This window comes from Harpia harpyja, chromosome 4, assembly GCF_026419915.1.
Source record: "Harpia harpyja isolate bHarHar1 chromosome 4, bHarHar1 primary haplotype, whole genome shotgun sequence".
Classification (NCBI taxonomy): Eukaryota; Metazoa; Chordata; class Aves; order Accipitriformes; family Accipitridae; genus Harpia; species Harpia harpyja.
In genome coordinates, this window is record NC_068943.1 from 43,445,495 (window position 1) to 43,589,673 (window position 144,179).

The following is a 144,179-nucleotide window of genomic DNA, read 5'->3' on the forward strand; positions in this document are numbered from 1 at the left end:
GAAATAATCTGTCACAGCTGCAACAAGGGAAATTCTAATTGGATATAAGGGGAGGGGGAAACCCAAACTTGGGAGAGTGGTGGAGCACTGGAGCAGGTGCCCAGCGAGGCTGTGGGATCTCTCTTCTTAGGGATTTTCAGAGCTCAAGTGGATGACACCAGATTCAGTTTTGAGGTTAGCCGTGTTTTCAGTAGAAGGATGGCTTAGGTGACTTTTAGCAGTCTTTCACAACCTCCATGCAAAATACTGTTTTTCTACAACTCTCATGAGTTTGTTCTGGATTAGCAGACAGATGAGGCGTAGCCTCTCCATCCTTGTCCTCACTTTCAGCAGCATCTGAAGTACTCTCAGTGCCATCTCCTGCCTTCATTTAGCTGTTTTATGTGCTGTCCCTTCCCTCTTTCTGTGCTTTTCTTTGCACCCATTTCCTGTTTGCTTGCTTGTTTATTCCTCCGATTGGATTTTTCTGGCCGTGTTTTCAGGAGAGCACGGTCTGTGGATATTACATATAATCAATTACATTTGAAAACTGCCGAAGATGCACTGAAAGTGGATACTTGCATGAAATAACAGGGGACTTTGGATGTACAAGTAGAACTCTAATAGCTGGCTTGAATTTGTTTTGGTAATCTGGCCCTTATCCTAGCCTTTTTGAAAGATAATCATCGTTCAAAGAGAGGTTTTCAGTCACTATAGCATACACTTTATATTTCACTATGTAATGTAACCTTCCATACACTCAAGGAAAACAATTTACAGAGCTCATTGCTGAACTCTGCAGATATAATACTTAAAATGGGTTATGTTAGATAAGAGTTTATGTTAAAAACCAAGAAATTTTCTAGAGGAAAATTATTGTTTAGGTAACATTGATTTGTATGAATTAATGTTTTCACTTCAGTTGATAGTTAAAAATGGATACTTAAGCTAAGCCACATTTTTAGTGTAATATAAATGCTTCGTTAGCTATGAACCTAGGGTGCGAGCTGAAGTCCATTGTTTGTTTGTTTGTTTTTTTAAGTCTCCAAATTTCAGTTGGCATTGGGTCATGCTGTCCCAAAGATTTTTTTTTTAATTGAAAAAAAAACCCCTACGTGGACTGAGAGGTGGGAGGATGCTTTGGAGTTCTCATTGTTACTTATTCACTTTAGACGATTGTCTCCACCCTTCTCTCAGCCTACTTATCAGTAAAATTAGGGGCAGTGTTAATGATCCTACCTGACACAGTTATTGTAGAAATTAACTGATGAATATTTGTACAATATAGTATTTGTACAGAGGTGGTGTATTACTTGTACTGCAGTAGCAGCCATCTGTCACACGCATCTTGCTGATTTAAAGACTACAATGAACATTTTGGGCTTGGGAAGTTAAGTAACTTCTGCAGAACTCAGATTGTTGTTGTTGTTGCTGTTTTTATTACTTGTTTCTTATATTTTAATTCAGAATAGCCCAGGTCTGTAACTGCTGTCAGTTGCCATGGCTTTATTGGCCTTATAGTTTGGGGTTATAGCACAAAGTGTCTATGTAAGAGGTTCAGCACTGTTTAGAAAGTGTTAATAGTGAACTAGACGTAACATTTGAGTTTAATTTAAATCCCGTGTAGCCGAGTGTTGGTGACAGATTGAGAGAGAAGGAGCAAACCACAGCATTGTGTTTTAAAGCAACCCAGTGGAACAAAGGGTATGTATATTTGTTTTCCATAGTTCTCTCTAATTATCTTGTAATTTCTGTGTCATGCTTACCTTGATTGGGTTTAAAAGAAGGTTGCAGATTTATATATATCTGAAGAAGAGACTAAGGATGATATTCACGTGGGTCTGCTCTTAGCCAATGAAAGCAGAAATGTGAATGTGGACCTGTCCTTAGTCAGTGGAGCATCGAGAAAGTGGATCAGGGCTCCAAAGGTAGGAGTCCAGCTCTTCTGATAGTCAGCAGAGCCTTGAGTTGAGGGCTCACAGTTTCTGTGTTAGGAAGCTCTGCTTCTCGACAGGTAAGGTATATGCCTAAAGGTCGACGAGTACCTTGAGCTACCTACCTTCGGCCGATATAAGTCTGCTGATTTCAGTAGACAAACACTGGAGAAGGCAGCGCAGCCCGCTCTGACCTCGGGCGTTGTTTCAGCGGGAGGCTCTGGCTCTTGATTAACTTGTACTGACAGGCATGTCCACTGTGGTCAGCAGGACTCTCATGCACTCACCAATGTACTGAAATACCTGAGTTCTCCAGGCCTACACTCACTCTCTTTTTAGGCATATATCAGACTTTCAGCAAGTGAACAGAGCTAGGCTCTCCAGCAGTCAATGACTCAGTAAAATGTAGAAATCACATTTAATTCCACTATTGAGTGTGAATTTTCTTCTCTTTCAGGATCTATGAATACTGGTGAAGTCCCTTCTGTGAACTACGCAACAGAAGCTGCTGTCCCAATCCACAGTTGCTCCTTCCCACTGGCAAACAGCCTTAGGAGGAGCTGTTCATAGGTGAGATGTTCAGTGGCCAGTCAACTGAAGTGATTAGCTTTTCGCTCCTTTCTATTAGAAGAGCTTTACCAATTGTGAATCGGAACTGCTAATTAAGAGTTCAGAAGCTTTATAACCCATTGCTATATTTGTACAATATTTGTACAAAGGTACTGTAAGGCTGCGGTGTATTACACAAGTCCATTGCTTCTGCATGGTTATCTTTTTTCTCTTTCTTCCTCTCTTTCTATTCTGTGAATTTTTATTCTTTGAATTACCTCCTGCTACATCCTGTGATTTGTTGCAGCTAAAATTGATCTCACCTGTGAATTTAACACATTACTTTGTCTCTAAGTGAGTATCTGTATGGTACTGGCACTTGTGTGGGTCATTGAAAACGAATGAAGAACAGCAGGGTGGACTCACTGTTGAACAATCACGTAATGTGGAGGTAATTCAAAGAACTAATCAGAGACAGGCATAAAAAGAAGTTATCTTCTGGAATGCAGAAAGTCAGGTACAATGAAAAGGAAACCTGAAAACAATGAATCTGTTTTACATCAGTGAAGGCAGAGGAGTCCTACCTGGGATTAGTTTGGCCATTGTCAGTGCTTGGTGCTGCAGATAACATGAGTTCCATAGCAAAGCATTTTTAACTTGAAATTCCTGGGTGCAAGGGTGCATATTAACTAGAAAATGGACTTGAGTTTCACTGAGATCATTAAAAACTAGCTTTATTTTATTTTCCACCCACTATCCTGCTCAGAAAATGGACTTATTTTTTAAGTCCTTAATTAAGGATGAAAATTTAGTGTTAGGCAGATGCTGTCATTTTCTTCCTACCCCTTCAGCAAAAACCCACGTGTAATGTGCTGCATTGGGCTCTGAGGCTGTAGGATGGGTTGTCAGTGATAAGCATCTGCAAAACCTGCAGCACACGCCCAGAGACTTGTAGTCAGATGACTCATATGTTGCATGGGCCAAGTTTAATCCCAGAGAGAATGTTACAACACAGGAAGAAACCCCTGAAAATAACAGGAATTGGTACAGTATTTGGGCCGTAAACACAGGTTAGAACAGTCTGGGTATTTGCTTTAATCCTCTCTGATTCTATTTTGAATTGCAATGTTCCTACTTGCTAAACCAATTTCAGTTTTTGCTCTGTTTTACCGTGCCATAAAGAGGAGGGATATTTTGGAAACTGGAAAACTGCCACTTGCACCAGAATGGCATGCCACTAATTTTTGCAGGTTTTTTGAACTGAGCGTTGCCACTCTGAAAGCTCTGTCAGCCTCTTCTAGGATTCCCCACAGAGATCCCCACCCTCCTACAAGGCAGGACGTGCCCCAGGTTACAGGACTTTTGTTCCTTTCTCTGCAGGCTGTGCTGCCTCACCTGCTTCACAGTCAGGTTCTTTGAAATGATGAACTGGATATTTGAGAGGATGAGGGAGTTTGGATTTATGGGCTCTTCCTCCCTTAGCCTCAGCAGCACAGATTCAGTGGGCCCAAACATTGCCAAAAGATCAGGAGTGCGAGCGCATCCTTAGTGTAGACAGGATGAAGAATTACTCTGCAATGTGTATTGATGTAGTTTAGCATCACTTCAAGCAAAGGTCAAGCAAAAAGGTCCAAATTGCCATGAGGCCAGTCTCCACGAAGGGTTTGGCTTTGTGGCAGCAAGGTGGCAAGGAACCATCTGTGTAGCATGTGGGCTGGGTTGGAAGAGAGGTGCTTGTGACAGTCCTAGCCAGGAAAATGCCAGATGATGGACATTTCAGTGGCTGATGTTGCACAGTAGCTCATAGTGAAGCAACCTGAATGATAGGTAAGACCTGGAGATGAGGCTCGATTTTTTTGCTTTTCCTCCCCCCCCCCCCAGTATAATGAAATATTACAAGGGTTTTGCTTTCCACCTTTGCTTACTTATGCTCTGCCATATGTTTGGGTGTAGTTTAGCAGGCATGACAGGTAGCCACGTTGAGGGAGAATCTCAAAATGTGTACAGTGACATAGTGAAGCCTCTTTTATAGCGGGGTAAACAAATTTCACTTCTACTTCTTTATTTTCTTCCTTTTCCCTTGAGCAGAAATTTGGGAAAGTCATTTAATGTCACCTACTGAGTTTTAATGGAGGCTTGGAAGAAGAAGAAAAAAACCTGTCCTGTGTGCGCTTGTTTCTTAGGTACACCACATTACCCACAGCTAGTCTCACCACTCCCAGAGAAAGTTTGTGTAAGTCCTAAAATAATTTCATTCCACTGGCCCACAAATATTCCCGTTTGGTCAGCCTTATATAGAGTAATTACTGTTTAACATGGCACCACAGCTGGGTCAGGGCATATTTTGGGTTATGAGTTATAAAAAGCTGTTTGTAAAAAAAAAAAAAAAAAAGAATTAAAAAATTACTAAGTTTGTCGATCTGTCATCCTAAACAAATGAGTCTAGAAACTTGTTGGTTTACTTACTCTTTTTTACTTGTTTTGCTTTAAGAGTCAGCATTCATGAGAGCACTGGCATTAGTACCAAAGGCATTCAGCCATCTCATCCTGGCTTATTTAGATACATCTGCACTTCAGTTACAGAAAACGTAATTGTTAGGTAGCCAGGTGTTGTGGTGATATTGAGCAAGTATTGTGGGGTGGCACATGCTCAGGAAAGCGGGTCAAGGTTTAATCAGTGGAGACGTGGGAAGTTAGTTTTCATGAACAGGTGATAGGTGTGATGGGTGAGAAGAAGCATCTTGAGGGAAACATCTTGGCTCTGTGCTCTCTTCCAAGTAGGTCTTTGCATTTTATGTGCCTGAAGTGCTGTGCACAGAGCAGGCAGTTCATTCCCACACCTGTGCTGTGGTGTAATTAGCATTTTTTCAGACCATGCCGAGTCCAACATCAAAGTTCCTTCTAATTTTAATAACTTTGATATATACGTATATATATGCATGTATTTTATGTTTGTACATATATGGATATGGATGTGTGTGTACAGCTAGAAAAAAAGAAAATATGGCTATGTATATACAAGTGTCATTTCTTATCTGCTGCTAAAATACAGGTGTCTCTGTGGGAAACAAGTTGTTAAGCTGTTTACTGTACAAGAGTTCAGGAAGTTGAGAGTATTATATTCACTTATACAATTTCCCATGCTGAGTTGGTCATTTCACCTCAAAAATTAGCATCCCAGTCTGTTTCACAGAAGACCCCAATATTTTTAGTAATCATAGGAAAGAATGTTGTCCACTGGGACAGAGCAAGAGGCTGTGGATCAGGACTCAGGGTTTGGTTGTCTTTTTCTACTTATTTTATGGCCTGGGACAATTCTTAGCACTCTTCTGTGCCTCTGTTTAATAGCAAAATGGGACTAGTAACATTGAGTTACCTTGCATAGAACTATTTAAAGACGAAATTGAAGTTTGGAGACCTTTTACTAGCCTTTGGCATCAGAGAAATAGAGCAGTTATGAGAAGTATTCCTGTGGTTTGGCTTCATTTATAATATGAACTTCTTGAGAAAATGTATTAATGAAATGAAGCTGGGAAACAAACCAGAAGCAGATAGACAGAACTCAAATCCCTTCATGGACAGTTATACAATGTGCTAAGTAAGGATGGCTGTATCCTTGGATTTTTTCTTGTGAAAAATTCTGTAATGCATATGGAAAATAGTTTCCTCTCTATAACAAAACCAACAGGACAACTGACATTTCCGTAATTTTTAAGGCAATACAAATCTGAGAAGAAATACATTGGGAATTATGAAAATCTTTCAAACTGGAAATCTGTAAACAAAATTGAATCTGGGAACACAGGCTGTTGGCTCAGAAATGGCTCTCAGGTTTCTTGGCTCCTTATTCTCCATCAGCTATGCCAGACAGGTGGTGAATGGCAGCCTGGAAGCCCTGAGGTCCAAGCCTTGGACCAGAAGCAGATACATCATGATAAGCAGAATTGGGGCGGGTGAATAGAGCTATGGACACAATTTTTCCTCTGCTTGGGCTTGCAGTTTCCTGTCAGGTCATCCATCATGTTATTCCTTATATTCATATATTTCTTATTCCTGTTAACCCAGGTTGTGCCTGCTAAGTGTTGGAGGTGAAGAAGTGCATGCCCATGCTCTTTGCCTTTCTTGCTGAGGACAGGTACAACGTGGGCATTGAGGACTGAACATATTTCCAGGTAAGGGAGCACACCTTCCTCCCTACGGGGTGGAGTGAGCAGTCAAAAGTGAACTGACCGCTGTGATATTCATAGCAGCGCAGGTTATAACATACCAGCTCTGCCTTTCTGTTGGATATTTCCTACATGTTCATGGTAAGAATCTAATTCTTTTTCCACCTACAGCAAATGTAATAGGTCCAGATAAATGTTGTTGTGTAGGCACTAACAGTAAAGAGAAAACAAGTTTGATCCCAGGCTGTCAGGGACTGAATCTTTTCCATTGTAGGTTGCTTCTTGAATTAGTCTGAAAGAGCTTTCATTTTATTTAAAAGGCTTTTATTGATCGAAAAGGCTTCGTTCATAGGCTCTATCTTCTTGAGTGGCTGAAGCAGGCTTGACTCATGATAGGAGTTCTTATTTGAGTTCATTTTTATCGTCTTTGTTGTTGCTAAATTTCATGCTTTTCGTCTTTGCAAAGGTAACCAGAAAAGAGGCACATGGTTTAGAGATATAAAAAAAAGTGTAGGTTTCCTTCCAGTCCATTAATCTTCTTTCGTGGAGCTCTGTACCAGTTTGAGTGAACAATTGGGAGGAATCAAATCTAGACTATTACATAAGATCAAAAAGAGAACAGATTTGTTTTGAAGCTGGGTATAATGTATTTGTCCGAAGTCATGAACATTGTTGAGAGCTCGGAACATTCTTCCTGTTCTGCCTGAGGATGAAACTTAGATCATACGAACTGGAGAGAGATCCCAAAATATTTGAAGCCATTTAAGTAACTGTAGACCTAATTCAGAGTCCTTACTGAGTGAGGCCAAGCAGGGATTTGAACCTGATTTTTATGTGCCCTCTTTTCTTCTCTTTTGTCATTTTAACTTGGAAGTTCCATCTTATATTGAAGAAAGTATCCCCGTGGATTTCATAAAAATTGATTTATTCAGGTCAGACACTTAGGATTTTTTTTAACTGACCCAGTGTTTTGTGTCCAACCACCCCCACCCCTGAAATAAACAAATGGATTGCCTGTGGAAATTTCCATAGAAAATATTCCTCTGTCTTGGGTCATAATTGTATTATTTTACAACTGTTTAAGTTACAACTCTTCCTAACCGAATCTCTGTATCACGTAAAGGACAGAGAGCAAGTGGACTGTCCAGGCCAGGAAGATCTAGTATTTAGGGGACAGTGTACATCCTATGTATGTGCATCCAGCTGCAGGGGATGGCTTTGCTGGGTTCATTGACCTCTTGTAGTCTGTATACATGTCGATTAGAAACAGGCTAGAAACTGGACTGAGCTCCTTCTGCTGCCAGTCACTTGCAGTCCCGAACAGAAAAGGAAACACCAGTTTTTCTTCCGTAGTCCGGATGCTGACTCACCTGTGTGGTGAAAGAAAATAGCCAAAGGGTTGCTACTTCACCAGTGTCCCAATGTGCCTGGGAATATTTCATCAGCTGCTTTACTTAGGCAAGTTAAACTGCAAAGCTCTAAGGCCTGAGGCCAGTTCAGTAGTTACTCACACGTAACTTGGTCGTGCGCTTGATGCCCTGTGTCCGATGTCCCCATCACCGATAAGTAAGTTTTATTTTGCAGTTGGTTTTAAAGCCATTGGCAACGTCTAGTTGTTTTGCATTGGTGTTTCATTGATGCATGGTGTCACTTCAAGCCCATTTTGCTTGTAGTTGGAAACCTGTTCCAACTCATCTGCCTCTTCTCTGCATCTGGTTCCAGGCCTTGACCTTGACCTTGGTCTGTGGTAGGACTGGGGAGCTGACCCACTGCTGCTGTGTTTCGCTGCCCAATAACGGGGTTTTGGTGGGGTGGGGAGAGCCAAGCTGACAGGGATGCTGCAAGACGAAGGAACCGCTGTTCCCGAATTTCTGAAGGCTGGCAGTGACGAGGCAGCACTGTTGTGGTAGCTGACTGTCATCAGTCATCCTGGTTCAAGCCAGGGAAACTTTCTCTGGCCTCGCGGAGCGTTTCCATGTTCTCTGCCTGCCCTGGAAGGCCTCCAGATGCCTTCAGACAAAGCAACTTTCTAAAAGCTTGCTGGGGAGGGCATCACTTATGGGACTGCAAGAAAGAAGATTTCTCCCCTGCTATACGCATTTTCCTTATTTTCAGAGCTGGCCACCCTCGTGAGTACACAAGCTGGGGACACTAGTTCAGTCAGGCTACGAGAAAGGAAGTTTGCTCTGTGCCTCTAGATCAGTGCTCAGGCAGGATGCTGATGGTCCTTGAACGGTGCTGGTTTGCCTGCAAGGTCAGGATCTGAGCTTCTTGTCAGGTAGAGCCCGGCCTGAAATTCCGGACTAGAGCGTGCAGCCGCTGCCTTTCCCTGACAGCTCGCTGCAGCACTGCTTTGCTATCAGTCTGCCATCTACGCTCACCTCTGCGAGCATGGCCAATACGGCTAATCCGTGCTTATCTGAATGCAGAGACATAGGCGGCAAGAGATTTAATGCAAATGTAGCATCGCGCAGCCCTGTTCCTTCTCGCAAACTATTGATTATGTGTCTGATTTGCTCTCCCCTGATAATAGGCCATAGGCAGAAGCCAATAGGGCGAGGAGGAGGAAAACCTGTCATGATCATTCGATGCAGCTGGTGAGCCAATGAGAGGAGAAAGCCCGTGGATTGGGCTGGGAGAGAGCAAGGGTGTGGGAACTGTCTTAGCAACAGCAGAAAGCAACTCTTTCCCCCTCCCACCGTGCAACCATGCTGGAAAGTTCCCGATGGTGTTCCTTAATGTATTTGTCTCGCATATGCCAAGTTCGTACGTGATTTGCGTGACTTTGCCGCGTGTGCCGGTTTACCCCTTTTCTCCGTGATCCTTTGGAAAGGGTAGAAGGGAATCACTTCTTTTTCTGTCCTACTAAAACCATCTAGCGAGCTTAAGGTAAAGGGATCTGCTGCTGGATTCATTTCTGCGCAAACCCTGAGAACAAAAGTGAATTTTGTATTGTCTTTTTGTGGTTGGTATCTTCCTCATGACATCTTTCCAAGACAGGCTGTTGTTGAAACAGTCAGTTTCTTGCCAGCCTGTTGTGACAGTGAAAGCTGGACACCTTGACTGTATTCTCATCTCTGCTAAAGAGTCCTTAGATGAAACCAGGTGAATCACTGTCCTTCAAACTCCAGATCACTTTGTCAGGTTGCTGGGCTCTTAGGTCTGGGAATTAGAAGAAAAGCCTTCTCAGTTGAGCCCTCCCTGTGATCTGTGGGCTGAGAAAAGCCAGTCCAAGGCACCATACTGCTTTGCCTCTATCTTTTATCTGCCTTACAGCAGAAAATGTTCTTTCTGTCTCTCTGCCTCTCTCATGGTCAATCTATCATTGGTTTAACCAACCGAAAATGAAAATGGCAGTTAAATTTGTCCAAACCTTTTGAACATTTATTGGAACCAAACATTGGCACTTTCAGCACTCCCTTGAAAATGACCTTCGTTGTCCTCCTCTCACCTGCCGCCTCCTCCTGCTCATAAGCATTCACAGGTTTATCTCACTATTTGCATGCTGATAATAGACATAGATTTTGTTAGTCCTGCATCTGTCGAGACGGTGGGGACAATAATAGAAGCACCGTCGGGACCAATATATATTGGTCTTAGGAGTGTGTCCAATAATGTCTGGGTCAGGGAGCCTTTAACTGCAGTGTCAGGGAATTTAGTCAGCTGTCATCGCTTCTTAATTAAAAATAGCTGAGACTCACTTACATTCCATTGTGGTGTATTAGCTCATTTGTCATCTTGTCCCCTGCTCTCCAGCAAACCCCCTAAACACCTTCAAAACCAGACAATAGATAGAAATGCTTGCAGCAGGTAAGAAGACAAGGGAGCAGAGAGTGGATAACCCGTGCCATAAGCTGCTCTTTGGGTCAAGAGATTGCAAGAGTTTAGCAGGATTCAAAGGGGATGGGGATGCATAACACTGCAGTATGAAATGTACTGTATGTATTTTACATGTATAAAACTAGCCTCTGCACAGGCATGTGTCAGGGAATAAATCAAACAGTAACTGTCCTGGGGTTACGTGAAACTTTCCTTGTGGACAAATCAACTTATGTTTTTCCATCTTGAGTTTCCAGCATCTTCCTCTGGTCCAGTACTCTCAAAGACAGAATGTTTTTTCAGTATGATCCAGTCAGACCTTTCCTATGTACAAACGTGATTGGATTACTAATTCCTCGCTAAATGGAATTTAGTGGTATCTCTGATTGCTATCACCTTCCAGTAGGTTTCACCAATTTATTTGTGATATTCCTAAGGGGACAGGGAGATGGGAGGTTACACAGAGCTTTGGGAGCTGCAGAGGGAAATGAAGAGCATGCTGTAATATCATTACTGAATGAAAAAGTATCCCCCTCCACCTGCCAAAAAAAAAAAAAGAATTTATTGTGATTCTAGCTAATGCTTGGAGCCAAGGGACATTTTTGGCATAGGGAGAACTTTTCTGGCTTCCTTTTTACAAGTAAATCAGAGGTGGAAGGGCATTAGACTGACTAACTTCCTGAACTGGAAGTTGCATCCGGATTACCATATTTAATTGTCTGTGATTGACCTATCTTCCATGAATTTTGCTAATCCATTTTTTAACCTGGTTGTATATTTGGCCTCCACAGCATTGGGTGGTGATGAGTCCCACCATTAAATCACATATTGTTTGAAAAAGTTAATCCAGGATGTCCTGTACAATGCTATCAATCTGTCCCATGAGTAAATGGATGGCTGTTGCCAGGGCTTCAGATTCCCTCAGCCCAAATCGGTGGTAGTTCCCCTTGAGACCACATCCATCCCACTCGAGAAGGGAAGCAGCATCAAACCTCCCGTGCTTCACCACCCAGCTTGGGCTGCAAGGGACCAGTGTTAGCTCCCACACAGGGCATCTTCTGCAGTCCCACTACTAAATAGTGGTTTTTCTGGCCATACATAGTTATTTCCCTCAGGACTGTGTTCCTGCTGACTTGACTGAAGATCCAGTGATACTTGTTGATGTTCTAAGAATGTTGTATTTCCCGTAGAGGGGAAATTCACATGCAGCTTGTGGGATATACCTGGATTAATTTAAGATATTCTCTTCAATCTTTTCAGGTTTTTTTCTGAGTCCAGTTCAAGAAAGCTGTGTAATAGTTTATAGGGATAAACAAGGAAGTCCACTGGTTTGACTCGATATTGTTTGGAGATTTTGAGTTATTCCGAGGTGTGCTGGTACAGGAAATTAGAAGCAACAAGTAAAAGCTCATCTGAACCCCAAAGCATCAAGCTAAGGACAGACCTTCATGTTAGTAGAGACATTTTCAGACTGCAGAATTTTTTTTTAAAACTAATTAAGCTCTGATGACTTCAGCTATATTTTCAGCCTCTGATTAAGGCCATGATACTAATTAAACTCTTGAATTATTAAAAATGCAAATAGTCAGACCTGTGTGCAACAGCAGACTTGCGTTTCCATGCTCGAGGACAGCAGTGGGGATATCTGGCAGAGTCTCTTGTGGTCACAAGTTTTTCTCTTCCTTTTTTGTTTAAAATGGCTGCACTCCACTCGATGCAGAACTAAAAACGTCAGCTGCTGGGGTAAATGTCTCAGCTGCCTTGCAGCTAGACAAGTAAGTTTGATTAAAACACAGCAAAGTTTTGGAAGGAACTCTGGGTCTCTTGACATCCTGACTGTGGCATTTTCACTGAATGGGCTGTTGGGATTGAAATACCATCTAGTCCTTAGGGAGCGAGTCTGCTTTCAGTAGCAAAACTCTTGGAGCTGCATTTAAGCTACCTACTTTGTTGTCATAGTTCAAGAGCATGATAAATTATTTAGACCTCTAGCTGTCCTCCCAGATCCTCTCTCTCTGGCATACCCTATGACATACATCTACCTCCAGTGAGATGTCTACACCAGGAGGTCTGATTGTGGCCTTTCCTTCAGTGCAGGTATGTTTTGGTTGTGGCCCTACTAAACAGTAGGGGATCTGAGGGAAGTTTTGATCTCTTTAGTGTCAACATCTTAGCAGGCACCGAGCACCTCTTCTGAGTAATAGCCATCCTTGTGTACAAATACATCTTTTGAAATAGGATTTTGTAATCATAAGTAGAACTCGTGTCCAGATGGATAGTCTTGCAGAAGTACAATTACCTGGTCTTTGAGGTAAGATGGAGTTCTGTAGGCTGGGAGTTGGGCAAGCAGATATTGCCTCTTGCTGTCTCACCAGTCTCTCCGTGTACCTAGATCATGGAAATTTCTGTGTTTATTATAAAAGGTTTTTGCACAGCTCCAGAGCCAAGAGCTGCAGTGGTACCCCAAGTACCACTTCTGCATCACTGCCTATACCCTCGCCAGTCTTCTGGATGTGCAGCCCTTCTTCTGGTGGAGGCAGTGGCCCGTGGGACTCGGAAGTGTCTGTCCCATCCTGTAGCCCTTTTGCCTTGCCATTATGGAGGCTCTGCTGGATCTGGCAGCGTTTGCAGCCAGTACCAGCTGGGATATTAGAGGGATATGCCAGTAGGCAGTCTAGTTATAACCTGCCCAGAGGGAAGTTTCTTCCTAGTGCCTATTTAGTTCGTAATAGAGACATAAATTAAAAAAAGGTGCACAAGACACTATTCAAATGCAGCAAGTGCATGTCATATTTAATAAACTGGAACTCTTGCTGGTGTGAAGTGACAACAATTTATTGGAGTCACTTATCAGATAAAAATATGACCCAGTGTCTACAGCTGAGTCCAGTTAATGGCAGGTGTGATGGTAAAGCTATGTCATTTTTTGCTTCCTCTCTCAACTGTCCTTTTAGTATGTTAAAACAAAGAAATAAGTGGTCATTACTTTACCTACGACAACTGATTTTTTTCATTCTCCTGCTATAATGGGCTGCAGGTGTTTCACAGCCAGCCCAGGCTAATAAGGACAGACATTCTGGCCGCACGCCAAAATTATAAAACTGTCCAGGGAGAGAAGAAAAGAAAAGACAGGGGAAGGGGTGGGGAGTGGGAAGGAAAGAAAAAGAAAGCACGGGAGTCACTCCATGCTGAGATTTTGTACTTTTGTGTCTCCTGAAGTGAATACATCAGTCAGGAATCAAAGGTTTGAAAAGTCATTCAGCCCCTCCAAATTAGAAGGCGAACCATCTGCATGACAGGATGGAGCTCTCCTCAGAGGCTGCAGGCCAGGGCTGATCTCAGTGACACCAGGGTAAGCCTGGAGTATCTCCACCAGAGTTACAACCAGCTCACCCGGGATCTCGGATTCTGGCCTGGTGCACACATCTCCCTGCCAGAATAACATTTTGGACCCAGCCCTTTAATGTTGTATCACCATAGTGACGGGCTCCTCTGTTCCAGAGCTGATGAGGAATCACTGTGGAGTTGTCCAGTGTTAATTAATCCCTTTTAGGCAAAATTTGAACTCGGTGGAAACTGCAAAGACAAGGCAGCCCATTCAGAGCTCTGCAGCCTTTCACCCTCTCCGATTTTAGCGATATGTCTTGCCCTCAAGTCCCAGTGCCACAGCCAAATCCCTTGTGTTTCCTGGAAGTTAGAGCAGTGATGGAAAGTCAATGGGAAGGAAAGATGTGCGGTATGAAAATGGAAGGTATACATGCCTCCTTACAGCTTTGCAGATAATGGTGTTTGGAAAGACTGGGTTGTGATGCAGGCTTCCCAAGGTGCTGCATTTTTGGGTGTGAGCCAAACAGTAGCCAGGATAACCGAGCACAAAGGAAGAGCTGGATCTGAGGCACTGGCTGGCTTAGACCATTTGGCTTGAATTGCCCTAAGGCATTGTAGCTAATGGTGAGAGACCAAAGTCTCCAAAGGTACCTCTCTCACTGTTGATTGCACGAGTGCCTTGGGGATGTCAGGCAGGTTCCTAAAGGTAAGTGAGATATGTCCAGGCCTAAGGGCATGTCCACGGGGAGAAAGAGATCCCAAAACTAGTCCTGACTTCAGGTAGCCATGGCACAAGGTCACGGAGATGCTCTGATCCCGATAGCTAGACTGCTCATGTAAAACCAACCTGAGTGCATCTTCCTCTGCACTGCTCGGTGTTTCTGGGTCTGGATTAGCTCTCAGACACAACTGGAGTCTCCCTGACCCCAGAGTGCAGCCATACCCCTGGGCCACATCCTGAAATATGCCAAAAGATGTTACCCAACCCACCAAATGGTTTGGGGTCCAGGTATTGTAGTAATGGATGCATCTGAGGTAAATTTGCTTCACTGGATTTAATATGACAGCTCCCAACCACAAATTTCTTATCGATTTGTTTGGAGCCAGGATTTGGTTCAGGCCAAGTGTTTTGTTTTGTTTGTTTATCTAAGATATGTTTTTGGATGCTTAGCAGGAAAAAAAATCATAACTGGTGGATGTTAATTATGTTCGTTTCAGATCTCCTTTTGGCAGCTGGATGAGAAGGGAATACCACTGCAAAGGAAGGATTACTGAGGCGAGGTTCAAGTTGTACTCAAAGGGAACACAAATGCTGTGCATTACACGTATCACCATCACAACAGGTCAGTACCTTTTCCCTGGAGTCACTGTCAGAGTTCTGTGGGTAGCATCTGTGATAACTCAGTCAGACCCTGCATATGGATTTAAAGGTGATAAAAATGCCACAGTTGAGATTCTCTTATATCAGAAAGGAATTGCACAGTTGTAAGGCTTACGTGATTTTAAAAATGGTATTAGATAAAATGTTTTATAGTAAGCAAATGGTTGATGACAAGAAGTTTCAGAAAGTGCTTTGTAATGAGGCAGACTGAGTCAGCTTTGAATTTTCTGCTTTTTTGGATGGCCTTTGGGTTTTTGCATTAACCTGACTAGGTAATTTGCTTGGAAAAATCTGTGAATTCTGGCTTGTTGTTTGCAAAGTGCTGAGAACACTATGACATCTCTGAAAATACAAATACTAATAGTGGTAATGAACAGCAGCTTATCAAAATCTTTTGTGATGGCTTGGAAATCCATGAATTCTTTTACTCTCTGATTCACCCCTTGAAGTATCCTGTGCTTTGATTTCTGTCTTTGGATGCCAGTAATGTGCAGCTAAGATCTGGGGCAGTTCCTAAGAAATTGAATGCAATTTGCTTTCTTTGAAAGAGTTTCAGGAAGGGCCAGATCTGCAACTGGTGCAAACCTGTGTCTTCAGTGGCTTCAAGCGAAGTTACTCCCTGATCTGGTAGTCAGGATTTGATTCTTCTGGTTAGAAGTTTAAGTTCCTTACAGTTCCCATAACCAGAACTCAGTTTTGTGATGGCTTCCTGGTGCTTTGATCATTCCTTTAGTTAACTTCAACATGGTTTATGCATATTCAGCTGCTGAGAGGACCAGGCGCCAGTGTAAACCATTCACATTTCATATTTGTGGCTTGCTTTGAGACTGAAAACTTTTTAGGTGCATAGCGTTTTATAGTGCAAGTGCACTAGAGCAGTTCTCATTCTCTCGTACTGTATGTGCAAACTCCTTAGTCGAGGTCTGGTTCTGTCTAACATTAAGCATGTGGCTGGGCGGCCTGGGTCACAGTCCTATGCTTCCCAGCATACCTTTGGGTGAGTGGAGAGAAATAAATGGGTGCAGAAGGCGACTCAGACTTCAGGCAGATTGAGTATTGCTCTGAAAGGGACCATCTCTCCTGCTGATCATGGCAAGAGCCAAGGGCATAGCAGAAAGGGGACGGATTCAGGGCACTGCTGGGCAGGCTTTTAAACATGCTGCAGAGAAAGATGCTGGATCTCTGTATGGGGTGTCCTGGTTTGGGAGCCGTTGTGGAGGTGGGATACAGAACCACATGTATATTGGGTGGCAGGGACATTACTTCATTTTCTTTTCTTCTTAAGCTTATCTGAGGGGAGGAAACTGTAGACGTTATCTTTTTCTGAGTGGAAAAACTGATCTCAAGTATGTATGTTTGAAGCTAGCAACAGTGTGAGCCAGGTTAATTTGACTAAATAGGCATATGAGGCCACAAAATCTGACTGAGCCTAATTAGAAACCAAGATGCCTCCCAGCACTTAAAGGTTTCTTTTAAGATTATGATGAGCTGACAAAACATATTAGTGAGAGGTGGAATTGGTGTGAGCCATGTTTGGCATTTTATTACTTAGTGGCAGCAACAAGAGGCCCTATGTAGAGATCAGAGCCACACGTGCACAAGCCTGGATTATTTCACCACACCTACTTTGTGGTGTTTAACATCAGCACCTATGCAGAAAGCTCTTGGAGTCGATGGAGTGGACTGAATCACCTTTGGAGATGCTGCTGATCTGCTGTGGAGCCCAAGAAGACTACGCTCTTAACAAGGCATCTCAACTAATCGCCTGCACCTTGTTGGGATGAATGCAAGCCAAGATGTGGTGTCTACTCATCACAGTGAGACAACACATGGCCCAAATAAATTGAAAAGGAGAATCCCAGGTTCTCAGAAATAATTTGTAGAGAAGAGGCATTGCAGTCTGCCAGCTGTTGAATGCTGCTGGGTAGTTTGCAAGCGTGGGTGAGGATTAAAAGTGTTGAAGGAGGGCACGGTAGTAGTTTTATACGATTCTTTCCAAGGATTTATTTTGCTTTGAGGCAGTGCTCTCACTACCACTAGCCTGGATTCCTCTGCTATCCATCCTGCACATTGCATTAATACAGGCAGTGCACTGCCTCTGTTTGTGGGATCAAGCCATCAGCGCTGGAGCGGGGCCGTAAAACCGTTGTGCCTGAGCACAGCCAGGCTGCCAGCGAGAAGCAGGGCTGATTTATGCTGGCTGGCGGTGGGACCTATTGTCTACTAAATGCAGTCCTCTCCGTTCGATGCCAGCAGGTGCTTTGCCGGTCTGGGCACTGCCAAGCTTCCTCCCGCTGTTCTCCTGAGTTCCAGTATTTCATCTTTGCTCGTGCTACTGTTTTTAATCCCTCTGCCTCGTTCACAGCCCTTGGTGTCTGTTCAGAGACTCGGTCTCATTTGCTGTTGTCCTGGTGCCAGAATTTTTAAGTCCGAGGCGATGGAGCTGCCTCTGCATGGGGAGGACTCATGCTCGCTGGCTCCACCGTCTGGACCTGGCCCCGAGCACAGGGCTCAGCAACCCCTAACCGGTCCCCTTGCTTTCTCTCCAAGAATATGATTAGAGGTTTGAAACTGAGCAGACAGCTGGTATACTCTCCCTGGCCAGCCTCAGTGTCTGGGCCTCCATTGTTTTTGTCCAAATCATATCTGATTCCTTTCCAAAAGTGTTTCAGTCCGTAAAACCAGACCAGGTGCCTTTGGTTGTGCTCATTCCTGAAATACCAGCTATGAACGAAAGCATTTTGGATTGGTCTTAAAATGGGTACAAAATTCATTTCAAACTGGGATGTGGGTTTTTTTCCCAATTAAAGCATTTGAATCTTCCCTTATGCTTTCTAGATAGAAAACTGACCTTGTTCAAATCAGTCCTTGGTCTTATACCCAATCTACTGCATCCTCTTTTACTAGATCTTCAAAATTGCTTCATGCCACGCTGCAGTCTCTGAAACCTGACCTCTATATACATTCTTTGCACCTTGACCTCTCGGGTTTTTTACATAGAGTAAAACTACCAGCAAGTCAGATGATAGGTTTTGCTGCAATGTGCTTTCCCATTCTGCTCAGTAATTTGCCAGAACAGCGGAAAAAGCAGAAGAAACCTTGCCAGCCAAAATTGGTGGAAGTGTTTAAAAGCTCGGGTGGCCTCTGAGCTTTGGTTTAGTTCTGCAACCCTGTTAACTGCCAAGCTAAGTGCTTTGTCCTCCACACTGCCCTTCGTCTAAACAGCATGAGCAGTACCACTGGCACCAGGGCTACGGAAGGGCTCCTGATGCTGCCAAGAAGATGGGCCCTAGTTATGGAGTGGAGATCTGCCAACCTTCTGTGCCGGGGAGTTTGCAAACTTCCACAACGCATCTGTTTTATTTCAGATCATGGATTGCACTGAATAGTCCTTTTGTGCGCTCTGTCTCCAACTACTAAAACTGGCTCTGAAGAAGCCAGAGATAAATATGACAGCTACTGTTACAGAGTATCCCCTGGATACTATGGCCTGACCTGTACCCACTGTCTATCTTAACATTGTCAGTAATAATGTTTATATTGCTGTGTCAACTTCATTTCTTATCGTGTAACCAGAGATGGGCCATATGAACATGGAAAGCTTTTCTGTACCTCTGCATTCAGGGTCGTTTGGAGGTCCATGGAAGGGACAGGCACTTTGCCACTGAACTGTTTGCCCCGACAAATGCCACGATGTTCTATGTATCATTTGAGGGGAAAACAATACTGTTTGAAATGACAGGAGAGCGTTACAAGGGTAGACTGAATGGCACGACTGCGGATTGGCAAGTCTGCCTACCCACAGTATGTGTTGTTACAGCAGGTTTTGCAGAGGTAGGCTCTGTCCGCATTTCCCGTGGGATGTTACGTTCCAATCTTGCACAGATTTCTCTGCGGGAGTTCAGATAGCTACAGTAACACTAACCACTGTTTTGTGTACTGTTCATCTGCATTTGTTAAATGGGCTCCATTTTGCATTGTAGAGATTCTTATACTTCCATGGCAGGGGAAATGGTTTTGTGTATCTATCACTGGATAAAGGTGTGATTGCATATGACTATATCAATAGCAAGGGAATATGAGTGTTCCTGTACCTGGCGTAGTATTTGTCATGATCTGCCTGGGAGTGCCAGGTCCCAGTAAAGTGGTGTAAGGAGGAGGGCCGTTTCACTGCACCTCTGAGCAGCAGTCTTTGATGCTTGAATAAGGGTTTCCATCGGTCAATCTTATCTCCAGTGGGTGGGTGTTTTGGAAAATTTGACCCATTTCATTTGTATTTAAGCATAGGCACCAGAAAGAAGGGCTTATGCCTCTAGTACTTGCAGTTCAGTTGCTGGAGTGTCACCAGTTCAAGACATCACCCAGTCAGAGCCACTGGGAGCCCAGCTCTCCCTGTGCTGTCTCTGGACAGTGTTTGACTAGACTGCTTTTATCTCTCTAGCATGTCTGTGGGAGTTGAATCTTTGTACAGAGACTGCATTGCTTGGCATCTAATCTGCACTAGTTGACTCAGTCAGCCTCAGAAGGCAAGGGGGGAGGGAGATAAGTAGGAGGAAGAAAGGTGGGAGTGGAAAATAACATATTTGAGGGGACAGCAGGAAGCCTAGGCTCATTCGCATCTTGGGAATTGCTCAGGACATGACCAAGTGAGTGTTTCCTGATCCCCTCTTTTTTTTTTTTTGCTTTTTCCCCTGTGGGCCAGAAAGAAAGGATGCCTAGTAGGGTACAACTGGGGGAATCCCAACATGGGTGATGCCCTTAGCAAACGTCACTAGAATGCCAAGTGTCCCAGGTGGGTTGTAACCTTTACTCACCAAGATCGCTCAGTCACAAAGACTTTCTTTATATTCTTTTCTGTGGTACCTGGATTTCCGTTGAAGATCACCCATTCAGTCCAGACCTTGCTTATACCTTGAGAGGAGTTCTCTGCATGGAGGATAGTTTAATATATGTTTGCTTGTTATTGTTTGCTTTTTCTGTGGGGAGATGAATCAAAATGGAGACTAAGTGAGGTTCCTTGGTGAGGGAAGGAAAGAAAGATTTCTAAAAGACAAAAAAATACTACTGTTTTTGGATGAAAAGGATGGGGGCTGTTTCAACCTGCAGGTTAATTGAGAAGAGAGGCCATTGTGGAGGTGGAGCTCTAAAGCAGGACAGGAAGGAGAGGTGTATAGCTGTGTGTCTTTTCAAGTGCTTCAGGATGCTCCAACATAAAAGTTGCCATGTGAATGTCAGATACTGTTATCTATTATTATGAAAGTTGAGGATCTGCTCACACTTTTAAAGATCAGTAAACCCACATTCTCTGTACAGGCAGAGCTGGGATCACAGGATGCTCATTGCATGTTCCATGTACTTCAGGTATTGATTATGTCTTTTCTTTGTCTGTCCTAATTAAATCAATAAATGGCCTTTGTAGTCACCGGTGTAGCAGGTAACAAGTTGAGCTGCTTGAGGTCACTGAAGAGGGCATCCCGGCAGCCTTTGAAAAAGAAAAGGATTTTGATCCAGAATAGTCGTGGTGTCCTAGTTTCCTAGTCCCTTGGGCCAGCTTGTTCCTAGAACAGGGCTCTGAAAGCAAATAGAAAAGAACAGAAGAGAATCGTGTTCTCTCAGGGATGATCTAAGAAATCTGGTATTTCTGTTGTCTCAAATCTTTCACTGTTTACTCCAACTGTCACCTGTTTTGTTTCTTCTATGCTTCTCTTATTAACATATTAGTAATGCTGTGATGATTAGGTGAGCAGATTATGTGTCAATGTTGCATTATGATTTAGTTTCTGGTTGTACTGTAGCAACTCCTGGGTGTACAGGCATTGATGAGAGCTGTATTGTGTAGGTTGCTGTATAAACCCAGTGCTTATTTATCAAGGTGAGATCATTTTCAGTGGAACTGGGTAGAAAGAAATTTTGATTCAGATTCCTCTGGGTCCTGTGGTTGGTTGAAATCCAGATCAACTCCAAATGTATCCAAATTTTACGTGCAATACATGTTTCACATCAATTCAGCCGGGGTCCAAGACTGACAAAGCCTCATTCTCAGAGGTGAAAACAAATGCAAATCCATATGCTGTGGTTTGTTCTGCTGGATTAGCCCATTTTTTCCCAGATTGATGCAAGGGCATTTGCAGGTGTTTTCTCTGTAGTAGTTGTGGTTTGACACTGGGTCCTGGCATGCAGATGTTTGGAAGCGTGGCCACTGTGACTAGCAGAGCTGGGCTCTGGTAAGGCCACTGCCGTTAGCAATTTTTTGCCAGCCTCCTCGGATAAGGGTGTGTGTGCAGAAACCTGACCCTTGTCATGTCCTTCCTTCCCTGGGGCTTTCTGAGGTGGTTCATCGTTCCTAGAACCTCACGCCTTGTTCTAGCACTTGAGGATTATCAATATAAAGTAAAGCAGCACTAGTCAGATGGGATTTTTTTTTTTTTTTTTTGGCTCAGGGGTATAAAAATGGTATCTTTTAACCTGTCAGTATGCATTTACAACACATCTGAGGTTTGAAAGAGGCTGTGCAAAAAGAAACCCAAGAGTAATAAGAGTGCGTTAGTAGAGCCAGTAGGCATTGAATAGTCTCTGTGGTGGTAGAAAAGCCTTAGGCTTCGACTGATTGCTAATTATGTGGCTCTATTCCTTTTTAAGAAAATACCATGCAAGGTTTGTGAAGGAGGTAAAGTGTGTTAATCTGTGGAGAGTTACCAGTTTTTGGGTTGGTGGTTTTTTCCTTTTTTTTTTTTTCTTTTTTCCCATGCCTCAATTTGGTATTATAGACTGGGCTCTGGTTTTAGAATGAAGCCGCATTCCCAAGTTCTGCCATCTATCTCTTAGAGCCACTGTGTAAAGGGCACAAGTTATTCCACCTTAAAAAGAAAAGAAAAAAAAGAAAAGGGAAAAAAAGCAAAACCCACGCTGTGCAGAGGGAGAGAGTTACAGAAAGTGGGCCCCCTGCTTTTTTCAGAGGGGGAATGTAAGCAGATCCTTGCTGAAACTGCTTCACTCAGCAGTTTTCAGCTTGTTTTAATTGGACTGGCCTGAAAGAATTCTGAATGCTGTACCTGTGCCAATGAAAATGCAAATGTTTCCCCGAGACGAGGCACTCGGAGTGCCTGTGCCCCAGCTCTGATAGCAGCAGCAGGGGCATGGAGACACGTATGTGATGGGAAATGGGGAGGCCTTGATCTAACTCAGCTTAGAAAACAAAGGCCTTTGGAAAATGAAGCATGAATAAGGCAGAGCAGGGCAAAATGTAGGGTACCTACTGGAACTCCTGCAAACCCAGGAGCTTTTCTGTAGTGAAGTCCATTACCCTCTCACCTGGCACTAGACTATTGGATCCTTTACTAATTTACAGGGGAACTTGATATCTCTTTCTTTCTGTTTTTGTTTATTTGTTTAATTGTTATTTACTGTGGAAGGTTTGCTGTCAGAGAGAAGGCTATTCTTTCAAGTGCAGAGATGCTGTCATCGAGCGCATCCTTATAGCCAGCGGGTACGGTGGTGTTAGGTACCACAGTGTGTCATTGGAGGCTGTCTCACTGCGGGAGAACTGAGGTTACAAACTGATGCTGGACTCTGGCTACCTGCAGGAATGAACAGGGTGGGCTGGGAGATAACCAGTGATGTTTCTGCATGTGGAGCCTGGTGGCAGGGCTGTTGTTGAAGCAGTAGTTGATGGATGCTGCTTGATGGTTTGAGCTCTTCCTTGTCTGTGCTGCTCTACCTGGGGACCCCTGATCTCGAGGGCTGTTCCACCTCACACTGGAGCCAGATTTTATGGGTGGCTTTACGGGTGGCTTGAAGGGATGGCATCAGAGCCAGTGGACCAGACACTGACTGTGTCTACTAAGGTGCTGGAGTTTGTCTTGAAGAATTTTGATGACGGTATCAAGTTGTTTCTCTGAACCAGTAAGATCTTTTCCTTGTCTATCTGGTGTAGCCTAATGCTCCTTAGTACTGAAAATTCAGCATTGCCCCCATTTAATAATGACTATTCTTTCCTAAGTCCATAGAAACTATTCTTTGTGTTGCTAGCTTAGCTGGTTACAGCATTTCCGAATTAGTTCAGTTTCATGGTCCTGCATCCAGACCTGATGCCGTGTAAACTGTATTCTCTCCCAAAGCATCAGCTCAGTGCTGGAGTCAGAATCACTAGCATTACTGTCTTTACGCCCTAAGCTTGCCATTATCTTAAAACATGAAAAGATGATTGCTTAATTCTTTATGTTTGTTTTCTGAGGCTTTTTGACAACAGACCGTCCTTCCAACATGTTAAAAAAAACCCAAATGGTTTCCATGTCACTTAAATTTGATAGTTACTCATACTGGGTGCATCATCACTAAATTATCGTGTGTTTGTACAAGCATGGGTCTGGATCCTCCCCATGTAGTCCCATATCCCATATCCCATTTTTATGCTATTCATTCCCTTGAGATGCTGGCCCTACACAGAGTTGTCCTTCATCCCCAAACCTGTTTTTTTTGCATGCATGTGCATCTGCCTGAAGTAGCTACATGAGCGCAAACAAAAACCCCAAACCAAACTAGAACAACAACAACAAATCCTTTGAAACTGTTAAGTCTCATGTATTTCCTGTGTCTTGATATTCCCCACATAGGTGTGGGTACCAACATTCGCCATGTACTGAAATTCTCCATGTGCTGGGCATCCCTCTGTGTGACCATTCTAAATGCAGATAACTCCACAACATATGTATTACAAATTATAGCCACAAAAAAGTATGTTCTTACACATCCATAAAACATACTTCCTCATAAAGGACACGTAATAAAGTCCTGGAATGAATGAAAAAGAAAAATTACCTGGCTCAGCTTATTTTTCTGCCTCATGTCAAATTACAGCCCAGTTGTGAATTGGGAAAAGAAATAATTTTCAATAAATGGTTGATCAATTCTTTTCTGTCTTTGTAACTCCCTATACAGTAATGAATATGCATTCTTTGCATTTTCCAGATAAATATCCAGCATCTTAGGGTATTTAAAATTAGATCTGTATACATTTACAGAGTAATGATTATTCTGAATTTCATCTGAGGCAATTAAAAAGCATCATGATGACATTTAAGGTGATATTTTTCTCCCCTATGTTAAATAATTATAAATAATAATAATGATTAAACAAATTATTCTGTTCCTCCCAGTCTGGATCAACCTTTAGGTTAATAATCTAAATCATTAAAATTCATCTGTCTCTCAAAGGATTGAGTAGTTAAAAAAATTGGAGGAACCTTTCTGCATAAGGGTGATTGATAATTACCAAAGCAAAGATGTTTTGTAGGTAAAAATTGTGAAGGCTCAGCAGATTGATTGGGTTATATATTGGTCAGGTTGAGGTGATATTTTCAACGCTTAAACATGGCACAGTTTTATCAACTGACATCCTCTTCATAGGACGATGCAGAGGTCAAGTCCAAGCCTGCTTCTTAGTAGACCGGCTCTCAGGAATTTGTGGTTCACAGCTGTAAACTCATTGTGTGACCTTAGGTCACTGATGGCCATTTTTTGAGATTATTATTTAATTACAGTGGGAGTTAGGCCCTTATATATATATATATATATATTTTATTTTTCCTTAAACTGCCTCTGTGAGTGATATTTCTCTGATTAAGTTCAGTCATCTAAAATCCAGCTGTCTAGACCAAGCTGCTACTCAGGGGAATAACTGGTAATGTCTATCATTTCCCTCTGCTTTAGGGTTGATTGATTTACCCCCACAGGTAATCTCTTTATTTGAGATATAAAGCACCTAAAAAACTAGATGAGAATCGAAACCCAACTTTTAGATGGTCACAGCTAAAAGATGAATATGTCTCAAGCTGCGTCTCAGCCTCTGTGACCATGAGCACTCTTTTCCTGTAGACATTGCAAAGATAATGTGGTAAAAACTCTGAAATACTGTTTAGCTTCTCTATTGACAAGAGCAATGTAAGATGACTACCTGAAAGGTATATGGACTCTTTCGGACTTCACACTTCTCTGGATAATTAGAGACTTGCCTGGCCACAAAGAGCCAAGGAAGAATGGATTTCCAATGCGGGAAGGAAAGATAAGGCTTTCCCTGTGGGGTTTATTGGATTGTGAATTGCTCCACCTATTTGCAGAGTTTCTCAGAAGTAGTCTGTGTTCATCCATCTTTCCCCCTTCCCTCCGGGCTATTAAATCTCTTCCCACTCTGCTAAAACCAAGCCTTCATGTTGTCTTAATAAATTGCTTTTCTTGTTGAACGTGACCATGCTTTGCAGGAAAATACCCCCTTCAAAGTAATCGGGACCAAATAGATACCCCATAGACAGAACACAGACTAAGGAGACTCTCCTTTAAAATGTGGGGGGCTACAGAGTTGCATCTGATTTCACTGAACACAGACTGGCTGTTGATAAAGCTCTCCGCTGTCTTGCTCTTTCTTTTTCTTTTCTTTCTTTTTTTTTTTTTCCTTAAACACATTTTTAAATTCCCATCTCGTTTTGCTGCTTACGTCTCCTCTTCCCTCTCCACTCTCCCTCCCTCCCCTGCCGCCTTACGCCTTATCTTCCTAGGCGTCCCTTGCTAAGTAGGAAGGCTACAGTACTGGTATTCCAGCTCAGATTCAAAATCCACTGAGATGCCCTACTCCAGCCCTAGCATCCCATGGTTGCTCGCTGCAGACGGGCCGACGTTCCCTGGAGAACAGCCTTGCTCAGGAAATGTAGCTATTTCCGGTCTCGGCTGCAGCCAGGAAATGAGGAGGCAGCAGTGAAGATATTTTTTGAATTTGACGGGACTTTTTTTCTTACTTTGCAGCAAGGAGTGCTCAGGCCAGCGGGTCCTGGAGCGAGGCGTTTATTGAAACCCTTGGCCCGGGGAGGCGGTGTCTGAATTTGGGTTTGTGTTAGACCCAGGTTCAGATTAAGGTTTGGGATTTGAAAGCAGCAAAATGTCAGCGAATGATCCAAAGATTTGAAGCCAAAATAGTAAACGTGACCTCATAAAGTGTTTCTGCTTTCTGTCGCTGATGTTCTCATTTGCTTGTTTGTTTGATTTTAGTTTGCTTGGGGTCTTTTCTTTTTTCTTTTTTTTTTTTTTCTTTTTCTTTGACACAGAATTAAATAATTTAAAGTCTCTTCAGAATCCAGAGCAGTGCCTTTTGGGTGCTGCACATGTAGAAATTCCCATCTGCTTCCACCACAGTGAAAAGGGTTTCAGATCCCACACTCTAATATTGGCCCACTTCTACGTTAATTTTAAATAGACTTTCTTAAAACAAATCTCATGAGAATGTAAAGCAGTCAAGGGTACTTTAGTTTTAATGGAAGATGTGTGGCTAATCCCCTAGATTGTTTTAAAAAGCTCATTCTTATTAGTGTGAATATCCTGTAAACTTCTACTGCAAGTAGTGGTTAAAACACTGAAAGTAAGCATTTCCAATGAAAATGAAAAAATAATAATGGTAATAATTTAGTGAATTTGGGTGGCATTTTAGAAAAACATTATTTTTGGAGCTAAACGGAAGATAATTCTTGGAAAGGATTTCAAATTTAGCTGTTTTCAGAAACAGGCCCGTACTTTGAAATTCTCTGGAGGAAGCTTTTCCTCTACCTGTCCCTTTCCTCCTTCAGAAGAAAATACATTTGAACAGAATTTACCATTTCATCAAAATATTTACTATTTAAAAAATATCACATGTATTCACTATAGATGGATTAAAAAGATGCTATGTTGATACTGAATTTTTCTTTAATATATGAAAATGTAATAGTAAAGCTAGTAAATGTCAAAGCAAAAAGTTATTTCTAATGAGAAATAAAACATTTGTTCTGAATTTTTTGAATGGATAGTTTTACAGGATTTAAAGGTTTTTCCTAGTTTTATTCCACGCAGAAAGGTTGTTGCGCCATGAGCCTGATTTTTCCCAGGGTGTTTCAACCACGGTTCCCTTGAAGCTTCTGTGATTACGGGTAAAACATGAGCTATGTTTGTTAGTGCGTTGTGTTTCGTTAGTGCTTTGGAACCGGAGTCACAAACCACGGGCCAAAATCCTGCCATCATCTTACAAAGACAAACACGAGCTGGCCTCTGCCGTAAGTGTGCGTATGACAAGAGTGCCTACAACAAACATTTCCCAACGGAGGAATGCATGACAGCAGCCATGTACGCACCCCAAAGGGGCCGAGTATGTTATCTGTGTAGCCCCTGGTGCCACAGCCACAGGCAGCTGCAGTGTTTAGGGCATAGCGATGTACGTTTGCAACTCCCAACACAGGGGATCCAAGCTGGATTGGTGCCTTTTTGTGCTACGGGTGGCACAGATACTTGGTATTTTTACTGCATCCCGGGGAGTTTGCTCTAAGTCTGTGACTTGCTGTGATGCTCTGGCATTGCCTGCCGTGTTGTGTTTTGCTTTCCACAGGTAGGTCTGTGTTAAGGTTGGCGAAGCGAGTTGGGTGTCCTCTTGGTGCAGCTCTGTCGCTCAAAGAGCAGTGAAGCCTGCAGACTGTAGGTCTGAAGAGACAAAAGGGAGGGAGAAAAGGGGGAAGTGACTTGCTTGTAGTCATCCAGAAGGAAAACATAAATCTTCTGACCTGCAATACAATGCTTGTTCCCTCAGCACCCACTGCCTCACAAGCGATGTCCCAGATCTTTATATATGTGATAGTCCCACTGAGTTCAATTGTGGCTAAGGAAACACAAATATTGTTACTCACATGTGGAGAGTTGCTCATATACTAATCAGATGAAGAACAGAGATATCCATCTCAGCCCTATTAACTTCATCGCACAATTCATCATTGAAGTGGGTAACTGAAGGCTCAATTAGGCACTTGTGATTTTGGCTAGTGCCTGCAGAATAGTGTCGTGTTGTATAATTTTGTTTGGTTTTGGTTTTATATAGTAAAGCACAAATAACATTTGCTCATGAGACAGACTAGGGACACACTGCCAGAAATAGAGGCTCCCGACAATTATACAGGATGTTGCTGTGGTGTTATCATATGATTCATCCACTATGAGTATGAACAATTGTTAACCTCAAGACACTCTCACTTTCACGCCCTGTGACACACATACCACTGAGGACAAATATCCTCAAGATGAGTAAAACATTAGGGCTGGGATCTTAACTCATAAAGGCCAGTTCATTTCAGGTTCATATGTTAAGCCTCAACTTTGCTCTCCAGTCCTTGAGCATGGGGATTATAAGGAGGATTTTCTGTAAGCAATGTGACGTGCTTGCTTAGTAAATCCTTTTTGGATGCTGATTGACCATAGTAATGGCTGTGGACAGAGACTATCAAAATGGTCCATGGTGGAAACCGCTGAAATCAATTACAAAGAGAATAAATTTGGCCCAGATGGTCTGATACAACTGAGCTGAATGCCGGAGGGAGTTATACCGAGGAATGTATCCAGTAAAGCTGGAAGAAACATGGCCAAAGGCATTCCAGCGCTTGCAAGAGCGTCGTTCTTGTGAAAAACTTCTGTGCAGGCTTTGCTTGAACGTAAGCTTGGCAGTTATAAATTGGTAGAGCAATAGCAGCTTGTATCAGCGGAGCAGCTGGACTTGCAGACTTGTAGTTGCAAACTTGCATGTCCTGAATGTTCCCTGCCGTGGATAATGGCTGGATAATGGATGAGCTTCTATGCAACCCCATCTATTGTAAGCGTTTTGTTATCTTATGTACCATAATGCTTATCTTTCCCGTAAGTGGTCGAGGGCCACCACTGGGTGTGCCTTTTGCAATTTTTTCTGTTTAATTTAATTTAATTCTGGACCCTCCTTTCAGAACTTGACTCGGGCACTTGCTGTTGGTCAGCCATCTTTTGCCAGCTATTTTGCCTTGCAAACTCGCATCACTAGATGGCAGTGTAATGGCAAAAACCTGCCCTGCCTGTACTGCCAGGCAGGAAAGTCAAATTTCACCTAAAAAAGTGGATGAAATTTAAAATTTGAATGCAAAACAACCGGACCTTAAAATGCCTCTTCAACCTGCTTAAATTCCCGTAACACTCTCTGTAAAAACCTAGGAAAAGGTCTTCACTTACGACCCAATGGCATAGGAGCTACACCAATTTATGCCACCCACACATTTGGCCCACAGAGCTCACATGAACATCACAGCCATACTTGTGATTTGTATATATATGATATTAGGTCAGGAAATTTGGGTACGGTTTAAAATGCAGAAACAGTGAAGCAAACAAACATGATATTTTTCTTCAAAATTAAGCTTTCCTCACTCTTCAGCTTTTGCTCACGCTTCCCCACAGGATGATGTTTTGAGTTGCTTTGCAGTCCCAGACTTTGTGGTGCAATAAATTAAGCTACAGGTCATCTCCTTTCGGTTCTCTTGAAATAAAAAAGGCTCTGCAGCATTCAGTCGCGTTTTGTGGCCCAAAGGGGGAATTTAAGTGGTGCACAGGTATTGGTTTGGGTTTCTGTAGGGAGAATTGCGTCCTGTGAGCCCATGTAATTGAAGTGTATGGAGTACGTGCATTCATGTATGTTTTCTTAGGTCTGGATTAGCGCCCTCACTTGTGACCAAGATTTTGACAAGGAGGAAAATGTCACAGTATAGAAAAATAAACAGGGTAAAAATGAATGGCAGAAAGACAATCTTCACCACACTAAACATCGTCCTTTTTGGACGTCATGAAGACAGCTGTTGGTCAGGAGTGAGATCTGAAGGTCTTTGTTAGGAAACGTTATTGCTGAGATTTTCACTGTTTGGATTTCCTGTTTTCCTCACTTCTGAACCCTTTAGCTTTTGTAATCTAAGCAGGGTCAGGTCTGGTCATCCGTGGGGAAACAGACTGACTGTGAACAACAAGGCTATGTACTGCAAGAACAGTGCTGGGGAGTCAGTAGGCGAACGGCTGGGTAGGTTATGGAGGCAGCCAGGATCCTCATCAGAGTCTGCTCTGACCTTCTCTGTAATGCTGGCCATAAGACTTCCCCGTCTGAACTGCATCTGTCTAGATAAAAAATATCTATCCTTGATTTTCAAATGTTGAGTGATGGAAAACCACCCACTGTCCTTTAGAAGCGCTTCCAGGGGTTAATTGCCTTTGGCTGTTAAAAATGAGTGTCTTATTTTTGGTCGAAATCTACTTAGCTTTAATTTCCTTGTCATTGCATTTGGTTATACCTCTCTCTGTAGACAGAATAGCTCTCATGAAAATTTTTTGTAGAAGTCTTTGATGCCCAGATATGATGTGCTCCAAAAGATGCTCCACGAGCCGTCATCTTCCAGATAAGATGTAAAAGTCAGATTGGAACCATTTGATCTCTCTGAAAAACCATACTTTTCAAAGAATGTGCCAATATCCATTCAGGTTTGACTATCCACAAACTCCCCCTCCAGTATCAGTGTCATAAAATGCTTTTAACAGTCCTGGTCTGAAGTGGTGATCTCCCTGCATGCATGTACCTTTGTGTCTCCATTGGTTGAACACTGTGATATTTTTCCCTGCAATAGCTAAAGCAAAGTTAGCCCTAGAAGGGTTGAAATTAAACCGGTGTAAAGGTGCGTGATCGAAAATATATAGATGGAGGTTGAAAAGTCCCACCTGCTGTGTCCGCACTTGGTGGCAAGTCATATAACTATACCAGCATAGTTGAAGGGATATAATCCTGTTGTGGTAGGTTTTATTGATGTTATTGTGTAGTATTATTTGTCACTGTGTGGTACTTAACAGTTACTCTAAGTGAAGTGATTAAGCACTGTACAACATGGCTGTGTATCAGGAGAGCCCGTGGAGTAAATCAGTGCTGTCTGTCAGTCCAGTTCTTTGTGTAGAGTCTGAAGGAACAACTCCCATGGCATACTGAGCTCATTTTTCCTCCTGCACGTGTATTTGGTGTAAGCTAAACTTGGTCATATCTCACCATCCCTGGAGTATGACCAGGAATTCTGCTTAGTACCATCTCTGCCAGTATCCCTCTTTTCCTTTTCACAATTCAGTTTCTTACTCCAAACACTGATTTTCACCAGCGAATAGGTTAGATCTGCTCCGGAAGGCGGTCTTCACAAGGCCAATATGTTTCCTTCCCTTCCTAATTATGCATGGCCCATTTTCTCACAGTTACACGTTGGCTTTTCTCAGGGTTATCGTGGCACAGCTCATCCATGTTTTTGAGTTCTTTTGTGATAGTGAAATTCTTCCAGCTGCAACTGTAATTAAGTTCAACTTTTTTGAAGGACAGCTGGGAAGACTTTCACAGCGTGGTGTTTAATGGTTGGCTTTGTCCCAGAACCTCCACCAAATGTCTTAGCTTTCACCTTCAAATTCATAGGTATAGGGGCTGCCATGCAGACATTTAGGGCTTGATTCTCTTCTCACTTATGGTGCTGTCTTGAAGAAAGGCAGAAGAATTACCGGGGTTATGTCTGTGTAATTCATGTGTTTGTAAGGGGACAATTGGGTTCCTGGGTTGCTGGATGGATAGTATGCAGTTTCAGTCAAGTTTTAGGTATCTGAAGGTGTCAGGGCTATTCTGCAGATTGAACTAGGCTGTGGAGCAAGGGGACCCAGGGTCCTGCTGCGATATCTGTCTGCCGTCTTCCCAGTGTACATGCCTAAGTGAGGCAGTGTGCCCCATCTCTCCTTCTCCAGAGCAGGTGAACTGGGCAGCGGCTCCAGTTCTCCCACTCGCTGACCCTCCCAGCAGCATTACTGCAACAGGACGTTGTGATTTACAAGGACGGGCCAGCAGGAAATTCCTACCTCCGCCCCCCCGGAGAAAGAAGGAAGCAGGAGAAGCGCCGTGACTCAGAGTCATCATGCCTGAGTCAGTGCGTACGCGATTCCTGGGGTGGTGCTCAGCTCGCACCAGCCGTTATCCTGACCCTGCGCACAGTGCTGGTCACCATCCCCTAAAGCACAGCTGGAATTAACTTGCACTCCTGCACTGATGCCTGGCGTCGTTTGAAGGGGGAGACTGAGAAGCTGCATGCAGAAAAAGACCCGATTCAATTAATGCTATTCTTTAATACATGAATAAACAACTTATGGCAGGTGCCTGGCAGCTTATGATAATCAAGGGGGTATTTATGGGAGATCAGAAAATATACTTAGTTGAACAAGTCTTTCTTCTGTCTTTGGCTTACCACAGACTCGCTGAAATTGGATGGGGTCATTTGCTGTCTAGTCGCAGATAATAAATCAAAGGGCTGAAGAAACTGCAGGAGAAAGGGCATGAACTGACCAAACATTTAGCTTATTGTAGTAAGCATCAGCCTAGCCAAAGTGAAACTTTCCCAGCAAATTTTCACTCAAATCCAGTTATTCCCTGTAGGCAGCTGAGTTGTCTGAGTAAATAGAGTCACTTTACCTTGACTAAACAATGACTTTGCTATAGTCGGTGCCAGCTATGTAGCAGTTACAAAATGTACTTTAAAAGCTTGTTGGTAGCAGGCTGCCAGGGTGAATGAACCAGTCAGTCTGGTCTACTTTGGGCAGGATTTAGGATGCTTAGTTAGATGAAGCTGCGGTCGGATCAGCTGATCCCGTTCTTTGAGTGGGGATATAGTACGCAAACGAACAGACGTGTATAAGGAGGAAGCGGACAGGAGCTGGGGGAGTGGAGAAAGGATGACTTTCCTCTGATGTCAAAAATCCCATCATTCAGTGCTCGCAGTGAAAAAGACAAGAGGAGAAGAATGTGGAGAGGGAGAGAAGAAATGAAGGGAAAGGACACATTCATTTTTCTCCCTAATTCTGTAGGCTAACAGTGTCCACCCTAATAGGATGGAGAAATGAGCCTGATCCCGAGTGCCAAGTTCTGAACAGCCTTCCAAGCCCCAGGGATTGTTCACAACCCCATCCCGATCTGGACTTGGTTAGTACTGTCTTGATATGAATAATCAGGTAGATAAAAATTGTCATGAAACTTACTGCAGTTTCCTTAGGGCTGTCTCTGTGTTATCATTTATTTCTGGCAATTTTAATTTTCTGATCATTGTCTGTGTTTGTCAGAGGTGTTAGATATCCAGCTCTCTGAGGATTTCTGCAGTGTTGTGAGAAAGGAGCAGAGCTGGCTGTAAGTGAATTAGATAGAGCACCAGACGCAGGAGAGCTGGAGTTGCCTGGAGCTCTGTCCAGGTTGCTAATTCTTCCTTCCGAGGGGCTGATTTCAAAAGGTGCCAGAATTGTCCTTCGTGCATTTCGCTGTGTGCCGTTGCCTGTAATTAGTTTCTCAACTGAAAAAGCTTTCTCAACTGGGGAAAAAAAAAAAAAAAAGCAAAGGAAAAAAAAGCCAAAAAACAACCCCACACATTTTTGGCAGTGGGTTGTTTTTCTAAGCAATTAATTAAGCGCTGATTTTAAAAGAATTTGAATGAATCCTCCTTCCACTCTGTGTCAAGCATGGATTTTGTATTAATCACTTCACTACTCGCTGACTGAATAAGGACTGAAAAAGATGCATAGAGTAAAAATTTCCTCAGGAAATGAATCAGACAAGGAACCTATGCCTCATCTCGCCTCCTACAAATGAAGAAAGAGAGGATTTTGTCAATGGTGGGTCAGTTTACAAATGTGTCCTTTGCAGTGTGAGTCATAAGTAGTGATACATTTCACAGCAATGCAACCACAGATGCAGTTTAAATCCAGGACTGAATGCCAGCTAAAGATAAATAGAAATGAATCCTCATGCCCATAATAGTAATGAGAATGAAAATGCAACCTGTCAGACCTGCTTGTATGTCAGCCAGCTCTTGCTGCTTTTAAAACCAGTGCCAAAATTCTCGCTCACTTTAATGGGAGCAGAATAATCGCTTGGGACATGGTCTTGTGATTTCCATTTGCTGATAAGCAAGGAAGAGATGTGGATTTTTACAAAATGGAGCTGGTAGAGTACCTGCCATGCTGTGGGCACCCTTTAGCTCACTGCGCTGGAATCTTAAGGAGAGGGGACAGCATTTCAGTAGAGTACAGTCTCCAGGCAAATGTGAATGCTCCCAGGTGGGTATCACCTCATTGTGGGGAGGTGATAAAGGAATCAGGAGCAGGTGGGAAGCAGTGCTGTCTCTGGAGCTGTCTGCAATGTGTTACTGGTTTTGAGATTTCCAAAATGCTGGACAAATACCTTTTTTTTTTTTTTTTCCCTGAAGCGCCAGCCTATGTTAGTGTTATAGCTGTTAAGAGATGTGTAAAAACTGTTGTCATGAAACTCCCATCAAGATTTGTTGTTGTTTTGATCGTGGGTGAGATAATGAAATTTAGCAGAAAATCTGAGCTGAAATACAAAAATCATAATAGTTTTCACTGGTGCCACTTTCCCAGGGTTTCCTGAGACTAGCCCTTGTAAGTGTGTTAGTATTCATGTTTTGGGGTTTTTTTTTTCTTTATTGAGTTTCCTGTAGTCATCTCTGGCTTGCCAGGCTTTAAAAGTGTTAGGCAAGAGATCTGATGTGGATCAGATATTTAGTGGGTCCGCCAAAGTCAATGGCACTATGACAATTTATTACTGGCCAAGATCCATCCATTGGTGTCCTAAAGTGTGATAAGATGAATAGCTGAGATGCTGCCGGTCTTTTTGTTAAAGGTAATGGCCATCCTTGGAAAGATCTTTATATTAAACAAGTTCATAGACACAGATTGTAGTATGTTTATTTATTAGTGTATGTGCAATCTTTCAGTCTCTAGGCTCAAAGACCATCACAGTTTGCAAATATCAGCATGTTCCTTTGTAAAAGCGGTAGCACTGGGGCAGCACCAAAAGGTTTGAAACGGGATGGAGAATGGCAGAGCTGGAGTCAAATTTAAATTTTCTGAGTCACTGGCCAGCACTTTAACTATAAGATCAGTCCTCTTCTCTTTAGGGTTAAATGTTTCCTCTTACAAAAAAAGAGCCAGAGGCTCTTGATTATCCATGCAAAACAGGCCAGGGCTTTGATTTGTAAGGTTTTGTCTGACACACTTTTAAATGGATGAAGCTCAATTTAGATTCCAAAATAAAATCTGAATTTGATGGTTGAGACATATACCCACTCTTCTCTTATCCTCAGGCACCATTCTCCACCCTTCCCCTTTCCTCCTCAAAAAATGATACCACCTAATGCTTTGAACCAAGAAAGCATATTTCAAGATCAGTGTGGAACAATTAAACCAATGATCTGTACGCTTCAAGGAGAAAACTGAGCTGCAGTAGCTCTGCTTTGACAGGTCTTTGGAGGATTTCAAGGAAGTTACACCCACTTCATTCATGATAATCGGCTGTTTAACGCAGAGCAGCTCAGTGTTATGAATGAAAGGGAGCATGTTTTGGCTTGCAGAACAACTCACAAATCTAATGCTTCATTCGTCGAATAACCAGCCACATTAAAAAAAAAAAAATCTGACTTCATTCTTGAAATGAAATTAATGAATGTAAGACTCAGTGAAAAAAAAACCCAACACCTAAAACTGCATCCTCTCTTTAGAGATCCAGAAACATTGTACCTCTCCTTACTGTGGATTTGTGAGTCACTGTGGCTGGACAAGTTGGGGGAAAAAACACAGCCTCTGAATGGACTTTGATGCAGCTAAGACCAGGTCTTGGCAGGTTTTGTGCATTCGATCAGAATGTGCTGAATTGCTGGATTTCATATCATTTTGGTGGCAAAAGCGAAACAGAAGGAAAGAGAATATTGGAGATAGTATATGGATCTACGGAAGTAATAAGTTTTCATTTGGATGGGGTTGTAGGGGCTCTCTGAGAAGCTGTGGCCTCTATGCTGTGCCTAAGTAGCCCTGCTGATTGGAAATACATTGATTTTTGCTTATTGAACCTGGCTTTGTGGAATACCATGACTTCCCCAGGTGTCATGTGGCTGCTGGAACTGCACTGTATTAGGTGCCTGCATGCCTTCTGGCAGCACTGGGTTTATAAACTCCAGAGAGTCTTGGATGATAGTAGGACTCCTGGGAGGTTATTGTAGGCAAATGTAGTTTAGGATATCTTGAATTAAAGGCAGAAGCAAAGATAGTTTAAGGCTGTCTTTCTACCTTTCCTTATTCACAGTTCATTTGGTAATAAAATGGCTTTCTGGAGGAGCTAAGTACACATCCATCTTTACTGTCTACCAGGCAGTGATTTGCCTGTGCCTGTGCAGGAAGGAGCACAGTTACTTTGATTAAATAAACACCCACCGGTGGTTGGAAAACGTTTGACACAGAACTGAACTGAATGTTTATTAATTGTAGTTTTGGAAGAAATGTGTATAATCATTTCCCTTGCTGGTCCTCGTCTGGATTTGGGGTAAAAATGCCAGATGTAATATTTTTCTTTTTAACAGTATTTTACAAAGTGTTAATTGTTTTCACCATTTTTCTTCTGAGGGGAATACATTATCAGGTTTATCTGAGAAATACATGGTGATATAGGTTGATTAAGTGATTTTAATGAGAATGGGTCAATGGTGAAGACTAGGATTAACTACCTAATCCAAAAACCATTACAGCAGATCTGTCTTTTGAGCCCAGGAGCATCAAAGCATATCTCTCCATCTTAGTACCTAGATAACTTCCAGGTCCATAATATTCAAGCACCCCGCAGCACTGCATCGCCATAAGCTAGAGCAGTGCTTTCTGTCTTACCTCAATAGGTGGGGAACTGGTGCACCAGAAGAGTACATGGCTTGCCCAAGATCTCGGAGAAAGTCTGTAGCACAGGTAGTTTGGTTTGGATGGGCTTTGGATCCGTTTGACTTGAGGCTGCCAGTTTACGGTCCGGTGTAGTAGTAATAATATAAAAAATCAACAGCAATAGAAAATAATCGGAAAGCCTTGGAGCAGCTTAAAAATTAAGGCCTAGGTTTCCCACACTTTAATGTTAATTAGGAGGATAAATGATTTTCCAAGAAGTTTAGGAGAGTGTAATGTCCCTTTCAGCATCTTCTGTGCTGTCGTTGCTGTATCATATAGACAGAGATGTTGAGAGGCCTGTTTTGCTTCTGCAGAAGTCACAGAAAATCATAACAGAACAGAGAAGAACCTAACTGACTTTTCATTATGCATACTGAGGAAGAGGCAGAGAAGGGGCAGTTCAGCTGTAGGTAGAGGAATCATGGCAGAACTGTGCATGCCTTAATACTCAGATTGATGCATACATTGAACATTATGCAAGTGTTTCTGGAACTGACCTCTCTCGGAAAGAGCTGAGTTTTACTCAAAAGGAAGCTAAACAAAATCAATTGGAGAAAAGTCAATTCCATGTGAGGATCTTTCATCTTTGTTCAGCAGCAGAGAGCCTCTGATGGAAGGTGGGAAAACAATCTTTCTCATCCTTTTTACACCAGAATAATTCCCAGAACACTATTCAGCTAAAGCCAGGATCTTACTAGATCCCTTTCCACTTAGCAGTATAAAAAAAGGGCAGGGTGGCTATAATCCCTTGCCCTGTGCCCTGCAGGGCAAACCGGCCGAAGGCAGAGCAAGGCAAAGGTAGGTTGGATGGTGCCTCGGAAGGGAAGGAGTGTGGGAGATCACTTCGTCATCTGCTGTGTACAATAAACTAATGTCCTTCTTTTTTCTTCTACTCTATAGAACTGTGTTTGGGGAAATCAAGAACTGAACAGATCCTTTTTTATTTCCACTCATTTTCAGGGTGAGTGAATTCTCTTGTCTTCACTACTGCTGTCATGTCCTGTGCAGCTAAGAAGTGTGACTTAAGGTTCAGAGGAAAATCTCTCTTTTTTTAATCTTTGCACTGATAACACTGTGCTTAATTTAGCAGCAGTGAGGCAGAACATTTGGATTTTGTCATCCATTTCCAAAACCATTGTTGGCTTCTTATTTCTTTGTTCCCCCCCTACTGCTCATTTTAGGTTTACATTTTATTGTAGGTGCCAAAAGATAAGTTAATGCCAACTTGATGATTAATTAACTAATACTTTCCTCTGCCCTAAGATGGAAAGCCTTTATCTCAGTAACCTATTAATTATTATTTTATTTATTACTGCATGGGTACATCTAAATGGATTTGAGTTCTGCCCTCCTGAGAAATTTGGGCAAGAATTTGTAGTAATAGGATGAAAGAAAGCCAAAGGAACATTAAACTTGTTATCAGAAAGTATGTCTTAATGTCGGGATAATGTTTGTCTGTATTTTGCAAGCCCCAAGCAGTATCACAGTCTCATTGTCAAAAGTGACTGGTAATACGCAGTTCTGAGGCTTTCCGGCATGCTCGGAAATGCAAAAATCAATAAAAAGCTTGATTTTCAAGAGGCTGTGAGAATTGCTCAGGCATTCTTAAGGTATCACAGCCTAGTTGCCCAAGCTTAGAAAGAAGTTGTGGAAAAAGCACACCTGGGACATTTCCAGGCTACCTGACCTATGCCATGAAGGTGCCTCATGTAGCTCTGCAGAAGTTAGCAGGAGCCTCTGCACTGCTGATGGTGGTACATGTCCCCTCTTTTGTGAGCTTGTAACTGGCTGTGGGCATCTCATCTCAAGTTAGTGTCTTTCCAGCAGGAGATTTGGAATTCAAGACGGAGTTCAGAGATGCCTCTCACTGTGGGAGTCGTTCTTCAAAGTGCCATAAATGCATAGCATTAATACAAGACCATAGATGTGAATAGTTTCAACTGAATAAGTGAAAAGAAAGGAGGAAAATTGGGTTGAACAATGATAATAAATTTATTGGTGGTGAGATTGGTTACCTCATTCTCTTGAAATTATAATTAGACAGGAGGAATGAGGTAACTGCATACTTATGGCACTTCTGAGAATCTTGCCTATGGGCAAAAATTAATGCTGTGAAAGTGAGGGGTATTAGACATACCAAGTAAAATTCCCACCATGAAGAAATGGTAGGACACCACATAATAGCCAGTGCCTAAGACTTAGAAGAGCACTGTACATAAAGGTGAGTTGACCCAGTCAGTCCATTTGTAAAGGGCCTCACCTTTGGAGATTCGAAATACCTTTCTTTGCACTGAGATTCATCTCTTTCTACTTCTCTACTTATGTATGTTCTAAAAGATATAACACATGTCTAATTGATGTCCCCAAGTGCTATTGCAGATTAAATATTGAATGCACATATGCCTACTGTGTAACATAGTGAATAACACATATGGGTGTAGATAGCATGATAATATGGCTTGCGAACTGGTGAGTAATGTGTGTGCATGCTTATATGATAAGCATACCAGCTTTGTTCTGCTACTTTTGAATTCTGGGTCCAAATGCTTTTTGTTTTTATTAAGCCCTGTGCATGAATATGTTGACACCTGTTAATCTGCTGAATTCATTGGCGCCTAAATTAGAAGTGTACCAAGTTTTCAGAAGTCTTACAACTACCCTTGACTTCAGTGGGATTAATCTGTTCCTGGATTGTGTGAATAATGGGCTATTTTTAGGGGGGAGGGAGTAAGGGAGATCAGTGGCAGAATCAGGAAGTTAAGGGAGAAAACTCTGCATTTTTCCTCCCCCAAAAGGGAATATTTTACCCCCACACCCTTTTTTCCTCATGCTTAACATAATACGTTTGCCTTGAGCTTTCACAAAGCAAAATGCAGAGCTTTAAAGGCTGGATTTGACAAGATGAAGGAAAAGTGGTAGGCAGCAGCAGCAGTCATGGTAGCATCTTCTTTTCATCAAGTTTCTCAGGAGTTAGTGCGGTCACCTCAGATGTGGGACATCCCGGTTCGATTACCTCCCCTACCTTTAGGAAATTTGAGCCACATCCAAGTTGCAGGAATGTGTGCTAAACTCCAGCCTACGTTAACACTGTTCTACTTTGCATGAATAACTAAATATTGACAGAGGCAAGGTCTTAAGGCGGGTATTCACCTTCCTACCTCCTCCAGTGATTGTACTAACAATTTGACTAGTGAATTGTTTTATTTCAGGAACTATTTATATTGAGATTACAGCTTTGAGGACTGTTTGTGCATTTTAATTGCTGACTATTTAATGCAGAACGTATACGTAGTCCTTGAAGCAGGGATTGGAGCCCAGGTTTCCCCTTTACCAGGTGAGTGCTGGAGGCAGCACATCAGGGAGCTGTGCTCCATCTTTCAGTGCACTGAATCTTTCCATCTTTTTTCCACAACTTTAGCAGGAAGTACAGCGAGTCCTGACACTAGACAGCAGCTGACAGCCAGCTGGTTAAGGCACTGACCTCTGAAGTTTGGAGAACCTAGACGGGCGACACGGTCTTCTCCTCTATTTCCTTGGTGTTTTCACCATTGGTCTTCTGCAGAAGTGGAGGACGGTGTGATCTTCTTTCAGGGCTTTGCATGTAATTGGCCATGGCCGTTGCATTTTATGCAGAGGCCTGAGTGGGACATGCATGGCAGCAAACTGGGTACCTAAGACATAAGTCTGATATTTTGAGAATCACTCTCTTGGGCGCCTCAGGTCGCCAGATTTCTGCGTAAGGAATCAGAGTCATTTTGTGGAATGAGCCTGAGACCATTGGGGCAGATTTCTCGCCGTGTGAATTTTACCTGCAAGAGTTGTAGCTCCTGTGAAGTTTTCATGGGCCTCTTTGTCAGCTGCGGAAATGGTGAGGGCAGTATACTGGTAGCAACTATTCCCTCTCTTACAAATCTAAAGGGAGTTCCCAGTAGATGCAAAACAGCTCTAGGAGCTTTTGTGGAGCAGTTTCCTGATTTAGACCAGTTGCTGAATGTTTAAAAGTTATGCCAGTGGACCAATGTCCAGCTCTAGATTTGGAGGGGTATTAAGCTATGCCCCTGGGCTGTGTGTCCTGATGGCTTAGCATAGGGGTCCTTCTCTTGGATTATTGAGCAGCTGGGAAAAACAGGGAGATTAGAGCTAGTGGAGGTAACAAAAAGCAAATGTCATCTGAGGCTGAAGCTGAGGGGAAGTCACACTGATGTTTTGGATGAGCCTGTTTCTTGCACAATGCTCTCTGCTTATGCATGTTCAGATAACTGCGGAAAGAAGTAAAAACAAAGTTAGGTCTCCACTATACAACAGAGAGGAAATAGGAACAAGGTGTCCAAAAACGTTAGAAGCATCTGGTTTAGGAAGATGAATTGCATTATCTTGCGTTAATATAGCTGCTTTGTATTAAGTCCTTTCACCCATAAAATAATGTGACTGTGCTTTCTCTGTTTAAAGTTGAATGTTCTTAATACTATGTATGAAAATATTGTGGAACTTGCTGAAACTTTTGAGCCCTTTCCTACACCAGTAGATGGTGAGTGGAGCAGGAGTGCTTGGGAAAAGTTTTCCACTACGATTGCCCAAGAAAATTACCGTGCTGCCTTGTAGGAAGAAACATCTCTGCTAGCGTGCATTAGTCCTGTTGCATGAATACCAGTGCCTCTGTGCTGACATTATATGGATGTTTCTAATTCACAGCGGTATGAAGCATGCTTTTGGGGGGAAGGGGGAAGTTAATTGGGGAAGGAAAGGCCTGAGGGAGAACTGCTAAGGGGTTTGGTCAAAGTATCATCGGGATCCCGTGAGCCTCACTGAAAGGGTGAGTGTTAAGGCAGCCTGTCCATCCCGCTCCTAATGGAGACACCTGGGAGAGAGAAGGGGCTTAGTCAATGTATTCCTCCCCAGAGAGGCTTTCCTTTTTCAGAAGGGTCTTTGAACAAGGGGAAGTGGTGGAGATAGTAGCTTTGGGTCCTGCTGAGGTCTGTCCTAGGTCTACATGCTTTCCTAGGGACTTAACTCTCTTGTAGGGACCTGTTCTCTTTCTCTAGGTCTATGCTCTTTCCTAGGCACCCATCCTTTTTCCCTATGTCTGTGCTCTTTCATAGAGATCTATGCTCTTTTCTCTATTGTTCTTTTGCTGAGGATCAGCTGAGCAGGCTACGGTAGTATTGAGCGTCATTATTATTAGTGTATTTACAACATCAGAGAGAGCAGAGTTCTGTGCTGCAGTAGCTGTTGAGACACACAATTATTAGCATGTTTGCAGTATCTGAGAGAGGAGACCTGTGGCTGCAATAGCTGGACAAGACTTACAATTATTAGCATCTTAATAGTATCAGAGAGGAAGTTTCGAGACTGCAATAGCTATGGAAACTCACGATTACTAGGACATTTGCAATATGAGGGAGGCAAGGCTCATGATGTTACATTGTCCATCAGTCTGTGTCCTGATACTGCTCAGTCATGCATGCTAGGAACAGCTTATCCATAGTGCTCAGAGAACGGTACGCCAAAATCCTCTTGTGGTCCATCAACAAGGCTGTCAGAGGACCTCACAAGGCTATAAAAGGAATGAAACTATATTAGTATCTGTCTCTCCTTCTTCTTTCCAACAAGCAGGGATATTCACTGTGATTTAATTGTTGGGGCTTTGTAGGAGGTTAAGAACTTAACAAATGGACTTTGTTACACAAGATGGGCTGTCAGGAGAGATTCCGCAGAGAAGTTCTTCCTCTGAGATGTTCACATACCTGTATTCTGGGTGTCACAAGCCAAACACAGTACAGTACTATCCAAGAGACCAAGGAACAGCGCTTCAATGTTTTCAGCAAGTAGTATGTGGTTTGGGTTTTTTTTATCTCATTCCTTGCCTGTGCTTGTGGTGGAGGAAATAGGATGGAGTGCCACACATGTGTTTTACGGTCCAGATTTCTAGCGAAATAGTCTCTCCTGGCCGTGGTTATGAACTGTCCGCATGCAGTGGGTGATGCATTAAACTTTGTGCCTTCTTTGTTTGTCAGCAATTTTTCCAGTATCCTTAAACCAAGATAGGTATTGAGAGGATAAGTGCATTTAATACAGAAGGAGTCAGGTATGGGTTTGGGACAACAGATACTTTCACTGATAAAGGTTCTCCTATTCAGCTGTCTTTTAAATGAAACACAGATGTCCTGAGTTCCAGCCTATGCCTGAACCACAAGACTAAAGGGAGGAGAGAGTATATGTTTATTTGAGCCCCTTGTTATATTGCTGGCAATGTATCATTAGTTTCCATTCCTATTTTTTGTTCTCTTAGCAATCCATTTGCTATTGCCCTTTTCTTCCTCACTCAGCCAGTAATCAACACACTCCAAAACACAATGGATTCCTTTTTGCGGTGAATCCCCTACTTGATGCAAACATTTGCTGGCCTCATTTCTTTGGGATACGTTTCAATGGGAAGAAGAGGGGAAAGTATTCCTTGTTCCTAGTGAAAAATTGCACTGGCAGCCTGGGTTATTTTGTCGGACGTGTGGCTTTAAGTGACGCCTTTGCCATCTGTTCTGTCTGCTAATTATGAATGCAAAACAAACGTAGCCCACAATTGCTTCATTTAGAATAAGGGAGATGGCAGTGACCAAAATAGTTTTATTTTGGTGTCAGATGCTCTTTTTATTTCTCCTGTCTCTTTCTAATCTAAAGCAGGTCTGAAGCACTTCTCCCTCTTCCAGTTTGCAGCAATAGACATTGCTATGACAAATGAGACCATCTTCTACACGTTCATCCTTTAGGCCTTTTTAAGGGACAATCCCACACAAGCAAAGAAAGGGAAAAGTCTACATTTCTTGAACTGCGAGGGCTGGTTTCAGATTTCATTTTTTTTTTACTTCAATTATGCTGGTCTTAGATCTGCAAGTACCTCAAAGAGAGATGTCAGGATATCTCCAGAAAGTTTGACAGCAGAGTGTGAACCCCTTTCTCAGTCTGTTCCATCCCTGTTTCCTCTTACCAGAGGCAAGTTTTGTAGCCATACTGGAATAGCATGGTGGTAATGAATGATGCATTCTCCTGTTGCTGTGTCCAGCAGCTGAAGAGGTGAATTTTCTTGGCTTTTGATTGTGGGCCCAAAGGCTTTTGTCCTTAAGTGAGCCATCAGCAAAGGTAGGTGATCCGTCTCCTTCAGTGACTGTGCAGAGACTGGGTTATAAGAAGCCCTCTCCATTTGCCAGTTAGATACTGCCAGCCATTTAGGATTTTCCTAAGTTGCTGCTGACTTACTTCAAGCCAGGGCTGTGGCAATTCATAGAGGTATCACTAGCAGCGCAGCCACAGATTGAGGTGACCTAGATTTAGAAAATGGAGATGAGATAAAATGCTCACTGCGCTCTGTTCTAAGGGGACATGCAGCCAAACAAGCTGAAGTGGTGGAACAATTGCTCTTTGAGTCGTTTGAAACTGAGAGGCAGGTTTTTTCCCCTTTAGGTGGCTCTGTGATATGTGCTAAGCTGTGACCCCATTTGTTTCACTTGTCCTTTCTCTAGTCTCAGGCCAAAGAGGAGACGGACAAGTGGCCACAAGGGTGTCATTGTTTTTCCTCCCCTCCGCCCCCATAAGACTGGCTGCTTTCAGATATACATCTGCTTTGCTTCAACCCTCCTTGCTTTGGTATTGAGCATGTAGACACATGTCTCTTACCCCTCCTTCCTTCCCTCCCTCCCTAGCCATCACTCTTGCTGTGATAATCAACATGTTTCACTTTATTTTCTGGCTGGTTCTGTGTTGAAGGGAAATGGGATTACAGTATTTTTATACCTACTGGAACGCAATGTTTTGGATGGTAGAAGAGCTCCCTTCTTCCTCCCCACAAATCTCCAAGAACAGTTGTTGGTTTGTGCTTAAATGTTCTCTTGCCAAGTTATTTTGAAATTCTACTCACTACTTTACAGTTTTCCTAAAGTTCTGATTATTTGATTTTTTTTCCCGTTTGAGGTTGTACAGGGAAGGAGTGGCAAGGGACACTCTCTCAGTAAGATATTGTATCTGGAAAAATCTCTTTCACCATTTTCAAATCCCAGCAAACTGTCATAGCACAGCTGAGGCAAAAGTATGTGGAGTGCTACGTCACGTCTGGGGTGTGAAATGCCCAAATCAGGTATAAAAAACAGTGTGGGCTGAGAGACAGGTCCAAAACTCTGTGTCTTTGAGCATTAGGCAGTCAGATCAGGATCCTGTCCTAGGCTGGAAGCCATCTCTGCTACAAAACAATTATTGAAAATGCTTCAGGATCCTACAAGAGTTAAAGATTTTGTTGGTGTCCTAGGCCTGAAGGATGATCTTGTGATTTAAGCATTTGGACTGGAACCAAGAGATATGAGATAAATTCCAGGCTCCGTTGTGCACTTCCTCTGTCAGCTTCTGAAAATCGCTCCTTCTCTCCGTGCATCCATTCTCTGCCTGTAAAACATCACGCTTTCCTCTCACAATTTCAGTAGTGAACTTGCAATACTGAAAGCTCCTGATTGATGATGCAGGTAATTTTCTGAAAGTCTTAACTTTAGGGTTAAAATAGTGCTCTAGCCCCATTCACCTACAAGGGGGAAACAATTTAAAATTTGAAAGTAAGGGCACAAATGCTCAGACAAGTTTGAAGGACACAATGATTAATGCTATTTACTCAGCCTGATGACAGTGAGAAACAGCCTGGTTCAGAGTGGTAGCAAGGGGTAGCAAAGCTACCCTTGAGGGGTAGCAAGGCTGGGAAATGAAGGTAGGGTACATTTTTCTCTGAGTTCAGTTAGATGCCCAAGGAATGAATGTCCATGAGCAATGTGAAAAGGCTGGCGAAGAAGAATCAATTTTGTATGCCTACATAGCTGTATTTTAAGAAGTTTTAAATGCAGCAGTTCTGATGATTGGAAGCCACTTATTTGGAGAAGTGCTTCACAAACGACAGTCAAATCTGATGAAGAAGATTGGGATGAAGGTTTGTCTCCTTGGTACCTGATATGGACACTTGCCAGCTTCATGTTAGGAGGGAAGGGAAGAGGTAAAGACAGTTACTGGAGACTTCCATTAGGTTTGTCAACATCTATTCCATACTAAATTCATTTGTATCTACTTGGAGGTTTGTGTGTCTAGAATAATATACAGAATCAATTCTCCTGTTTTGTGTTGTAGTGTTCTTGTTTGAAGGTTTGGAGTCATATAAACACGACAGCAGCATTTAATGAAACATCTTTCTCGCATGGTTTATAACTGACTTTCAAATCTGATGAGATGTCAGTCAAGCTTTTTGTCTTTGCGCTGACTCTTGGAGGGCTGCTCTGCTTGGAGCTCAGTGAATTGGTGGCCAAAGGAGTGAACCTTCTATGGAATAATGCAGAAGGAATGTGTAGGTGTGTGCACAGTTCTCCCCGGGGGGCAGATGGCAGGCAGTGGCAGCTCCACGTAGGGCTGGGCAGCCTGGGTGAGCTGCGTGCGTACCCGCCATGGTCTCATCACCCTGCACGCCTCCCGATGTTAGCCAGGCTGTGCTGAGTCCTAATGAAGATGGTTGTCCAAAGGGTTGCCCGTGGGTTGACACACCTCCCCACCCTCCCCACACTTCTTGAAAAAGTGTTCCCTTGGCACCATGTGGCACTTTGGTAATGAAAACAAAATTGCAAATCCTTGGGTGCGTTATTCAGCCTAGGACACCGGAGTTGGTTCTCCCTTATTGAACTTTCACTTGGCAGCTGCTTTTTGAATAAGCAGCTGTGAACTGGGTTTGGGTAGTAGAAGCTGAAGAAAAGACCCCCTACTGTCCCCGCCGTGTTTTGCTCACTTACAAACTGTGTAAGGTTGTTCCCACTCCCAGTGAAACGTTGCTGTTCTATTATTTGCCTTTGCTTATCTTGGTCTCTTCATTACAGCTTTGACTTCTGTGTGGAAGAAGGTAGATTTTTTTTCTCTTTAGGATTTCTAGGGTAGGGTATATAGAGGACAAAATTTCTTGCTAGAAGGCCTCGACAGGTGTGAAGAATGTAACCCAAACCATTCATAACATGTGTGACTGTTCACCACTTCGTGCACTTGACCCACTCTTGGACAGTGTAGCAGCTTTTACTCCGAGTACAATATCAAGTCCAACACAGTCTTAGGTCAAATTGGGGCCGTTGCTTGTCAGGAACTGAAATTCTACATGTCTTGTTGCTGGTTGCATGACACATCTGATTGTTCCCTTTGAAATGCAGTTTTAGACATCACTCCTGCATGCGTCTGTCTCTCAGATTAGACCCAGAGGTTGAGACTTTTGATCTCTTGCTGCTTTGCCCATGTTGTGGTAGTGTCCCACTGCTGGTCCCTTACAGTCTTCTGGAACCTGATGATGTACCTAGCCTGTCAAGTAACAAGAGGGTGAGTTTTGCCTGCTATACGGAGAGATTGGAGTAGATCTCATTTACTTGCCTGTCACTTGGGGACAGTGGTGATGAGGCAATAAAAAATCCCCATAGCCATTAGTAGCAGCAAGGTAGATCAGTTACAGAAACAGCAAAACAAAAGCGGCCTCCTAAATTAAATGACCTGAGTTGCATTTACATCACATTATACAAACCCTTAAGTGGTCCAAAACTACTACTCTGTAAGGTCTGTTGTAATTGTGACTCCATGTAGCTCATTAAATAAGACATACTGTCTTCTGTCTTACAGTCCAACCATGAAACAGTTGATATATCCCCATCTTTTACTCCTTGGGAAAAACAGAACTCGCTGTCAATACAGTGTTTCCAGTGAAAGCAAACGATATTTGTACAGATTTTTCTAGATGGCTGTGCCTTGACTACAAGCTAGGAACAAGTCGGGTATTCTCATTCTTTGCTGGGGATTTAGCCTACTCTTTGGATGCTTCCAGACAGTTTCTTTCTCTAGGTGACTTTAAGGCATGACCTGTAGAAGGATTGCTTTTCCTTTCATTGGGGATGCACTAGCTTGTACCAAATGGTAGGTATTATCCCAACATATTTGCTCAAGGGAAAGTAACTCTCAGACCCCCTGCAAGGATTTTATCTCCTCATCTTCAAATTACACAGTTCAAATACACAGATAATGACACATGTAATGATGATAAAATGTAAGTGTGACTGGAAAGAGTAACATTTAAAAATAATGATATACCTCTAACTAGGTCTTATAAAAGGAAGTCTTAAATAGCTAGAGAGAAACAGATGCTTTGGGGGACCTGTGGATAAAAATAGTGGCTTCCAATTCGCAACCAAAACAAAAATGTAGCCCCACTTAGTCAACCGCAAGACTAGAAATTCCTCTGAAAACCTTAGGGCCCAGAACTGGGAAAGCACATAAAGCACCTGGTACTGCATCTGCAGTGGTTTTAGCATATTTTTGCCTCTTCTACCTTACCTTACTACTTCTCAGTTTTCTATCCATTTTGGTGCCTTGCAAATACCCTGTCTTACTGGGCCTGATGGTTTATTTAATAGCTGTCTAGTGGTCTGAGACCTATGGATTCTGTTTTCCTTGGAAAAATGCTCAAGTTGTGTCCAGGCTATGCACGCATGATTGTCTGCTCTGTGGTCAGTATGGATTTTGACAGAAGCGATGCAGGTGCACTCAGTGTACTCGGATCTTTGCCCAGTATCGAGCGTATTCCTTTAGGCAGGGCTGCTTGAGGCTTGGTTATCTATCTCAGTGATGAAAGACTAAATTGGCCTCAGCAGAGCTGGGTATGTCTGCTTTGCAGTATGAGATTTTCAAAGGCGAACTACAGATGGCTCGCTGGAGGCAAAGGCAAATATCCTCTTCCCAGCGCAACTGGACTGGTTGAAGGTCTGAATGTCTGCAGGCAGCTCTCCTCCCTGCAGCTCACCCAGGGGAGAGAAGTGTGTGAGCAGTCCCTAATCCAGTGCAGTGTCTGATTAGGTCTACGCCATCTCCTATGCTGGTTTTAAGTTAAAATGACTGATTTTTCATTGACACTTGCAAGGAGCTGCGCCATGATCTTCTCCTGGCTCTGCTGTAGAAGCGATAACTTCCTTCAGAAGCAGTTAAGGTACAACAACATCTTAAATCTCATTTCAGCCATTTTTAAGTGTGTGGACCTGAACATTTGGTGTCCTGCAGGCAGGTGCTTTGGCTCCGCATTGTTGGGCTTGGAGCATCTATCTGTAGGAAGGAGCCGAGCAGGCTAGGGAAAGGGAAGTGCTTATTTTGTGTGCTTTTGTTTAACTTGGAAAAACACCTAGTATGTGAGAAATAATATTTTTTATGACGATTCCTACTTTTTCCTTACCTGCTAGGGCAAAAGCCAAACCTTTCTCTTAAATGAATAGTTTTAACTTGTTCGTTTGGTATTTTTGTTTCAGGTGGTTCTCCCCAGACAAAGATAAAGCAGTCAGGTGAGTCAAATGTTCCACTTTATGGTAGATCTGTGGAAGAGGAATGAGAAATGACGAGTGGAGGCAATGCTAGACACCTCTGAATTTCAGGGAGTGAGGTTCAGGATGGCTCTATAGCCACCTGAGCACTAACCCACTGAGAGGCATTTTAAAAATACATATTTCGTTCTCTAACTTCTGTGCGGTGCCACAGATTCACTTGCTTTGGAGCCCAAATTTAGCGATTAGAACTTTATAATTTTCTCCTCTGTTAGTAATTCCCTCATGCTGTCATTTGGAGCTGAAAGGAAAGCACGCTGCCAGAACTGGCCCCACTGGGTGCCGTGACAATAGTCTTATGAGTGAGACTGTCATTAGATTAAGTGGAAGATACCAGTAGAGTTGTTCTTGATGGCCAGCCTCTCCTTTCTCCACATCATGCTCTGAGTCCAACTATACTTTTTCTTTCAGATTTCCATATTGTTCCTCCTTTATGCCTTGTCAAGAGCATTAGTCACAGTTACCCATTTGCATCTTACGTTGCAGCTGAGACAAAGCCCATGGGACGTGTGGCTGTTCAGCACCCACACCCCTGCCGTAGCGTAGCATTTGAGACCCTCACGTGAATAGCAAGTTCTGGGGCAGGGAGTGAGCGTTTGACCCTATATGTCCAATGCATGACGATGCTTCTCCTGGATGGGGTGGCACTGAGGTGTGACTTTGACTGTGCTGAAATGAAGGCAGGATCGCTCTCAGCCCTGGCATGGAAACCCTCTGTGGCTGAGCAAATGGACTCACTTCTCCTGTGCTTTTGCTGGCCTGGCTGTAAAGTGAAGATGATGCTCATTAGGGCAGTTTGGGTTCCCCTTCTGGAATATGCTGCCTTCAGTAAAAGCCCTCCGTTGGACCTGAAAGCGGGGTAATGCTCTAGGACTAGCTCCAAGGCACAGCCCATGAAATTGGCTTTTCCTGTATGCGCTGCTGTTGAATTTGTAGATTACTGGATTCCTCATGTGAGGATTGAAATCCTCATCTTGTGAAATGCAGTGTACAAAACAAGCAAGAGGCAGGTGTTGAGTGATTGTACCGAGCTGTCCGTCAGTGGGAGAGGATTTGAGATTGTGAGAGACAGAAGGAGGGCTTAAAGAAGGAGATGTATTTCCTGCACCCAAGTTTAATTTTGTCCCAGCCAAGGGCTGGTGCACTGTCAGTTATTGAGGAAGGGATTGTGCTGTGCGGCGACAGTCACCTTCCACGAATGGTTCAGGCTTTGATTTAATCTGCCCCTTCCTAAAAGTAGAAGGCGAAAATATTATCTCTAAATGTATGGTTTAGGAACACGCACATCAGGGACTGGGAAAAAAAAAAAAAAAAAGGTTGTTTAATATGTATATATGACCCTACTGTGCTGAGAGAATGAGCTAGTCTGCGGCCCCGAATGTCTGGTGGCAGAGAGTGGGTCCGACATTGTTAGATCTGGCAGGGTTTCAGACATCTGCCAGGGGACGGGGGATTTTGTGCGGAGAAGTGGGAGAGAGAGAGCAGTGAGAGAGACACAGCGAGAGAGACGCAAGAAAGCTCGGGGAGGCTTGCAGCTTTATATATAAGCCTGGATAACACTTCCTCTTTAAAATTCCCTTACTAAGCTCGGCTCCTGTATTTTATATTCAGCACGAAGGTTCCCGCCCCCCCCCAGCCCTCCCCACCCACCACCACCCTCTCTCCCTTTAACTTGTTAAGTTTGAAAGATGATATATACACACAGTTTGCTTTGCCAGTCAGCCCGTTTAAGGCCAAGATTAATGCAGTGCATTGGTGCAATCGTGCCGCAGTGGTGCGTGATCGGAATACGAGATGGAATATAGGGGGAAAGGCCAGAAATGTGCCTGTATTCTGAGTTTACACAAGTCTCCTTAGCAACTTGTCTGATTTTTTTTTTCATGTGGGGTGTGTGTGTGCGTGCGCGCGCGTGGGAGCGTTGTCCCAAATCACCAGTGAATAAAACATTCCCTGAGTTTTTAAATAGCTTCAGTTGATGGTCTTGTTGTTGTTTTTCCTCCTCCTTTTCCTTTTGTTAAATTAGTGGCTTAATTTTTTTTTTTTTTTTTCCCCTGGAGGGAGGAGGGTACAGGGGGAGACTCTGAAAAGGATGGCAGTGGGGCTGGGGGTGGGGGCACCGTAATAGTTTTCATTGTGACTTCTAGAGAGTTGGTTTCTTTCCAGTTGTTCACATCTCAGCATGTGGAATTATTGTGCTTTCTCCCGATTTGCCACAGAATTGGCAGTAGACTGACATTGTTAGTCATTTGAATTGTATTTGGATCTGGGCTGATTTTTTTTCCCACATATTTATTTATTTCAAAACAATTTCTTTTATTTTCAAAATATGCACAATATATTTTATAGTCTGTAAAATGGAGGAAAGAAAAAAAAAAAAAGAGGGTGAGAGGATTGTGGCAAGACTGTCCCCCGAACCGTCCCATTATTCCCCTCCCCGTACAATTTTTTTTTAGTTGCCTACTGAAGAAACCCCCTCCCTTCCCATAGGAGGGAGTGGCCTTTTAGTGATCAAGGTACGTTGGATTTTTTTTTTTTTTCCCCCCAGTTTCTGTGATACTTTATTAATAGCATGGGGCAAGAGAGAGGATGTAGGGTGGGGAGAGCAGGGGAGGAGGTGACGGCGGGTGGAGAGAGAGGAAAGAGTTATCCTCGAAGTACTGTACCTTGAAATAACTCAAGGGAAAATAGTTGCTGCCTCACTTGAGTTGCTTTCAAAATCTTGCTGTGTGCTTTTACTTTTTCTTTTACTTCTATTTTTTTAAAGCTTTCTGGGGGGAGGGTGTAGGGGGGGTGGGGGGAAGAAAAAAAAAACTGAGCCAAAAAAATTTTGAAGGCTTGATCTTGGCTTCTATACAAACAGATGTTGCCTGTCATTCCGTTGTTAAGCAGGCAGCAGATTGGAGCAAGCAGCAGCAGTTTAGGGGGAACTGCAGCAGCACTGGAGAGTGGGAGATATATAGATATATATATATTTTTTTTTTTTTTTTGTTCTACACACAAATATTTTTTCCCCTGGAATTATCTCTAATTATAACATGTCTATTTTCAATTTTTTTAATTCTTTTTTTTTTTTTCAGGGGGCAAAACAAATCCAAAACAAAATGGAAAAGCACTAGGAACTTTCACCCAAATTTTACCAAAGCAGCTATCTTTTCAGTTGTTTTTGAGAGCTTTTCAGTTTGCTTTTTTGTTCTTTTTCACATAGGTGAACATGTGTAGGAAAGGGGGTTCTATTGGAAATGCTTAAGGCATTCTCGGTAAGTGAATGTTTGCAATGAATTAGGTCAGGGATTCTGTTGTTCTTCTTGCTGCTAGCCCTGTTTCTGTTGGGTTTGCCCCGGACTTCTTGCTGTACGTGGAATTGCGAAGGTTGAAGGCCTTTCTGTCTCCTTCCCAAGTTTTAGCAACATTGTAAGAACAAAAATCACGTTGTTTATACAGTAGAAGTTCTAACGAAGCACCGATACGCTCCATATCATGGCTCTTTTGTGTTCTGCATGTGCTGTGGGTTTAATTCCCCCTTCTTTTTATGCTCTTGTTTTTTATTTCCCATTTCGTTTTTAATTTCTGCTTTCTGATTTAATCGTAGTATGCTTGGGAGGAGAGAGAAAATAGCAAAACATGGGGAGTTTTGAGCTGAAAGAGTTAAAAGTTTCTTGGCACAAGAGCAGCAGTTTAGCAACAGATCAACTCATTTAAATGAAAGAAATCACAGACCAAGCCATCTGATTTTGAAATTTCACATCTTATGCTTCCACTTTAGAACAAAGCTTCTGTTTTTCTTTCCCCCTTATTAATTCACGCTGCTTTTGTTTAAGACTGTTGGTTTTCATAGAAACTTTAAGTTGTCTGTAGTCTGTCTCTTTTCCTCTTAAAATATTAAATACAGGGGTGTATTCGTCTTCTGCTAGTTGCAGTTAGTTCTGCTGTAAAGTCAGCTGTAAACCTCTGCACATATAATAGCTGGTTTCAGAGCTGTTTTCACCCTTGGTTATTGTATGTTTGAAACAGCTTCTATTTTCTGGCTTGCAGGCTGTATAAACAGTCACCTATGTACTGTGAAAAATAGTCGTCTCCAGCCATTCTGACTATCCTGCATGTATTTCGTATGCGCGTCGGTCTGTCTGCACGGGTAACTCAAGGAACCATGTCTGAGTGGGAATTTTCTTTACACAGATATGAAGTATATGTCCCTCCAACATCTGTATCAAGAAGTGGTTGTTCAGACTGACTCTGTGTTTGTCTCATGCAAGAGTTGTATCATTCTATACTTTATAATGTATATGGAGTATAAGCCACTGTAATGCTTTTAATAGCTAGTTAAAGTCTGAGAAGGACCACACACAACTTTTTGTTGCTGTTTGTTTGTTTAAATGCATTTGAGCCTTGGTACCAGTCCCAATAGTTTTGTTGCTACATCAGGTAAAATAAAATAAATCAACTCATATACAGAGAAGTTGGGGATTTTTAGAAATCTATTCCCACCTTCCTTATACACAATCTCTTTAAAAAAAAAAAAAAAAAGATCAGTTGCTTACGATAAATGAATGTGTTTGATGAAAGAATTCACAGCCCCGTACTGCATTTTGATGGAAGCTTTTGCGCCGTGATGCTGAGTCTCTTCACGGTGGCATTGCGTCAAAAGAAAGGCCGTGATGTTTGGGCATGGGTGAACTCCTATCAGAGGGAAGCAGCGAAAGGGTGGGGTAGGAGTCCGTGTGCGGGGGGAATCCTTTTGTTAGGCTGCTCCCCAACCTCTGCTTCCCTGCACCCCCTGGAAGAAATCCTCCAAGAGGAAGAATAGTCTTAAGCCGCAGAAAGTGGATTTAAAAAAATAGGTGGTGGGGGGGAGAAGTATCAACCTCCACTTCTAATGTGACTACGGTTGATCGTAGGTCTGGATGTTTTTATTATTTCCTTCTCTGACACTAGATCCCAACTGTGTTGTAGGAAAACGCGAGGATTCTGAGCGTGAGTCCATCCCCCCCAATATTGGAAATATTTCTGTGGGTGTCGTTGTGGTTACATCACAGCGCGCTCCTTCCTCATCTCCATTCTTGTGCAAAATTCAAATAATTCCCCCCCCTCCCCGATAGCAGCTGTGCATGGTTTTTTAAGTCGGTCTTTAACGTTGCGAAAGGAACAATAAAATGAAAGGCAAAACCGGCATCTTAAAACTTGGCAAGTGAAAGCAGCTTGGACTGGCAGCCAAGAATCCTGCTGTGGTGCAAAAAGAATAGCATCCACGAAGCCACCACAATCCGGGGTTTCTCTTCTTTTAACAATCGCATCGGCAGAGAGAAATAATTATTCCTTGTATCAGTGTTAAAAGAGTCAAAAAGCTTAAAATGCTTGCTTGGTGAACCTTCTCAAAAGCAGGTAACGATCCTCCTATTTGATTCTGTTTTATCAAACTTTAATTGGATAAGGATCTATATATGATAACTAATCAGTTAAGAAGTTGATGCGTGTTACTAACTAGCAGGGAATGCATTTGCTGTTGCAACCTCCACATTGCTTTATTTTTCTTAATCGCTTTGGTGGTAATAGAACTGGCAAACTTCTTAAATGTTTGTGTTACAAGAAATGTTTTATTTCCACAGATTTAACTCATTGTGTGGGGGAGGGCAGGAGTGGATTGATCCAAGGTGTAACACGGAAAATAATCTTCCAAAAAAAAATTTTAAAATTGGGATATTAGGAGGGGGGAGTAATTTCTCTCTTAGGACCTTGTCTGTTCCTTTTGCTTCTAAAGCTGTAGCCTCTGGATATATAAAGGTAGAATCCATTTCTTGAAAATATGCCATGAAAATATCCATAAATATTTTGTCTTCCAGAATACATTCCTTGAAGAGTTGGGCCTAGCAATATGGCAGCGCACATTCGATAAGAAATCTTGTAAAATGCTGCTACTGAAGGTAATTTGGTTTCTCATACATTCTCCCGTCAGTATCTTAATTTTCCTTATAATTTCTTAAAATTATTTGAAATACAGAAATCTATTGATACAGCTCTTTAAACCTAAGATAGAGAGTGTGTGTGTGTGTGTGTATATATATAAGTATATATATATTTATAGGCCTAAATAGATAGGGGTTCAAATTGAGGGGAAGGGGTGGGGGAAAAGAATGAGAATTATTTAGCAGTCGTGTTTCTTATTTGTCTTATTTTCGTGGCAGAAGTATGAAATGGCTGCAAACAGCTTTTTACTCAGGCACACAATGCATTCCATAATGATCGATTTTCCTGGACAGGGCATTTATGCTTTGTGGTTTGCAAGAATACCACCCACAGACCAAAACCAATGTTATGTCTTTAGAGACTTTATTTCTACATGTTTCCTTCTATACTCCTTTGGCTATAAATCTATAAAATGCCAGTCTTATACTGGGTTAATACTAACGAAAGTGTATTACTTTTTTGGCTGTCCCAGGTTCTAGTACCAAAGCCTTGTTGATCCTGTGATGATTGACATATTATAAAATTAATAGTGAAGCAAAGTATGCTTAGTATAAGGATATCACAATCCTTAATATAAATAAGACAATCTTTAATGTACAGGTTGAAACTTTTTATTTGTAATCTTAGCATTCTAGACAAATACAGTGTGAAGATGATTGATTTGTTTGCCTATCACAGATTTTCTGCCACTGTGTATATGTTCATCAGGTTTTCAAAAGGTAGAATAGCTGTATGATTAATCAATGTAGGGAAGTGTTTCAAAACCCAGATCTTGTGTAATCTATGGCTCTTATTCAATTTCCCTGAATACATTTGATATAGGTGAAATTAATCTTTAAAAAAGCAGTGCTCATTAAAAAAAATAAATCCTTTCCAAAAACAAACCCATGTTAATTTGCTGCTGCCTTTATCAGTTCACTGTCTCAAAAATTGTCCGTAAGTTTTTTTTCCAAAATGTATGAAAAGGAGTAGGTTGGTTCCTGGATACTTGTAATTTACAGCGTACAGGTGCCACTAAATGAAATCTCTGTGCCACCAAGCTGCCTTTCTCCAGGGCTCACAGGAATGCAGAAGTGGTCGATCAGATTTATAGTGGGGACCCGCTTGAGTGATTTATTTGGCATACATAGGTGCTTTTCTAGAGATAGCTATCGCTGCTTTCTCTTTTTCTCTCTCTTTTGTTTTTTAACAACTGAAGCTATGGTGATGGATCCTAACACTCGTTCTTCCCTTTTGTTTTGTAAAAGCCAATCAGGTAGCAAGGGAGAAGGAGATGGTTGGCCAGAACTGCAGCAGAGATCAGCCCTCGGTTAGGCAACTAAATAAAGGGCGTATTTTCTTTGTGGGTCAACACCTAACAGCTGCCCTTACAAGCATGTGATGGGCTCTTAGAAGGTCTGGCTCAGTTCTGTCTCTGAGAAGAGACAGTAATAAAGAGCAGTAATAAAGAGCAGTTGCTGAAGTGCGTTGGGTGCCTGCAACTTCCATTCAGACCAGTCAGAATTGAGGACACATGTCCTATACCACAAGGAGGTATGTACAGGCCACCCAAATGTTACATCTTGGTTTCCTTCAAGGACTTGAACTATCCCAGTGGTTAGAAAATGAGATTGTGAGCTATTAAGGGGAAAAAAAAACTTTTAGAACTAGGAAAATCTAGTAAAAATTCAACCTCCGCATAGTATGTGTACTTCAGTGAGATCATTACTTTTTTCCTATCTCATATGAAAAAATGAAGTATTTCTTTGCCAGCAGAGAAACACGCAAATTAGCTTACCTTCATATACATACATTAATGTAAAGAACATGAGGGTCAAAATAAATATACTCATAGAGAAAATACTGTGTCTTACGCAGTATTGCATTATAGCATGAGAGCGACGTGGAAAAATTCCTTGCCATTGTAAGAAATACTGGTACATGCAGCAGCAATGTTACCGACTCCTAATATTGTGCCTGTTAGGCCCTATTAGAAGGGTTAAAAGACAGTTTGAATTTTAATCTTAGGTTCCCTGAAATAAATGAGCTTTGTAGTTGGAGGGCTTGGGTTATTTTTGGTAGGGTAACATTTGTTATATTCCGTTTGCAGTTCGGTTCCAAAGAAGTGTACAATACGTGTATTTGTGCATGATGTGACTCTGTTCTGTCTGCAGGACCACGTGCTCCCTGACCCATTGCCTTGACCGCTGCACAATTATTGCAGGGCTAGAGCTTTGTGAATTCTGGGTGCTCCTAAATTGCATTTGGGCTCCAACATAAAAGTTGTCCTGATTTTTCAAAGATGCTGAACCCCTGCAGCTGCTGCTCTTGGCATGAATTTTGAGTGCTGAAAACTTCGGAAAAGCTGGACAGTTTTAAGGTAGGTATCAGAGTATAAGCATAGGAATCTAAACTTAGATGATCAATTTAGATAACCTTTGGACAGATGGCAAAAGTTTAACATCTCTGTTGCTGGATGGAACAGGAGCTTCTTGTAACCCAGCCCAAGCAGTAGTTCCAATAAAGGAAAATTGTATTTTTTAATTGCATGCTTACCAGGCAGGAAAGGTTGAAGTGATTTATTTTAAGAACTTACACAAGAAGTAGGGGAACTTTCTAAAAGCATCCAAATAGCAAAATTATTTTCCAAGTGTTGACTGTTTCATTTTATAGAGAAAAATATTAGCTTGCATTAATATAGTTTATCCTCTGAAAAAAGAGAAGAGGTAGAAGTTGGAAATTTTGTGACACTTTAAGCAACAATTAATCTTGCTGATTTTGTTCACCAGTTCTATGTGGAGCTTACAGCCAGACTGCTTTTCAGCCCAATTCCCCACCAGTTGCCCACCCAATAAAATTTCATTAATGGGAAATGTTAGTTACGCAGGAAAGAAAACTTGGAAACTTCGGGGGAAGGAGGGGACGATTCTTGCTTGCAGTGGCAAAACTTTGCTCTACGACTGTTTTTCAAGACTTATTAGAAAATTCCTGAAGAAGTTTTATATTTGTCTCTGTCATTTTAGGAAGAAATGCAGTGAGACAGCAGAGAGCTGGAGTTAGGGGAAATTTCTAGATTGTTTAGCAGAATGAAAGGATTTTTTTTCTTTAAAAATAGAATTAAAATAGAACCCCAGACCAGTAATGACTTCTCTGAAAGTTAAAACAACTCTTGCGCAGTTGTTTCTGCTGTCTGTTTCAACCAGGCTGCCAGAATGGAAACAAGACAACTTTTTGCAGGGTGGGTGTATGGGTATGTATTGCAACTCTGTCTACTTACAAAAACTTTACTGTTTGATAATTTGCTACACTGTTAGCGGTATACCTCCAATGTTGGCTGTTAATTCTTCAGTACTGTGTAATCATCAGTAATTTTGTCCAGCAAATGACTTACAAGAAAGAAACACAGATCTGCTTTATTTTGTTTATTTTAAAATTTGTTTTATTTTGCTGACTTTTTTTCAAAGGGTTACATGGGAGTTAGGGAAACTGTAGCAAAAGAGCTAATGTTATAGCAAAGTCAATAAGCAACTCTCCCCCCCCGCCCCCCCATCCTCCAAAGGAGGGGTTTTAAGGTGCTGAGGAGAATGAAGGCTGCTACTTACTAACAGCTCTGAAATTTCATTTGCAGAAATGGTTTTCTTCTTTAAATACAAAATCAAAACCCAAACCTAGCAAATTACAGAAGAGATCCCTGCCTGTTGCCACAAACCCGTAGATCCGAACTTGTGGTCATATTCCACACAAGCTTGTATCTATAGGTATGTGTCTGTCTGGCAAGTGCACAAAGTGTTGTGTTTATGCATTTAAACTGACAATGTTCAACTTTGCTGTTTGTGTCTTTCGTCTAATGCCTTCTTCCCTCCTCCCTTCTTGTGCTTTAAGAAATATAAAATTAGAGCTGCAAATCTTGTTCTGCAATTATCATATCAGTTTTCAAGCTTTGGTTAGTGTTAAAATACACTCATGCAAACCAGCAACTCATTTGCGTCTGAGTAAAATGGGACGGGGGAGTTATTTGACATCAGACTGAAGAAATGAAATCTCAGATACGTTATGCATAGGTCTGGCTATGGGGACATGGTAGAGAGCGTTCTTAGGTTGTTTAATTCTGAGGTTGTTGGGAAGCGGATAAAATGGTTTCATTTATAAAGTAATGTGGATCCATTCTTTCCTTGCTTAGTGACAGCAATTTGTCTGCGAGAGGAACAGACACTTCTGTTTGCCTTTCTATCAAGTAACTTTGAATCACTGGGTATACTGCAGGCTTGCAGCTCTGTAATAGAGGAGGGTATTGGCCCTCCAACTCCTATTTTCTCTCAAACCTTAGTTTATTGTGGAATCCCATTCCTTCCAATTTCATGGTATTTATGTCTTTTAAAATAGTTTTTAAGGGAAAATAATCGTGCTGTAAACTCCAAAGAACTGGTAGAGCAGGAAAAAAACCACCATGTAAGCAGGCAGTATAAAACCTGGTGCATAGAACTAACATTTTTAAGTTGTGCAAGTGGAACAATTATGTTTGAAGAAGTCATTTTTTAAAACCCCAATATACAGCTTCTATATGAAAATAATTAGGCTGTAAACTCAAAATAAAGTCTGACTATTTCTTTCCAGCAGCTTTCAGTGTTAATTCTACCAAAGAGTTGGTCTGCATTTCCACTTTTATATTTCTCTGGTTTTGAACTTGGCTGGTTTGACGCACACTGCTGCAGTCCAAAAAAGTTTTTTTCTTCTTTGCTGAATTTCCAGGGTTTTCTATGTGATTTCTGTTTACTATAGAAGCATAAAATGATGTCAAAGAAGGCTTCTGCTAACAAAATTTTAGTTTAACTACTCTTCTTTCTCCCTGTGAATTGAAACTAGCTTTTAAGAAAGAAAACAAAATGCACAGTTTGGCATTCTGTGTGATCATGCATTTGGGTACAGGAACCAGTGGTCAATATTCCCCTCCTGCATGTATCGGAAATTAAAGTATAAAAGCCGCACTGCAGTAAATGCGTGGTTTCCAGAAGAACTTTTGCTGCTGGGCCGTCTCTGTAGCACAACACAGCTGTTTTTCAGGTGTGTGCTTACCTTTGCCACAGCACAGAATGAATGCTGGGCGTCACCATTCTGGTCTCAGTTCCATAAATGTGCAAGGCCTTTGACACGTGTCCACAAGTAATGTTTTGGCTCTTCAAAAAACAGACAGTAAGAGGTGGCTGAGGAGGGGGAAGGATAAATCTCTTTCGGGCAAAGGTGCTGCAAGGCCACATTGAAGCTTAGTTGTGGGATACTACCCAGAATATGGACCTCGAGGCAAGATCTCCTCTGGGACGTGGTGCTGGTGCCTGCCTCCACTTTGCCTTTGCTAGTGGATGTTGTTCCATCCATAGCGGAATGAGTAGGGTATCATCATGGGCTGCGATAGAAGCAGGATGAGACTGCATCTAGTTGTGAGAGTAAAAATGTTTCTTCCCAGAGGGGCTGAGGGGCTGTTAATATTCTGTGGTGGTTTTTGTTTATTTTTAAATGCTGTGAATATTCACTGCATTAGATTCCTATGTTTATGGCTATAAAGGAAGTATTGGCTCAGTTAGTGTAACCTCCAAGGAGAAATGAGCTGGTCAAACCCAGTTCCCAATATAATGCATATTTCTGCATGGTGGTCTCTTCTCTGTAAAGCCATTTGGAGACATCAGGCTTCTGGCAGAGTACGCTGAGAAAAGCCTGGAATTTGTCACGGATGTTTCTAGAGGCTGGCACGTCAGGTGACATTGCTTTGAGAGTGCCAAAAGCCCATGACAGGGGAATGGGGCAGATGTGTCGCAAAATGAGATACACAGTTGGGTTTGAAAGCATATTTTTGGATTAGAAAATCAATATTTGAATCAAAGAAGAGGAAAGAGGAAACGGATTTTTTTGTAAAATATTTTAATGTAGTTTCTCACTGACTATGTTGGGACCTGCTAATCGATATCCAACACTTTTTTTTTTTCCTTTTGGTGAGAGACTTGATCTAAACATGGCTGGATGCTTAGAAAGCAAACTTTAGAAATGTGCCATAAGAAGGGGGGCTGAGATGCAGGCCCTGTGCTGCTGAGAGGAGAACCGTCACATTATATTCTGAGGCTAAGCATGTTTTCTGGTTGCTTCTGGTTTTCTGGTCCTTGGCAAAGAAAAAGGGTAGCCGTGCCACTGCGTGGGCATGCGTCAGCTCAGCCTGACGTGAGCTTGGAGAAGCTGTGGCCACTGCTTTACGGGACAGGGTAAACATGCCCAAGGAAGCTTCTTTGAACGCTGTTGTCTTCTGCAGCAAGAGATGCAGCAGCATGGCTGCAGAGAGGATGCCATCATGGACATAGTTAGAGTCGGCACTTCTGTCAGCAATACCAGTGTAGCTTCCCTGAGCATAGCGTAGCCATGGTTTCTGGCACAATGCTACATGTAATTTGGGTCTTTGTATTGAAGTGCTCTCTCACTATACCTGTTTGCTTGACGTTGCTAAGGCTGTGCTCTCTGAGCCAAAGTTAGTACTTGGTATGGCCTGGCTCCAACTTCTGCTTGCCTGCCACTAGCTCATGTGCCTTTCCCCTCCCCTCCTTCTCCTCGTTTAGTTTTACTAAATTTTAAAATTTATCTTGGTTTGTTTCTTGTTAAACTACCCCCTGTCCTTTTTAACTATAACCTCCAATATTCTCCCCCCACCCCTTTGATTTTCAGCTCAGCCTTTTGAAAAGGACTGTATTGTATTTTCAGCGTTAATTTGTACTTCTTTTCTGTTGGTTGTATTTCACTGCACTTCATTAAGTTTTACAGTGAAACTGGAGTCTGACAAAATGATGTGAAGAACCTTGAAATGTGTCTTCCCTTTAGGATGGAGAAAACTAATTGGAGTCTGTGGAGCTTCTACCTGTATGTTTCAAATGAATTTTTTTCCTCACTTTGTTGATAAGGAGCTTACATTTATGCAGCAGCTTTGATCCGAGTGCCATACAGAGTGCACAGAGATCTCTTCATCTGTCACTGAGGCACAGTGACTGCATAACAGTGCACAGACGTGCTGCAAAATTGCTAAGGGCAGGAAGTACTGAATACTTCATCCAGTCTGATGTTGCATGGGAACTTAAAGAAATAGAAGGCAGTTCCTGTAGCTGGAAACAAACCAGAACACCTGCATGTAGAAAGTACCAGGAAGGCCTTGGGGACATGAAAAAGTCCCAATATCCTATCAAAAACTTGGTACCTTAATTATTGCAGTCCCTTTCTCTAGCAATAGGCAGAGTCATTGCTTTAGTACCTCCCGAGAGGAAAAAAAATGCCTCCTGTGGAACTACGTGGCTATATCTGCATCTGGGGAGGCTTTACTACAATTGTGTTTCATTTGGCCAGAGTTACAGTTTAAACCAGAAGCAGTAGTTCTTGTCCGGAGAAGCAAACCAAAGCTTTTCCAAAGCAAACTCCTCTTTTTTCAGATTTGGTAAATCATGTCTTTCTCCCTCAAAATAAGAAGACTATTTCTCATTTCTGTTACTGACATCTTTCACTGAAAGCACCTGTAAGGTCCCTTGCAGACAAGTATGCTGCATGGTATCCACTGGGATATGAAAATTATTACACTTGTGTGCTCCCCCTTTTCCCAGTCTTGTCTGGTGTGGAGCATAGTGAGCCCGTGTCAGCAGAGGAGCACACAATAGCATTTGGGTAATTAGAATAACCATATGCAGTGGCAAATGGGATTCATGATAAGCAGAATGTAATTGTGTACCCTGGAATTTGAACCATATCCAAATACTCTTATTCAGATAATCAAATCTGGTTAAACTCTTAAAAGGCAGATAAATAACTATGTCGGTAATCTGATTTTTTTTTTCCTCTTTGTTTATTTGCTTTTAATCAGTAAGGGAGAAAATAAGGAGAGGATGCTCTTAGGGGAAGAATCCAAGACTAAGACAGACACCTGCCCTTGAGCCAGGAAGTCTCCATAACTTAGGAGCATTACACAAGTAGCATTAGCCACAGCGATCTGAAGGAGGAGAGGAGATGTGCTCCAGCTGGACTGCAGCGCCTTTGGTTATAGATATGCAGTATCATGATGAAATACAGCCTCACCATGCCACCCTGGAGGTGGCACTAGGTTTTGGTATGGCTTCCTGGCAATCACCTATGAGTTCCTTTACTTTTCAGTGTGCATGTGCAGAATCTCAAACAGGAGCGTTCAACCTGGGCTCACTGAGCTTCACACCAAAAGCATAGGGCACTGTTCAATCACAGAGAAGGCCCGGGCTAAGCAAAAAAACCTAGGTTTTTTTGTCATTTAGAGCCATCAGCCTTGCAGCCCTTGCTAGCTTGTGCCACCTTGCCCATCAGCATCCCTGATCCACCCTTGGACCCAGCACAGAGCGTCTGCGTCGTGTTGTCTAACCCAGAGCTGATGCTGCACTCCAGCTGCCGACAAAAAGCTATATATGGTTCAGGAGTGAGACTGCGGCTACCCTTCCCCTAGAAAGTACCAGATACTGAAATCTAATATTGAGTAAATCTTCAGATTGCTGTAACTCTTGCTAAAAGTTGAGACAGAGACCATTTTTGTAATGTGTTGAAAAATTTTGGATAGCTTGCAAAATATTTACTTGCTCTGGATTTCAGCTGAGTCCAGATGAGACTTCTTTCCTTATTTTGCAGACTCTTGAAGTTCCAGCCCTGTTTAGCGTGTCTGCCAGACTTCTAAGGAGAGTTCTCTGAGCTGGAATAAACCTTTGAACCTCTTGAGGTTCCTCATCACAACCAAGTTCTAATAACAAAGTTTAATCAAGTAAAGCTGAATGGGTGAGACGACCAGTAGGAATCGTCAGCATTTCCATTGTAAAATCTCTTCTGTCTGAGGTTTATGAAAGTCAGCTGTAAAAAAGATCACTCCAGGCTGAAATTTAGCAAACAAGATTTCAGACCTCAAACTGGAACAATATCATTTGTGGGTTTTGGTATTTATTTTTTTCTCAATGACATAAGGAAATATGTTTGCTTCATGAGTATTTTCTGCTTTCCGCCCCCTCCTTGGCTAGCCCTGCAATAGCCTGCCTGGGATCTGAAAGTGAAGGTGGGTTCTTCCTTCTTCTACATCATTCACATCCATGAAGATTCAGAGCCAAATCTCAGCTGATGATTTTGCTGCTGATAATAACAAAATAGAATTCAGCTTTCTTGAACGCATCTGTACTGAATTTCCATTGCTGGTATCCTTACTGTCTTGTTCATATCTGTAGAGTCAATAGGAGTGGTCTGTAAATGCACACAAAGTGTGGTATTGCTGCAGGGGATTAATACATGAGGCACTGTTTTTTGTGTCATTACTTGGGAATATTTTGCCCTCTGAAACCCTGCTTTTCTGTGGATCATGACTAAATTGCTGCTTTGCATTGAAGCACCTTTTAAAAGAATGGAATATTCCAGACATTCAGTCCTCAAAAAGCAGTTCTCGATTTGAATTCTCTCCTCCGTCTTGGGGAAATTAAATATAAAATTTGGGCTCATGTAGTGTAGAGTAGGGGAAGCAGGTTTCTGAATTCTTCTCTCACCTGAAGTCCATGAAGGGAACAGGCCATAAAATGAGTGATGCTTCTGCATAACTTCCTAGTCCAGACTAAAGCTTGCACTTTGATCTAATGTCTTCTGAGGTCAGTGGCATGGGCTGTTGTTAACTTCAGGGATAGAAACCCATGATCTGTCTGGAAAGAACTGCTACAATGACATTTCCTCTCCATTTGAAAATAAGCATTCACTGAACGTGAATTCTGTCTTCTCTGTGATAAGACAGGAATCTTTTTCACGTTTACTTCAGCTACTGCATTTCAGAAATAAGAGGGTTACACTAAGTAAAAGGACACAATTTTTTGATTACACTGTTGCTTTAAAATAAAACTAGCTGGGCTGGGACAGAGATTTCCTTTTGTCCACAGAAGTGTGAAATCATTTCTGTGATTCTGAAAAAGCAAGAGGCCTAAAAGGGTTCACAAACAATAGGCGCTGGGGCACATCAACTTACATAGGAACGCACAGCTCTACATGTAATGCAGTTCTCCCTACAACAATATTTAATGGGAATTTTTATGACATTGATATGTATCATAATTGAACATTGTCATTAGATTACATATTTACCCTAATTACATAATTAGGTATGATTACGCTAATTGGGTAAAGACATAATTGGCAAAAATCACCAGAAAACAAACATGGAGATTCATGCCACCAAAAGAAAGTGTCTTAATAAGACACTAGCGCTGTGAATCTCTCTTGCTCTCCTCCCAGAAGAAGAACGTTTATGGTACCTAGGTAGTTACCAAAGAGCCAGGCACGGATAGATGTTGTGAAGGTACGGAAGTAATGGTAATCAGACAACTCCTGTTTTAATAGTTGATCTTGGCTCCTGAACTCAATACTTCATGTCAGTAATAGCAGCAGATATCCTAATTGATGGAATGACTAGATTCATGATGCTTTTTTCTGCTTGAAATTACAGTTCCTCTGGGATGCAAAAACACTTTCATCTGTCCAAGCTTCATCTGAGCTTAAAGCAGTGGGAACAAAATATGTGTAATTCTGAAGCCAGGCTCTCAGAAATGGGGAAAACTGGCCCAGATAATCTGTGCGACAGGCTGCGGAGGTGTCTAAAAATTGACCAGAGGGTGAGTTAGGTATCAGACCCTGGGACAGAAACAGCTTTAGTGTTTAGAAAATACTTTATCTTAAAGTCTCTTTGTATTGCTCTGTAAAGCAAGCATAGGTTGCATATAGGTCCACCTAAAGACTTGCTTATTACTACCATATTTGTGCAGAGAGGCATTGGCATATGTGGGAACTCGGATGAGAATGTTTTCCCAGTGAGGACCTTCTCCCAGCAGTTCGTGCTTGGACGCTGCCATGGCACCTTGGAGCAGGTCTTGGTACTTGCGGTGGAAGCACATATGCCAAGCGGGGCATAGCTCACGGGCTCAATATAGTGACGGGGGAGGGAGCGAGAATGCTCTTTGAATAAGTGCCAGCACAGAGTTGACAGCTCAAGGATTTGTAAATGTGGTGATGAAGAGGAAGTTGGAAGTTGCGATGGAAGAGCAGCAAGGAGAGGTGGCGAGTCATGAACAAAACAGTCACAGTGGCATTTGCCAACCTGAGAAAAATTGAGGTTATTTAGGCACAAGCTGAGAATAAGGAATTTTTTCATAAGGAATTTTCTATTGTAATATATCTATGAAAGGGCTTTTACTGCGTTGAGGATACAAATGAAACAAAACACTTTTTCTTCACCTTCTATTTTAGAGCAAATTATTGGAGTGTTTTTTTGCTCAGCTCTGCTTGTAACTACCTGGTCTGCAAGGTATGCCTGTGTTAGTCTCAATGCAGTGGTGATGTTAACAATACTTTCCTTAATGAAACTGATGACATATAGATAATAATTTTTAAATGTTTTGAATGACGTAATATCTAACATTACCGACAAGGTTGAGATACAGGAAAATACTTGCAAGGGTTAAGTTGTAGAAAAAATGAGTAGCCTAGCCGTATGATACTGAAATGGTTTAGTTTACAACTGCAGAGTATGTATGAAATAGCACATTTTCGAAAGTCTAAAGGGGAGTTCTGTCTCCTATGTCACCTAGCGGTTGGGTGGGATTTAAGATCTTCCTTCACCTTAAATGAGCACACAGGTTCATTGGCTTACATAGAGCTATGTTAGTTACATCATTGGATTTCATGTCAGAGGACAGATATTCAGTGCACAAAAATGACTATGTTGCATCAAGGAATTGGGATGGCTTCAGGATGCTTTTAGACAGCAATAAAGCTCCTGGTCAGCGTACAGGGCCAGAGAGCCATGGTTTCCTTATCCAGATTTGTGGTTGGATCACTGTTCTAACTAATAAAAAGGTTAACAGTGACTCTGCTGTTAGGGTGCTGTACTGTGCTGTCGTCTAAAATAATGTGTTGTATTTCCACAGAGCCTATCAGGTCAAAGTAAACTTTACCAAATATGGAGTCATTAGAAATTCCACTGATACTAGCGACATCATGCACATTTAAACCTTGCAGAAAGATTGTTTTTTTCAAGTATTCTTCTGCTGTTGCAAGCTGAATTCTGAAGAGTGGTATTATTTCTCACCTTCCTCCTTTATTTCTAGTCAGGCTTTGAATGTAAAGGTAGGGCACTGACTTTTTCATAATCAGCAATGCTACTTTATCCCAAGAAAATAGAAACAACCAAGATGCCATCTATTCAGCACAGCTCAGCATTCGTTCATAGGGTTTGATCCCCTTGTAATCCCCTTCCAGCACAGAGCTGCTGTGCCTGAGGATGCATTCACCTGAGAGGCAGGATCTCAGGACTGATTCAGTTCCACTGTCTGCACTAGCATATTTTAAGATGCTAATCCCTGTTTGTAAGCCATAATAAATAGGCAGCATACTGCTTTAAGTAATCTCTTGGTGGGTAATGGGAATGAGTCACAATGATAACATCCTGGTTGTTTGACTGTGAACTAATACAAGTTAAAAATGTAATGTGTTCCTTGTTAAGGGAACACCGTCTTATTCTGACTGCTGAGAGAGGCTCAGTGTTGCATTTCTAAAATCATTAATCTTGACAAGGGATGGTTGCAAGGGTAAAATTTACTTAGAACTTTCTACACTTTTTGCAGTTCTTCTCCTAATCCCGCTTCTGCAATCATCCTTTAAACATTCCGGAGCCGAGGTGCATGTTCCAAGGTCAATGTTATATGTGTTCAAAAAGGAAAAGACATGTTAGGACAAATTTCATCCTAAGCCTTCTTTAAGTGCTTTAAAAAATGTATGTATATGTTCTGTGCTGTAGTGCAGATGCATCTGCTGTGGAGGGGGAAAAGTATTTTTTTGGCCAGGGACAAAATTCCTTCTTGTGTAAAAAGTGACCATGATCTTGTCTATATCTAGCAGTAATAACCACGGCTTATCTGTCAACACGTGCAGTGCGGGCAGCTGCATTTGGTTTTGGTGTCTTTTCACCAGCAAAGCATTTATTACTTCTAAATTAGTGCACTGAGAATTTTGAGGACTTTTTTTAACTAGAAACCCTGACATTATGTCGGCTGTGAAGTGGTGGGTAGCTTTCAGCATTTTTGACTGCATGCATCCAGGTTGAGGTAGTAGGTTGTATAGTTTAGAATTACACCAAGGGAGATAACTGTACAACCTCCTAGCTTTCCTTGGGTCTTGCACAGAACGGCGTGATGAGCGACCATAATTCCTCAGCAATGTTTGCTCTGGACACATGGAACAGGAAAGAGCAGGTAAGATGAGCTGGAAAACCTTTTCTTTTCTTCTGCCTCTCTAGAACTTCAGCAATGTTCGTTCTCTCGGCATTTTTTACCTATTGGTGCTATATGATTGAGTATTTAGCAAATTCAGTGGACTAGTAATGCTTGTCTTCCTTTATTAGCATTCGAGCAGCGCAATGTGTAACATTCCTAAAAAGCACCATGGCAACATATCAGTGTTATTGCCTTCGTGGTCAGCAATCAGAAGTCTCCAAAGGTAACACAAAAAACATCCTGTATTGTATCTGTTATTGAGATGTGTAAGCAGGTTTCCCTTTCTATTAGTCTTTGACTGGTTCAGTTAGTTCTCCACTAGGAGTTAAACAAGGCTGTGCCCTGTGGCAGTATGAGACCTGGCACACTCATTGTCTCTCAGGAAGCGTAGGAGGCTGGTGCTGATGCTTCCAGATAAAGCCTGTAAGGGTTTTTGTGAAAGTACCTAAATCTACACAGTCCTCAGGAGAGCTCTTCTTAGGGAATATCCATTAGTGATTAGAGTCAGCTAAAATGGTGATTCTTAAGGGTTTTTTTTTTTTAGGCTTGTACAGTTACATTGGGTGTTTCAAAGGCTGATGCTTCTGGACACATCCAATAGAGGTGGTCTGCTTCTCCCTCACAGCAGTTTGGATTAAGGAGCTGTGGAGCCACCCCAAATATTTGTGGACGAGCTGTGTGGAGAATGGGCACATGGTGAGCCAGCAATTCTGGGCAAAAGACCATGTTTCTAATGTCTCTTACACGTCTAAAATGCAGGGAATATATCAAATATACGTAGCTGCTATTGAAATCTACAGTTTTATTTGCCTAAGGATTTGACGCCTAAAAAACCCCTCTGAAACTCTGGTGTTTTTCTAGTAAAGTTTGAACAGAAGAGTCAAGATCTTCATGTCAGCAGTGTGCAGGGTTCAGGTCCCCTGGCAGCCTGGATGAAGATGGCAGCCGTAATGCTTGATCAGGGCCCAGAACATGAGCTATGTTACGTCTTCTGGCTATATATATGACTAATTCCGGCAAGAGTTTTTGAGTTCCCAGAAATAAGAGAAACTGTTTGCTAGTAGGTAAACTTTCTAAGTTAGCGAATAAAAGTAAAGGGTAGGCACGGGCTTAATTTTGTTAGGCTAATCTAAAAGTGTGAATATGACAACAATATTTCAAGGTATCTAAATAACCGAGAAAAATGTTTTTCTGGTAAAATGGCACTTAAAAACTTTAATATCTGCAAATCCTTGTTTACTAAATGCGAAGAGAAGCTGTTGGTTTCTCGAGTGTTACCCAGTGCTCAATTATTAGTTACTCAAAGAGTGGATTAGTGGGATTTTATTTCATCTTGTTTTCAAAGAGGTTATAGATATCACTGCCATGTTTTATAACTCTGCAGTTCCTTAGTACAAGGCAAGTATCCGGGCTAACACAACGCTGCTTCTGTGTTTCATGAAGGCACACGCATTGAACACATGCAGGTAGTTAAAAAAGAGGAATCTTTTTGGCACATTTTAGGCAGTACCTTATTTCCCCCCCTATAAATCTTTTTGCAGATGGAAGTGCAAATTTTCAGCTGTAAATCCACAAGCTGCATTGACTCACATCCAATGTCGAGCTGTTCTATAAGGGTTGATTTTTTTTTTTTTTTACCTGTTTGGTACTTCTCTAGGAATAGCTTTACGAATGGGTGGTAATAACTCCCCCAAAAGGACGGTTTCTTTTCTTTTTTGGTGGTAGCTTTTCAGGTCTGCTTTGCGCAGGTATAAGGGAACTTCATAAGGTTCAAAAATAGTGGTTGTTTATACTAATGCACACATTTGTGGCTATCAAACTTAACTTTATGTTAAGTATGTTAACCATATGATATGTAAATCAGATGATCTATCTTGCTCCAAAGAACAAGGAATGATAATTAAAAAGGAGAATGGTCAGTGGTACATTGAAGTTGACAATAGACATAATTCAATGTGCATATTTTTCTTCTGAACAAAATAGCATTCCAGCTCTCCCTCTGATGAGAGAAATGTATTGTCAATTAATTAGACTTCCATCATATGTCCTCGGATGCCCTTCTATCATATGCCTTCCATATGTCCTTATGTCATATGCCTTCCATATGCCCTCTATGTAATTAAGCTTCTATCATATGGCTTCTATCATATGCCATTTAAATAGATTTCCAGGAGAATATGGCAGTGTTACAATTATGGACCTTTTGCAATGAGTAAAGGAACAACTCATGAGCTGTAGATTAAAAGAGGAGGAAGCAAAAGGAAGGTGGCTTGCCCCGAACAGTTCCTTTAATTGCCAGTTTTGTTTCTCTCAGCTTGGGCAATGAATGGACAAAAGTGTCCTGTTTTCCTTGTTTTCCATTACTGTTCCATTCCCAGTTTTTATTCAGTTAAGCCTGTGAATAGTCGGAGAGATAGCAACTGTTTTTCAGAGAACATTTCCACTGGAATGTAAAATGAAAAAGAAACAATCCACCTCCCAGAAAATTGTTTGTCCTACAATAATGAAATGTAAACTTTGATCTTGTTTTTTGTCTCTTTAAGTCTGTAACATAAAGTGAAGTACTAGGAATATCATGGTGAGAGAATTCATGAAAATGAGATGGTACACTTTACTTAAGCACGCATCCCTGTTCTCCCTTATGGACAATGGGTGCAGATAGTATTGTGCTTTTCTTGGCATGGTGATTGCTTGGTAGACAGTGTCCTAATGTACAAGAATATGTTGTGAAATGGATTCCAAATTTACTGTGACTTATTAAGGATAAAGACCAAAAATAGGCACTGATGCTTATATACGTAATGAAGAAAACTGCAAGCATCTGAGGAATGATGAGGTCTTGGGATGGTTTCCGATGAAAAGACAGCTAGTGTGCTCGTTTGCCTTATGTACATTTGTGTATCTGTGCCTTCTTTCTTCCCAACAACTTCTGAGACTATTTTCTAATCCCAATCAGATTTGATAGAGGAGCAGTGACTTGTGAGACTATTCTGCTCCAGCAAGCTTTACAGAAATTACAGAAATGGCAGCCATATATCCAACAGTCAGGAAGAAGGTTGAAAGGACAAAGAGAAGGTAAAATAGAGTCATATGTGCTGAGGTGTCCAAACTATAAAATGGAGAGCAGTTTGTAGCATATGCCAGTTTGCCTGGATTAACTGGATTGAATGAAGTAATGAGAACAGTTCAAACAGATTCCCACTGGCTAGTAACCAACGTGTCCCTGAAGACTTTTTACTCTAGTTGCTAGAGCATGCTAAAACCCATACCATCATGACTTCACTGCTATTTTTATGTGCTCTGCCTAGATTAAACTAGAATTTACCCAACAATGGTCCTATATTTTGCTGCGTAGGCATACTGCTAGCCACTATTTGTAATATAGATGCATTCCTGAAAGATAGGTGACAGGTCTTATATTGGCTTAATCTTTTTGTTTTCAACGCAATTCTCATTTAAAACACACACACACACACAATATAACCAGTCCATCTGGAAGCTCTAGGTCATTAGGGAAATTATTTTGAAAAATTCATGTTGTGGTCCTGCACCATCATTAGTTTGCTGGTGCCACAGTCGTAAACTGCATGCTAAGGGAAGCCTTTAAGCCTCTTGTAGCATACCACTGAAATTATCTGCAAGAATAACTACTGAAGTGTTGTATTCAGAAATACTTTTTTTCCCGGTTTGTTGGGCAGCAAGAAAATACTTGCAGTAGTGCACTGTTGCAAATTTTCTTTTGCTTCTGTGTTTTCACATGGCTATGATACTTGTGAAAGATGGCAGCCTGAAGAAGGAGGAACTCTGCTTATCCACAAAATCGGTACCTGATTGCTTGTGACCCCATAAGCGTCTTCTGACCATTCAGTTGTGCTGCCTCACAGCTGTCCTTGGAGAGGGCCAGCCTGTGACGGTGAGAAAGCTGAGGCAAGGGCTGTTTCTTGGGACCTGAATACCGTTCCTTTGGAAAGGGGGCTGAAACTCAGAAACTTTCACTGTTAGAGGGATTTTTTTTTTTTTTAAACAATGCCTTTCATCTATTTCCACACCCAGCTGAAACTGTGCTGCAACACTTCTGCTGCTAAATCAGATGCATTAAGTACAGTCAAATTTGTACATAAAAGTTTTGTAAGAACTGGGATGAAATAGAATGGAATGCCAGAATGACTCATTGTTTAATGAATAAGGCCCTAAGTGTTCTATTGATGCCATTTATAAATCTGTATAAAATGTATAGAATTCATGTCATAACTGGAATTCCAAGCACAGCAACCTTGTGAGCTAAATTATGATGATGATAGGGTACTGCACAAATTAATATGAATTCTAACACGCTTCTGCTTGAAAGCTGCTCAGACAGTTAAAAATAAGACAATTTCATTACACAAATTCAAAGCCCAGACCTCAGAAATGCTGCTACTCTCTCCTTTTGAAATTGTAAATTACCGAAGAAAGAAGTTCTTTTTGTGTGTGTTAGAGTCAAAAAGTATAACCTATAAGGGAAACAGATGTCCTTTCAATTAGATGTAGATATGGATTACAATGCATAGCACAGTTGGAAAATAAAAGAATTAGCTGGTATAGACCAGCTCAATATTTGGAAGTCTTCTATTGGAAATGAACAGTCTGAGGCCAGAGCAGAGATCTGAACACACATCTCTGACTAACTTTTTCCTTCTCATTCTTAATTTTCCCTCTCATGCTTACTTTTCCCTGTTCATAGCTTGGTGGTTGAGATATGAAACCAGGTGAATTTCAACATTTCCAGTGTGAGTTTTTGAGATAAGTTCTGTACCCATTAAGACTTCAGTCAGAGACAAACTCATGTATGTGTGGTGTTGGCCTACCAGGATTTAACCTTGTGATAAAAGCTTCTAGCCTAAACTGGAACAGAAAGGAAATCTGACGTTTGGAAATTTCCCATAGCAGAGGAAGATCCAAAATGTTTTCTCTGGGAGCACCACCCCCCACCCACCCCTTTTTTTTCCCCTTTCTTTTTTAAACAAGACAAAACTTCTAGTTGCCCTGACTCTACTGATGCTCCAGGCAGTTGCACATATTTAGAGTTATATATTCAAAATATAAAATATATTCTCCCTGAGCAAGTATTTTTTTACATGCAATAGGGTGAAATTAGCCTCTTTGTGCAATGTCATGGCCCTGTTTCTTGGTTAAATAAGTTCAAGAATCAGGTTTCTGGGGCAGATATGGAAAGAAATTGAAATTCTGCATTCTGTGTTATATGCAGTGGCTCCTCCTTACCACCACCTCTCCCTGCTTCCTGCTCAAATTAATAGCAAACAGCTTCCTTTCCAGTTAGGTGATCCAAGATTGTCTGATGTGTACTGCAAATGAAATGCCACTGGATAGAAATATTCCAAGCAATTATTTTCTTAAAAGCAGGAGGGAGCTGCTATTGGTGCTAAGGATGCAGTCACTTACCTCTGGGGAAAGAGCTGTCAGCCCTTGCCAGTGACTGCAGGATACCTGCTGGACCTACTCCCTGGCTCCTGCCAGCCACCTCCCAATGTACAACCACTTTTTTTTAAAAAAAAGCCCACGACACTCAAGAACCACTTTTTAAGAGTACTGTTTAAGAGCAGTGTAGGTATAGCCAATATAAAGTCCTTGATTTCTGTTTTCCATCTACATTCTTGTAGGTTCCCATGTTCAGGTAGCCAAACTACTGCGTCGTGCCACAGAGGAGCAAATGTTGTGGTGCAGGGTTCTCCCTTGCCCCTCTTGGGTCATGGAGGATAAGTCCACTTCAAGTGTGAGTCACCTTGCTGCCATTTTTCCTTTCACCCTTTGCCAAGCTCTGATGACAAGACTGCGATCTCTCTAGGCTTGTTACAGGTGTGACACACAGCTCATAAGGTTTCATTATGGCTTTCATAAAGTATTAACAAAATGTCAGGATCAAGTCATTTATAATTAACAGTGACGTGTAAATGTCATGTCTAACAATTGTAGTGTAAGAGTGGTTTTGTGAATGGGCCATTTTTTAAAACATGCAACTGTCAATGTCCAAAAAAGCCATAACCAGTCAGGCAAATGGTCAGTAAAGACAGGATTTTTGTTTTCTTTTGTTTACTCCTCATTGAATTCTTTATAGGCAACTAGACCTTGTTGCCTGTTGTTCCTAGATCCAGTGCAGATGTAAAGCTCAAGCCACAAATGGAAGCTTTTATGAACATTTTAGGGCTTTGTCCTATTAAAAATGTGGAGTGGATAAACCCCTGCACAATACTGATGTGAAATTCTTATGAGCACTGTCTATATTTTTGGGACCAAAGACAGTGAGGCATGCAGCATAGGAGCTGTACTGCCAAATCTGAGGGGAGGAAGAGTGGCTCAAAAAGGTGCCAGCAAAAATGGTCCCAAGCAGGGAGATACCTGAAATGGATATACTGGAACCATTCCCATTAGAAAGGAAAAACAAATTGATGTTATAATGAAAAGAAAAGAAAGAATGAGGAGGTAGACTGAGAAATTCTTATGGTTTCACAAAGTGAATACAAGGAGACATGCAGTGAAATTAAATGGTGACAAATTGACGATGTTTTAAAAAGCAATTCTTTTCCACCAGTATTTAATTAAAAAATGAACCTAATTGCTTTTAGAAGTTAATGGGAAGTTTGCAAGTCTAGGACAGATTAGGTACTTATGTTTTTAATAACCATACATAGAATTATGGTAATTCATTATAACAACTTCAGAACTGAGTTTAGACCTCATGTTTCAAGGTTTAGGATGAAGTGCAGCAATTCAAGACCAGGGCAAAAACAGTGGGAAGGTCCGCTCTTGGTTGTCCAAAGCCGCTAATACTTGTCACTATTGGAGAAGGTATGTTAGAGAAGTCTGGATTCTGACCCAGTCTATATCTGTCTCCTGCAAAGGATTAAGCACATAGTTTGCCTCTGACAAAAAGAAGTGAAGGGTTGATAGATGTTTGGCCTTCATTTGGGCTCACATATTGAATAACTGCAATACAGCAGCATTAGTAATAATTATCCAATGGCATGGACCACCTCCAGTTCCTTACAGTCACCGTGTGCAATGGGAAAGGATTGCATGACCGCTGTCCAGAAATGAAAGCAGAGGAAGGTGAATGACTTATCCAAGGCCAGGCAGCATATCATCGGAGGGGCTGTGTACAAAAGCCGGGTCAGTTGGATTGCAGATCTGCATCTAAACATATGTTGTGACCTTTTCCTTCCTCATTAAATAGGTTTCTTGGAACCCTGGTGTTACCAGAAGTAATAAAAGCTTCAGAGACAGTGAGGAGGGTTACACCTGGTTCTGCTTTCACACCCACTTTTCATAATGAAGCGAGAGTTGGTCTTCACCGTGCCAAGAGCATGCCATACAGATATGCTCAAGTTATCAGTGACTGCTGTTGGACGTGATGAGCTCAAGTGTGGTGCTGCACTACCAAGAGCCCTGCTGCCCAGGGGCCTGAGCTGGCACTTCCAAATGGTACTGGCTGGAGATTTATGGTTGCAGCAGCTCGGGTTGGTGCTGGATTTGGGGTCAGTACAGTGAGTCCCCTGAACAGTGTAGGCAGACCCTTAGTATTCCTTGGCTTAAGTGAGATTTAAGGAATTGTTGTAAATAGCAGGTCAAGCCCATTCCTGGATTAATGCCACCAATGTGGGTTTATTTTAAAGTTTGTTTTTCTTGTGTTTGAAGCGGCCTCTCATCTCTTCTGACAAGGAATAGCAGTTGTGGCATCAGAGAGTGGTTTGCAATAGTGGCGTTTGCAGTCTGTCAGATGCCACAGCTTCCCCTTGGCTTTCCATTTCCTTTCATAAATGAGGTTGTTAGATTTGGAGGACAGGATTTTAAAAAAAGAATGAGGAAGAGAAGGAAAAAGAGGAAGGATATGGGCAGGGAAGAAGGCAAGACACGATTGCTCTCTGCTACAGATCTTGTGGTTTGAGTTGATTTTTGAAATTGCCCTTCCAATAGCTTTTGAAATGTGTAAGGAGAACTTGTTTTTTAAGAGCCCTAAGATATTTCAGTCACGTGTTTCCCTTCGTTTGTTTGTGGGAATAGTTATTGAATGAGAAGTTAAACACTGTAGGTCTTAGTGGAAAAAATAAAATCAGTGTTCACTACTTACTATGTTAGTAATGATGTTGTTAGACTGCTGAATCATGTCTGTTTGCAGGGTTCTAGGGTAGAAGTCACTGGTGAGCACTCTATAACCATGGTGCTGTAGTAAATCCACAAGGGCCCTGTGTTGGTGACTGCATTTCATAAAGTGACTAATCAGGACTTTGCATCAGAATTAAAGAACTGTAGTCTCTTCCTTCTTCAATAAAAGAAGAGGATATCCATACACTGCTGGTGGAATTGCTAGTGCGAGAGGTTCTCTGATGCTCTGTTTTGTTTATATTCCAATAGAGGGGCAATTTTTAATTGCAAAATACATATCCACAATCTCATTACAAGGTGCGTACAGCCTCCCAGGAGGTATGCACACCAGCTCGCTGCTGTGTATTTTACAAGAGGTGGGGATCTCGTAAGACATTCCGTCTTGGTGCTAACATTTTATGTATATATTTGTATATATGTTTGATGTGCCTGTGAAGTAGCAAATTGCAAACCAACAGTGATTAATGAGTTGAAGAGCCAGAAAAGGTTATGTGGAGCAAAGAGAAGTGTGTGATAACTTTTTAGGCTAACAGGGTGCAAGGTGAAAGCCTAACAGGCAGTCTGTGTGCAGAGAGTCAGTCCTGCACCAAAACTGAGTCAAGAGGTTCTGAGGGGCACCTAGAAATGGTCCAGTGGAGCCGTGAGTACAGGGACGTGGGGCTGCTCAGTGGGGTAGTTCTGTCAGCTCTCAGTAACAAGGAACTCTCAATCCATATTGAAGTCAAGGGTTAAACGTTTAATCCATAAATTAGCACTAGGAATTAAGAAAGGCTACTTGACATCTGAAATCACGGGGATGCTTTTTCTGTGTAATAAAAAAGCCTCTTCAAATTATTTAAAGCATGCTTCTCTTGCATTTTAAAACCGGGGGAAGCTGTGCAAGTGAGATGGGCCAATTTTTGCTCTTGGTTAGTAATAACTTAGTTCAGGCAAATGACAGCAGGATTTTTCTCTTTGTCCTGCCACAGCTTTAAAAGGAGTTAGATCCTGGTTTAGGTTGCAAAGAAAATGCTTCCAGTTGCCATTTCCATGAATTCTACTCTGAATCTCGGTTATAGAGTCACGTCATTTGGTCATCTTGAAGTCTGTAAGTTAGCTTACGGACAAGATCTAGGCAATGGGACTCAAGCATATCTTTAACAGCATTGCTCAGGCAGTGCCTCGAGACCCATAGAGGTGGTGAATTCTGATGTAACTGTTCACATTTTTCTTTGCTTCTTGTATGACACGGGCCTGAAACCTCCACAGTTCTCTGCTAGAGTAACAACGAGGACAAAATGAATCTCTCCTTTGCCTGGGTATCTGTGGGAGGTTTAAAAACTCCAAACGGGACAGAATTCACTTGGGAAGTTCAAAGTTTGTAAAGCAGCTCCCTTACTTGTTGTGAAGCCCTTGGTCTGCCTCACGCCACATTGCATTACATATTAACGCAGGCTTTGCATTATATGCTAACGCAGATTTGTCCTCAGATACCCTACTGTGGAGAAGGCCATTTTAAAATCTTTAATAGGGCATTAGAGCAATTTGCCTGTGATTTAGTTTTAAGTGGGCAAGGAGAGTGGTGACAAACGAAGCCGGGAGGCCCTAAAATTCCTTGAATATTCCATGTTTTCCTGGAACTGTTGGGAAAAGGCTGCCAGAAAGGTCTTGGCAGGTTTTCTAGGTGGCTGGCCAAGTCTGAAGCAAATGTGGATAGTTAATAGGCTAATGCAGCTCTGGTTCCAAGTCCGTACGTATATAACATACGTTTTTATTTAAGAAATCCCACCGCATGGAGGAGCAAATGTAGTGCTAATATATCTTCCTGAAAGCAAATAGCAAGGGAAAAAACACTGTCATCTTGCAACGATAAAATAAGGGATCTTTTGCCCTTACTTTTTAAGGACTTGAATTGTCAGTTGAAGAAGAGAAGACATAGGAAATAAAATCAGTAGACAGGCAGTGGCTTTCCCATGAGGGCCCCATATTAATCAGGAATGGCTTATATAGCAATAGTTTGCATCTAAGAAAAAAGGCAGAAGTTGTTCAAAGAATGGATTTTCGTTGCTAGATTGACTTTTTGTTGTTACCATGCAAGTAATTAAAAATGGCAATTAAGCAAGAAAGTGATCAAATAGTGACTTGGGACCAGCTGCTGCAGCTGGTTCCATGTGGACAGCCCGTTCTAGCATGGAGCATGAGGCCACCTGTGTGGGTCAAATCGTAAGAATTAAGTGCTGCCACTGAATCATCCCAAGTATAGGCTGGTTTAGGAGGGGTTTCTCTGTGCACCAGGGTCAGAATCGTGGTTCTCTGTGGTCACAGGCACCCAAGGAATAGGTATTTACTGTCATGACTGGCAGGAGTTGTTCCTGGGAAACATGAGTTCATATTTCTCTGAGGCACCAGGTGAATTAGCTTTGTAATTTTAAAATTGTCTCCACTGTGAGGGATTCTTGTTCGTATTCAGCTCATGGGGCCTGTCTTGTTTTATTATTAATCGGGCGAAGACTGTGCATAGCCTCTACCATTATAGTGGAATATTTTTTTCTTTTTTTTTTTTATTAAGCCGTTGATGCAGACCCTGAAATTCTGCTCTGGGCTCCCTATGGGATCTTGCATGAATCACTTTTTTTTTGTTTTTATTCACTGTCTGTAAAATAGAGGTCCTTGTTCCTCATAAGGAGTATTGTAAAGACAGAGGAACTGATCATGTGAATTGTTCAGAGACAGTCATGTTGCATGGAATTGCAAGTGAGCATACTGCCTAACTCCTATGAAGAAATGTTTCATATGGACTACCTCCATGCTGACATACGTGTTCATTAGCTGTACAGAGTTAAAATTGACAATATTTGTCATCTAATACTACTTTTATAAAAACAAAATCAACTTGAAAAGATTACTATTACACTTTAAAATCCTAATTAATGTCATTTATTATCATAATAAGTTAAGTAACCTGGTATTCAGATTGTTCTGTTTGTTTTCTTCATTTTGTGTCTCATAAAAATGTTACACTTGTCTTTTTGCATTATAAAAACAACTAAATTTAAGTTCAGGGTGTACTAGAGCCTGCGCTGCAACATTAAGTGATGCAGAAGTATGGACTGGCACCTGGAGTGGGGAGACTGGCTGCTGCGCTTGCATCCCGCTGCTATGTCTGGCATGCAGAGACTGAGCAGTGTCTGATGGGCCAAACGTAAGTCCTCAGAGGTTGCCGCGTCTTCCTCGCATTGTGACATTCATTCTGTCTGTCACATGCCTCTTGATATGTGGCTTGCTAATTTTTAACACACTCTCAACACCAGTGAAGCAACTGGAAACAAGTTACTGTATATTAAGACCTCTGTGTCCGGTTTCACAAGAGGTAAGGGCGACTAGACTTGCGTTCAGAATTCCCCTCTGTTAAAGTGCCCAAGTCTGTTATTTCTTTGACAGTAATACCTAAATGGCTTGGCATCCTAAGAGACTCCCTGTCCCCAGGAGTTTGCAGTCTAAATAGATAAGGCAGGCAGAAGAGGAAACACAAAGAGATGGAGAGGCTTGCCCACGCCACTTAGCACGTCGAGCGGCAGGACTGGGAATAAGAACAGGTCTTTTGAGTTCTCACCACTGTCATCGCCACTGCTTTGGGATTCCTCCGGCTGGTTATGTGCCAGCTTCTGCCTGTCCCTGCACAGGGATCGGTGGCCTGGGCCCACCAACGAGCTGTAGAAAATATTTTGGTGTCCTACCTTTTGGTTTAATTCTTAAGGGGTGGCTGAGACAAGTATTTTTTTCTTGAGAGAAATATGCCCTCCTGTGTTGTTTAATTTTTTATTTTTAAATTGCGTCAAATGCAGGCTGTAGCTAGAGTACTAAAAAAGCTGAAAAACGTTTCTTTCTTTGTTTTATCTTTTAAATAATTCCACCCTCTCTTTAAAAAAAAAAGTCAGTGCTGGTGAAAAGGGCTAAGAGTCTGACAGGAGGTCTGGGGGATATTTAAGGATGATTGTGCTTTGAGATTCTTCAGGTCCTTGTAATCTCTCAGGGCTCTTTGCAAACATTAACTAAGGCTCAGAGTCACAACTCCTTTCTTATGCGCCATAGTTATGTTACCTATTTGTGTTGGTTTTTTGTAGAGGAGAACTGGAAATAGACTGCAGGACTGAGGGTCCCCAGTGAATTCATGGAGGGGATGGGAATAGATCTGTGGACTGCAGGCAGGAACCCTCCAATCTCTGCATTACAGTCTCTCTTTTACAGAGTGACCCTAGCACTTCTTTACTATTGAAATATAATTCATTCTAGCTCTGCTCTTAGTCGCATGGATTTCTAATTTTAATTCAATTTTCTACTTTTCCTGACAGGTCAGACTCCCCAAATGTCCCTAAACTTCATGCATATTTCTGAAGTTGAATCTAGGTTCAGCAGTTTAGATTCTAATTGAATAGCCTCAACATGTATTATTTTTACTGGCCTTTTCAGAAAAAAAAAAAAAGAGTTGATTGAGGGACACCATCTTTTTCATGCAATGAATCTCTTGAAATTTCAAGTAAACTTTAAAAAAGCATTAAATGTTGACCAGACGGAAAGTTTTTGTAGCAACCTTGTAGGTTAACATATTAATATAGCTCCATCACTTAGTAACTGAAATATTTCCAAATTTGTCAGACTTTCAGTATGAAACCTCAGATCTTAAGAGATTATGTCACCAGCTCAAAACAGGTTAGATTTATCTGAAATTTTAGTGAGGTTCTTGGAGCTTTTGTTGTAAGTTAATTGAGTCTTATTTGAAACTTTTGGTGGACCTGAAACCATGTGAAATACGAGGGTTTTCAGGTGCTTTATGTGATATGGCAAATCATGCAAGAGTAGATGTAATACTTTTTTGTGTGGCTTCATTCACATAAATTCGAGTGTCACCTTGAGTTTCAGAGTTCGGTTAAATCCAGTATGTATAGGAGAACTCATGGGTAAGGGCAGATTTTTAACTCCCCGTAGACAAAACACGTATAACTCTAGGTACTGTGTTCCTACTTCTCATACTCTTTCTTTGATATTGAATAAGTTCATCTCTGTAACCTTTCTTTTCAAATCCCTCTGTTACATCCACTGACCTTTTGTTGAACTCTTCCCATTTCCCCAAACTTGGTTTTCAGGAAGGGCACCGAATGGTGTGGTATTCCAGGGCGTTCCACCAGGCCCTGTTCACTGGGAGGGGAACAGCAGTGCCTCATTTCGCTTTTTGCTTGTTTTACTCACCTTGGCATTGAATTGTTTTATGGCTTTCTCACCTTATTATTTTAATTGTTCTCCGTTATCCAGGGATTGATATAGTTGGAGCTCAAAGATCTTTGAGAAACCTGTTAGCAGAATTGGGGGATGGAGAGAAAATACAACAAGCCCTTTTTAAGCTGTGTTGCTGTCAGGATAGTGCTTGGGTGAGGTACTTTGCTAACGTATGCCTTGTTGGGTTTGGAGGTGAAAGTTGGTGGGTGAGTCAGGTTAAAAGGAATTGTTGGTGATGAAAGGGAATTTACATGATCTTCAACCACACTCCATCCTCTCTGTTGACTAACAGGGTATCAAATGAGGATAACAAAAGTAATCTGGACACAGCAGCTTTCTTCCAAGGACCTCCAAACACTCCAAGAACACGGTAAGCATTGTCATGCTGGTTCTATATTATGGGGAAGCAAGGTAGGAAGCGGTGAAGTGATTTTATCATTGACTTGCTGTGGAATTGGACAATGGTATACAAAACAGTGAGTTTCAAATTAGAAGCTTTTGGTTGTCAAACTCCTCACTTGATAAAGCGCTGTTCTGGTAATGCCTAAATCACGACACCTTTGCCCAACTTTGCTTTCCATGGATGTGCCCCACACTACGAATTTGTACCTTTCCTCACATCGTTAGAATTCTTCTTTTGGATTAGTAAATACTTTTTACTCCACTGAAGACATTTTATTCATTTGTAAACTATTCTCATCTGTTATCATATGTGCTGTCCATAGAGCTGAGAGATAACTGTTATTTTAAAGATATTTCCTGAATGATCTCTGTATAGTTTGTCTAGAGTGAAGTTATTGACTTTTCTCAAAAAGGCCTTAAGGTTTTGTAGTTAATGCTTAAGTTCCCAAAGCACCCTTTCTGGCTCAGCATCCCTTCTCCTGTGTGTCTTCTCCTTTGAATCACTAATTCCAATTGGTCTCAGAAAAAAATAGTAATAGTTTGTCTTTACTCTGCTTTCTGCTGTAACTGTGTGCCTACCAAGGTCTCTTCTTCCTTTGAACCTGTCTCCATGATTAAATTCATTCTTTCTGTTTTCCAGCTTCTCTCTGCAAACTTCCTCTCACTCCATTTCCGCAAGAACTTTTCCTGCAAACCAGGTCCCTAAGAGGATTAGTGGAGGGCATACCAATTGATTTATACCCACCTCAGCATGGTAGCAGCCAAACATTATAAGTTACTGGGTTGTTAAGTGGCCTGCAGCACACGAAAGAAGCTTCAGTCTTCTGGTGCAGTTCAGAGTGGACAAGTGTCTACCTCACAGCTGCTTTGAACTTATCCCCAGTTCTGGCGTTCGGTTGGTTTTTTTTTCCCTTCTTAACCTTTTCACATTGGTAATATGAACAGGCATGCTTAGGACTAAATGGACTGCAGAGACTTGGCCCCCTTTTAAATATGAGAACAATTTTCAGGCCTCTTTCAGTTGTGCTTATTTCACTCAAAAGAAAAAAAGGCAGAACAAAGGAGAAATATGAGGAGTTGTGGAAACCCCTCAAACTTCCTCTGTTTAAATTTCAAATTCCTGGTGGTCACCGTGCCAGGTGATGTTGCCCTTAGTGTTTTCTTCCATAGTGCCTGGCTTGAATGATCCCAAAGCAACAAGCTAAGTTAAATACATGGCTATGATCGAAAGAGAATGATGCCTCTATTTTTTTGTGCCAGCCTGGAGGCCCGTAAGTTTTGGAATTTGAGTCTTTGAAAAACAAGGTTACTGGACTCTGGTAAATGAAGTGTCCGGATGTTAGTGATGATTCATAAAAGCAATTAAAAAAGGAAAGTGCTTTTCCGCTGAGCGTAATGTCTTAGTTTGAAGATGTCCTTAAGTGTGTGTGTAATGCTGCACATAGTGGTCACTGGATAGTGACCGCTGTGTTTAAGATTATGGATCTGTTTCCAGCGTAACGCTTCTTTTCACATGGTTCTGATGATCAAAAATATTTTTTTGGTAGTTGAATCTTTCTTATTTAGTTTCTATTTCAAAATAGTTCCCGTCTCTTCTTTCTTCTTAAATTTGTGAAAAAGGTCTACTGAGGTTGTAATATTTTCCATGGGAGAAATGCGTTTTTTGCAACATAAATACTGGAGATGGCAGATAATTGAAATACATCAAATATGATTTCTTTTTTCCCCAGTGCTACTCTCTCGTGTTTCAGCCCTGACCTTCCACAAACACAAACCGCCTCATTTGTACGGCTTTCAAAGCGATTTTCAATAAGCAAGACTGAACTCGGTTAAAACATGATTAGGGTTATTGTTGTATACAAAGATCCATCAGCCTGGCCACATTACCTAAGCAAGAAGTAGACCCTGAGGCACGCTCTACAAGCTTCTTCCTACATGGCTTTTCAAGTCATCTCAACCAACCTGTTAGCTATTAGTGATGGCTATTAGGCTCTGCCACTGCTGTTCTAGAGCAGACACTTCCAGTCTTACTACCTTCTCCAAGTGGATGCCTCTCGCTTCTCTTGGGGGCCGTGCGTATTCCAAAGTTGGGGCTTCAATTCGCTTTGTCCTCACATGCTGCCCTTGGTTAGCCCACGCATATATGCTACGGGAAGCAAAATAGTTTACTGATTTATCATGGATCATTAGATGGAGTAACTATTCTTAAAACATCACCAGTATAGATACAATAATTAGAGATGTGCTTTTGTTAACATTGCCAGCCTCTACCCTCTTGTACAGTACCCTTGGGTGCTAAATAATTACCCACTTTGTGTGGTTATCTAGCTCACTAATTACCCACAAAAATTGGGGTCAGGTGTTAACTGCTCGAAATAAGTATCCTCCAAAGACTTGGTTAAATTGTATAAAGAAATTATGTGTTTGCAAAAAACTTTAAAAAAAAACCAACACAACATTTTTTTTGAAGGAAGGTAAGGGAACGTGAAAAAGACAATGGATGTAAATTGTTCTGTGTGATGGCAAAATCTTGCACACAGCTGTGATGGTGAGGGAATCTGTAAGGGGAGTGAAAGGATGGTTGGCAGATACAGTCTCTCTAATCCAGTCTACTTTTCCCAAAGATTAGATCCTTCAGTACACAGGGTTTGATTCTTCCCCTATCTAGGCTGATGTCAATCAGGATTATGTCGGTATAAATAAGAAAATTTGTATCCATGGATTGCTGGACTGACTTCAGTGCATAATCCCACTTCTTCTATCATCCAGGGACTTCTGCATTGCACCCAATAATTTAATTATGTATTGTATATTTATTTCCATATGTTTATTTTAGTTGTTTCAAACTCTGTATGCATGCAGAATTTCATTCTAAGGCTGCTGCTCATAAAATGTAGCTTGCTTTGAGTAATAATTTAATTCCTGTGTTCAGGGAGTTACCCCAGTGAGTCAAAGATTTCTAGATAGCCCCACCCTCCCCAACTTCCCGAACACTTACACTGCAGTCACTTTCTCTTTGCCAGACCCACACAAGATGTCTAACTAGCCAAAAATCCCAAGAGGCAGCTTCTCCTGCCTCCCCCATTTTAGCCCCAGAAAACTAGGAAATAAAGCTGCAGAAGCCCTAAAGCCAAAGCCTGTGAAACACCCGGCACGTGTAACAGAGGGATATCTAATAGACCGTCTTCCTAACCTGCTTTCTTGCGTAGATGCTCTCTGTCTTCAACACCAAGGGAACAGATTTCAGTGGGAGCTAAGAAGGTGTTTCTGAAAATCCCACTATGCACCCGTCAGGGTCTTTGGATACCCAGATCCCTTTAAGTTCTAAGCATCAGTGCAGCACACAGCGTAACAAAGAAATTGCCTTCTTTCTTTATTTCTGTATTTTGCGTTAGGTGCTTCCTCTCCCTTATCGCCAGTACCACCTTCTGTTTCCACGAGCACCTTCTGAAGCCTGTGCGGAGTCAGGTATTAGGCATTAAGAGCCCCACCTCCCTGCCCCATTGCTCGGGCAAATGTGGGGGCTCAGACGTGGGGGCTCAGGTAAGGCCCCACACGGCTAGGTGTGTGCTCTCCCTTCGGGGCCATACCTGCGCTCCGCATTGTGTCGTACATCTCTGGAAAAGGCAGGGATCGGCCTCATAAAGCACAATGCAGATTTAGTCGTCATCTTTGTCTCCCCCCCCCCCCGCTCCCCGCTGATGTTAACTGTCTGTATTATTATTTATTGTTATCAAGGGATTTGGTTTGATCAATGAAGTGTATATGCGTCTGACGGACATTCGGAGAGGAAATGCTTGGAGAATGAGTAACATGTCTGCAGTGGAGGGTGTGTGTGAGGGAGAGAGAGGGAGCATCGGTACTAGAAACATTGACTGATGAGTTCATTTTAAAATCCAAGGGCATATAGCTGGTAAATTAGCACATATTGCAAATATAGTCTGGTGTGAGAGGCAGCAGTGCTGCCATTGAGCAGAGGGGTGGGTGTGGAGGGGGGAGCGGGGGTCGAGGAGAGGAGATTGTCAGCTCTAAAGTCATCACGGGCATGAGCCAGGCAGTCTGCCTGCCTCAATGCAGACGTGGGGCGTGCGATTTCCACGGGCGGCTGCGGGCTGCAGTGTGGCGGGGGGGGGGGAGCGGGGGAAAACCGAGATAGCAGCGGTGGATTTTATTGTTTTAAAATCCAGATCCAGCCAGAGGGATGCTAGGCGAAGGGCTGCAGTGCCACCAATTCCCCCCCGCCCCTCCTACCATCTCAAGCCCCTGCACCCCCTTAGGAAGGCGGCGTGGGGCGGCAGCGGGGGGGGCCGGGAGGGTCCCGGGGCCGGTGCCGCGGGCAGGGGCTGCCGGGGCCGGGGCAGCCGCACCGGGGATGCGCCGGCGGCCGCGGCGACGGGTTTCTCCCGGGAGCTTAAGAGATTATTGGGGAGGGGTGACTGGGGGCTGGGGGGGGCGTGTGTGTGTGTGTGTGAGGCTGGCGGCGGCGGCGGGGGGAGCCGGGTCCTTATTCTGTTAAAGATTTAAGTAGGCATGCAAGGAATCTCTAGGATAGTTGGCAAAGGGCGAGGGTGGGGAGGGGGGGGGAAGGATCCAAAAGAGTCTGTAACCAGACACTGAAGCTTTCCAGGAGTGAGAGTGTGTGAGAGAGACGGAGACAGAGCGAGAGGAAGAGAGGGGGCAGTGTGGTCTAGTACATTTTCAGCTGGTCGTTGATTTGAGCCTGATGCTTGCTGTCCCTCAACAGCCTCCCTTGCCTGTATTTTTTCTTTCCCCCTCTCCTCTCCTTTCCCTTCTACTTCATCGAAGCCTAGGGGAGCCAGTAAAGATTAAATGTGCTTTCTAAAAGGCAGCCACTTCATGCAGCTATGTCTACTCCCCCCCAGCTACCCCCCCACTCCCCCTTTTTGAAATAAAAAAAAAAAAAAAAAAAGAAGGGGAGAAGAAAGGAGGAGGAAGAGGAGGACTATAGTTTAATGATGTCGGGACTGGCTGATCCAGAAGGAGAAAAAAAAAAAAAAAAAAAAGAAAAGATTTGAGATCCTGGACGAGGAAGGACTTTGGTGAATGGGCTCAGACTCCTGAGGTGAGAAAAGGACGGAGTGAATGATGATGATTCCGTAATGGTGCCTGTTACCGCTGCCCCCGGCCGTGCGGTGGCGGGGAGCGCCGGGGCGCGGAGCCGGGCTGGCCCGCCGTGCGGGGCCGGGACCGGGACCGGGGCCGGGCGGGGGTGGGGGGGTGGGGGGACCTGCTTTCGGCAGCGCCGGGCGAGGAGCGGCGGATATTTTGCATTTTTAAACTCGGGCCCTCCGGTACGTTTCGGCTTCTCCCCGCTTATGCCGCTGGGCCTAAAGCGGTTCCAGAGATGGGTGGAGGGTGCAGATCTATATTATTTATTTGGGGGTGGGGGGTGGGGGGGGGGGAGAGGGAGGAAAGGGAGGGAGGGAGGGAAGGGGAGAAGAGCGGAGAAGGAGGTGGCAAGCTGGGGACGAAATCCTGCTCTCGGTTATGGCCGGCGTAAATTTCCATTGGCTGGGGTTGCACAAGGTGCTCGGAGAGAGGAGTCGGTGCAGGATGGAGTCCCTTTTGTGTGTGTGTGTGTGTACGTATGTGTGTGTGTGTGTGTGTGTGCACGGTGCTCGGGACCCTCCTCTCCCGGGGAAGCGGGTTTTTCTCCAGGTTTTCCTTTGGAAGCCCGGCCCGCGGCTGGCAGGGGAGGCTGGCCGGGGCTGCGGCAGCGCTGCCCGCGCCCTCCCTCCCTTCTTCCTTCCCTCCCTCCTTCCCCGCTGACAGTCTGGGGCTTGCTCTGGCATCAGGCTGGCCCTGGCTCCAGCCGCCCCCAGCTGATGCAGGAGTTAGGAGTGGGCCGCAGCTTGCAGCCCCCCCCCCAGCCCCGTCTCTTAATAATAATAATAATAATAATAATAATAATAACAACAACAACAACAACAGCATTGGTGGGAGCGCGGAGGGAGGAGGGCGGCAGGCGAGGAGCTGCGGAGGAATTTGGTTCCTTTTCCCCCCTTTTCTTTTCCTTGATATATTCCCCCCTTTTTTAAAAAAAAAAAAAAAGATGTTTTAAAAATGCAAGCGGCTTGCCCAGCTGCACACACCCACCCTCGCCTCCCTCCCCCGGCTTGCGCACACCGCACGCTCGCACTCGCTCGCTTCGCCCGCGCTCGTTCGGGTGTCAAAACCCGCCGGGCACCCAACCTGGTCCGGGCACTGCCCCTGCCCCTGCCCCGAACCCGCCCGGGGGTCCCGCCCGCCCCCCATCCTCCCCCCCGCTCATCCCCCCCCCCCCCCGTCTTCCCACCGCCGGGCTTTTCCCCCCCTGCTCTTGGCGCTGAAGATCGGAGCCTCCCCCGCTTCCAAATGGTGAGTTTCTACCTGATTTTCTTGCAACTCGGGGTTTTTTCTCCATCCCTGCCGGCCGCGGGGCTGGCGGAGGGGGCGGGGAGGCAGCGCCTTTATGCTGCTGCATGCTTTGTGCCAGGCGGCTGGAGGGAGAGCCTGCATATTCCTGCTCTTATTTCTGCATTCCTTTTCGTTGAAACAATGAAAATAATTCCGTCACTGCCCCAAACTTCCCTTTCTTTCTTCCTCTTCGTTATTTAAATGCGGAGACTTTTCGTGTATTTGTCGCAAGCGACCTTGTTGGAAGCTGTAAGGAACCTGCCGCGCCTTGTCATTTTTGTGTAAACGATTAAAAATGGAATGTATTCTCTCAACAGAGGGTCCTTAGAGAAGCTCTTTCCTTCCACCTGTGTGTCCTGTTTTGTAATCTTGAGCCATGAATTGAACTTGCCTGCTATTCTTTTCCTCTTTCTCCTTTTTATCTTTTATTTTTGATCCCTGTTTTTTGCAAGAAGTAGTTTGTTGCGCCCCTCTCAATCCCTGAGACCCTAACTTGTGATGTTTAGCTTTTAAATCCACGGGTTAGGCTCTTGGGAGCTGTGAGTTGTGCTTTGACATCTTTATTTTATTTTATAAATATATCCTCTCTCTATATATATTTGTATATGTGTGCGCGCGTGTGTGTATATATATAGACGTATACACACGCATACAATAGTGTTTAGTAGACCTTTTAAGGGAAAAAAGTGTATCTCTCCTCCTTAGGGTTGATCGGCTAATAGCAGGGCGGTGGTTATGGCCATTTACTGTAAAAATCTCATCCCAAATTAAAACTAGTGTTTGTATGACCGAGATGTATTTTTGTGTGTGTGTGTGTGTGTGTATATTGAAGAGATAATTTTACAGCTGATACAGATATGGGGGTGTATGTGTGTACACATATAGTGATTATTATATATGCGTGTGTAGATAAGATATACACGATATGGATGCATGTAAATATAGCTATTGAGGTGTGTGTATAGATACACATATGGATGATAGGTGTGTATGAATATGTATGTAGGTAAATAAAGCCCTAGATATGTATATATATTTACATATGTAGGTATATTAATATACATGCCTGTGTTTTCATATTGAGAGAGAGACTTGCCTTGCTGCAGGCCACTGCATATAGCATCTCTCTCTTCCCCCCCCCCCCCCCCCCCTTCTTGAGAGCAACACAGAGTACCCTGAGAGCGTAACAGTAACAGCTCGGTACATTGGTGCTTGACCTCAGCTGAAATCCCAGCATGCCTCATGCTTCCAAGTTTAAAACTGAACGATTAATCTTAGAAATGTGCTCTATGGACACACCAAAAAAAAAAAAAAAAAAAGAGAGGGAGGAAAAAAGTGAAAAAGCAAGGAGACGGGTTGGATCTTATGGATCGTTAGGTCAAAAATAAACTGAAGAATAAAATGGTTGCATGTACTAATGGTTGGAAACTACCGAAAAGAAATTCTGAGCAAATGATGAAGTTTTGTTTTAGTCCTTTTCTGGAACTTAAAACTTTCCTGCTTTTCCAGTCAAAATTATATGTAAATGACAAATCAGAAATGTTAAAAATGTTTCCTCTGCTGTTTTTCTTTATTAGATTTTTATATCACTGTAAAATTAATTATGGTTGGAACTGTATTTCTTATCTGTGTTCTGCAAGGCAATTTATAATGAAGTTACTGTACCATGTTATGGCACCGCATTACTGTTTGATATTTGAATGCAAATGCTTTAACTTAAAACACAATGCACCAAAAATTAATCGATGGTGTAACGTTTAGGTATTTAATAGCTTAGGATGTGTTTGACGGTTCCCGTTGTTTAATAGTTACTGAACTGGAAAAGGTTGCTCGTTTGATTTTTTTTTTTCCTTTAGCTTCTTTTTATTGACACTGTAATTTCATTGACTATTTTACCTCCGTGAAAAACAAATGCCAACAAAGCCTTTTACTTCCGAATTTGTATATTATTCCAAACGTCCTCTCATTTCAAAGTGAGAAACTTATTCCGAGTTGCCTTTATTTTCTGTTACCTGTTTGGCACGATAAATCAGAATACGATACACTAGAACACCACCACCACCACCACCTTTGTCCGGCTATTCTCTCCACCCCGGAGACAGGCGAAAAGTAGTTTTTTTCTTCTTTTTTTTTTTTTCTTTCCCCTCCTGAAGCTGCTTTTAATCGCCAGGTTCCCCCCCGCCCCGAGAAGGAAAGGGGCGAGCGCTTTTGTCTGCGAGGGGCTTGCCTGTGCCACCTTTCCCCCTCCCCGCACCCATGCCAGCCTGCGCCCTTCTCGTTTGTTTTTTTTTTTGGGGGGGGGGGGGGGGAAGCGGGGCCCCCCCCTCCCTCCCCGGGGGCTGCAGAACCGCTATTGTCTCCGCGCTGCCTCCGCCTCGGCTGCGCGGTGCGGAGCGGGGACTTGGGGGGGGACGACGACGAGACGAGACGAGACGGGAGTTGCGGCAAAACAATGGCCGGGGGGGGGTTGAGGGTGGTGGTGGTGGTGGGGGGGAGCCTGCGGCTGCAGGGGCAGGGCTCCCCTCCGGGCCGGGCCGGGCCCGGCGCAGCGCTGGGCTCCGGCGTAGCTCAGAACCTAATTGGGAGCCGGTTCAATCCTTCCCAGTCTAGACTCGCCCAGACACATCAATTAGAGGGGTTGTCTTTTTAAAGGGATAGAGCGCGGCTGGAAGGAGTTCGGGGCCTTGGCGGTAGAGCGGCGAGGCGAGGAAGGGAAAGCAAAGGCAGCGGAACGCCAAACCCTTGGCAGGATTAAAAAGGGAGGAGGAAGACCCAAACCTGGGCTCCCCCACCCTCCTTTTCTAGTGGGAAAGGCGAGGTGCTTGCGAGAAGGAAAAAGAGGGAATAACGACTGGAATATAATGCGTCCCCGTCCACCACCCCCCCCCCAGCCTACCAGCACGAACTCCGTAATTCAGTGCACGGGGCATGCAGGTTCAGTGGGGTTTCTCAGCCAGATTTGTGCGTGTGATCTCAAGAAACGTCAGCGTTCTTGAAGCTTCATTACATTATAAATACCCAGTCGGGATAATTTCTTTGTAAGCAAATGTAAATCAATCCAGAACTACTCCTGCAACGTTTTTACCTTCTGCAGACAAAAGAAGGGATATTGCGTTTGGGGTTTATTTTTGCTTTACGCATATAGCTACAAGGCTTTCTTGTCTTAGCGTTACATAGTTCCTGCAGTAATAATTTCATCGGTCTCTGTAGCTGTACATTTTCACTGGAATAAAAGGAACAAAAAGGCAATTTTTTTTATGTTGAGAGGAATGGAAGACAAAATAAATATTAGGCATTAATTTAATTAACAAATAGAGTAAGTAAGTCAGGCTTAGAAAGGACTGAAGATCTTATTCAGCACTAAAAGAAAAAATAGCGGACTGGAACTAGTTTCAATTAAAAGTATACCTAATATGCTATCATGACATTTAATATAACACATTCCCAAGTATTCTGTGCAATATGTGATGCAAATAATTAAAAAGGGGAAAGATAAACAAAGCAAGGCTTTTTTTTTCCCTTAACATTGCTTTTTAAAAAAATAATGCAAATTTTGCAAAACTCTGGCATCTAGGAGTTTTGTCTGAGCAGCAACTGTAGCATTTAGCTCCGCGACTTTGACCTCGTTGTAGCTTAGTTGGAACTTGCTTCCGCAAGTTGAAAGGCATGGGGTTTGGTGGCAGTAAAAGGTAGAAAAGGTCCAAGGCATTCTGCAGTTTTCCATTGTTGCTCTTTTATTTCAAGGGTTTTAACAGTACCTAAAGTTGCCATAGTACTGCAGCTCAAAAAATGGAGAATACTTTTACTGTCTTTCTTTTCTGAATCATTTCCAAAGTACTTAAGGATTTATTGGGCCAGATACCAAATTATAGTTGAGATACTATGTAGTGGCTAGTGCTGATTAGATGATGGATTAATTTCTAATCGATTTCTAATTCAAAACTTCATTCACATTATAAATCCCTGATATTAAAATGCAGTTTATGTTGAAATCTGATTGCAGCCTCTTCACAGACAAAGTCGTATCAACCCAGTCAAAAACGCTAGTTGCAAATGGCATAATACACCTCTTTTTTGTTGAATTTGTTAACTCTTTAATTTCTCTGTGAAGTCGTCTTTGGCCATACTTCAGTACTTTACAGTGATGAAATGTTTATTCATAATGTGTTTGCGCACAACCCCAATAATAATAGAAGACACTGTACTACCCAGAGTCCAAGGTAAATGTTAATCTGCACCTCTAACCATTGTCAAATGATTTTGACCATTTTGACGGCCGCTTTCCTTTTGTGCGGCCCTAATTTTTTCACTTTCCTGCGAGTAAGGTGGAATGCAGACGTACAGTTAAGAAGTTCAGAGCGTGGGCTTACAAAAGGTACAAGTTTCCCAGTGTCTGTGTGCAGCTCTGCACAAGGCTGGTGCTGGCGATGCTTGGAAGATGAGCCTCTCTGCCAACTGTACCGCATTCTTGCTGCCCTGCCTTTTTCCCAGGGCTCAGAAGGAAAGAGCATCCCAGTTCTTCTTCACTCTTGGGAACACACACATTGTTTCAATAATCCAGGCAATAAATGCTAATTAGTAATGCTTAAGGACCCTACCAGTCAGAGTAATTATCATAATTTACCTCTTCCTTGTTAAAAACATTCCTTGCTGATTTAAAATTTTTTGAAGCGATAGTTTCTTTCCTCTTCCTCTGGAAAGCATTCCTTGTTGCTTTAGCAATAAGCATACGGGTCTGCTGTAGCGTTGAAACACGTTTCGCATATGGCACAGGGAACTGGAGCTAGAGATAAACACGTGTAAAGATTTTCTCACATATAAAAAATTATTTTAAAACTGATATTTTTCCTTTGCCTTCCCTCTCTGCTCCCCTCCCCTTCCCCAGCAGCACCAAAAACCACTTACAGAGGGAGAACAAAGGAAATCGCTAACTATAAAGGCATCATTAAGTATGAACAGCAACAGCAAGATAGAGTGTGTGATATGACAACATTTTTTATTGCACAAAAGTAGAGATAATTAAATAATTCAGTGGTATTCTTAGCTAATTACCACAAAGATCTTTCAGACGCCATCAAGAAAATGGATCTCATCAAATCTAATAATATGCTACATTTCCCAAAGATCCTATATTTTCCAATGTTGCTACTGCTTCACCACCTGATACAATAACACAAAAGGTTACAAACAGTTGCACATTTAATTGGGCTATTTCTCAAGATATTTTCTGCATAAGGTGATTAGGTATTCAGAGGCAGTGAATATGTACAGCTGGAATTTTCAATATTAGTCAGTAATAGAGAAAAAGATCATAGCTTCAGAAAAGCCAGATCTATTATAAGTGATCCATTAAAAAGATTAAATTATCAGCTAGGAGCCATTCTTGGGTTGATTGTGGTGGAGCTGACTCATTTTGATTTGGAGTTGGTGAATGAATGCCAGAGTCCGAGATCTTTTTATAGAGTTAATTGGGGACCTAGATCGCCTGTTTTCAGCTTTTCTCGACATTGAGAAATGCATGGCAAGAGTCTAGGAGAGGTCTGGGACCTCTCCTTTAACGTGGGCTCTAATTTCAAGGCCAAAGCGTTGTCTCATTTGCCAGTGGTACAAAGTGGGAAGAGCTCCATTCTCATCAGTGGAGTTGTTTTAGGTCTTCAGCAGGATGACTGTAACTATCACGCCATGCAAACACTTTTTCCTCTAGGTGCATGAGTTTTTTTAGCTGGAATCAGTGACTGTATGTGTTCATGAGCGCAATCCAGGTTGGCCATCTACAGATCCCATACAGGGGAACAGGCTGCATGGACAAGTATCTGCAGGGCATTGATACTGCTACCGGAAAACTCTGTTAGGCCTGTTCTCAGTAATTAGGTGCATCAAATATTACTCAGAATATCTCATTGTATTATTCAGAATATCTCATTATACTCCTTTGATCTAAATGTATCCACAAGTTCATGTGATGCATTTACAAACTGTAATTTACTGCCTCTGTATTTGATATATTCAAGGTTACTTTTTCCTCCACCAAACAAAGGAATGTCTGAAAATTTGACTTTGCCAGTCAGTTAAACATTTCCTGTTTTAAGTAAAATGTCAGCGTGCAGCTCACCCTTTAAATAATGGAAGGGGATGTGCATCAGTCTTTTAGATACAGCGCTAGTGTTCTTGCTTTTACACTGGGCCCAAACTGAACTTTACTCCTGTGTTACAGTTATGGTGCATATTGACTTCATGGACTACCCAGACAAGTAATGCTGTGGGGTAAGATGCTATGGTTTGTAACTATTTGTTATGCATGTAAGGTAGAACTTAGAGGCTCACCCTGAAATTGCACGGTGCCTGAGATAGCAGTGTCTCTAGTATGTGGAAAGAGACTATTCCCTGCTCAGAAGAGATGCAGACTCATAGAAGGTAGATGGAGGGAATCTGAGGGGAAAAGGCACCTAGAAGTGACTTGCCCAAGGAAGCACAGCACATCATTAGCAAAGCAATAATTCATGTCTCCTGGTTACAGGGCTGCTGTACTTAATAGTATACATTCTTCCTCCGTGGAACTTTCCAGGTTGTGAATAAGGTTACTGATACGCCAAGGGACCCTCTCGTGTACCCCCAGATGTAATTATGAAAGAATGTGTTACTTCCGTGAGCAAGTCATGCATTTTTTCTCTTTTGTTTTGGTGTCATTCACCCAATGCTCTGGCAACTGTATTTGATATATGAGGGCGCTACAACCATTTAAAAAAAAGATATTTTTCAAGATGAAAGATGAGTCTCTGATTTACATGGTAGTCAAAGTGACTGTGGAAGGCGGAGACTTTTTAAATTGTTTTTATTTAACAGCTTTTCCCACACCATAGTCAATGAAACTCTAATATCCTGGACTGAAATGTTCAACACTTACAGAATCATTTATTTGCTGGCCCTTGTATCTGTGGTCGACTGTGTCGTGCTCACAGAGCTCCACCTACAGCAGTGTCTTAACAGCGAGCTGATGGTACACTGGGTAGAAATTGTATGTTCTTTAAGGAACTGGGGGGGGGGGGCGATGAAAGGATGAACCTAGGCTTTACTGTGCAATATGTGCTTCTTGTGCTATCCTTTAAGTAAGAGGTAGTCTCCAGCAGCAACTGTTGAAGGATGGCTTGGGCTTCTGAGAAACAAGGAGTAGATTAACTCTGGCAGGATTTATTTCTTGCTGCGGACTCTCAGACCATGGCTACTCATGTCAAACAACCAACATGCTGATGGAAACGTGGTGCTATTTGCTGTTGTATACCTTTGGAAGACGGGACAGAAGGGACACCCATTGGTGTCCTATATGCCAAAGAGGAGGATAAGCTAAGTCAGCTCCTGAGAGAAGTCTTCAGACAGCTCCCTCTGGCTACTACAAGAAGCTGAACCGATGGCCTCTGTTCCCTGGAAGCTGTGTCTTATGATCACAGGCCATTATATACTTCTCACTTGACTGCCCTGCTGGTAACTCCACTTTTAAGATGAATTATGCAAGAAATGCTGTGAAGCATCAGACATTCAGGAGCTGAGGATTGGGAAGTGTCCTCTCTCACTGTATGAACTCATTTCTGGATAAAGTCTGAGACTCACCTGGATTCCAGCTTCTCCAGAAAGGACAAAAAGTGGAAAGGATCAAAAAATAATCGGTGGACTTTGGTTTTCCTGTGCATGTGTGCTTGTATCATATCTGAACTTGCAAAGAATATATTTGGTTATTCACAAGGAATCCAGTAAATGGTAAATCTGTAAATCAGTTAATTGAAGTGTGTTTGTCTCATTTGATCATCCCTTTCTCCCCTTTCCCCCAGGGTATGCCCTTGCTTTTAGAGCACCTAGTTCCCCCTGAGGAGAGGATGGAGTGGTTGGGGCTGGGTTCTTCCTGGGCTTTGGATGGGGGGAGAAGACCAGCTTGGGAAGAGGGTTGGTGGGCTCATGGAGCACCTCACATGCAGACTGATCAAAATTTGCCTTCAAATCTTTTGTTTAGTTATGTTTTCACCTCACGAATATTTGGCAGAGTAAAGTGATTTAAAAGATGTGTTGCATCTCACTGTTGAGAGCCCGCATACACTAAAAACTCATGGAATCTGTATTTCTCTCTCCTACGTTTCATAGGGAATTCAGAAATAACAGTACAGCTTTGGCATAATTCCTGTTCTCCTTCATCCCCCTTTGATCTTTTTCATATAGTTTTGGGCTATAATGTGGATTTTGAAAGATGCTGAAACATAATTGGAGGAGGAGGGAAGCCCTGGTTTTGAATTAGTGGTATTCTGCTTGCTGTCTTTACGTCAGCATTCAGTTCCTTTTGGAATATATGAATAGAGGAGTTAAAAATAGTGATCAAAACCCAGTAAAAACATGACATTTTGGTGCGATTGCCAAAAGTATTCAATAAGAATCTAAAGTCCCCATATTCCTCAGGCAGCCAAATGCTTCTTTTTATTGTAATCATGGCATACAAACTGGCATTGCGAAGGCAAATAAAATTGCTCCAGTTTTTTTCCTCACTCCCTATTTTAGGAAGAACTTGCCCCAAAAAGCACAAGCCTCTCCCTATCGTGCTTGCATGGAGGACTCTATATTAGAGCATGTGCAGTCGGTGCAAATTCACTGGGAGCTGGAGGTAGGCAAAAGGAGACTCCAGTGGCAGAACCAAAGCTTAAATTAATATTTCTCCTGAGGGATCTCTCCAAGTCCCTACATGAAACTGCAGTGGAACAGTGGGGGAGGTGTGGTTCCACATTTATCTTTTCAGTTGAGATATAAAACCCAAGGTCTCCTCTGTTGTTCAGGGACAGATGTCCAGGGAGAAGTTATGTTCCTTTGGCACATGCTGTGTGAAACCTTTCCTTCTTTTTTTAATCCCCTCTTTAAAAAAAAAAAAAAATCCTGTTTTGGTTTCAATACCCAGAAAGAGACAACGTTGTTGTTGGAACTATCTCTTCACCTCAGAAATAAAAAGACAAAATATTCTGGGATGTGTTTGATCCTCTCCAGGTTGGATTGTATCTGTCTGTTGGAAAACAACACAGGGCTTAATGTTGTAAAACATATGGAGCAATATATGAGTGTGTTTTGTTCACATATGATCGTACCTCATTATTTAGTAATGCATCAGTTCTACAGCAAGTTCCATCTGTGGATCTCAAGGCACTTTCTGCAGAGAGCTGAATTAACTCTCACAAGTCCCTCTGTGAGGTGGGTATGGAAATGTTCCTGTTCCTTATTCACATGAGGGGAAGCCACAGACAGAGAATCAAGTCCCTTATTTTCAAGATTTTTAACCTCTGTGTCCTCCTTTCCACACTTTCATTTTCCTGATAACGTGGAGTAAGACTATTCATTTTCAACCCAACTATTGAAAAAATACATCAAGCACAGTAGAATCAAATATAAACTGATTCGGTGGCTGTTTTTTTGTTGGGTGAGGTTTTTTTCTTTTTTTTCTTTTTTTTCTTTTTTTTTTCTTTTTTTCTCTGGGACGGGGAGGGAGACTGGCTTTCAATACAGAGGGTTTGCTTTTCAGAAGGCCGGGGATCTGTTATTCTATGCAGAGCTTGTGGGATGGGGAGGTGCTTTGCACCTCTGAAAATCAACCTAACCTAAAAGCACTGGTTAGAAAGTTTGGCTTAAGCATTTTGCCTGAGATGGCAGAGCTGATAATTGGATTTCAGTTTTCTGAGATCCAGTCCATTACTACAGCTATAAATCACAGTGCCTGCAATCACTTGTCTAATGCACCCTTAGTTTTAAAATGTTTCCTTTACAGCCTTTTCCATCTGTGCCTATGAAGACACTTCGAATATAACTAATACAGCAGTGGAGGGATAAAGCTGTGCCTTCAGTAGCTCTTAGTGCAGTGCACTGTAGCTTTCTGATTCCTACCCAGCATTACCTCTCTCCATAAAGCAGTTTCAGATGTTCAGAGTTGAGTGTGCTACATCTGGCAGCTTGAATAGCTTTTACACCTGTAAGGATTTTACATCCTCGTCAGGGAAGCTACTTTCTTATGTTTATTGGGTCACGTTAGGCTAATTTCAACCCAAACTCCCGAATCGTCTGCACCATTTGTGTGCTCTTTAGCTTGAGTCTTGGGACAAAGATATTTTCTCTCCACTGTAAGAAGTTCAGGCGCAGGATGGGGACCCACAGCCTGAGACTGCCTCTGCAGGCTCCATTTATACCACCTTCAGCATCTGAAGTCAAGCTTGGGTTTAAGCTTGTGAGGCCCTGTGAACTGAACTAAGTGCCAGATTCAGATGGATTTGCAATGCTAATTAGCTCCCATTATATGGGTAGCATCTAAGGTTATGATTTTGCAAAAAAAGAAAAAGTTCCTGTGTTAACTCACATTAGCCTGAATGAGACAAGTCACATAGAAAAGGTGCGCATACAAATCTTTGCTAAATCAAGACTTTAACTTCTTCAGATGCTAAGTTTGTTTTGACCTCAAGACTAGAAAGCTGCTATCTGCATACATGGGAAGTCCTGCCTTTTTTTTTTTTTTTTTTTTTTAAATAGATCATGGTAAAATCCTCACTGACTCTGCACATATTCTCTTTTATCATTAAATTTTGCCTTACAGGGTAGGTGGATAGCCAGACCTCTTTTTGGATAAATATAACAACGAGGTAAATCTGGGAGAAGCATGCAAGATCAGGGAATACCCTAGCTAAGCGGTAGCTGAAAAACGAAGCGTGGGTTTTGTCATGTGAAGCATTAATTTAGATGGGGTGCTAGGATCCCTTGCACTTCATAGCTCCATCTCTACTATAGTGCAATCAGTGGAGTGACTGCAGAGTTACATTAATGTAAATCTTACCAAGTGATCCAAAATAGCCAAGCCCCCCAGTGATTGGGGGATTAAGCGGGAGGGGTGTTCCATGAGGGAACGTATCTTTGGTTTTGGTAGCAGCCTTCCCCTCCTTTTTACATCACCTGGGTCAGAGTAGCCTTTCATATGGACTTCAGCTTTTCCCTGCTTGCTGCTAAAACAGAAGACAAAGGTAACAGGCTTTCTAGTGACCCTCCCTCTGACTATCTCTAGGCAATTAATTCTTGAAATCTTCAGCATTGTTGGTGCATCTGTGTTTCTTCCAGAAAACCAAATGTTTTTACTGCTAGAGGAGATGCAAAAATAGAGATGTTTAAAAGAATGAGCACTTGAACATGTTCCTTTCTTTCTTTCTTTCTTTCTTCTAATGAGTTTATTTCTGAGTTTTGGCTTTTTTTCTGTATCTGCTACCTTCAGAGTCTTGCCTCTTTCCAAAGAGCTGGACTTTGGTTGATGCAAAAACCACACATGCAATGGGAGAATCTCATTCTTAAGCTGACTCTAATGTTAAAATTGCACCAGGCATAGTTTTGACCCAGAGAGAGTAAGATCAGATGTTAAAACACTGAACCAAGAGCTCATCAGCAGGAGGTCTTGTTCCTGCTGAGATTAGTCAAGCCCATTCTCCTAGACATTTTTTATCCATATCAAGAGGAAGTTTGGAACTAGATTTAATCTATTTCCCAGAAGTTGCTGATGCCTTCATGTAAAATGAGGAGTTTGTTGTCAAGACAGGAACAAATTTTTGGAGCCATCACAAGACTTTCTCTGATTGGTGTATCAAAGAGATGGACTAGTTTGATATATGATGGCCATAACAGTTATTACTATCCTTTCAAACACACACATCAAATTCCTTTCCTACCTTCACACACCCACAGCCCATGTCCCATGCTTAGGAACACAAAAAATGGAGAATTAGGTGCCACCTCACCCTTCAGTGTCCCTAAAGAGATCCAGCTGAGTAAACCAAAGCGATTGGAACCAGCCTTTCATCTACTAATGGTCTAATGGGATCCCTTTGTGTTGATTTTAGCACTTTCTCTTCTTGGCTGAATTAAAGAATCCACTGCAGTAATGCCCAACCTTTCATTGTTGTGCCATGTTAGTCATGAATTATTCCAGTTTCATGGTTATTTTTGTTTTGGCATATAGGCTGTTTTAAAATATTTGTAAAACAAAAGAAAGGAACACAGTTTTTCCACTTCCTGTCTGTCTGTCTAGAGCTGTGGGTCCAAACAGTTTCCAGCTTTGAGAATCTAGCTGATAATTTATGAGAGTACGGGATGGTGTGAACCAAGAACTTGGCATCCATAGACTTGCATGTGTTCTAGGCAAGTTCTAGTCCTGTTCCTGCTCCTCAGCAATGATTGTTACTGTCCCATCCCTAGAAAAATGTAGCAAAACCAGAACCCATGTCCTGAGTCTCCTTAAACTGCAGGCAAAATTTGGACTTGATTTATCCTGCCAGTCAGTCTCTCTTTCTTTCAGAAGGAGAGCCAGCAAAGTGTGTTGAGAACTTGGGCCTACCTTTGATGAATAAAATCCTGTCACATGCAGGTCTACACAAACCACTTAAAAAGAATAAAATGTAGAGGTAACATTAAGCAGTACTATGTGATAAGGGAAATTCCCCTGCCCCTTCAGTAACAATGGATCAGGCCATCTAATAATGCACAAACTGACATCTCTTTTCTAAAAATAGATGTCTGAACATTCAGTCAATGGAGTAATCCAATTGCCTGAACATTCTTGGGTGCCTTATCATTTAAATTGTAATAAATCACAGTATGCCACAAGCTGTATTGAGATGCATCAAGTTACATTCCCACCAATAACATGCGGCAACCAGATGAAATCAGTGTGACATGATGTAATTGAACTGAAAATTCAATGCATGCACTGTTTTGTCTTTAAAAAGTTGGCTTAAATAGGTCTCTTAAAAATTAGGGGGATTTTCTTAAAATCACTGCCCGTGTCACATTTTGTCTCACTATTTCTCCCCTTTATTTACTTTAAATAATGAGCACATGGAGCCCACCCTTAAGTCCATTGAACTCTATTGAAAGATTACTATTGATTCCAGACTTTGGACTTGGCTGATTGGGAATTTTGCAGTAGAATATTGAAGAATCACTATTGTGCATTTTTTAGGACAGCTGGACTAACACACTAATGCTCCCAAGAGTTCCTCAGGAATATGCTTCCACAAACTAATGCCTACCATTGTTTGGAAAAATTTCTTTATATTTAGTTTCCCCCTGCCTCCTTTCTTAAGCAGAAGTAATGGGATAAAATAATTTTAACTCTCCTAACCAGTCCCTTATTTCTCAGAGTAATATTCCCGTGGACTACCTCAACGAGTTCCCCCCTCTCCTTAGTTTTATACATTTTTCAGATATTTATACAAGATATATGAACATAAAAGGATTATTCATAACATTGTTGTTTCTGAAACAGGGGACTAAAGCTAAACATAATCAGGTTCAGTCCCCAGCTGATGTAAATCATTCTAGCTTTCCTGGAAGTTGCTGATTAAATCTTTTTGTGCACCCAGTTAAGGATTGCTTTCTGCAGGAACGGGAGGAGGGAGAGCATTGAATAAAACTGATGGGATCAAACTTGTGCCACCTGTGATGATGTCTGTGGATGCCCAGTGTGCTGGAAATTCATCACAGAGCTTGGCTCTGCTGCCAGAAGCGAAGGTGTGATGAGATTATGGCTTGGGCTACCAGAGCCAGTGTCACTGCTAACAGGTAATGGTGGGGTGGAAATCCAATGGCACAGAAATGAGACTGACCTGGTTACCTGAATGAATAAGCAGAGCCCTTACTGAGCTAGATCATGGTGAAGTGCATGCTACGTGTTTTGGCTGAAATGTTACTAAGGTTAGTGAGTTCAGGCCTAGCTACATGTCCTGCTCTCAATTGCTGTGGTACTTGAGCCCCTGTCTAGTTCTGCTAAATTTATTGCTGCAGAGTTCCAATGACAAAACTGAAAGCCCTCTTGGGGGTGAGGTTGGTATGCACTTGCAGTGGATAGAGCTGAAGTGTAAGAAGGGGGAATATTACCTCTGACTCATTTTCCCCAAAGTAAGAGAGATATAATAGGAGGTCAAGAGAGGTAATGACTCGATAAGAATGGTGAGAATGAAATAGGAAACCAGAGGAGGGAAATGTTTGTAAGGGGGAAAATAAACCAGCAAGGGATATGTCTCCCATTATAAACTCTGACTCCAACTGTAAAGGGAAGATGCTGGACAGTATTAGCCCGTTGTGTGCAGCTTACTCTCACAGTGCAAGGCCACTGCTGAGGCACTCGAAGTGCCCCCACCATGAAGCATCTGCAGGGATAAGAGACGTCACTGTAGTGCAACTACAACAGAGGACAGAATTTGCCTTCCTAACCTCCAGCTGACCAACCCTGGCAGCACTGATGCAGGGTGCAGCCATGACTTCCTTTAGCCTGCTCAAAATGCTCCACTGCACGTTAAACTGTCTTTTTTAAAGAGGACTTTTAAACCCAGATTAAGAAGTGATAGTGCGTGCAACTGTGCTGGCATTTGTAGTGGGAGATACTTCCCTTATTTCCCCTCCACTGAAAGCTGCAATAAGCAGCAGCTGCTGGAAACAGTCTTTGAGAGAAGCTCTGCTGCAATCAGAGCACATGAGCATCCATGAGCAGAGCTTAATGTTCCACCCTTCTTTCTTTGCATACTTTAGAAAAGTTAATTATAGGAGGCTGGGATTTGAAAAGTGAGAAGTACCATTGCCAAACCAGCTCTTCAGTGTTCCCTTTATTGTTCACTCTGACCAGAACATCAGCACAGACCTCATACCTACTACTTACATACCATATTTCCACAAACTTAATGGTTACAATGTGGTAATGAGCAATAGATTATCAGATGTTCAGATAAGAGCTAATGGCTGTGCTGCAGTTTGTAGGGTAAATACAATAATAATTAAACCCCTCATTTTACAGGTGTAGGAGAATTGAATTATTTACCCCAAATTTCACATTAAATCATTCACAGAGTGACGGAAATGGCTAAGGTAATAACGTGGCTATATTGACAGCAGTGAAAAAACTGCCAGAATTTCATCAGGTAGCTGTAGGCTCTAACAGACAGGCAGTGAGTGTGCAGTTACTGCAATAAAGAGAATATGAAGCTTAGACTGGTGCACCTTGTTCTCCTACACCAGATGAGAGCACATAAATATCACCTTGTTGTGGAAGAGATTTCCAGTACCTCTCACATCCTGCCAAATCCCAGCCAGTTGTAATGTAGTGAAGCAGCAGAGACAAAATCTTTAAAAAATGGGGCCAGGAAGGAAACGGCTTTAATTCTTTGGCCAGAAAGACTCTCTGATGAGCAGCGGTTTACATGACTACAAACAGACGAGAATCTTCTGGGCTTTTTTTAAAGTCTTGTGGTCTTCATATTTATAGGAGAAAAATGCCAAGAAATATCAGAACTGTATCTTGTCTTAGTTTGTTAGCATGATTCTCCAGCCTGCAAAGTTGATTCTTTTTATTGGACACAAAGAAACCCCTCTTTTCTGGTCTGTTTTCAGTGAGGACTAGCTAAGCTTGGCACAGAGGCCCTCCAACAGCTTTCAGTAAGGTCTTCAGCCTCTGGCCTTGAAGCTGAAAGTTACCATGGCCCTTTCATGCTTAAATTCCTGGTAGGAAGTTTGGTTTTCATGCTTTACTATGGTTTTCCTACAAACTTTGATCTTCACTCTTGGGAGTCTCATTTACACTCAGCTGCATCCGCATCTCTGGCCTTAATCTTTCATAACTGAGTGGCCTACTTATCAAAGTCTGACAGCTATCTTAACCCCCCACTCACTTGCCAATGTAGATGTAGGAGACTCTCCAACTGTTATGAAAACAGATAAGTTAATTGACTAGGCTGTTTCTTGTCATACTCCAAATATTTGGTCTCCTTTGTCACTACACCTTCAGTCCCTCAATTCTCTATCAATATATTCCCCATCTCCATAGCATCTGAGAGTTATTTTTTCAGACTAGCATGTTTCCATGAACAACTGATTCATTTTTGCTCGCCGCTTTGCTGGACATTGCTTTATTCTTGAAGGGCCACTTTATCGTGTGCGAAGACTAACAATTACATTATTCTTAACATGCATATGTAGTACCAGCTATGTCAGCATGAGTCAGCAATGTCATCATTTGGGGATGTTGTGCATGAGTAATAAACATGCCTCTCTACCAAGCAGAGCCTTGGGTGTATCTTCTCTTGGGTCTGTGCTTCAGTAATGACATGAAACAATCACTCTGTAGGAAAAACAGTAAGAGTGGTTGGAGGTTTATGAGTAATAACTTTTTTGGGGGGGAAAAATCCGAGAGAACTGGGGTTTTTTATTCAAGAGAAGAGAAGGCTGAAAGTGAAACTTGAAAATTGCCTTGAAATACATAAAAGAAAGAAGCAGAGAAGGGAGTACATTGTTCTCCTTGTCCACTGGAGATGAGGCCCACAAGAAAGTTCTGTGATTCTTCTCAAAGACAAAAATATATTGTGCCAATACAATCTGACAGAAAGAGGATCTGCTGGACTGCAGGGTGTAATACATTTTGCCTGCATTTGTTAGTCTACTGTGGATTGGTGACAGTTTTTTTTTCGCCTAGCTTCCTCCTTGGCAGTCCATTTAAAAGTGGCTCATATTTTGTTATTATCTCTGATGGTTAGCAAACGACCATATCTATGAGTTAACTCTCATTTATGAGCTTCTCATAATAATAAAGTGGTTCTTTTAAGAATCTTGTTGCTTGCCAAAAAACTATTATTGCAAAAGTCTAAAGCCATTTCCAAAATAATTTATTGGACAACTGCACTCAGAGTAAGAAGCACTAGGAAGGCTCTCATTTAATACCAGCATTTAAATACATTTTAAGGTACCCATAACCAAAGTATCCAGATGCCACATATGTAAGTGTAGCATTATCTCTCTCCAAAAGAACCGTTTTCCACCAGTCTTCTATAAAGGCTGCAGTCATCCCTGAGATAGTTTTCAGGAAGGACTGTTGGAGAAGCTTGCTGAGGGCCTGCTTAGGCAAGGGATGTATCTGCGTCGGTTCTCCACAAACAGCAAGCAGCAGAGAAGGACTTACCTAGCCAGGCAGGTGCAAAGAGACCAAAGCTTCTCTTGCCTGTGTCCAGAGCTGGCCAAACTGTGCTGACTATGGTCGGGAAGCCATGCAGCCATGTTAACATGTTAGGATATATAAACTAGGGCTGGAGCTGGTTCACATCCACAGCATAGGAATGCAGGACCATCAAATTCCATGGAAATTAAAGGAAACTCTGCACCTTGCCACAAGCTGATAGTACTCCCAGAGTACTGGGACCATGCAGGGTGGTTTTGGGTCCAGATACAAAATTTGTTAAGTATATAAAGATGTGTTCTTTGTGTTATTTCAGGATATTTATAAATCTTTCTCTCTCCTTTGAACGCAAGATCATTCACAAAGGGGAAAGCCTTGCTAACTGAGTTATTTCCTTTTTTAAGCCTCTCATACTAAGAATTAGTTGGTTGTGGTTTTTTTTTTTTTAAATCACATGAGTGCTGTGACTCACGAGGGCTGTAGGTGGTATTATTTTTTTTGGTGTCTGGAATCCCAACGTCAAACTTGTCTTTGTCAGGAGATTGATACAACGTTGGTTTTGGCGAGAAGCATGGTAGGAGAAAGGACATCACTTAACAGATACTTAAAATGTGGTCAGGCTCTGAAAAGTGACTCTTAGAAATGACATTGTGGTTTTCCATATTTTTTTTATTTCAACAACTTCCAGAAACAATCTGCTGAGTTCACAAATCTAAAGGTGATTTGTTGAGCTGTCACCTCTCCGTGCTCAATGGAGGGTTTTGAAAACCCCGCCCTTTTCCATGTGCCTCTTCCATCATCACTGCTAATAAGGATTCCACAACTGGAAACTAGCTGACATGTTGCTGATGGATGCATGAGGCCGAGTAAACTCCAGCTTGCTCTTCCACAGCTCCCTCGGCTTATCAGGGATAAGAAGGACATAATTCAGCTTCAGCTTGAGTTAACACAGAGGTGTACAGAAGGAAGATTATAAAGCAGCAGTAGGATGATCTAGTGGTTAAGACATGGCTCTGAAGCTAAGGAGGCCTTAATTCAATTCCCATCTTTAAAATAATACGTAGTCATGATGGCTATACTGCCTCACCCAACTGTGGGCTTAGGCAGAACTAGCAAAAGCAGTTTAGAATTAGCCGATATGACTAATATGTAGATATTTTCTTCCAACACGATTGCTTTTCCATTTGTCCAAAGCAGGTATAAGGAGTACCCAAGGCTTAAAGGAGCATTTCCCAAAGTTTGGTTTTCATGGTTCTGCCATTCAGCTGTGGGATCTCGTGTATGGCAAAAGACACTTGTGCTATGTAATGGTACGTAATAGGGGAGAAATAGAATTGGCATGTAGTAGCTGGAGAAGTGCTGTATTATACTGTGTTCTCCAAATGTCCTGATTTTGGGGAATTAGCGAGTCAGATGAAGCAGAACTTCTTTTCTTCCTTTCTTACAATGCAGAAACAGGGGAATGCAGAAAGGATGGAAAAAGCAGGAAATTTAAAAATCTAAATACTGCTTTTTGCATTGGACAAAATTGATTTGGGAGCTACAGGATAACATCATAAAGAGTAAGACCTTCACATTTTATAAATCCAGTTGGTAATAGTCGAATTCTAGTGAAGACTCCTGTTGCCTCTTGAAAACGGAATGGAAAAGATGTGCAGAAGGACTAAGCCAGCTTTCAAATGAAGGGTTTGGAAAGCAACTTGCAATAAACCCAAGTTTGTAATTGCCCTAGTGACCACTTGCTTGAACGAAGACTGGCAAATGAAGCAGCCAGATTACTCCTTCAGCCCAAAAAAGCAGTTGCTGGCTTCCTGGTACCTGTGCAGGGTGTCAGCTAAAGCTACATGTAATATGTAGATGCTATTAATCTGGCTCCAAAACTTAGCATAACTGTGCTTAATGCAACATTCTCGCCTGAAAACCGAAGCTAATTGGTCCATGTGGAATGAAGCTGCTGATGCAACTAGACTGCTGCTGATGCCAGAGCTAGCAGGGGTTCCTCTCCTCAATGCCATGTAGACACAGTCATAGGATACTAATCAAGCAAAAATAAATCAGGGTAACTGAAATGTCCTGGACTTGTCATGGCAAAAAAGTCAATCATGCAAGTGATGATATTGAGAAAAATCACTTCATTTTTCCATGGAAAATATTCAAAGACAGTCAAGATGCCAAAAAATTAAGTCATTCTTCTATAATCCATTATACTGGGTGTCTATGGAGAAACACTAGGCATGATCACTTCCTTTAGATACCTTAAAAATCAGGTAACTGAATTCCCCATGTAAAGACATGCATAGGTTATGAATTTTTATTTCAAGAGCATGTCGTCTTTACGACTGACATGCTTAGAGTGTAATTTTCCTGTGCAAAGGTGGAGTAATTTTGGTTAAGCAACATTTATTGCTTTGCATTCTTATTTAATTGAATTAACTACATTTTAAATCAGTATGTTGAGAGAAAGCTTGTTGGGAAGAAATTTGGCTTATTGAGGCCTGAAGTGGTGAGACAGGAGTACGAGGTCCTATTTCACAGTGCCGTGGGAGGCTGTTAAAGCCTGGTCCAAAACCAGCTGAAGTACAACGAAGAGTCCCATTGACTTCAAAGGGTCTGACTCAGGCAGCTTTTCTCTGTGTCGGTTTCCTCATCTCTGAAGTTGGCAGAAATGCCTACTTCTTAGGTACGGAAGCCTAATGATTCACCCACACTGTGCAAGGATCACAGGGAGTTTTGCCTGAGGGACAGCAAAGAAATTACAGAAGGCTTATTTTATCAACAGTTCTTCCACAAAATGGTAGGAGCGAGGTTTTATCTGAGAACCCAAGGGGTTAGTAAGAGAAGATGTCCATAAGAATCTATGAAGGGCATGGAAGGTGGTGGCTCCGAAACACGAATACTATGAAGTTTCAGGTTACGTTGCTGAGGAAATATGGTACAGGTTTAGTTAGTACGGCTTGAGCAGGCAGAGTTTTTGTCTCAGCTATGATTGTTATTGTGTGTTTATGAAAGGCAGTGGTTATGTTATACTGTGCATCAGGAGTTTGAGCTTTGCAGGTTAGGTACTTTTTCTAAACCCAAGACTCATTTGTGTTTTGGTTCTATTTTATTCAAATTTTGGGGTACAAATGAGAAGATAGACTGATACGGTTTTGGCTCATCTCCAAAAGGTTGAAGCCTGAACTACGCCCAGGTCCAGACATCTTGGTCTTTTAAAAGTTGATCACAGGTTGGAGTTTGGTAACTGGCTCCTCTTCAGTCTTTCTGCTTTCAACCTTTTGCTGAATACCCCCTAACTTTGCATCTGTGAACCAAAAGCAGTCCCTGTGTGTCTGGGTCTGACCCAGGAGAACTTCACAGAGACCACAGCAGAGACTTTCCCAGCCCAAGGTGAAGGGATTGGATGAATCCTTGGGTTGAGGGGGTCTTATTTAGCCATGGGTTGAACACCACCACGTACGGTAAGGTCCCATGCCAGCTGCCCAGCATAAACTACAGAAATGAGTATTGGTTCCCCAAGCTCAGGTGCAGCCTCTTAAGGACTGAGTGGGACTGGTAGGAACTGGGTGGGGTGCTGCTGGGAGTAGGGTGGAGAGCAGCATTGCAAAGACACTTACTGTAAAGGTGGATGTGTAGGGGAGGCCTTTCTGAAAGGTACTTTTTAAAGCTTTCTATGTATTTCTGGAACAAAGAAAGTGGTAGGGAAAAGAAGGGTAAAAGCCTATTGACAAATGATATCTGAAATTGCAATACATGCAGATACACATATACCACGTATTACAGTAATTTTAATTGCTTGTAATGTAGCCCCCTCTCCCCCCCGCCTTGCTCTCTCTTTCCTCCTCCCGTGCTCTCTCCCCCCGCCAGTCATCCCCCCCCCCCCCCCCCCGAGTTAATCTGTCGCTAGATTCTCAGCTTTTCTTTTGCTTCTGGTTTCATTTTCAGATGACAAAATTCAAGGCACACAGCTCTGCTGTCTGGTTGCCCTGGTAACGGCAGCCTATTATCGTACCTTGTCATTCATCAAGAAAGAATTGCACTTGACAGAGATAGACCAAAATGCCTGCAGTCTGCAGCATAAAAAAAAAAAAAAAGAAAAAAACAAGAAAAAAACTGTTTTCTTTTCTTCCAAGTATGTAAAAGGCCTTTAATGCCTATTTAGCTACATGTTTTATTTAACATTGCTTATTATCCACTAAAGTGATTGTCGATACTCATAGAAATAGATATTTCCTCCTCAAAAATATATTTAAGTCAAATCTATAATTCTGCCTTGCTTCCAACCCTTCCACCCTGATGCACAATATAAAGGAAATGGTTAAATGATAAACGTTTTGCATGTTGAATTCACCAAGTGACCACACAAATGCTGCCTTTCTGCTTAATTATGTCTTGTGTTGGTTAGCTTTCCTGCTTTCTTTATAGAGCTTCAAAAATAATTAGCAGGGTATGTAATAAATAATTGAATTTTATCTTTAATTAATCCTTCAAGTGCAGAGTGTTATGGAATACAGATAAGTGTATGTACATAAAAGTACATATATAACATGCGTGTACACATATATATGTTGTTTGTATTAAAAAGGTAGAGGTTTGTCTAAGCATAAAATCTGTAATCACTTTTTCTGAAGTTGGAACAGTCCCAAATTCATTGTTCTTCAAAGGCAGGAAAAGGTAATTGCTTGTTATTTTGCCTACCTCATCTTTGCCATTTGAATTAACCCAAATTAATTCCTGAAATCTGTGGCCTCATACCTTTTGGTTAGTGAGCACGTTTACGCGGTGCAACTCCCAGTATTGTGATTTTTTAAAATCTGAGTATTTTTCTGGTAATTGTATGGCTGTTTTAATAGCTGTAATTGAGGGTTGGGTTTTTTTGGCTTTTATAAAAGGGTTTTGTGTCAGTTTTTGCTTACATTGGTCAATTTGCTTGTTAAAGGTGAGATACGTTGTAAAATAGGTTTTATTGGCCATGTGGTATTTTAAGTACATATCCTCCTTGCTTGGGGTTTGAATCTCTGATTGTTGAATCTTTTGTCCTGGAGATCAGAGAAAAAGGAAAGGGAGATAGATAGTGGAGGAGAAAGATAGAGTGCACTTAAAAAAGAGGGGGGGGGGGGAAATTCCTCGCATAGATTCTAATGCCAGCTCTGTTTATTTTCATTAAGTGTGTCATTGGCGTTATACCCAGCCTGCAGGGCTGAGAAGCTCTGAACTTTGGAAGTTCACTTTGCGCTCCCCCACTGAAAATAGAAATCCACGTGTTGCTCTCTTTCTCCGTTTGAGCTTTCTGTCTACACAAACTCCCACATGGGTAAGGGATACACGGGGAAAATAGATGGTTGCGATGGCACCAAATCAAATGCAGATCTTCTTTTCATTCGAGGGGTCCTTGGTGCGTGCGGGCTGGGAAAGGCTCCCAAGGACACATCCTGACCGTTTCAGATTCACAAACCCAGGGCGCTTCACCACATGGATTTCGGTTTTATTTGTAGCAGCAACCCAACAACAAAAGGAGCAGGGAGAGAGGGAGATGGCACTTAAACCATGTACTAATACGCTAGTTCCTAGAGCCACTTCTGAACTTTTTACTTTTTACTTTAATAACGCCGCAACACCAGTGTTCATTTCCTGTTCAACCTCGGTCCTACCTTTTGATTTTTAAATCTCCCTTAGGCTAGTGGTTTCAGCGGACAAAGAAATGAACAGGCAGAAACAATTAAACTAGCAGATACAGTGAAAACCAACACCACAGCACTTTTGCAGAAATTGCAGTGTATGAACGAATTCTGTCGTGTATTTGATGTTTCAACAGTCGGTCTTATTCTTGCAGTTTCTTCCAGCCTTCCTCTCGGCTAAAGGAATTCTGCTATCCCTTAGGACCTCATAAATACATAGAGGCACTGGAAATATTTTTTCTGTATATTAATATTACATGATAATCTCATTGAAGAAAAATAAAATGCTAGATCTAGATCTTCTTAACTGCAAAATGGCTCTTTAAATCCCTTTTAAATGTTCGCATATGTCTTTATGAAAAATTGGAATTTGGAATGTTTATACAGTCCTGAGTCGTGCAAGTGAATATCCTTAAATTAGCTTTTCAAGTTGATTTACAGCCTGAAAATTCTGTAACAAGACACGAGTGTTATCTGTTGAGAAAGGAATAGGTTTTTCTGTTATTGTCTGTCTGTGTGTCTTTGCTGTGAAACAAAATGGGAGCCAAAATGCCAGCTATAAAATGAACTTTCAGGAGGAGAAAAGGCTATGTGGGAATTAATAAAGAAGGAATTAACTTACTCAAAAATTAAAATGCTGCTTGATTTAAAAAATTAAAAAGTATTTTAACCAAGATTTATTGACCAAATCTTACAATACAAAGCAAAAAACCAAGTCCCTGGGAGTTGATATTTGTTTTACTTGAGAAAGGACTAAACACCTATCAGATCTATCTAATTAATTGGTTCTGTCTGTTGATGTGTGTATCATTTATCTCACTGTCTTTCCAGGCTCTTATTTTGTGCTTATAGTCCTGGTACCTGAGTATGTGATTGATCAGAAAATAAGGGCAGCGGGACAGAGCTTTATGTATTTCTGAGCATTTTTAACTCTGTGTTCTGATTCAGCCACAAAAAAAGTTGTTGACTGAAGTTTCAGTTGGGTGGATGGAAATGTATTTGTAGACAGTAAGGCCATAAGAGACCCTCATAAACAGCTTGTCTGGCCCCCTCTATAAGCGAAGCCAGGGAACCTCGCTCAGTAAACTCTACATGCAGTGTTTCGGCAACTACTTTAGCTTTATTTGTGCTCTGGCACGTGGGGAACAGTTGATTCTCTGAAGCCAAGTTTTTAAAGCACACTTGGCACATCCTCTGGGTTTGAAGTCACCCTCAATCTCCAAAATAAGTGTAAGTCAGTCAGAGAGATGCTTTCTATGGGTCTGACTCAGTAAAAAGCCCCGTCCTGCTGTGGCAGGAGGGAAGCCCATGCAAACGCTCGCAAGCCTCCCAAAATTGACTCTGGAGGTGAGGAGGGCTGCTGCGAGGTCTTAGAGGAGGTTGCTCTGTGTGAGAGCCAGATGGAGGTTTTATTGAATCCAGCCTTTGGGTATCGGCACAATAAAACACCTCCTGTAAACCAAACTCTTTTTCTCTCTTCCCCTTTCTTTCTTTTTTGCTCTCTCTTTCTCTTTTTCCTCCTACTGCAGTGAAAATTTGAGGAATGTTGTGAGTAGACCAAAACCATGGCACAGTGCGTGCTTATCTAAAGTTCAGTCAGAACAGAGTGACTCTCCTACCTTTGAATATGTCTGAAATTAAAATGTCATGGCTCAGATTCCCACTTTTGTTCATGATGAGTTATATCCTGTGCTACAAATCTTTCCTTGCAGTGACCGATGCTTTTCTGAAAGCGAGATGCAGTTGTGGAACAGCTAGAGGCCATGCTATTTGTCTCCTTGCTCCACATGTATTTAAAGTGTATACATTTCTGTACTATTTTTGCATGTAGAATCGGTGTTTTCAGTGGCTCCACTGAAGGTTAAGGTCTAGATCTGAGGACGGGATTCAGAAGCTGGCTTTTCTAAGTCTTATTTCAGAGGTGACAGCTGTGATCTTCCTCTGGAGGCACTGAAACTTAACACTTTAAAAAAAAAAAACCAAATAGTTAAAATGGAGTGAAAGCAAGTGAAAGATGTAGTTGGAGAGTTGAGGGGCATATATGCAGGACAGTATGGTGATAGTGGCTTTTTTCTGTTGCATGCTATGAAAATAGCCCAGTGGTACCATCTGAGCAGTGTAGTTTGTTGGGCAAACCAGAATCTTGTTGGGATTATTTGCATCAAGCAAGAAACATTAATTTTTATCTATTTTCAGTATTTCTCTCTGATGTGCTGCTTTATCATTTTAGTCTCTGACATTATGACCTCAGATTTTAGGTCTGATTTTCAGCTACTGCCATACGATGGGTATGCCACAGAGCTATGAGGAATTTACATCTAGTACAGAATACAGTTTTCCATTAGTGGAAAGGGACATCCTTCATGCTCTTAAGGACTGCCCTGGTTTCTACTCACTTCACACCAATATATTAATTCTGGATCCGACTTTCCGTAGGCCTCTCTGGCTGGAAGTTGTACTTTTTGTGTGCCGTCATGGTGGCTGACATTAGTGGGGAAGGTTTTCCTGGCAGCTCCTATATTAGAGCAAAAGAGGCTAAAGCGGCCACTGGAATTCCCCTTCTGCTGAGGAGATACCAAATTTCCATCAGGCATGAAAACTGGGTTATTTGTTTTCTGCTTGCAGGGGCGATTGTAGGACTAACATGTACTTCATTGGCAAATGATCCTGCCTAAAACTACCCACAGAATGTCTGAAGTTAGAAAGTGCTAGTGGAAGGTGCTTCTTCTGTAATTCTTCATTATAGTAGTACTTTTTCCTACATAAGAAGCAATGGCTATGGCTCGTAATTAAGGATTTTGGACTTACGGACCTGAATGATCCATTGTAAACTGTGAATGGCAAATGTGAAGTTCCGAAGCTTTGCAGATACCTTTATACTGTTAGAAACAGTTTTAAAAGCTGAAATAAAGCTTTAAATAGTTTTCCTGTGTCACGTCAAAACCAATGAAGTATCATCTCTGTCCACATGGTGGACAGTACCTTTTTTTTTGGTTTTGTTAAATCCATAGAAATACCTTAGTTTACATACGGATAAGACAGGTTTTCTAACTTTTTTGTATTCCTCCCACGGCAGTTTTTAAGCTTAATTGAATTAATACAACTAGGGAAACTTTATTTCTTATAGCAGGACAAACCAAATGGCCCCATTCAAATACCCACTTCTTTCTTTTTGAAATTTGCTTCACAATTTAGATCAAGATGATTAAAACTTCTGAGTGGGGAATTGATTTAATCATTAGGTGCAGTGTATTGCCAGACTAAATATCTGCAGCAGTTTAGTGAGGCATCAGTGGGTCTTTGCGGTCTCTTTTGTCAATTTAATCTGTAAAAAACTAAATGCTGCTTTGTTTCATTATCATTTAAGTGTTTTGGCAAAGACTTCAGCTAGATTTTACAGCCTTTCCACCTTTTCCCTCAAATTCCTGTAATCAGGCTCTTTTACAAGCTGGTATCTGATTATTCCTCTATTAGTTTCCCCAAAGCATATCTTCTCAGAAGCAAAAGGTGATTAGAACCGCTAATGCTGCTGGATTACCACACCCAGTATGGTCGCCTTTAAAAATCTCCTGTTTAGAAAATGAGACAAAAGTCCAAAATTGGATGAGGATTTCAATTGTGGAAAAACCTGAGATTATAAAAATGCCTTTAATGTTCTTCTGTTCTTCCTATTTGCTTGAACTAGATCATTTTAGACATGATAACAGGGATGTGCGTAGGATGGATATTTCACACCACCAATAAACGGGATGCAAGAGCTTAAAGGAGTTAGAGCAGGCTTTTGCCACCCAGCTGCTGGCTGCTAAATACTTCTTAAATTTTGATTTAATGACCAATATAGATTTGCATAGAAAAAAGCAATCGAGGAAGGAAAAATGCCGAAAATTTAATGTGTGTGGATACCACTACTATAAATAGATGTTGCCCCCATGCACCACAAACATAGGGCAGGCATGGCTGTTTCAGCTGATATTTTAGCATTACTTTTTAGTATCAGCCAGGCTGCTGGTTTTGATCCTCCTTTTCTTCCTTGCCAAGCACTTTCGTTTTACACTTTGTAGCAATGAGGTGTTGGTGTAGTATTGCTAACTGAAGCATTCAAGACTCAAGTGTCAGGTGCCTAACATCATGAGTCTTAAACCGATGAGATTAGGAAAGTAATATGTGGGACTTTCTCTCATTGCCTTCTAGCTTTTGAAATTGTTGGCTCTCTTTGGGTTACGTTTTACAAGATCTTCCTCCTCAGCCATAAATGTTAAAGGCATCTTCCTCTTCCTAGCCCCCTTTTAATGAAAACTGATATTGTCACCGGTTTCTGTGATTTCAGGAACTCTGTTTCATGGCAGACACTGTAAAAACATTGTTAAACTTGTGGTAAGAACATGGTGGCAGGAAAACTGTTACCAGAGAGTTATATGTCTCTGAGCTGTAAAAGGCATTTATAGATTGTGGTTGAGGGACACAGGGTCAAATATTGTAAGTCTTACCTCATCTGTACTTAGCTGAGTCCCTACCGACTTCGGTGGGAGCTCAGCTGGAGTGAAGAGATGAAGATGTGTTCTACTTAGAAGTTGAGACCCTGTCTTGTTGGCAGGGGTTGTTTTGTTTAGTTGTTATGATTTGGGAAGCGACAAGAGATAAACACTGCTCGGCGAAACAAAGGGAGCTATAACCAGGCCATGCTCATTACAAAAGCATGATATTTAATGATGGGAATTAAACAGAGCAGAAAATACATTTTTTCTGGTAGTTCAGGTGCTTCTTCCCCACTGCCTTTGCTGCACACGAGTCCATGAGAAGCATTTAGATGTATTCAATTCAATCTATGATTTTAGGGCAGGATAATTTCTCATCCAGTTTTAGAAAAGAAAGAAACCAATCTTGTGTGGCAGAAAGCAGGTTTACCAAAGCGGGTTCTGATTTCAGCATTTCAGTGGATATAAGATCTTGTCTCAAGCGTTTCTGTCAGGACCCCTTGGGGAGAGTGGGGGGAAGACAGAAAAAACAAAAAGATACAAAGGCAATTTTAAAAATTACATTTTAAAATGCCTTTTAATGAGCAACTCCGCTAAAAGCACCTGTCATTTACTTTCAAATAAGTTATCTTGAAGGTTTGGTGGATGCTTTACAATGGTTATTTGCGGTAGACCGTGTTATGTATAGTTCTGAGCACGCACACTTTCCAACAGAAATCGTATTGAAATTCCTTGTGTAATACAGGTTCCTCACAGGAGCAGTGGATTTGGCCATCTATTCTGCATGGGTATAAATCATACCGTCCAAAACCTCCTGCTCCCTATAGGGACTGAACAAGGTCCCGTTTTGTCTCGGCCAGAACTATTCTGATAGCAGACCCTTTGACCAGCCAGACATCGCTGTTGGCTACGAGTGATAAGCACTTCCAAAAATCAGACCTTGCAGCTTCTTTGTTGGCTGGAGAAACTGGTCACTTCCAAGTGAAACAACAGGAAAAAAAGGGCAGACTCTAATCTTTATTATTTTGCTGTAATTCTGGAGAAATACTGTTAGCTGCAATTATTCCCAGAACTGAAAGCATCAGGGAAGGCACATGAAATCTTTATTTTTCTAGGCAATTTGATCTATAGTGCAGGGAAGAGTGCTAAATATGCAGAGAATTATTGCAAAGAATTTTAGGAAACATTCCTCTCCTTCTCTGTGTCCTGTGCAAGTCTTGTCTTTAATAACCCCTTTCTGAGATTACTACACGTGTATCTGTATTCTGCCATGGAATAGATATATCCTGCTCACTTGAAGCACAGTGAAAAACTCAGAGTAGAGGGATTTTTGGTCTTTTTTGAGCATACCCAGGGGAAAAAAAAATGCTTCTCTCTGTCTTTTTAGCATCTTAATTTAAAATAAACTGCCTCAAAACTATGATGCTGTAAAACAAAGGAAGAAGAAAAGCTCTTAAAGGAAATGCTCTTAAACATAAGGATATGAGATAATGAAACGGGCTACTGGGATAAGCATATTTATTGGGTTTGTTATGTATCAAATGTAACAAAAGTAAAGTGTCTGAAGAACTCCATGTGTGGTTCCTTCACACTCTTTGATCACACAATTCCCCCTTTAATTCAGATGCAGTAGAGCTTAAGTGGCTTCATTGATGTGTTAAGTGTGGAATGATTTTTGTATAAAATAAAAAAAAAAAAAAAAAGGACCCCATTATGTGTCCAGAAAAGCCTTGTGTGCACTTGTTTATTGAGACAGGAAGTCGGTTTCCCACACCGAACAACAGTGCCGAAACACTGAAAAATTGTGTAGGGAAGAAAAGTAAAGGAAACTTAATTTTCTACCTGGCAGAAATCGGCCTCTGGAGGAAGAAGTAGACAATGAGATTGGGCTTAAACTGAATAATAGAGCCTGATTGATTTTAGGAAAATGCTCCACACCATTTATATAGGGGGTTCATGTGCTGCTTTTGTTAGTAAAATGCGAGGCTTTGGTACAAGCGTCTTTGTAGTCGGCCTGCTGCTTAAGTATTGCTTCCACTATTACATTGCCCAGAGGAGAAAACACCCAGAAGAATGGCTGTCAGGTAGAAACACAGCATTTTAATATATATTAAAAATAAAACAACGACAGACTACTTTTAGGTCACTTCTTACCGGTTAATCACTGACAGAAATCTATGTGAGGCCCTTTTGAACAAAGCCTCGGATGCTGCAGTGGTGTAAATCAGGATAGTTTCTTTTATCCGAGACAAAGGAGCTACTTGCCGCTCACGCACCTGGCGCTCAGGGCCAGCCTTCTCACACAGCAGCACAGCAAAAAATACCGTTTCTGTAAGACCTGAATTTTAATATTAAAAACAAGACAAAAAAAATCAGACGGGAAGGTTTTTAGGCTGATAGTTAATATGTATCTACTAATACCTAGGAATTTTAACACGATTAATAGCAGGCTCCAGTATTCTGATGTATCTCAGTCTCCTATTTGGTCAGTGAGCTTTATGGGTTAAAAGTGAAATATCGAGGACGGGCATTTATGGGTGTTTTCAGAAGCAGCTGTAAGTCCCCAGAAAGGTCAGAAGTGCAGCGGGCCCAATGCTGTGGGCTCAGAGCCCAGAGTTTTAATTGGAGGAAACAAACCCAAGGTCTGAGGAGCAAGACCGGTGCAATGAAATCAAGTGACTTGCCAAAGGTCATGTAATTCGTTGGTAGCAGAGACCAGAATAAATATCAGAATTTGCAGGTTCTGTATTTTGCTGCAATTTCATATTTCCTGACTTTTCTCTCATTTTATTCAGCAAATAATATTGTCGTCTACCTCTGCCACAGTAGTGTGCTTTTCTGCTCAGCGCTAAGGTCTCTTTTCGCTTTGGAAGCTTGTAAAAATGTGTGGTTTCCTAGACTCTGGTGCCAAAACCAAGGCTATTCAAAACAAACAAACACAAAAGCCCTCCAAAATGCAGGCTGGGCCTTTGTAAATATTACCCTGAGGTGGATTTGTGCAAAATGGTCACAGGGAGAAGACCCCCCCTTCCCTTTGCCCCAAACTGGTGGGTTTGCAGGACCTCGGTGACAACCGTCATCAGAGGTTCTCTGTAGCTGTGTCCCTCCTGGGGTGAGAAGCGCTGCAAAGCACTTGTTCCTTTTACCTGAATGCCAAACCTCCCTCACTAATACATGTACTTATATGTAATAAGGAGGAATCTGAACTTAAGTATTTTTACCAGCCTCTCTTTAATCTTTGTAAGGCAAGACTTGGAGAGAAACTGCACGTTTCCCTAACACGCGTGCACTCTCCCACTGACACGCGCAGCTCCCCCTTCCACAACGCTGCTCTCCCTGAGCCTTTTCCAGCCCATATAAAACTCTTCTTCCTTTCAGCACCATCTCCCCACACCCAGCACATTCCTTTCATGTGCACAGACCAATGGCCTTATCTCTCACTCTCGCCCTAATTATGAAATGTGTGGTATGTTGCTGCTCCATGAGAACAGAGCATGCTGCAACTGGGCAGAAGTTAAAGGACTCTTATTGCTCTTCAGGCAAGCCAGGTTCAGGGTTAACTGGCAGTCCTCGGTTGTTTTTTTTTTTTTTAATTTCTCTTTCCTTGAGAACAACAACAAAGAAAAGATAATTGAAATGATCACTAAACGCATAAGCTGTATCTTGCTTATGAGGATGGCTTAAGGAAGGTTGTTTGCACTGAGCTAGCCTTTCTGGCACTGCATACGGGTCTGAAGCATTTGTACATTTGTTTGTCACACCTCACAGACACTGAGACGGTACAGAGGATTTGGATGCTGAGCTCCTGAGCTCCACCTGGGGCTCCGGCTGTTTCGGTCTTGCTGCATCTGTGTTCAGTTTTGGGCCCCTCACTACAGGAAAGACATTGAGCTGCTTGAGCATGTCCGGAGAAGGGCAACCAAGTTGGTGAGGGGCCTTGAGCACAAGTCTTATAAGGAGCGGCTGAGGGATCTGGGGTTGTTCAGTCTAGAAAAGAGGAGGCTGAGGGGAGACCTTATCGCTCTCTACAACTACCTGAAAGGGGGTTGTAGTGAGGTGGGTGTTGGTCTCTTCTGTCAGGTGTCTGGAGACAGGACAAGAGGAAATGGCCTCAAGTTGAGGCAAGGGAGATTTAAGTTAGATATCAGGAAAAATTTTTTTACTGAGAGGGTTGTCAAACATTGGAATGGGCTGCCCAGGGAAGTGGTTGAGTCACCATCCCTGGAGGTATTCAAAAAGCAAGTGGATAGGGTACTCCAGGGCATGGTTTAGGGGGCATGGTTAATGGTTGGACTTGATGATCTTGAAGGTCTTTTCCAACCGAAGTGATTCTATGATTCTATGATTCTATGATCTTGCCATCAGCACAGACATTTCTCTGTTCTTGAGAGCTGCAGGACCTCAGTACGTAGCAGGAGGCTTTCTGTGTCTGGCAGGCACGTGGTCCTTAAAATGCAACTGTCAGACACTTTGCAGTGGGATTTTCAAAGCGGATGACTACTGGCTTATGTCTGTTTCCACCGAAATTGTCTGCAGCAGCAAGACAGCTAGGCCAAGATACGAATGTCTTAGAAAATCCCACCGTGAAATGCTGTGTATCTGAGAGCTACATCTGAATGTTGCAGACCCCCGCTCTTCCCCAATTATTTAAAAACATAAGCTATACTGCGTTAGCCTGGTCATCCGTTCAAAAAGAGGAACATATTCATGACCTGCCATCAATTCCTGCTCCTCCTGACCCTCCCCCTATCCCCACTTTGTCAGCCCTTAGTGAACCAAAAACTGGCTTTTCTGATTTGAATCATGATTCAGCCTGATGCGATTTGAAATGCCTGAATTCTTAACCCCCTGCATGATGGGATTTTTTCTAATGGAAATGCCAGCAGCCTTTAAGTCAGGCATGGCAGCGTCTTGCCAGCCGCTATACCCAGCATGCTAAATAAATGATAAATATTGTTGCACATATGTTACATCTGTCAAAAGTCTCAACATCACGCAATCATCATGTGGCCTTTATAAGGTGATGAAAGGAGCAAAAACAACAACAAACCCCAGCACAAACATCAGATAGGCATTAGACATTCTCTGCCAGTGCAAATAAAATATCCTGTTAGTGAAATGCGCTTGAAAGGAAGGGGGATATCTTTTATTAGGTAAGGTAAAGAACTGAAAACAATGGACATGCTGTGGATTCAGAGTTTCTCCATCAGGTCAAGTAGCCCCCCGCTCCCCTGTGTCCTTATTCTGCAGTGGGTAGAGTGCTGTTACTATTTTCATTTAGGAGGTCCCAGGTTCTGCTTTTAAACACCATGTTCAGGTGTAGGAGGAGAAGCGAAGGTAAATAAAGAAAACTCTTAAAGATGTTAAGTTACTTCTAAACGTCAGATGTGTGGTCCCACGTCACACCGAAACATTTCAGTCTGCTGAAGGTTGGTATATACTGTTTTACTCTTCCCCGAGGCCGGAATTTTTAGTATCTCTTGCTCTAGAAGGGCCATTTGGCCAGTCCCAGAGAGCATTAAGGCAAGACTGCGCTCAGTCTTAATGCCACCATTCAAGAACGTGCAAATTCCTTGCCTATCTGAGGTTTGTCAGGGTTACCTCGAAGGGCACCCCACTTCTGCAAAGGCCTCGTCCTGCCTGCAGGAGGGAGATAGCAGGCAGAGGGTGAGCAGAGGGAGGAGAAGGCTGTCAGTATGCTGAGCCATGGCTCTGCTCCTCTGCACCAGCTGCATGCAGGGGAGGAAGGATGCTGAAGTGCTAATGCATCTTCCTTCCCTCCAGCAGAAATGAGTCGCTGCAGAGGAGCAGATCCTCAGAGGAGTGTTTCAGAGGCAGGGTCCCTCCTGAGGGGAGGAGTGGAGGGGAGGTGGAGCTGCTCCACCTCTTGCCCAAGGCTCTGCCTAAGGGCAAAATCTCAGCCCAAGAAACATATTCCTCTCTCTCCTTCCCTCCTTAAAACTAAGGGTCACAGTGGCATTTACCTTGAAGTCTATTAAAAAACATTGAACTCCCAGAGTGTGGCATGTGTGTTTCCTATTAAGAAGGCAGTTCCAGACTAATAACCATTTTTAATGGCCGTTGTTGTGCTTTGCACTAAACGATATCAGCTATTATTACAAGAGAAAGGCAAAGAAGCCTGGAAAATTAAATGAAATCCTTCTGTGGAAATTTCAAAGGGGATCAAAGATGCTCCCCAGCTTTTGCTTGAGCCCAGGTGGAACATTTCCTAGTTCCAATGTGAGGTAGGGAACCCCCGGAAAAGCGCTTCTGCAGAAAGTGGGTATAATTTTCCCTTTCCTTCTTTGCCTTAAATCGAGTAACTGTTGGAAGTCAGAGAATTTACTTAACACAAATGGGAAATGAATCGGGTCCGCCGAAGCTTAGGAAGGTCGGTGCAACTGCGTGGACACTGGCAGAGGGCAGAAGGAATGGTGTTTGTTCAATCCCTCGAGCAGGAGTGCACACACAGGAAAATCCCAGCCAACCTAACTGGCTTGAAGTATCCTTCTAACATTAGATATGACACATACATCATCCCTCATTGATAGAGAATGGTGTTGGTTGTGACTTACAATCAGAATGTACTGACATCTAATTTCCTCTGTGTTTGCTCCTCCATTCTTGTTGTGCAGATGCTTGCAGGAGTGAGTGGATGTGGCAGGTCTTGTAGCCTGTGGCTCCGACACCTGTGCACTCTCGTGTAGTGCGGAGCAGCCGAGCGGTGGTTTCCCAGCTGAGCCTGGGATAAAGCGTAAAGCCGAGGTCCCTGTTGATGAGGCTTCTGTCACTCGGAGGTAACCCAGTGTTAGAGCCCAGGGCAGAACTTGAACTAATAAACTCTGCTGGGCATGTCTGCATCTGAGCTAATTGTCTAGACTCACTGGTGCTCCACAGAGGAAATAAATGCTACTTGCAGGATGTGATTCATGTTATCCTAAAGTGCTTGTACAAAATAGGTCAGATGAGTTGTACCCTAAATATGGCTGTTTCTCTCCTTTGGCTGTAGTAGGAACCAAGGATAACTAGGTCTAAGAGTAAAGAACTTACCTTGAGAAACAAGACAAGAAGGAGAGCCAGGGACAGGTTTGTTGACATTCACAATGTGTTTCAAATTAGTTGAAGGCTATGACTGCAAGTCGAGAAAAATTCAAACCAGCCTGATGGTATTGAAGCAAGTCAAATTTGGTTGAGGCCGAATGGTTTGTAATTTAGTTTAAGACCATGACTGCGAGTATTAAAAATCCCGAACAGTGGGTCTTGCTGGCAAGTTGAGCATCTACTAATAACACCGCAGTGAAAGCAGAGAGTTTTATCCTCAGAGCTGAGTTGTCCCAGGTTTCGAGCTCCCCAGTTCTCCCACTACTTCCAGGTGGAAGGTGCCCAGCACTTCACAGGATCTCACCCTATGGATGGGCTGCACACTCACAGGGATAAATCATCTTTGTCCCATTAACTTCAATGGAGTTACCTCCATTTAGACTACATGCAGAAGTACTCCTGGTATCTACAGAGAAACTCTAAGTCGGGGTGATCCATTTTGATTATTCTATTAAAAGGATGCAGCCTGCTTTCCAAATGCACAGAAATCTAACTAACGTAGTTGCTCTAATTAGCCCCTGCTGAAATTTCCACCATGCTATTAAAATACGTTATACTCAAATGCAATGAAATGCTTGTAAATCAAGTGAGATTAAAAATCCCTTTGGCTGCAGAGATGTGTTTATCATAAAGACTTTAACATCCTGAATTTTCAAAAATGCTGTACGCTGCTAAAGGAGTCAGGGTTCACAGGGAGGAGCTGTCTCTTTTATTGGATTGTCTCATGGAGCTGAAGAAAAAAAAAAAAACACCCCACATTTTCAGGCATGCAGACCCCTTCTCTGGACCAATGCAGGAATGAACACATATGAAATCACACAGGAATGAAACGTTTACTGTAAACCCAGTTTGGGGGTGAAATGAGTCCAGTTGTCTGTGTGATTTCATTGCAGAGGTTTGGATCTGGCTTCACTTGTACTGTGCCCAGTACCGCTTTCCTTTCAGAAACCTTCAGCTGTGAGAACCATGCCTGTAAACACTGAGTTTTGTTGTGACATCCCTTCAGATACTGCTATCATATGCTCCTTTTTTTAGCACAAGATATGTAAAAGTTCAGTTGTTTAGGCTGAAGGTGGGTGTTGTTCAGTGCACGTTCAGAACCTTCTCTCTGGGTTTCCTTTCCCAGTTCAGGGTTGGGTTTGAATTAACCTAGATCTGAAAGGGAACTTCAGAAGATTATTGCTTGACTTGTAATGAAAGTGGTGTTGAATCTCAGCTTTTAAAAAAGAGTTTCTTAAAAAGGAAAACAGTACTTCTAAGTACTGTTAAGTTTCCATTTGACTAAGGAAGGGAGATAGACTCTCATGTAATAAAAATTACTTTAGGTCCTTTAAGGCTGTTTCAGCAAGACTGGGGTATGTCAGGTGAAAACCTAATCCTAGAATTTATGCAGTCTTTGCTCATCGCTTGTCAAGCTTATATTTAGTTAATGAATTCCCAATGACTTTTTTTTTTTCTTTTCTTTCGGATCTGTTTGGTTAGATCCCTTTTGGGTACACACCCTCTCACTTACACTCTGCTCTCTCCTCCCCTTCTATGTAAAGAACATGGAGAAAATGGACCCAATATATCTGAAATGTGTGAGGAGGTGGTAAGATTTATCCTTGGTCCAGTTTCAGAGAGGTTAATTGCCTTGCTGAAAATCAGTTAGGGAAGGCTGTGGCTAATCTTCAACCAAATCTCCCTTTCCAACATCACAGGAGAGCAAACTGGTTATTTTAAGAAGTTGTTACTTATGTTTATTCTAGCCAAATACTTACATCCCTCCCCTCTGACTTTGCTGTGGCGGCTGCGAGCGTTGCTATGTTGCTGAAGAGCCTTCCTCTTTACAACAGTTGTGCAGAAATCACTTTCCTCTGTCATTCGTTTTCGGCAGCAGCAATTTGTTATTCACCAGAAATAGCTGCAGCTTAGCACCTGTTGTGCAGCCCGAGAGGCTATCATCTGGCGCTACACAAACAAAACTTATGTTTGCAGGACTGGACCAGGATCGTCTCGGTTTTTCGATAGAATTCTCCTTCTGTTTTACCAGACAAATAATCTGTTGCGACTCTTATTGCTTCTTATCTTTTGCAGCTTGGACCAGTTCCATGCACCATTTTGTTCTCAAAGATGCCTAAGCTGATTCTTCAGCGCTAGCCAAAACAAATGAGAGTCTTGGCTGGCGGCATGGTAGCAGCAGCTGGTTTCACTACGGCTCCCTACACCTAACACTGGGGCAGCTTTGACTTAGATAAAGATCCTTTTCCCTCATTAGGGGACTGGGAAGCACTGGGGAGCAGGCAGGAGGGAAATGAAGTCCTGGAAAGTTGTTCAGCTGATCCTGTTTTTAGTGGAACAGTGGAAGTCTTTATTAGAGATGTTCATTTATTGTATGTTGTCCCAAGGCATCTGTCACGACAACCTCTCGAGAAAGAGCGGGGTTGAACAGATAGGGCAGAGGACTGGGAACTGAGACACCCAGGATCTGTCCCAGACACTCACCTGCTGTGTGACTTTGAGTTTTCCCTGCCTTGCCTTGCCGTCCCCATTCAGGCTGCCAGAACTTCACAGCTGGAGCTGGCTTCTGTTACGTGTCTGTACAAACTAACATAAAAGGTGCCTGGTCCCAGCTGGGCCCTATAAGTATTAGTGCAATGCAAATAGCAATATATATTGTCCAATTTATCAGTCCTGGTAGATATAGTAGATAGTACAGCATCCCCAGGAGATTTTTAATGCCTACAGTGAACACAATTTGAATCAGAAAAACAAAGAGAAGGTGTAGAAGAGAGATGGTGATTAATGAATAAAGAGTGCAGCAAAAGACAAGGTCCAGCAAGTTTCTGAACTTCTGAAAAGTTCAGATCTAGACTCAGTCTGGATCTGAGCTTTCTGTTGCAGTACTACCAGTCACTACTACATAGGTGCGAAGCAATTAACAGGAGCTGAGTAAATTCTCAACTTCTGTTTTGCAGATTGAAACCCTCTTTTCCATGCTGCATGTGTCCCTTCACCTGGACTGGAACGGTTAGGAAAAAGGGGGGCCTTTTAATTGGGAAGGCCACAGTAAGCCAGACAGGTTTTGGGACTGCCTATGACTTTGGGCAGGTTCCCTGGTCTCTCATTGATTCCCCTTAATGCCCCATCTGTAATAATAGCATTTTCCTACAGCTTCTGTAGGGCTGTTGTGGGATAAAGATAATAAAACTAGCAAGGCATTTGGCTGTATAGGGACTGTGAAATTTTGATAGATAGATAGATAGATGGATGGATGGATATGTTCCCTTTGCAATATGGGAAGGCCAAGCTGGTCGAAAACTTCTAGACACACTGTCTCTTCTGAGCCAAAAGAACATTATGTCACTGTGAAAATGCCACGCATTTTATTTTAAAAGGACATTATGGCAAGGCTATAATCAGATCTTTTAGTGCCTTAGACAGCTTCAGAACCTGATTCAATAAAAACATGGCTGGACTCCAGCATTATGAGGAGAAGCAGGCTATCTGTGGGGACTTATCTCTGCCTGTAAAACCCCTATTTTGGAGCGCTTTGGAGTCCAGGCTTCTCTTGTTTGTTTGCTATTGAACAGGGATTTTGTGACGGGGACACCAAAAAGTATAGCAACGTGATATGATATGATATGATGTTTGGGTGGGGAAAGCTAATTGATTTGACAGTTAATCAAAAACTACTAAGGGAAAATCAATATAGAGTAAAACAATCTAGTCTTCTGTTCTATATCATATTCCCAGTGGCATTGTTGATTGTATAGCATCAATGTCATCTATTTTAGATGGAATTGTTACCAACTATAATGCCACTGTTGATGTTTCAAAACGATTCTAATCTCATTTCAATAATAGCTTCTGTCTCTCTTAGTGACACACATGCCATAACATTCTTGGCTAAATTGACAGCACTAATAACACACTTGGTTTTTATATTATTCGGACCACTGTCTGCATTTTTGAGCATTCACGGTATTGCACAGTACGAAGGGCCTGCATATCCCTCAAAAGCTTCAGGTAAATGAGTGCCGGTAGCGTTCTCACAGCCTGCCTGGACATTGCCAATGCTGTGCTGGCACTTTGAGAGTCAGCTCCTTGGTTAATAGGGATTTGGGGGCCAAATGGAGGCCCCCAAGCTGGAAAGGTTTGACTGGAGGCAATTTGCTCAAGGTCACAGAGAGTAATTCAGGAAGGGCAAGGTTAGGGCCAAGATGATGGCCAGTTTTGTGGTTTAACTGCCGGACTACGTACTTCCTCCTGAGGTCTTGAGTCTTTGAAAGTGGACTAAAAAAATCCCAGAGGGAAATTCCTTGCTGGTTTTCTGGAAACTCTTCCTTCGCATCAAACCCTGACATACCAAACTCAAAGCCTCTTGTGTGGTTTTATGGCACATTTTGTTTTCATCCTGCTTGCAATCCAGAAATGAAAAATAAATGTGCCAACAGCCCAGATGCTGCAATGATGGGCAAAGGGTGAGATGGACACCTCATGATGAATCAGGTTCTCCAAACAAAGCAGGGAGTTTTCAGTTCCTGGATGTCTCATTCAGATTAAATTCAGAGTACAGCTCATAGTCCTTTCTTGGATGGACCAAGTGATCAATTGACTTCAAAATTTAAGGAGGTCTCTAGAACTTTTTGTGGGGAAAAATCTGGTCTCTTAGCATGTTGACTGCCTTCCCCCAACATTCTCCTGTGCTGGGTTGAGCAATAAATGCACTGACCAGGCAAAACACTTAAGCAGATGCTTAGCTACACACCTACTTTCAACTCTGCTGAGCACAGCTCAGGCTTATATTTTAGCAAATAGAAAAGTCTCTTTGGAGTCAATGGACTTTAAGTCTGTGCTGAATTCTAAGCATGGACTTTGCCAGAGCCCTGCACTTGAACCTGTACAGTACGTAATTGGGAACACAGAAACAAAATCTTTCAAATATATCCTTCATTTAAAACAGCTTTCCTCTTCAATTATCAGCTGTGGATTTAAATGGGATGAAAATTCAGTCTTTTCTCTCTGATTTTACCTTCTCTCTTCTCCTGTCTTTTGCAGGGGAATTTTCCCTTTATTAACTTTTTGAGCATAAAATGCAGAAAATAAATGAACAAACAAAACCTGGAGCAATATGTGAGATCTTTAAACTAATTCAGCAGTCATTATTACTGACATCAGGAGAAAGAAATGCAAGAATACGAGTCTATTGCTTTAAGCTGGGATTTTCAGAAGAGCCTGTTGGAGTTTGGCACTCAAATCCCATGAAATCCCCTTTATACTTTTCACTTCTTTTTCTTTTCTTTTAATTCATTTTTCTTTGACATGGGAAAGGCCCGGTGCATTTTGTTAGTGTACGTTATTACATGATGTTTAGGATCAGCATCTAGGATTAAAGCAAGTTCAGAGCCCTTGTAGTACACAAAGTAATAGACAGTTCCTTCTCTGAAGATGTGAATCTGTGGATGGATGTGCAGTTGTGGAGGCAGGTTCAATACTTAACATACCAGCTTCTCAAGCTGTTTATTACCTCCCAACGGCTGATGATTTTTTTTAAAAAGTGCTGTTTTTCTGCCGTCCTGGCTGAATTTGCACTGAAGCAGATCAGGAGTGTTCCCTCAGACATTTACAGCACTTCTGCTCTGGGACAGAAGTGCTGAAGGGAGGAAACAACAAACAGGATGATTTCCCAGACCTGCCTATGCCATCGCTAGATAGATAAGGAGGAGGGAAACAGGACACACAAGTGTGATGCTTTGCGAACAAAGGGCGAGAGAATGGAGAAGAGGAAGCCATGATGGGGAACAAGGCAGCTGTAATGAGGCAGAGGATGAGAAAGGCAGGGGTGTAATGTGGAATATAGCCACATTATAGACACGTGTTCAAGTGATACCAGTGTTTTTCAGCCCAAGGGCTTGTTGTTGTCAGGTTCCTCCATGAATCTTTTCAGCCAGAAGACATAGCTGATGCATCAGACTTAAACGTGCTGAACGGTGAACAGCTGGTTAGCAGTGGCCACGTTGGTATGTATTTCCTGGTATGCCTTGGAAGGAGTGCATGTTTAAGTTATAAACTGTTTTGTGATACTGCTTCATTGTTGTGCCTAGTGTAGGGTCCTGCGGATCCCACACTGCAGCTCATAATTAAAGTGAATAGCCATATCCCACTACCCTGAACACAACGTGCAGAGGGGCATGGGGGGCATGTTTTCTTATTTCCCAACTGTGGAGCAACTTGTGTTTGTATTACAGTAATATTTTTGTCATTTGTGGCAAAACGCCTATCCTGTTGGGACAAGCCACCCTGAACCTTGCTGTAGTTAGTTGAGCCTGCCCTGAGCTCTGTTCTTCTTCCTTTTCCTGACAGAGGAAAATTTATATTTTCTAACACACCTAGTAGAATTTTTGGTTTTGTGTCTCATTTTAGTACATTGGAATCACATCTTCAGCACAAAGCAGGGGTATAAACTAGATTCTCTGCCCTTGTGATCAAAGCTCCAAAAGATTTCAGGACTGTAGCACATCTTGGATTTTTGGTTTCCTATGCCAGTCCTTCCCTCAGTCTGGCAAGCACTGTGCTGATTTCTGACCTCATTACAGTCTCTCTTATGAAGATGAGGTACCAAAATCTAATGCCTGATGTAGCCTCTGAAGTACGGTTGTATGCTATACTGGTCTGACCTTTTCATTATTCTGCAGTTTGACTGACTGACTATCCCAGCCCTTTCCCACAAGTTGAGGAGACTGTAATCATTGGAGGAATGGAGCTGCTAGATAATCAGCATACAGAATGCCGAAAAGGTCAGGATAATCCAGTATACATAACAGATGGATGCACAGATAGGTAACGCACGAGCAGAACTTCAGGACTAGGTATGTGTTTTCTAACCTTCAAAGAAAGTTGTATTCTTTCTGCTATTCCCTCCCTGCCCAAAGAAACCCACAGACTTGTTATTTGTTATTTTAAAAATGCATATAGTCTTTACAATTTTTCATATACTGCAGACAAAATGCATTTCCTGCCTGGCTGTCTGCAGGACAGAAGTGACAAGGTTCAGGGGAAAATACTAGAAACCTTTTAGCATTTTTTTCTTTCAAAAAATGATTTCAAACATCTTATGTCTGCTCAGCTTTACTCTTTTCCTTTTAAAAAAATTATGGAAAAAAGGTATTAAAAAGGATATTTCAAGAGGAAGCTTGTTAAAAATTACAGATAGAGTACTGTGAGTCGTTCTCCCTTTTCCCACCAGTGAAATAGTATCACCAAGAGATAAGAAGGGAAAACGAGAGAGATTTCTAAAAGCAGTATTTTGTTCTGTTCTCTGAACTACAGGACTGAAGATTTGAAACCATGACAAATTACCACTTTTCTTCTGAAAAATTCATGGCCAAATATCTAATATTTCTTATTATTACCCCTCCTTCAGAATAGTACAAATTACTTAGCTGCAAGGAGATACTAAGGTACAGTATCACTGTACTGAAATCAAGATACCTGAATTTATCACAGGACTTAGATAGATATACTAGTTCAAATTCACATGCCTAAGAGCAACAGGGGGACATAATTGAAGAATAAAATCTAAATAATATGTAGGAGGAAGTTCCATGTTATTACAAATCAGTTTGGTTATCTTCATTAATCAAGCTAGAAATCAGTTCTCTCCTTTCTTAGAGGTTTCCTTCACAAGATTCAGTGTAACCCAAAGGGTAGAAAATAATTACCTACAATTAAAGAATATGCAGGACAATCCAAGGTCAAGGTGAAGCTCTAGGGATCTTTCATTAGCCACTTTAAGGCAGGTTGACAGTAGGCTGATAAAAATTCTGACCTTTGTTATTTTGTTGTCTAAGAGAAACTGAACCTTGTTCAGCAAAGAAGGAGGGTATATTCCTCTTGTCATTCCTCATGCGATAGAGTCACACGGATGATTTTTAGTCACAGCAAAGTTTGTTGAGCTAAAAACCCTGCAGACTGTTCGCCTCAAACACCTGGCTGAGCAGGGTATAAAATCTGAGAACAATGTTTGGTAGTGGATGCTGATTCATTCGTGACTTGTTTGCCATGATATTGGTTGTCTCTGTCCCATTTCTGCTACGGGAAGGTGCCTGGCAGTAACATTTCTTTTTATCACCTAAGAAACAATCCTTCCCTCCTGGTCCTGTCAACACCACTTGCCTTGCTCAGGTCTTCATCATGTCCCCATATTGATTGCTCCAGTTTGCTTTATGAGTTAGTCCTTCAGATGTTCTGTGCACAGCTCCTTTGTAAGAGCTGTACAAGGTCAGGCGTCGGTGTCTTGGTCTGCTCAAGCAGTAGCAAGAAATGCAAATCTCTTCCCAGTTCCTGCATGAAGGAAGGGGAAAACTAGGACTATGTATGTACCTGGACCCAAGCCAGCCCCTGTGCCCTTTGGTTTTCCTCCAGATTTCAGGGGCCTCTACACTATTTCTCTCCCTGAAATCACAGGTGATGAAACATTTCTCAGGAAACACTGGTGCAAGGGACAGGACTGAACCTGGATCTCCTGCTGGTTGGAGGAGGTCTCTAGCCTCTGGAATAGCATATATTAAAGCAGAACCTCTTTATGTCCTAGTTTAGGTACTGAATGCCATCTCTAGTTTGAATCTGGCCCTTTTTTCTCAGCCTGCAGGGTGTCTGAGGCCAGATCCTCAGTTAGCCAGTTTGATCCTTTTTTGGCTTCTAAGTCAGCCTGCACCTTGTGATGCTCAGGTACTGGTTTACTAATTATCCCTACTGTAGGCTCGGGAGAGCAGGTGGAAGGGTCGGTGTTAATTGTGCCCCGAGGCTGTGACATCCTCTCCCTAATCAGCTGCCCTCAGCAGCTATGTTTTTGAAGCAGGTTGCAGGCATTCACTACCCACTTGAGCACTAAAAAAATCAGCTCTCCTTTGACTGGCATCTTAAGATGTTTTGCTTCAGGCCTGGACAGTTCATGACAAAACAACCAAATATTCGGTATTTCCACGGTCATTGTCCAGTGCTCATGCTTAACCCATCCTGTGCCATAATGAAACGTGGCCATTGCTTCAGCTCCAGCTAGGAATTACTGCCTGCTTAGTAATTGCATCTCAATGGATGGAACAGGTCATTTCCAGATGATCACTTCAGGTTGGAACCATACTGCAGTCTTACATTTGGCTAATTCTTATGAAGACTGACTGGATTTGTTTGGGAGTTTGCTAGCCAGCCACAGATAATTGGTTTTATTCCTTTTGCTATCGCTATAGCACTGTGTATGACTTCCCATACTGAATTGCCATTTGAACGCATCTTAATCTTCCTTTTCTTGCAGTGTCATTTTTCCATGAGGGTAGCGAGGGTTGAAATATTCATGTTTTTGTCTCTTTCCCTACAGTCAGATATACCATCACATTCTCCCGCAGTAGGAGGGCAGATGTCACCTCCTGCCACCTCTTTCATGAAGATTGATGCCCGTTCACTTCTTTCTTTCCGTGTAACTAAATATCCACTACACATTTAGCAGATGTAAAGCTGCATAGTCTACCTGAAGAGGGTGAAGCTTCAGGCGGTAGTGCCAGTGGACAACCTGATAGCATCAGGCAGAGCGGGATAAATCTCAGAGAGGTCTGTCTATCTAATAACTCTGGACCTAGTCTCAGTTAACTACCTATTCAGCTCTGAACTGTCTGTCTCAGTGTCCTAATAGGAGTGCTTAAGAGCAGTGGGATGAATTGCCGTTTGGTACCGTCTTTTCCTCCATTGTGTGATGACAGAAGACTGTAGGTATATTTTACAATCTCAGCTGGCTGTGGTGACGTCCATATGTGAGAAGACTGAGGAAATGGAGGCTGGTCCTGCTTTGTTTCATTTCTTTTCTGCTACAATTTCTTTCTCCCGTGTCTCCTTTGACTTCCGGAGACAATACAGGAGAGATTTATTACTAAGACAAGATGTCAAATTGCTGCGATTAGATCCAGGTTAAATCTATAGTTCCTCTCAGCCCCACTGGCTCTTCCTACCTATATTCCAAACCCCAAGGGAGAACAACTTATGAGCTCAGAACTCAAAGGAAAACGAAGTAGCTTTAGGGAGTGAGAACTTTGTGAAATGGGACCTAAATTAATCCCTGCTGTAAATCCATCATAGTCCTAGAAAGATTGGGCTGAGAACAATGCAGGTGATGAACAGTAGGCAAAGGCATGCAACAGGCTGACTTACTTCCCTGCAAAACCTAGCTTCTATCATAGTCATTGCTGGTCACGTTATACAGCCCCTGTATTTAATAACATTGGGATGGATAGCAGTAAACTTACTGGTTCTTACTCTTCAAGGTACTCCTTAAATCTTAGGGGCACTGCTCGGTCCTTCCAGCAAACAGCACTCAGATCAAATTGCAAAGCAAGTTTCCAGAGCTCTCTGCTGCCTTTGATTGCCGCTGTCTTGCATTACTACATTTTATTCTGCAACATCGACGGGATGGTGGGAGGTATCAGCACAGAAATGTTTCATGAGTGATGGGGCAAGGGATGAGTGTAGTTAAAGGACACAATTTGGGAGACAGGGAATATCCTCTGCTCCCCCGACCCCTTTTAGAGGTAGGAAAACTGAGAAGTGGAGCTCTAATGCTAAGGTTGGACGGGGAATCTGCAGCAACAGTAAGGATAGACCTGTCTCCTGGGAGTCCTGTGTCCCTCCCTCCTCCAAAGGGGTGTGTGTACCTGTGGAGCTCCACCTTGACTCACTCAGCAGGGAAAGAACAGCCACAAAATTTGGCTTCACATCAGTGCTTGGAAAAGGAATGCCCCAAGCCCTGGTTTGTAAATCTGCAATACCTGTACTTTTGCTATGAGCCAGAGCTCGTGTTTGAAGAACAGCCTGGCTGCCTGAAACAGAGGATTTGCCTTGCCACCTTCCTTTGAATGCTACCCCATGACCATTATTACTTTTTCTCCTCTTCCAGAGCAATAATCTGAATTTAAGCAGAACAGGTATGGCACACTAATTTTTAATATGATAAATATGGCAGCTAGTTAAACAAACAATTTGAATTTAACCTCTACTGCCATTTAACTATAACTGAAGTCAAAATATAGTCCTTAAAGGATCCAAAATGAATATGGAGTGTACTTTCTGTGACTGTTTTGATCGTTTGAAAACACTTGAGTCTCAGGAAGCAATTACAATGAACCAAACTGCTTGTGTAACAGCCAGGTAAGAGAATGTTCAGGTTACAATGAACTCCTTTTGCATAATAAAGCAGAGTATATAGGTTATTAATCTCAACTGAGCAAGGCTTTCTTAACCCATGCCATTGTCCAGACTAGGGTTAAAGCATTCTAAATGAGTGGACAGCTAAAAGAAAAATTCAGCACCCATTCCTGGACAGTTTGACACCAAACAGTTGGTATTGATCCAGAAAAGGAAAACAAAAATTATTTAAAGGAAGTGGTTCATCCCAGATGGAAGAGATCTGCTGAACTGTTTATTTCACCTCTGTATGCTGTCGCTCCTTTGCCGCTCTGGTGGGAAGGAACCAAGGAAGCTTGAGTCCCAGCTATGCTTGCCCCATCTCAGTGGACAGTCAAAGCAATTTTTAATTCCTCATCTTTTCTGGAGATAGTTGGAGTTTAGGCTACAGAGGGTCAAGCCAGGTCCAGCACACACTAGTCATAGTTCCACGTTTTCTTTTCTATTATCTGATCCATCCTATAAGACCATTCCAGCAGCTTGAAACCACCAGAGAATATTAGATTCCAGTCTGTCCTGTTTTCCCCTCCTACTGCCACCACCTATTAACACTTAACAGACCACAAAGCACCACATTTTCATCGGGCAGCCTGTGCCGGTCCTGTGCAGAGACAGCAGGGAGATGAAGGCACTGCCAGCTCTCCTGGCTCTTCCCAATCCTGCTTTTGAGGAAAGAAGAGGACTTTCCCTGTGGCAATTAGCCCCACACTTTCTTTTTTCCAACCTTCCTTAAAAAAAAAAGCCCTCCTGCTTGTGTCTAATGTCCTTCCTGAACACGTTGGTTGTTGTCCTTCTTCTCAGTCTACCTGGCTGCAGTACAATTAAAAAGCAAATTAACATTTCTCCCACAGGCAGCTGAATTCATCCTTGTTGCAAATCCCAGGCAGTTTGTACCTTTTGGGGGCTTTTTTTTATGCCCTTTGGCATCCCTGCATGAACTCATCTTTGGGTTACCCATTCACATGATGAACTTGATACATAGTAGCGTGGATAATCGTGTTACTGAATCCAGGGCCAACTACAGGGGAGGACCATTAATAGCTGCCCATGCGGAGACAACATGGCTCCATCCCCTTGCCATGAGTCATTCCAGCTGCTTGAAAATGCTATCTTTGTAGATTCCCCTTTGGTCAGGAAGAGGAGTATGGAGATTGCTTCAGTTCAGCAGTGAAAATATCTCCCCAGTTTGTAGACAAGAGAGCTCTTTCAGAGACATTCTTGAACAAAATACCTAATAGTGCTGCACATGGCACAAACACACTCCAGTTCCTGAGGCCAGTGGATAAAGACACATATGCTGTCACAGATTAGATATGAACCGAGCATATGTTTCTGCACTGAATCAACTGCCGAATCAAGTTTCCTGGTATATCTGGTCACAGGACGGGTCCCTGGCATATGTACGGGGAGGGGAGTGTGTAGGTACGCCAAGTCAAAGATTTACCCTGCTTTGGAGCACTGAATCACAGACAGGGTGGAATGACAGCAATTAGAGATGGAGATTAACGCTGCTAGGTCTGAGAACATAATTTCAGTGGAGTCATTTCTGATTTACAAGAGAAAATGCAGGTCCAGCAGCTCCAAAACCTTGCTGCAGTCTGCTTCGTATTTTCTCTCCTGCCATAACTAAACAATACAAGACACATACGTACATGCATACATATATTTACACACATACGATTCCAGCACACCATTTCAAAAAGAGGGTATGTTTTAAATTTCATCTAAGTCCATGTAAAACACTACCTTTTGTTTGCCTTGCAGTAGGAGTTTAACATTTTCTTTGTAGTCAACTATTTATTTATTTATTTCTCAAATAACAGGCTAAAACAAAATGAGCTTCTTTTCATTATATTGGTTGTTACTGCCAGTTTGCAGACTTGAGTCATTATTCAAAGTGGGCTTTGGATTAGGTTATTCTCACTTTCTGTTTCCACTGCAGATACCTGACAAACTCAGTTGCGAGATGCTGACTGTCCCAAAGATAAACATTTCAGTGTTTCAGACCCTGGTAACTGAAGGTAACCCTGGCTGGACTAGTCCTGTCCTGTCCTTTGCTTGCTTTCTCTGCTGCAGTTGCTGCTAAGCAGCTAAGGTACTTCTGACTGCCTAGTCATGTAATCCTTTTATTTCTCCTTAATTTCAAGGAACTGTTTGCAGTTAAACACAACTCAATGTTTGACTGTAAACTCATTAGAAACAAGAAAAAGACCAAGGGAAAAGTCGATCTCCTGTGCAGTGAAGGAAGAGTGATGATACTACATGATGGTGAAAAATCTGAATGTAGTGCCTCTTTTTGTTTGTTTTTGGATGGTTGGATGTTTGAAATGCGATTGGCCTGATGAACTTTATCCTCTATTAGCTACAGACTGCTTGGTGTAATCTCTGTACTGTTAACAGCTATCTCTGAGGGCATGTGGAGGATGAGGGAAGAAACAACTATGAAAGGACACGCGTGATGCTTAGCTCCAAAAAAAGTTGTGAAGGGGAGGTATGAAGTCCAGGAAGTGGAGAATCACAGACTAGTCATTTCAGTGCCAGCCCACGGGAAACTATTGGAAAAAATAATTGAACCAAGTACTTGTTCACACCTAGAGGATAACAAGGAGGAGAATAAGACAGCATTGATTTGTCGAGTAAATTGTACCTGAGCAGGCTGAGCTCCTGTTCTGGAATACCCAAAACTAAATGCAAATGAAATCAGGAGTTACAGAAAAATTCACAGGCAGGTAGTGTAGGATACTTTGTACTCTTTATGGCACAGAGCAAAGATGATAGTAATATCTGCTTCCAAAACCACACTGTCCTGTTCTCGATTCCATTTCACTATCAGGACACTACAAGGACTTGTTCTTCAAGGCCCTCTGCGAGTTCGAGATGGCTATGTCAAAAATTACCTCCTGAGTCATAGATCACTGGGACAACACCACTCCTCCCAGGCAATGTGTTTGACAGTACCCAAGAATAAGCACTCAAGAGCCAGAGATTTAAAAAAAGAAAAAAAAGAAAAAAAAAAAAGATTGGCTAAAACAGTGAGTTTATTCTGAAGTGTTTCCAAATAGCCACACATCTTTGTTTCAGTGGTGAAAATCCCTTTCAAAAATTATTTTATTTGATCAATTAAATGCTACCAATTTCTGGATGCACTAACCACAAATTTGCTAAATTCCTGAGCTAATGAAATGCTGGCTTGCTTTGACATGAATGGGAGTTTTGTTTGAGTAACAATCGAATAAGGACTTGGCCCAAAGACAGCAAGGAAAACATTTAGATGTTAAATATGTATTCAGAAGACCTTTCTTCAAATCTTTTCTATTACAACAACAGGATAGTAATTGTGTTCTCTAGAAGGGATAGTTCAGTGAGATGTCCAGCACCTCTCAGGATTTAGCAGAGTGAGGAAGAAACTATGCAAATATTTTAGTTTAGAAATACTTGTAGCTCCTTTTCAAACAATGAAAGCCTCAATTAAAGCCAGATCTCTGTTATTTAAAAATTCCAGGCAGCAACTGAGAGAGAAAGAGAGTGAGTGAGTGAGTTTCATTTTTTTCCCCTCACTTGCAAACATAAAGTCCAAGGTACTTGAGAGTCAGGAAAATTGTGTCTAATGTTAAAACTGTGAGAGCTGAGAAGTCTGAAGCTGTGATTCTTATCTTCTAAAGAGTTTTGCAGTCATCAATATCTAAAGTAAGCTGAAGTACAAGAAATAGGTGACCTTAATAGATATAACTCTGTATGGGTTCATTGTACCATGAAATTAAATTTTTAATCTGAATTGATGAACAAAAATGCTGGTTTGATCCTCCCCACACACAATAGTTTAAATAGTTTGGTAACTATTTCACTTCCAGACTGTAGCTGCACAAACAGGCTCAGCAAGAGAATAATTCACTTCATGGACCATGGGCTAGGATGGGCTAGAAACAAAAAGGTCTCAGAAAATTTTTTGTTGTTGTTAAATTGTTGCAAGCAAGGTTTAGGATTATTGGGGAGGTAAAATTATGTTCTTTTGCTTCTGGTAATTTGCAAACATAGGGGTTAATCCCAAAGTCACTAAAATCAGTGGTCACTGAGTCTTTTGATGGACTTCAACTGGCTTTGGATGTGGTTCCAGGCTTCTGTCTTTTGCCAGTGGAAGCCATCAGTTTGGTGTATAATCACATTCAGCTACACCTTAACCTCAGAGCTCATCTCATTTCAGCAGGCTTCCCTTAAAAGTGATGCACTTTCTCCAAGTGTGCCTTTGAAATACTTACTGCCAGGCTGAATTCAAAGCAGATATGTTGTCCAGAAGGGAATTGCTAACTATTTGGCTTATGACCACTTGATCTCAAGAATGCTAATATAAGTTGTAGAAGCTGAAATGAAGCTATTAATAGAGGATCCCCTGCCAAAAACAAAAAAGAAGACTCTATCTTCTTTATTTAATTTTTAAAAGCCAACTTATTTTCCATTTTTTTTGAAAGTTCATCAATATTAAAAATGCCCCTCAGTCCATGATCTTATTTATGGCTTCTTTTTCCCCTGAAATTGCTAACAGAGATTTGACAAATAAAAACAAACAGGAAAAAAACCCAAACCCTCTCTTCATTAGTATAGAAACCTGAACTTGGATATGTTGGTCAGCTGAAGCTGTCAGAATGGCTGGAGGAATTATCTGCTATTATCTGCTGAGTAAACACCACCACAAAATGAAAACTGATGCCATAGCATTTTTTATAATGCAATAGGCATGGCTCTCACTACTGAGTATTGCAGCCAAATGTTCTGCCATGGCCCTATACAATAGCACTCTTTGACAATAGCTCAGTATTTAGTTTGTTATGAAATCCAGTCTATTTTGGGAGGGCCCTATTGTTTCCATTTTATATGTACTGCAGACTTGTGTCTCTGAAAACACAGAACTAATTGCAGAAGTTGTCACTGTTGCTGAAAAAGCTGAAGGTTTTGTCCTACTGAGAGTGGAGAAGGGTCTTTCTGCCAGCTAGAACCTTGGAGATAGCTTGGTCCTGCAGGACTGCACACGTGGTTGTCAATGCCTGTGGGAAGGATCAGTAGTGAGAGCTACCAAGCAAAGCTGATGTTCGGCTTGTCACCTTTTTGTAATAATTTCTAGAAGTACCAATGTCTATCCTGGAGGTATCTCATCTTCTTTGATACTTCTCAGAGAAGTACTCATTTTAGCATGAGTCCCTGAAGGAGGATATAAAACAGTAAATGTAAATATCCGGCTCTTAGAACTCTTCATTTCCTGAAATAAGGTGTTATTGTCCCCATAATGAAGCTGACTCATTGCTGCCATTAAATAGGAGGGTTGCTCTATCTGTCCTGCTCTCTAATGGCCTGATTCTGTGCTCCTTTCTCTCACAAAAGACAGGGTTGTGCTGTTAAAGATAATAGCGTGATGCATACAGAAGTGAGAGGAACATGAGCTGTTTGCGCATTCTCCCCCCCTTTCTCACATGCAGCCGGTTCACTTCTGCTGTTATTGTCACCACAGAAAGTAGGATCCTTAGTGAGAAGCAACTGCAATGCCAAACTGAATGCTTTTGCAAAAATAGCTTGTTGGGCAGTTCCTGTGGGATGCTTCATTGCTGCAAGAGTCCTGAGTGTGTCTATGTCCCTACTCATGCCCCAAAACGCCTGTGGCTCTTGTCTTGCTCTCCCTGTGTAGACCCATTGCCTGAGTCCACAGCTGTGCTTGCCTTCCTGGAGAGACACATCAACTCCACAGATCACTTTCTATCCTTTCCAAAATGCTGGTTCTTGCTGTAGCATTGTAGCATTGCTTAATTTAATAATTTCAGGTAAATCAATGATCTAATGATGCAGTTGTATGTAAGGTATTCCTAGCCCTGGTGTGTCTTAGAAAGAAAACAAAGTAGACAAGGATTTTGTGGGGTTATGAGAAGTAAAGAATATCAAGAGGAAAAAAGGGTATTTTCCCTGCCTGGTTTTATTAGTGGGCAGTGGTGTCCCATCGTTGATGAAGGGGACTGATGTTGATATTTCAGACATTCATTAATGTTCTGACTCATGATGAGGCACTGGACTAGTCACTTCACTTCTGCTGTTCTGTGCCTCTATTTCTAAGACTGTAAAAAAAGAGACATTAATATTCAACTCTAGAAGATCATCATCAGAAGCTAGAGATTTATTTGAGCCCATAAAGATGACCAAAAGAAAAGAAAAAAAGTCTCATTGACTCCTTTCTTTAGCTTTCTTCTGATTTTTTTTCTTGGTTTTTATATATTTCTAAATAAGTACTGACTTTTTGAAGTATGCTTATGCAGATATCCTTTCCAAAACCGGTGACTCGGAGTCAGATTGACAAGTGGACTGAGGCTGGCAGAAAGACTCATGAGGCCTTTTAAGCTTAGTCATGGTTCCACAGAAGAAAACCCTTCCATTATTTTAGACTTGAACTCTTTGCTTTTGTTCACAGTTCCAGAAGTTCACAGCAGAGCTGGGAGCAGTCTGAGGCCCAAGCCTTTCCTAGTCCAACACAAACTGTATTTGTGCATCCTCATGCAATCTTACTCAAGTTACTCTAAGTTTGGACAGTCAGCCTTTCTTTGCTGAGATTGATCCAAGTAAATTTAGAGCTATCAAACCTCATTAAATATGTATTGATGTTTGTTGTATGTGTATTTTTTCCTTTTTCCCCCATTTAAAATGATTCCAAGTTTGTGCATTGAACGCAAATCAGCCAATGAGAGCTGATGAAGAGTTTGCAGACAAATAATGTTGGTGCACTGGTTCCTGTTACCTGTGTCATCCTTCCATTTTAGAAGACATAATAAGTGACAGGTAGCACAGAAGTTGTTCATTCTCATAGTGACAGAATATTCTGAAGGACTGTGCCCTCCCCTGGAAGCATCCTGGGAGCATTAATGGAAGTTAGGGACACATACTGAGGGGAGCGGAGGAGGAGCATACGGAAAGAAATATTTGTTATAAAATGTTTATGTCTGAACTCAGTACAGGTGAAAGGAGCTGGACTGACAGCTCATGGGAAGCACAATATGTTCCCACATGCAACCCAGCATGATACTAGAAGAATACAGGAGGAAACTTCCCCTGGCTCATCCATCTGCTTATTTCCAGCACTGATTATGGGGAACGATGCATTTCAAGTTCTGCATTTTAGCTTAATCATGGGCTCTGAGCACGACTGCTAAGTGATTTCAGGGATGACAGCAGTTTGATGTGCCTGTGTTGACATGTATGTGTTTGCACATGTGGTCCACCTTTGTTCTCCAGTAATGTACTCCATCTTTAAAAGAAACGGTTAGTGGTTGGACTTGTTCTTGGCCAAATGCTTACCTGGTATGAATCAGGGATGTTCTGTTGGAGTAAAACTGAGCTGCGCTAGTTTGTGCTGGCTGAGGATCAAGCCCAGAGAAAGATATGTATGTATTTTATCTATTTTGTAAAATTGTACGAGAAATGGCTTGCTTTGGAAGCTCACCAACCTTTCCATTCTAAATTTGGATTGCTTACATGTGCCAAAGCATTTCTAGATGAAGGACCATGCAGTCATATTCCAGAAAGTGTTCATATCCTCTATTGACTTGAATGGTGTAGCCCTAGTTATTTAAAATATAGCTGCAATCTGCAACATCAGAGCATTTTATGTCCAGTGTGAGTGCTTTACTCTGAAAGTAAAGTCTTTTTCTTTTCTCCCTTATGCCCCTCAACACAGCATGTAAAACCCAAGAAGACATAGCCTGAAGGGCCCCTGCCTTATATCTAATCATGGGAACTATGGCTTAGTATTGATATTGCCTTATTAAAGCAATTAGCCAAGCATTTCAGAAGCTTGTTAATGTTTCTAAGAGTGACTTCTAATGAGGGATAATGACAACAAGCATGGAAGGTCTCTGGTGAACTTTAGATAATGATGTAAATTTGAGAAACGTCAATGGTATTCATGGATTCAATGATGGCCATTCCATTTCTGTTCATTACCTGGTTCAGCTTTTATTTTCTCTTCCCAGGCCATTTACATCTGCAAGAACATGTTCCTTACCCAATCTGGAAGCCTACCACTTGGTTCAGAGATTGACTTAGCTACAAAGTAAATGATGCTGAGCCTTAGCACTCCTTGTAATGAGCTCAAGTCTAGACAACAACGAATCAATTAACAGAAGGAAAGCAGATAGAACAGGAGGCACTATGACAATGACAATGTTTTGCATTTACATAGCAAAACATTTCCCCGGAAGATCCCAAAACAGGGGCCTGGATACCACAAGGAGCATTGTGTGGCTGTGGAAATGATAATGCCAGGGGGAGTGAGATCAAACAGAAAGACATAGAAGGATCCTACAGGAAAGCAAGAAATGGAGCTTCTTTGCCAGAACTGGACTGGAAAGTTCAGGTATGACAGCAAGGTCTAGAGCTGTAGGAACTACCTGTATTGGTATTAAATAGGCATTTGCTGGCATAGAAATATCACTAATGTGTCTGTGCTGACAGATTTCTAGTTTATCCCTGTGCCTGGTCAGGGACTATGGCCCTAATCCACAGCCCACAGAAGTCAGTGGAACACTAACTTCCCACAGGAGTGCAAAGCAGGCCTTCCAAAGGGGTACAAAATTCTGGAAGGGAGCTTAAGGAGGCTGCAGGGGGTCAGACTGGACACTGCTTCAGTGCAAGCTGTCACATGAGGTTCTGGCTAAAGGTCTGATGCATTCCTTTAAGGAGGCAGATGTGAAGGCAGAGTGTAGCAAGAGGAAGGGTATTTCCACCCTTACACAAAGTTATTACAGGAATTGGTGCTGTATATAATTCTGATATGAACATTGTTTTTATAAAGGGCCACAGAAGTAGTTTGAGGGGTAAAGGAAATGTCTCTCAGTGATAGACTGAAAGAGCTGTCTATTTAGGAAAAAGAGAGAGCTGACCTGATTAGTCCGTGTTGGCACTCCACTGGTACATTCATGAGAAGAAAATGCTAGATACCAAAAGGCCATTTAATCTACTAGAGATAAGCATAAAAGCCTGTTACCAAGCCAGGCAAATTCAAAATGAAAATGAAGTGCGCACTTTTTTTTTTTTTTTAACGTGAGGGTGATCAGCCAGGGGAAGAAACTCAGTAGGTCAATAAACTGCCTCTTGCCATTGGTCAAGGACTTGAGAGTACCAGCAGGTGTTAATGACCTTGCCCAGCCTCACCTGTAGCCTCCACCTATGCAGCCTGCTGCCCATTACCTGCCACAGTTCTATTTAATCTCAGCTGTAGGCCCCCCCCCCAGATTCACCTAAGCTTTGTTCTGGGTAGGTGTCTTGCTGTTCCTGACCTGTAGAGTGGTCTTCTCTGATTGATCCTGGACCTTCTGCATCACCTCACCTTCACTAGATGATCGCTGGTGCATGAGCTGTGTCCTTGCTGGTGAGGCTGCCCTTACTCTTCCCTGTGCCTTAGTTTACCCATCTGTTCGGCAGACCCAATTATGTTTGTATTACCGACCTGATAGGTGCTGCTATGAGGATTAATAATTTACAGTGGGTTTTGTAAATCTAGGCTGACTCTACAGAGCTAGGAAAGCCGTTCCAGGTTTGTACAGAAATCAAAGGAGGCAGAAGGTAATTATAAATCATTTTCAGGAAGTAGTTTTATTCCTTTGGTGGAAAGAAATATATAAGGGAAACATATTAAACAGAATGCTTTCCATTCACATGGTCTTTACTAATATTTTGAGCCTGTAGATCACCTTTTGATTATTAGTGCAAATATTTGCTCTTTGTTTATTATTCTGCGTCTCTTTAAGGTTGAAAAGGAAGGGAACAAGGAACGGCTAGTGAGAGGGGCACATGGGAATTATTAAATAAGTAGATAAAAGGCCAGTCATCATGCTAATCACTCCAGTCCGCTCCAGTCTTTAAAGATCCCCATGCTAGTGAACCCCTTTCCCTCAGCACAAAGTCACTGGAGTCAAGAGGGCCCGTGCCTGGACGTGTTTGCCCTCTGGCAGGAGCTGCTGCAGGACTGGGAGAGGGCTCTTAATCTCACACTCCTGCATCTGTCCCTACTTTTTCGACTGCAAGCTCCTATGT

General features: G+C 42.1%; 1 long non-coding RNA gene across 2 annotated transcripts; it reads left to right on the forward strand.

The window, feature by feature from the left end:
* Positions 1-1,604: 1,604 nt before the first annotated feature.
* On the forward strand, positions 1,605-55,093 carry LOC128141574 (uncharacterized). 2 transcript variants are annotated; one of them, XR_008235119.1, is made up of 7 exons: positions 1,605-1,683; positions 2,371-2,483; positions 6,528-6,634; positions 14,993-15,117; positions 37,674-37,734; positions 49,106-49,138; positions 55,015-55,093. It is a non-coding gene; the product is annotated as an uncharacterized LOC128141574 (long non-coding RNA). The 2 variants fall into 2 exon arrangements; XR_008235120.1 differs by lacking the exon at positions 37,674-37,734.
* Positions 55,094-144,179: the final 89,086 nt, after the last annotated feature.